At 36.0% G+C, this 118,365-nt stretch overlaps 6 protein-coding genes across 6 annotated transcripts; 3 read left to right on the forward strand and 3 right to left on the reverse strand.

Moving 5' to 3' along the window:
• Positions 1–9,260: 9,260 nt before the first annotated feature.
• On the reverse strand, positions 9,261–23,201 carry LOC131848854 (required for meiotic nuclear division protein 1 homolog). The gene is made up of 8 exons (XM_059198801.1): positions 22,771–23,201; positions 20,989–21,144; positions 20,050–20,127; positions 18,455–18,532; positions 17,564–17,690; positions 15,630–15,785; positions 14,264–14,412; positions 9,261–9,709 (listed from the first exon to the last, which is right to left on the reverse strand). Exons 1-8 carry the CDS (start codon positions 23,139–23,141, stop codon positions 9,610–9,612), a joined length of 1,215 nt encoding a protein of 404 aa, XP_059054784.1. The 5' UTR covers positions 23,142–23,201; the 3' UTR covers positions 9,261–9,609.
• A 1,222-nt stretch (positions 23,202–24,423) lies between these two features.
• LOC131848844 (crossover junction endonuclease EME1) lies at positions 24,424–38,036 on the reverse strand. Its single transcript, XM_059198789.1, has 11 exons — positions 37,943–38,036; positions 37,317–37,407; positions 36,204–36,317; positions 35,520–35,659; positions 34,851–35,027; positions 33,805–33,977; positions 28,216–28,289; positions 26,969–27,074; positions 26,259–26,341; positions 24,835–24,964; positions 24,424–24,576 (listed from the first exon to the last, which is right to left on the reverse strand). Exons 2-11 carry the CDS (start codon positions 37,405–37,407, stop codon positions 24,441–24,443), a joined length of 1,224 nt encoding a protein of 407 aa, XP_059054772.1. The 5' UTR covers positions 37,943–38,036; the 3' UTR covers positions 24,424–24,440.
• A 4,763-nt stretch (positions 38,037–42,799) lies between these two features.
• Positions 42,800–108,879, forward strand: LOC131848834 (nucleoredoxin-like). The gene is made up of 6 exons (XM_059198778.1): positions 42,800–43,531; positions 64,988–65,221; positions 65,895–66,004; positions 103,935–104,139; positions 105,384–105,474; positions 107,549–108,879. The coding sequence occupies exons 1-6, from the start codon at positions 43,169–43,171 to the stop codon at positions 107,968–107,970; spliced, it is 1,425 nt and encodes a 474-aa protein (XP_059054761.1). The 5' UTR covers positions 42,800–43,168; the 3' UTR covers positions 107,971–108,879.
• A 2,525-nt stretch (positions 108,880–111,404) lies between these two features.
• LOC131848860 (ATP-dependent RNA helicase WM6) lies at positions 111,405–113,013 on the forward strand. The gene has a single exon (XM_059198808.1). It carries the CDS (start codon positions 111,510–111,512, stop codon positions 112,788–112,790), a length of 1,281 nt encoding a protein of 426 aa, XP_059054791.1. The 5' UTR covers positions 111,405–111,509; the 3' UTR covers positions 112,791–113,013.
• A 507-nt stretch (positions 113,014–113,520) lies between these two features.
• LOC131848859 (venom serine carboxypeptidase) lies at positions 113,521–115,515 on the reverse strand. The gene has a single exon (XM_059198807.1). The coding sequence runs from the start codon at positions 115,366–115,368 to the stop codon at positions 113,947–113,949; it is 1,422 nt and encodes a 473-aa protein (XP_059054790.1). The 5' UTR covers positions 115,369–115,515; the 3' UTR covers positions 113,521–113,946.
• Positions 115,516–116,404: 889 nt separating this feature from the next.
• On the forward strand, positions 116,405–117,990 carry LOC131848876 (venom serine carboxypeptidase-like). Its single transcript, XM_059198826.1, has one exon. It carries the CDS (start codon positions 116,513–116,515, stop codon positions 117,917–117,919), a length of 1,407 nt encoding a protein of 468 aa, XP_059054809.1. The 5' UTR covers positions 116,405–116,512; the 3' UTR covers positions 117,920–117,990.
• Positions 117,991–118,365: the final 375 nt, after the last annotated feature.

Here is a 118,365-nt window from a genome sequence, read left to right on the forward strand (position 1 = left end):
CCATGATAACGAGCCTATAGAATACAATAGATGCCGACAGTTTGTTCAACTACCGTCACTAGATTGTCGGACGAAAAACCACGACAGATAGTCAAAACGTCGAGAGGTAAATTCTTATATCTAAATATATATAACTCAATGGTGACTGACATAGTGATCTATCAACGCACAGCCCAAACCACTGGACGGATCGGGTTGAAATTTTGCATGCAGGTAGATGTTATGACATAGGCATCCGTTAAGAAACGATTTTGATTAATTCCACCCCCAAGGGGATAAAATAGGGGGTGAAAGTTTGTATAAGTCTTCTTACATTTTGTAGGCCCTAATTTTTTACAAACGCTAAACAAAAGTAAATGGGCAAAAACTACACCTAATTAATAATAATACTTCTTAACACGAGCGAAGCCGCGGGTTAAAGCTCGTTTACCATAAAATTACTGTGTTTAAGTCTGTTTAACTATATTAATAATATTTACTAAACGTAAAACGTTATAATAAACTAACTGATCCGACTTTATGCTCATCCTGTCATCCTCCTCTGGTCCCTCGTCAGCCATTAGGTCATATGGTTGACCATTAAAAACCTATATAACGAAACAATAATTACTGTTCTTAATACCCCTCTGATCGATCCCCCGTCCAATTCAAACGAGGATCGAAATTACGACGGCCTGAGCCGAGGTTCGTACCCCTAGCGGTGCTCTCAGACTAAAGTCGTATCCGTCAGGAGGGAGTTGGGTTCAGCCGCTCCATAAGCCCTTCCGCGGGATTGGAGTGCCATCTGCACTGGTCCCCTATCGTCCGGTGAAGCTGTAAAGGCCAGCTGCGGCCAACAGCATTAGAGTAGTCCAAAAAAAAGTGGTTTTAGTACTCTACTAATAAATTCAGCTTCTCTTAGGAAATGAATATATCAAGAAATAATTGTTTATTTCCTTTGACAAAATGAAAGAGTCCATATATACGGTTCACCGTTTAATAACAGTTATGTGTACAATACATACAGAAGAACTATATCTTATCATTATTACATTAGTATAAAACAAATCGCTGTCGCTGTCTGTCCGTCCCTATGTATGCTTAAATCTTTAAAACCACGCAAAGGATTTTGAAGCGGTTTTTTTAATAGAGAATGATTCAAGAGGAAGGTTTATATGTATAATACATATAAACCTTCCTCTTGAAACATGCTGAGTAGCTAGTTAATATTATAAACGCGAAAGTTTGTGAGTATGGATGGATGTTTGTTACTCTTTCACGCAGAAACTACTGAACGGATTTTGTTGAAACTTTACAGTGATATAGCTTATACAACAGAACAACATATAGGCTATAAATTACACGTGGATGAAACCGCGGGCAGGAGTAGTGTATATATAAAGATATACACACAAACACAAACCACATTAACTAGAACTTTTAATTAAACGGTATCATATGTAATGATATGGACTGGAAATGAGGATTACCTTTCTGACGTAAACAGATTAGCTACTTTGCTATATTTAGTTTAAATATAGACGGACTATTTTTATACCGTAACTAGCTTTTGCACGCGGCTTTGCTTCGCGTTAGTTATTAGGGGTGGAATTTATCAAAATCCTTTCTTAGAGGATGCATACGTCATAGTAGCTTTATGCATGCAGTTTCAGCCCGATCGGTTTAAAATTGACAAAGTTTCATATAAACTTTCATCCCCTATTTTATCCCCTTGGGGGCAGAATTAATCAAAATCCTTTCTTAGCGGATGCCTACGTCATAACATCTACCTGCATGCCAAATTTCAGCCCGATTCATCCAGTGGTTTGGGCTGTGCGTTGATAGATCATTATGTCAGTCATTATGTTACCATTGAGTTATATATATTAAGTTTTGTAGCTAGAAATTAATGTTATATGTTTATCATATAAATTAAGAAAAATATATTTTTTGGCGCCTATAAAACATTCATATCAAACATGTAAATAACATGAATAGTATTACAAACATTTTTTTATATAACTTTAATAATGCACACAGTACAAAAAAGTTTTACCATCCTGATCATCTGGATGAATGGCGGTCCTCCATAGCGCACAACCACCTTCCAGCAACGGTATTTCCGAACCGATACGATATTGAAACCTTCAAGAAAAGAGTTTATTTCTTTAAAAGGCCGACAATGTACTTGCAATTCCCCTGGTGTGTGTGGTGCTCATGGTCGGCGGTAATCACTTACCATCAGGTGAGCCGCGTGCTCGTTTGTCCATTATAAAAAAAAAATTAACAGTACTTTTGGCGGACTTAACACCATGCGGTATTTTCTACCAGTACCAGTAGTATACCAGTAGTATTTATAATTCATCATCATCATCGCAGCCCGAAAGACGTCCACTGCTGGACGGCCTATGTCCCTCAAAGATTTCCACGACGATCGAACATGCTCTGCTCGCATCCAATGCCTTCCAGCGATCTTGACCAGATCGTCGGTCCACCTAGCTGGAGGCCTTCCCACGCTGCGTCTTCCGGTCTGTGGTCGCCACTCGAGGACTTTATTGCCCCAACGGCCATCTGTCCTATGAGCTATGTGCCCTGCCCATTGCCACTTCAGTGTCGCAATTCTTCGGGCTATGTCGGTCACTCTGGTTCTTCTGCGGACCTCCTCATTTCTGATTCGATCACGCAGAGAAACTCCGAGCATAGCCCTCTCCATTGCCCTCTGAGTGACTCTGAGCTTATTCATGAGGCCCACAATTAGCGACCACGTCTCTGTGCCGTAAGTCATCACTGGCAACACGCATTGGTTATAAACCTTCGTCTTGAGACACTGCAGAAATTTGGACGAAAAGATATATCTGAGCTTCCCGAACGCTGCCCATCCGAGTTGGATTCGACGATTGACCTCTTTTTCGAAATTGAACCTACCTAGCTGGATACCTATAAAAAAATATCTCCTTTGGAAAGTTTACACTCTTTCCCGAGGAGATAAAAACCATCGCTCCTAAGAATATCCTTCAATTCTTGTCCCTGACGGGTCTAGGTAGCTAACTTTGAAAAAGGCGAGCACAATAGATCTATGTAGGTCGCAGTGCTACAGGTGCTACAAACATCTGACAATAGCCCAAACAAACCAATAAAAAAAAACCTAGCTGGATAGTTTGCCCTAATTTAACAATACAGCTGCGATCAAATTGGTTTCCACTCAGCGTTTGGGCATTATAGCCTAGACACGTGTCTAGGCTGTAATGCCCAAACGCAAATTTTCAAATTGGAACCTTTTGTAAAAAATTTAAAATATATAAATTGTTTACTGCTGCCTGTGTGAACGTCAGCTGTTAGTGGTACCCCTGATAAGGTGTAAGTATATGTTCTGATAAATGATGGATAAAATACATAGGTAAAACAATACACCACGGACAGTTATTCAGTGGAAATTTGATTTTCTAATAGAAATTTCTTAAGTTTTTGTTTAAATTGGAGGCGATAGGCGATAGGCGACTGTTCCTGCATTTTACGTCATGGAAACCAGTCCGCAATCTCGAAAGAATAACCAATGGGAACTACCAGACTGCTACCGGCTAAAACAAGGTACCCGGAGCTACGGGCGTACCAAAGCATACTTTCCAATTGATAATAAATAAATAACCCTGGACAATTAACACAGAGCCATCTATTCCCACGGAGCTTGTATTATTGTGTGTTTTTTTTTAAATACATACATAATATACATAGAAAACACCCAGACGGATACAAACAATCATACTCATTAATGCAAACGTTTGTAGCGTGCGAGGAATTGAACCCGCGACCATTGGAAGTAAAGCGGCGTGCCAAATGCTAGACCAGCGAGGCCATCTGGTCTATAAAATATAAAAGAAATATAACTACATACAGAAGTGCTCCTTGTATTACGTTTATTTGAATAAAGATTACCTATTTCTATTTCGTACAAAGCTCGTCAGGTTCCCCAGTAGATAACAAGAATGGTGAAAATATTGTGTAACTCCCAAATGCAGTCTTCAAACCTACCCCTCTTTCAATAGATTGAAACCTTTAAATGAAACAGTTATTTATCGTCATTGCTGTACATTAATAAGTTTGATAAAATGAATGTGTAACATTGCAGGTACAAATTGGTCTCTGACGGTGTTATATCTGATGAAGGGTAAATATTTAATTAGGGACGAGCGGTCGACACCGCTAATTAAAATTGTGTCCACGACATTAAAATTTTTAAATGTAAGCAAGGGCGGATCTACCTAAGGACGTTTTGGGCTGTAGCCCAGAGCCCCGAGGTATCCTATAATGTTTAAAGGGCCCCCAGTCCCCACAGAAACGATATTTAGAATATATAACAATATCTAGAATGTTAAAAAACCTATATAAGGTTGGCAACCCTGAGATCAATCAACCCATACGAGTGCGCGTATATCGAAAGGAACGGGAAATTTCTGGTCGCTTGTTCTTGGTCGGTGTATTCTTTTAGTTGAGTAATATAATTAGGTAGGTCCCTAAGATTTAGCACAGGGCCCCACAAATTCACCATAGGTATGCATGAGCTTTCGTTCTATCACTATTCAGAGATCTCGCGTCTCCCCTCACATATGAGCGATAGCAATACTCTCAATCGAAGTTTTGCCGTCAACATTTTCGTGCCATTCGAGCGATCTACTGTAGGAGTCGTGACTCATTAAGAGGGAAAGTTAAAGAAGCAAACATTCTTACCGGTGCTTCTCAGTTTATAACAAATATTCTTGGACGACCTTGGTGGTATAGCGGTCCAGCACACCGCTTTATGTCCAATGGTCGCGGGTTCGATTCCTCGCACGGCACAAACATTTGTATTCACGGGTATGATTGTTTGTATCGGTCTGGGTATTTTCTATGTATAATATGTATGTATTTACGAAAAAAAAATATCTATGTATTTGTATCAGTTATCTAGTACCCATAACACAAGCTTTAGCTAGCTTAACTTGGGACTAGATGGCGCTGTGTGAATTGTCCTGAGATTATTATTATTATTATTCTATTTGTTCACAAAAATCGTCACTTATTTCCAAAAAAAACAGCAATATTCATAATATTAATACTAGATTTAAAGACAAACTTGCTGTACCCAAGTATCGAAAGAAGAAGTATATAAAGAAAAAGTCAATAGGTCTTTTATGGGAAAAGCTATAAAAATTTACAATAAGATACCAAAGGATATACTGGAATTACCCTTAAATAGATCAAAACATCTGTTAAATCATATTTACTGATCAAAGCTTATTACTCAAAACGATTACTTACGACGAGCGTGCATGGCAATAGTTGTTCATGCACGGGATTTCCATATAATGTTAGACTTAGACATCTATATAAATATACATTGTATATACATTGGCTTTTAAAAAAAGCAATTCAATTGAGTTTCTTGCCAGTTCTTCTCAATTGGATCTATATACTAAACAGGACGGTAGGGAAAAAAATATAATATAAAAAATTTGACGTTCATAAGCGGCTAAAATGAATAAATTATTTTTGAATTTTCCGTCCTACTCGGCTTACTCTATTATTACAGTAAATATTAAGATATTTAATTCGTTTTTTTTTAAATGGTCCCTAACAACATGCTGCGCTACCGTGGCAGTTTACCGTCGTCAGTGGCGTGACCACACAGACAATATATATTTTATTATTATTTCATATGTATGTTAGTCTGTAAGGTATTTATAATATGGGCCATTTGTAGCCTGAATATAATAGACTAGCTGCCTTTATGTTATTCTGATATGCATCTGCAAGCTACACAAATTAAGCAAGTAATATGCAAGGTTATTACCGTAAAGTTTCATCATAATCCGTTCAGCAATTTTGCGTGAAAGAGTAACAAACATCCATGCTTACAAACTTTCGCGTTTATAATATTCGTAGGTATTTTATTTCATATGTATGTTAATCTATAAAGTATTTATAATTTACGCTACAAATGACCTATGTCATTAGTAGCCTGAAATAAATAAATAATAATAATAAGTATACATATAGGTACACCCGACCGAAGCCATGGCCGGCGCACAGTGGACCCAGATTGAAAATTGGTGCACAAACAAATGAATCATCAATCATAATGCAGATGCCACCGATAACATAAAAAAAGCAACTAAAATTCTACCAGAATTACTAGCACTAAATACCTATATGGTATTAAAACTATATATTTAACTAAAAAGAAGGCAAAAACAGTCAAATGAGACAAAAAATATACTTTGAATTTATTTTAAATGGCAAAAAAATTCATATAAAATATTGTTTTTTTACCGAACGATTACTCGCGCGGCTGCAAGTGGCCGCGGCTGATTTATTTTTTAGTGGATAGAGAATGACCCTAACTATTATATACCAACGCCATACACCCAACATATTTGTACAATTAAAGAAAAAAAATAAAACGTGATTCGCTCCATACAAAAAAAATATAATTTATTTTTTTTTCAGACAAACTATCAACTTTAGAAGAAATTTTACAAGAGTAAAAGTTGTAAGGAATGTCATAACACGTCATATAAAAAAAAATCGTATCGATATTGGAACTTTGTTGCCTATGTCCACCAATTTTCAATTTGGGTCCACTGTGCGGCGCGGCGATTCGCCGCTTCATTTAAAATAGCTACTCTAGCCACAGGATTATGTATTCAATACAAAACCTACTTTCACTATTCACCTCAAAAAGGGTATGTTTATACTACACTGTACGAGGGACGGAGGGGGACGGGGGGAGGGGGGCGACATTTCCGGCGACACGGCGCGACATCACGACGGAACAAGTCGTGTCCACGAGACTCCGCATAGACTATTATGATGCTTTTAGTCTTTTGTTTACGATATTGAGGACGTGTGTATTGGCCTTTTGTTTTTTTTTCGCTATGAATATGAATGTTAAAATAGAACCTAAGTGGTCTCGGACAGTGCGGTTTCAGAGGAGCTTCCTCCCGCGTACACTTAGATTGTGGAATGAACTTCCTGTCGAGGTTTTCCCACAAGACTATAGCATGGGGTTTTTAGAATAGAATAGAATAGAATAATATTTATTACTATCACACATCACAACACAACAATGACGATGCTCACAGCAGCATATAAATTATTATAACATATAAATAGAAATAATAAATACAATACAAATCATTAAGAGAAAAAAAAAAGCGAACAAGAAACTCAAACAAAAGAAAATAATATATATAAAAATATATACCAAAAACAATGATAAAAATGAAAAAAAAAATGCGTATCCACCACTGCGGAGCATTGCCACCGCGTCACTGTGTACTGATGTGTGTGTAAGGGGCCCATCTCATCTTTTTCAAGAAGGGTATATGAAGGTTTCTTAAGGGTCGGCAACGCGCACGTACCCCTGGTGTTTCAGGCGTTCATAGGCTATGGTAACCATTTACCATCAGATGGGCCGTATGCTTGATTGCCAGCATCGTAGTATAAAAAAATTGAGTTTGGTATAGTTTTGCGCATAGTTCGTAGCTCTTTTCCGAACTAGTTCGTTCGATCTCTACCGCTACTAGAGTTGGAAAAGAAGTAGAAGTCAGGAGAAGGCTTATAGGCTGCTCAATCTCTTGGACCATAAATAGTTTTACGCAAATTTGGGTTCTTGCTGTTTTTAGCAAGACTTTTGCATTTTATGAAACTAACAAAAAAGCAAAAGACTTACGTTCTACTCACAGAACCAACAATAGGTCAGTTAAATTGAAAAAGAACAGGGGCGAATAGTATTGTTAGTAATGTGCATTGAGGAATCCATTGCTAACGATGTACCATGTCAGATAGATCACCACGATGATTCTCCACGGAAACTATCGTGATAAATTGACCATGTCAGATAGATCACCACGATGATTCTCCATGGAAACTATCGTGATAAATTGACCATGTCAGATAGATCACCACGATGATTCTCCACGGAAACTATCGTGATAAATTGACCATGTCAGATAGATCACCACGATGATTCTCCATGGAAACTATCGTGATAAATTGACCATGTCAGATAGATCACCACGATGATTCTCCATGGAAACTATCGTGATAAATTGACCATGTCAGATAGATCTCCACGATGATTCCCCCTGGAAACTATCGTGATAAATTGGTGAATTTGTCACGATGGGCTAACTGACCTGACCTCATGCTCATCTTACCATCCTCCACTGGTGTCCCACCAGCGTAAACCGTTAGCACAGACAGGTGCAACATTCCATTATCATACAATAAAAAAAATTGAAAAAAATACATATCACAAATCTATTAGGTAAAATAATAAAAAAAATATCAGACCTGTATCAAATATGACTAAATATGATTATATACCACTGAGGTCGTCTCAGTGGTCTAGCGGTACAGCAGTAAAAGTACATCGCTTTACATCCGATGGCCGCGGGTTTCCTCGCACGGTGCAAACATTTGTGTTCATGAGTATGATAGTTTTATTGATGTCTTTGTATATTATGTATACTCATATATTACCCTTTTTGTCCAAATCACCGTTCATAGGCCGCCATTTTGTGTTCCACTACTCGAAAAACCGGTAGTGGTATCAGAAATAAGAAAAGAATAGAATACATAATTTTTTTATTCAAACAAACATAAATATAAGCACTTTTATAAATCATATTTATTTTTTTAATCTACCACTCATTCGGAAAGGTCAAGAACGAGTGTTGCTCTTTTAAATAGTTTAGTTTCTTCTAATATTTATATCATTACATAGTATAAAACAAAGTCGCTGTCGCTGTCTATCCCTATGTATGCTTAAATCTTAAAACTACTCAATGGATTTTGAAGTTTTTTTTAATTGATAGAGTGATTCAACAGGATGGTTTATATATAATACATGTACACCCGTGCGAAGCCGGGGCAAGTAGCTACTTTTTCTATAATTTCTTTATATCAGAACAAACAAAACGGAATGGTAACAGTCAATAATACTTAATTACACACCTTATATATATATATATATTACATGATATAGAATCAATATTGAATGTACTACACTGTATCCAAAAAGGTTTAGAACAAGTTCTCTTACTTTATGTCCCAAATAGATCTTTCTTAAATTATATTCACATAGGTTTCTATAATGGACCAGTCTTGAATTATGTTTGCCTACGTTTCCAGAATAGGACCAGTCTTGGATTATATTCACTTATATGTAAGGATAGGACCAGTCGTGTATTATGTTCACTTACGGTTCTATAATGGACCAGTCTTGGAGTATGTCCAGAATAGGACCAGTCTTATATTATGTTCACTTATATGTATAGTTATTTTTAAACTTTCGTGTATAATATACATTATTTAAATTATTAACCGGGTCTTTATTAAGTGATATGTATGTGTCCAGAATAGGAACAATCTTATATTATATTAATTTACGTTTCCAGAACAGACTAATCTTGTATCGTACGTGTCCAGAATGGATCAGTCTAGTTATGATCATGTATTTATATATTTATACTGGACGAACATTAATAATGATTCTTTGGAAGCGAACAAACTTATGCGATCAGAATAAGCACAATCTAAAATAATTTAGAATTCACTAACTTACATCTAAAACAACTTAGATTCACTAACTTAAGTGTCCAGAATGGATAAATCTTGGAACAAGTTCTCTTCTACTTCGCTGGTAAAGGTGCGGCGCTCGGGGCCCCGTCGATGGTCGCGTGTGTAGGTCCTGCATAAGAGAGGGGAATGATTTTTTTTTTACCTACTCTAATGCTGTTGGCCGCAGCTGGCCTTTACAGCTTCACAGGACGATAGGGGACGAGTGCAGATGGCACTTCAAATCAAAGGAAGGACTTATGGAACGGCTGTAGCCACCTCCTGCCTGGCCGATACGACTGTAGTCTGAAAGCACCACTAGGGGTTCCAGGCCGTCGTAATTTCAATTCCCGTTTGAATTGGACGGGGGATCGATCGAAGGGGGATTTCACTCATAAATAGTTTTCCATTTATATAAATAAAATGGCTAATAAGCTAATGATTTGATAATAGTAAGTAGGAACCAACCCTCCACCAACCCATGTAGTAAGTACCAACCCCCTTTTTTTTTATGTAGTAAGTACCAACCCTCCACCAACCCATGGCCATTCCAACCTCTCGGTTATACTGGCCGAATCTACGGGGAATGCACGCAACTCTTGACCCCTACAAATTATTTCAACTCCTGTCCTTTCTGTAGTAAGTACCAACCTTCCACCAACCCATGGCCATTCCAACCTCTCGGTTATACTGGCCGAATCTACAGGGAATGCACGCAACTCTTGACCCCTACAAATTATTTCAACTCCTGTCCTTTCTGTAGTAAGTACCAACCCTCCACCAACCCAAGGCCATTCCAACCTCACGGTTATACTGGCCGAATCTACGGGGAATGCACGCAACTCTTGACCCCTACAAATTATTTCAACTCCTGTCCTTTCTGTAGTAAGTACCAACCCTCCACCAACCTATGGCCATTCCAACCTCTCGGTTATACTGGCCGAATCTACGAGGAATGCACACAACTCTTGACCCCTACAAATTATTTCAACTCCTGCCCCTTCTGACGCACTCTCCCCCTTCAGGGGCAGCGGACGAAACAAGTTCACCTACATCATATCCCGTGTGCTGTTCGCATATAGATTTTGCAACAACTTGAATAATAAAAACCCTAGAATATTTCACACAGCGCCATCTAGTTCCAAGCTAAGAAATATGTTTTTTTTTTTTTTATTTATGGAAGATAATGCTATGATGTTCCCGCCTGCGCTAACGGTTTACGCTGGCGGGGCACCAGTGGAGGATGATAAGATGAGCATGAGGTCAGGTTAGTTAGCCCATCGTGACAAATTCACCAAGAATTTATCGATTTTACGATGGTTTCCAGGGGGAACCGCGTGGAATGTTGTATGTACTGAGTTGTCTAACTAAAGCTCTGCTTAGCTGTATGTACTGAGTTGTCTAACTAAAGCTCTGCTAGCTTATCGCTAGATGGCGCTGTGTGAAATGTCCAGGGCTTGGGGAGGAAAGGGGATTGTTAGTAATGTGAACTGATGAACTATTGCTATCATGTACCATGTCAGGTTGACCTCTACGCGGTTTCCTCTAGAAACCATTATGATAAATTCTTGAATGATGAATTTGTCACAATGGGCTAACTGACCAGACCTCATGCTCCTCTTATCATCCTGCACTGGTGCTCCGCCAACGGAAACCGTTAGCGCAGGCGGGTGCACCATTATCATCTTTTTTTTTTATACCACGTAGGTGGCAAACAAGCATACGGCCCATCTGATGGTAAACGGTTACCGCAGCCTATGGACGTCTGAAACACCAAAAAGCATCTCTTTCCAATATCAGCATTCTCTTTTCTACAGACCTCAGGAGAATCAACCATTCGCCCATTCACCGCTAAAGTTAATACTAGTTACAATATAAAAATAAATACTAAATAATAATTCATAATTAATTCCAATATTATTTATTTATTTAACAAGACCATTCGGCATATTTTATAACTACTAAATATTTTATGTACATATCTACATAGTATAAAAATAAAATGCCAGCAATATAACACCAAGAATTACTTATTTATATAAATAAAATAACAAATCTATATCTTACATTATATATTAATGACTAATCTACAGTTTACTTATATATATAAAGTTATTACTTATACAAAAAATATATAAACAAAATATTTGACATTTTCAAAATGCATAACCCTGCATTATTATAGTATGAAGTGTCCTCTATTCCCCATGCTCAAGTTAAATTATTCAAACTAATGTCAAGTTATCTCATATATAAAATTCTCGTGTCACAATGTTAGTTACCATACTCCTCTTAAACGGCTTGACTGATTTTTATAAAATTGTATATGCATATTCAGTAGTTCTGAGAATCGGCTACTATATATTTTTCATACCCCTAGAGTGATAACACTTATCACTCCACCCCTAACATTATTTTTTTATTTTTTGGGCAAAATTTTTTATTTATTCATTAAAATACATACAACCCTAAATTTTCACCCTTCTATCACCAACTCCTATTTTTTTATATCGTTATTAATTTATATGGCAAAACAACGTTTGGCGGGACAGCTAGTATTTTATAAAAATATATCAAACATACATTAAATACTTTAAACATATATCTGTAATTACTATTATTTGACGTCCTCGTTCAGCACACCGTCTCAATTCCGATGGTCGCGGGTTCGATTCCTCGCACAGTGCAAACATTTGTATTCACGAGTACGATTGCTTGTATCGTTCTGGGTGTTTTCTGTGTACATTACGTATGTATTTAGAAAACCAAATCTAAGTATTTATATCAGTTGTCTACTCCAGTAGTAGTAACAGTAACTCGGCGTAGCTTGTGACTAGATGGCGCTGTGTAAATTCAAATTCAAATTCAAATTCAAAATATCTTTATTCATGTAGGTCTATTACAGACTCTTATGATATGTCAAATCTACCGTCAGTTCGGAATGATTTCGAGATGAGAAGAACTGACAAGAAACTCAGCTCGTATTTTTTTTTTTTAATGTTCAGAGATCGTTCAGAAAATCGTTCAGAGATATTATTATTAGTAAATTAATTAATATTATACATACATTAATACAATATGTATATAACTAAATAATAAACTTATAAATGTGTATGTTAAATATAAATTAGTAATATAATCTATATACAGTCGCACTCAGAGTCGTCTAATAATTAATTAATAATCTGCGTTGTTCAGATTTTAAATAATTTTTTACCCATGATTAGCAACAGTAATCTCTGTTTGCCCTATGGTCGACTGGGAGAAATGCCTTATGGTGTTAAGTCCGCCATATACCTTTATTTTTTTTGTATTTAGCATTAAGTTATTATAAATAAAAATAAAAGTAAGTTACAATTAAGTTAAATGACAGGTCGACCCTTACTTAAATATCAATGAGGTAGCTAATGAATCCTTGAATTTTGTCTATAGGAGGTACGGCTCATTATCAGATTTATTGATATTTAACTAAATATTTATTTGAGTTAGTTTAACGTCTCTAAGTGCGGCGGTTAGTTTAGTTTATTAGTTTATTACCTTAAATTATACCCGTGCAATTATTACATTATATATTGATAATTAAACTACTTATATTATATATATAAACTTCAAGTAAGTAACTATAGCATAATGTTAACAATTCACAATAATAACTGCTTTGAAATGCAATAATATATTATCTCAAAAAATATAGATAATGCAACAACGAAGAAAAATTACAGTATATTGTCTGTCTGTTTGTTTGTCATTATATAGTATAAAACAAAGTCGCTGTCGCCGTCTGTCCGTCAATATGTATTCTTAAATCTTAAATACTACGCAACGGATTTTGAAGCGTATTTTTTTAATAGATAGAGTGATTCGAGAGGAAGTTTTATATGTATAATACATGTACACCCGTACAAAGCCGGGGTGGGTAGCTAGTGATGTATAAAGTATAAATAAAATTGACTGTTTAGATATTCTTTCAACTACATATAATTACAATATCAGCCTGTTGTTTATAGTATAGGAGACAAACGAGCTTGCGGCACACCTTATAAGTGATTACCGCCGCCCATAAGCATAGGTTGTACGGGAGATATCATGTCTATATATATATATATATATATATATATATATATATATATTTCCGGCAGATTGCCGGGCGACAACTGAGCGAGAGGGCTGAATGTAAAAACACGCTGCCACTCGCGCTGCCAGTCCTTTGACTCGCGCACGAAAAACCGACAATCGAGGGAGCGCCGGGCAGCGCGAGTGGCAGCGCCAATGGCATGGGAAGTGTTTCCACTCGTGTTTACACTCTCGCGCTGCTCACTTCCGTGCTCACTTCCCTGCCCACTCGGGCTGAGTGTAAATTGGGCATAACACTAGCTATGCCCGCGAATTCGCGCAGCGCACGCAAAGGAAGCCCTCAAATATGAATAATGTTCGCCGTTTTTGCTACATTTTTCACTGATGCTTCACTTCTATTGGTAGCGTAATGTTATATAGCTTAAAGCCTCGACAAATGTATACAATAAAAAAAAATCAATTCTAACCAGCACTTCCTGAGATTAGCGCGTTCAAACAAACAAACTCTTCAGCTTTATAATATTAGTAGGTATATATATCTTCCACATCTGTACCCTCGAAGTACGCACTCATCGGCAGCTAAGTAAGGACATCAACGGTCCTGATGGTATACCTCTCGTACAGATGCAGCAGCTCGAAGCAGACCTCGGCGAGGATCAGCGCTATCACCATCCACTCGAGGCGAACGTGGTGCCTGTCTGCTGCCCAGGATGAAAGCAGCTCCAGGAGTTCGACGCAGTGGGCCAGGCGTTCGTTTAACACCTGCAAATGTCAGATTTGATTTACTAGAGTTATAGATCTGGAATGACCTAGGTAAAAATATATATTTTTGTATCTATTGTAATATGCTTACACTGTCGGCTGTAATCACTATTTCATTGTCAGATTATTGTCATATATTTATGTGTATGGTATATTTTTGTGTATATTTGTAGGAATATTTATGTATTTACATGTGTCTATATATATATATATATTCATGTATATTCTATAAAATATTATAATATTGTTTGCACCGCCAACAACTTACCTCTGCACAACTCATGGTTGCCTGGTAGAAAATGCCATTAGGTGTTAAGTCCGCCATATGTACTTTTTACCTATGTATGACGTGCATTAAAGTTATTTAAATAAATAAATAAAATAAATAAATTTAGTACTATATTTCTGTCGGTAGTTGGTCTGAGTGAGTATTTCTGTCTAGCCAGTTTTAACCGCTAAGTAGGCTAGTTTAAGTTGCTAAGTAGCTGTGTTTTGTTCTAGTTCATATTTATTTATTTCATTCATTCATTCATAATTTAAGAGCTGTGCTCTTGTCGGTGGAGCTCCCGTCACCATCCACGATCTTCTATCAGTCATTTCAGCTGTTGATACGACACGACTCCAACTTTTTCTTTAACTTGCTTGATATAGCTGTGACTTGGTCTTCCTCTTCCTCTCTTTCCATCTATTTTTCCTTCAATAATGTTATTAATTAGTTGGTCGTGTCGTATCAAGTGCCCTAATATTTTTCCCCAACATTTCTTTATTTATTTATATAATCTTTATTGTGTAATGTTTGGTATATAAAAATTACAATAACAAGAAATATATGTATATATATTATTAAAAAATGTGTGTTTTTATGGGTTTCGGATGCGCATGTTTTAATTAGTATATTGTTATTATCTATACATATAAATAAAATTAGAGTGTCTGTTCGTAATATTGAAATACTCTTTTTTTATTACATGCATATGAATATAAATACGGTGGTACATACACTAAATAAACTTTTTTTACAATTTTTGTCTGTCTGTCTGTTTGTTCCGGCTAATCTCTGAAATGGCTACGCCGATTTTGACGGGACTTTTATTGGCAGGTAGCTGATGTAATAGGGAGTAACTTAGGCTAGGCTACTTTCATTTTAGAAAAATAAAGTTAAATTCGATGCGGACGAAGTCGCGGGAACACCTAGTCTGTAATATAATAACACTCACCCTGGTCCGTCTCGGTATGGTGAAGTATGCGACAGTGCTGGAGTACAACCGCTCCAACTCCTCCTGCTCCCAGTAGAAGTCCGGGGTGTCCAGCAGATCAGATTCAACGTTGAGTGTGTGCCGTAACGCGAACAACTCGCCTAGTTTACGCACCACCTATAACAATCTTAATATTAATATATGTTTGGGAAACTACTCTGCTACCAAAATGTTAGGGAAAGTAAAAGTACTTTTTAGTACTTATATATATATAGGGAAAAATTTGTGTGAGCGTCAGTCACGTACCTGTATGGTTCTGCGGATTTCTTGGGCTTCAGGGTCTCGAAGATATCGTCGCTAGCTTTCCAGTTTCACAGTAGGTTTCACAGTTTCACAGTTCTAATTTATTTTAATTCACAACACAATGCGCGCGCGTCATGGCCGCCGTACAGTCGGTTCAGTTACTGGGTAAGGGAGGGGAAGTAAAAGCGCGGGAACAGAAACTAACGGACTCTAATATAATAATCTGTGCTTACGATGTTACAGGGTAGATTTTGAACAATATATAAAGTTTGTAAGTATGGATGTTTGTTACTCTTTCACGCAAAAACTACTGAACGGATTTTAATGAAACTTTATAGTAATATAGCTTATGCATCGCCATAACACATAGGCTATATTTTATATTGAAACTAGCTACTCGCCCCGACTTCGCACGGGTGTACATGTATTATATATATAAACCTTCCTCTTGAAAGACTATCTATAAAAAAAACCCCAGCTCCACCAGCTCAGACTGCCCGTCACCTAGCTACCGTCGCCACCAGCTCCACTATATATACACAAGGAATCTACCTCATTCTTCTGGACCTGGCAATGGTACCTGACGGCGACCACCAACTCCTCCAACCGCGCAGACTGCCCGTCACCTAGCTACCGTCGCCACCAGCTCCACTATATACACACAAGGAATCTACCTCCTTCTTCTGGACCTGGCAATGGTACCTGACGGCGACCACCAGCTACTCCAACCGTGCAGGCTGCCCGTCACCTAGCTACCGTGGCCACCAGCTCCACTATATATACACAAGGCACCGACCTCCATCTTATGGACCTGCGCTATGGTAGCTAACTGCGGCCCTCAACTCCTCCAACCGTGCAGGCTGCCCGTCACCTAACTACCGTCGCCACCAGCTCCACTATATACACACAAGGCATCTACCTCCTTCCTCTGGACCTGGCAATGGTACCTGACGGTGACCACGAACTCCTCCAGCCTCCAGACTGCCCATAACCTAGCTACCGTGGCCACCAGCCCCACTATATATACACAAGGCACCGACCTCCTTCTTATGGACCTGCGCTATGGTAGCTAACTGCGGCCCCCAACTCCTTCAACCGTGCAGGCTGCCCGTCACCTAGCTACCGTCGCCACCAGCTCCACTATATACACACAAGGAATCTACCTCCTTCTTCTGGACCTGGCAATGGTACCTGACGGCGACCACCAGCTCCTCCAACCGCGCAGACTGCCCGTCACCTAGCTACCGTCGCCACCAGCTCCACTATATACACACAAGGAATCTACCTCCTTCTTCTGGACCTGGCAATGGTACCTGACGGCGACCACCAGCTCCTCCAACCGTGCAGGCTGCCCGTCACCTAGCTACCGTGGCCCCCAGCTCCACTATATACACACAAGGAATCTACCTCCTTCTTCTGGACCTGGCAATGGTACCTGACGGCGACCACCAGCTACTCCAACCGTGCAGGCTGCCCGTCACCTAGGTACCGTGGCCACCAGTTCCACTATATACACACAAGGCACCGACCTCCTTCTTATGGACCTGCGCTATGGTAGCTAACTGCGGCCCCCAACTCCTCCAACCGTGCAGTCTGCCCGTCACCTAGCTACCGTGGCCACCAGCTCCACTACATATACACAAGGCACCTACCTCCTTCTTCTGGACCTGCGCGATGCCGGTGCGGCGCATGCGCCCCGTGTGGTAGCTAACGCCGGATGCCAACGCCTCCAGCCGAGCCTCCCACGCTCCCAGCCGTGCACTCTGCGCCATCGCCTGGCTACCGTCAAATAAAATCAAATGTAATCATAAATCATTAATGTAGGACATTGTGGCCGCTTATGAACGTCAAGTTTTTTGTATTAATATTTTTTCTGTATCGTCCAGTTCAGTATACAGATTCAATTAAGAAGAACTCAGGCAAGAAACTGAGCTAAATTTCTTTTTTTAAAGTCAAATTAAAAGTTAATTACAATGTATATTTCTATAGGAACAACTATTGCCATGTACGTTTGTTATTTAATTATTTAGTGAGTAATAGGCTTTGCTCAATAAATATGATTTAACAAAAGTTTTAAATTTATTTAAAAGTATTTATTTTTTTATATAAATGTGTAAAATTACTAAAAAATATATAGCAACCCTAACTTTATTTATAATCTATGTAAATGTACATTGTGATGCGGATCTAAAACAAAAATACTCTGTATTCCCTCTCCCTCTCATGAAAAAGCATTTCTTTTTTTCGGTCTACTCTAATGCTGTTGGCCGCAGCTGGCCTTTACAGCTTCACCGGACGTTAGGGGGCGAGTGCAGATGGCACTCCAAACCAAAGGAAGGACTTATGGAGCGGCTGAAGGCCAACTCCCGCCTGACGGATACGACTTTAGTGTGAGGGCACCACTAGGGGTTTGAAACTCGGCTCAGGCCGTCGTAATTTAGATCCCCGTTTGAATTGGACGAATAATATTTATCCAATGCATTACATGTGTTTATAAATTAAATAGACTGCATGTTAACAACTGCCAACAATAAGATACTCACCTGAATGTATATCTCTCCAGAGAATTATCCTTATTTGGCACCATCACAAAGCATGGTTCTTGTAAATAACATTTCTTTCTGTAAATAATAAATAACATGTTAAACTGATGAACAATCTGACAGCCCACGTGACGGTCAGTGCTAACCGCCTATATACATATATTTATTTATTTATTAATTTTCTCATTTTCAAACGTACAAGTGTTATAAAGTTGATTATACATTAGACCCCGCACTAGGCGAACCTGTATCGCGAGACTCCACAAAAGAATTGCCAAATAATTAACTATTACAGATCAGTGAGTAGAGTAGACGTGAAATATCAGACGAATTAAGATATTTTAGTTTGATTTCATAAAAACATACCAGATCAATCGTTGATTACATAAAAATTAAATTAAATAAACAGAAAAAACAAAATACAATAAAAAGAGAAAGAGAAGGGAAGAGAAACAGGCAGGAAGAGTTTCGGGTAGAACCTACTCCTGCCTTCAGACGCTCCATAAATCCTTCCGCATGTTTAGAGTGCCCTGCAATAGTTCGATGAAGCTGTAAAGGCCAACTGCCAACAATGTTAGAATAGTTATAAAAAAGATCATCAGGTTATAACGTGACGCCCACAGTCTCATGCCTTATCATTCCGCAGAAGTACGGTATCATGTCTCTGTATACCCTATAATTACACTGTCCTTCAACCATAACACAATTTACAATGCAAATATTAACTAAAAATCAGCACTGTAGTGATACGCTTCGGCACCAGCTGAGTGGAGGCTCTTTCAGCTCATAGCGAAATATTAGTTTTAAGTTTTAGTTTTTACTCTGTAGGTACTATAATGACGATTTGGAGGAGGCCTGTGTCACATGACAGACTGTTGACATCTCCTGATACTATCAGGACCTTTTTTTATAACATTTTTTCTCGACTTTCACCGGTAATCTTGGTATGTACAGGCCTAAGCCAAGTACATAACAATGTTCTAGATCAGGTGGATATACCATAATACAAATGTAGGCCTAATCTGTCTGTAGAAACTTTCTAACAATGCGGCATGTATTTAGAACTACAGCCTTCTGTAGTTGGCAGTATATATTAGGGGGCAAGTTCAGGGTATTTAGTGACTGATGCATGTGTTTCGGTATGACACCTGTAGTTGAGAGGACGATTGGGACTATTGTTACTTTTTGTAAGTGCCAGAATCGGGTTATTTCTGTTTGTAATTCTTTATATTTTGATATTTTTTCGGCTATCGTATTTTGCAGGTTATGTGTGTTGGGGACAGCGATATCAATCAGGTATCCAGTTTTGTTAGTTTTGTTTATTAGTCGATTAATATTATTTTTTAAACTTAAAAAAATTCTCATCTAAGTAAGTACATCTAAGTTCTACATCTAAGTAGGGTAAGTTGCCATCTCTTCACCTTAAGAGGGGCTTAAGGAGAAGAGATGGCAACTTACCCCCGGCAGATTTATTATTATTATTATATATATGTTTTATATATCTCCCTTTCTACATGGGTAATATTATTATTATTATTAAATTGATTATTTATCCTTCGTTGCTGGAAGTATTAAATTTAAATTAAAGCACTTACGCATTTGGTTGATAAAAATAGCTCATAACTTCTCGTTCTCTATCCACCACATCGGCTGGGTAACTCTCGATTTCGTATCTGGAATAAGGAAATAAACAATTACGTATATTGAAAGTTTAAATCACTTATAGATGATGAGAGGGTGTGCAGCGTTCTTATATCACATGCCTCTTACTTGTTATACTGTAATTATTATATAAAAAAACATCTATTCAAAATAGCAACACACAAGTTTCTTGCTCATTCGTCTTGTGACGAATCTGCATTCCGAATGAGTGGTAGAATCAAAATATGACTATTCAAAAGTGCTTGTAATGAGTTTATTTGAATAAAGATTATTTCTATTTCTTACCCACTAAAAGCCACACCTACTTTCTACTTATATAACTAATAATTTTCCCACCATTTTTACTTAGTTAAATGATATAATAAACTAGCTGTCTCGGTAAACGTTATCATCATCTGCTTCTTCCTTATCCCATTCATTTGTGATCGTCGTAATATGTTTTTCGCTTCCATTCATCCCTGTTCGCAGTCATCGCGTTATTTACTCCCTTTCTCACCATATCATCTTTCACACAGTCCATCCATCTCTTTTTCGGCCTTCCTCTGCCCTTATAACCATTCTAACGGCAAACGTTATATTGCCATATAAATTAAAATTGCTATTAAAAAATAGAGATTGATGTTAGAAGTGTGAAAATTTAGGGTTGTATGTATTTTTCAATTCTAAATAATAATAACATAACATATTGTCTAAAAAATAAAAAAATATATCTAGGGATGGATATCCCTTAGGGGTATGAAAAATAGACAGTAGCCATTTCGCAGACCTACTAAATATGCATGTAAAATTTCATAAAAATCGATCAAGCTGTTTGGGAGGAGTATGGTAACTAACATTGTGACACAAGAATTTTATAAGATAATGAACCTTACTTCTTAATAAATTCCAAAACATTTGATGCCTCCAGTACAGAACAGTTCCAGAAGACTACAGCACCCTCGCTGAAGAATATGATCTCTCGTGGTTCATCACCAACACTGTACACAGCATTAGCGACTACCACATCACCGATCTCTTGTGCTTGTAGTCTGAAAACCAATAAATGGAACATCAACTGAAGTGGCCACCAGAGTGGTTATAAACACCATTTTTTAAAGATAATGAATTTATTTGTAAATTTTTTATATTTAGCTATAAATTTATTATAAAATAGAATTAGAAGACATTCAAGTATTACGTTATTATTATTATTTATTACAATTATTTATCCCCAACCCCTTAATGATGATTTTTTAATTTGTATTATGTGATACAGAACCCACTGCAGTTCTAGATGGGCTAAGATCTTTTTGAAGATTATAGACAGATTCAGAGAGTCAAAATCTGCATATAACAAACATACAAATACTTTATAACATACAAATACATACAAATTTAAGTACCACTATGTATGATTGTTTATATTATTTATATAGTATGATTATTTATATTAATGTAATCTAATTATGTATAACTCAAAGGTGACTGACATAGTGATCTATCAACGCACAGCCCAAACCACTGGACGGATTGGGCTGAAATTTGGCATGCAGGTAGATATTATGACGTAGGCATCCACTAAGAAAGGATTTTGATTAATTCTACCCACTAAGTGATAAAATAGGGGATGAAAGTTTATATGAAACTTTGTCAATTTTAAACCAATCGGGCTGAGACTTTGCATGCATAAAGCTACTATGACGTAGGCATCCCTTAAGAAAGGAGTTTGATAAATTCCACCCTTAAGGGGATAAATTAAAACAAGCGAAGCTGTAGGCAAAAGCTAGTAATTTCATATTACTTTGTACTTTTTAGACACAGTGGAGTATATGAGTTATCATCTAATTCTCTCATGATAAAAATAAATAATTGAAATTATAACTGAACAAATTATAATGATAAGTAATAACCACTACTTAAAATGGTAATGTACATTTAAATAGAAATTTATTGTATCATAACATGGGTGATTATTGTATTTTGTTTTTTATTTATTTATAAAGCTTTATTGCACATTTAAAAATATATAGGTATTATTTTTAGTTCTTATTTAATTTTGTAAGTAATCCTGAATACTAGTTTATTAGTTTGTAATCTTGTTAATTTATTATCAATTTATATGTTTACTTTGTCAGTAGTAGTTTAGAATTTAAGTGCTACCATTGTCATTGATGTCTTACTGTATTAATTTACTAATAAAGGCTATAACAGAATAGCAGAGAGGGTGGACTCACTGCCCCCTCTAAGTTGTCTGGTTCATTACTTTTAAATTTTATTATTATATAAGCAGCATAGACACAATTCATAGATATTATTGAGAATAGGCGAGGAAAAATGTTGAGGCACTTGATACGACACGACAAACTAATTAAAAATATTATTGAAGGAAAAATAGATGGAAAGAGAGGAGGGGTACCAAGACACAGCTACATTAAACAAGTTAAGGAAAAACTTGGAGTTGTGTTGTATCAACAGCTAAAAAGACTGATAGAAGATTGTGGAAGGTGGCGGGAGCTCCACCGACAAGAGCATACTAAAGTTAATTTATGTATGAATGAATGAATAAGCAGCGATTGCATTAGTTTTTATTTGAGACAAATAAATATGATGATTATTATTTTTATAATAGATAGGTATTATTGCATCATCCATTAAAAACTGATGTGAAACCTTACGTTCCGGGTTCATACAGCTTCTGTTGTACCAGTGCCTCCTTCAAGCCCTTCAGATCGTACGAGTTTGCTGTAGCGTAAGCCATTGTCAAATAATGTCCCTCTTTCTGCGGTAAATCTTCCAAAGCAGCTTTCTTGTAGATGGTCTTCTTTTTCAATGGTATACTAGAATTGTCTAGTGCTACAGTAGGATGTATGGCATCACTAGAATAATTTCTAACAAATCCTCTCCGGACTGAGGAAAATAAATCGTTTTTTGACTGGAAAAAGTTTATATTCGTACAAGCGGCTTCCGTTGCAATAGCTACGTTTAGACATCTTCCTGAAGATGTCCGTAGCATGTTAAATGCAATTCTTGATAAATACACCGTCATTGTGTTGGTTGAAAGATATAAATCGTAAAAAAATATGCTTGTTTTTCGAAACTATTATATAAATTGAGGTTATGTGATTATTATGACAGTTTGTTTTTTTATACTTTTTTTTTCTACACTTTACGGCACTGAGGTCTTTATGAAGCTTATAAAGCTGTGTATACATGGACCGCTTTATCTTTTCACACACAGATACTTTATTATTATAGATGCAATGTAAAATAACAAATGACCCAACACGATTTGAATTATATACTATCACAAACTCTATACAAATACATACTATGAGTTATTCAAATCAAATCAAATCAAATTTATTTTACATAGGTTTAGATTAGTTGTTATTGTAATATAATGTCCCATTATGTTTTGCCTCGTTAGGCATGTAAAATATATAAATATTAAATATTATTTAATTATTAAATCAATTGTCATCAGAGATATAAATACATATTATTATTATTACACTGCATATTTATTATTCATTTAAAAACTCGTTTACGGAGTAAAAACATTTGTCGAGTAACCAACTATTTAATTTATATGTCAATCGTCCTCGTGGAAGTGTCTTTATATCATCTGATATTTTATTATAAATTTTTATCGCCATATGGAAAACATTATTTTTGACAATACTTAATTTCGTTCCATGTATGTACAGCTTCGTTCCTACTCTCGATCTTTGACTTCTTTGGCTCATTTCTTTATTTTTAGGAAATATATCTGGATTTTGAATTACAAATAACACTATTTGTTTAATGTACATTCCAGTTAAGGTCATTAATCTATGTTTTTTAAATAGTGGTTTGCACGAGTCCCTATAGTGGAGTCCGCACATAGCCCTAATGCATTTTTTCTTATACTTTATTAATATGTATTTCCCAATTAAAATTTTGATCCAACCAAGGAATTTAATAGATAACACTTCTTCTATCTGTTTATCATTGAATTTAATATCTAATTTTAGAGGGATGGCTTTAGTGGCTTTATTTACATGTCGCTGTGTACAGAGGCTTTTTTGTTTACGTTTACGTTATAAATCCATATAAGATATGTAAAAAAACTATCAATAAGTATATTAAGTACTTTATTCTAATTTGGTTCTACAAAATAACATCAAACATGATCACAGATAAGACATTATTTTTACTAACATGCTATTATGTACGGCTTTGATTAAATTTCGAGGGACCAATAGACAATAGAGATAGGGTTCTCACATTGTATATAAAAAAATATGTTTTAAAATAATAGTCAGCTGTGTAAAATAAAACTATTGTAGTCATTACTTTCAACATTTCAGTCTATCAATATATTTCCATCTTCAGCCGTAAACAAAGTGTGAAGTTTTCTGGCGAATTCAGGACCAAGACGTCGTGATCTGGAGCCTGGGACGGCCGCTCGTGATATACCAAGATCGGCTAGTTTGTTCAAACTACCCCCCCCCCCCCCCCCCCCCCCCCCCCCCCCCCATTTTGATGCAATTTCATATATATATATGTATATAATAGGTTTGTAACCAATTTTTATACCCCCCAAGTATTAAGGGTGGCTTAAAACCAAAAATTTTCTCGATATTTCTTTTTATCTTTTGAAATGTGGCTTTAAAATATACAACCCTAAATATTTCACCCTTCTATCACCAACCCCCATTTTTAATAGCGATTTTACTTAATATGGTAAAACAACGTTTGCCGAGACTGCTAGTACCTTATAAAGTTCAAGTGGTGATTTATACTCAGCGCATAGTGATCTGGCGGTTTCTAAGCTCGACAATGGTAGCACAGCGATCATCTGTTGCCACAGCCTGCTCAGGCCATTACCTGCAATATTAATGACTATCAGACGCACTGATGATATTATCCATCTATAATCTAACTATATATATTTTATTATATATATAAATCTATTTATATATATTTTATTAGACGACCTCGTTGGTCTAGCGATTTAGCGCACCGCCTTACTTCCAATGGTCGCGGGTTCGATTTCTCGCACGGCACAAACTTTTGTATTCATGAGTATACTGTTTGTATCGGCCTGGGTGTTTTAAAATTTAAAATTCAAAAATGTATTCATGTAGGATATTTTAGCCGCTTATGAACCAGTTTTTACATTGTAATTTTTTTTTCCAGTTCAGTATATAGGTCCAACTGAGAAGAACTGGCAAGAAACTCAATTGAATTACTTTTATTTTAAAAGGCAGTATTCTATGTATAATATGTATTTACGAAAGAAATATATATCTATGTATTTGTATCAGTTATCTAGTGCACATAACACAAGCTTTAGCTAGCTTAACCTGGGTCTAGATGGCGCTGCGTGATCTATTATTTCACGCAGCGCCATCTATGAGCGTACAAGCATTATAAGATTTTATAAGGGTGAAATGGTTCACAAAAAAATGAATTATTATTGTTATAAAGAAATGTATTTATCGTTGGATAACTCTCCCGCTCAAGTAGAATATAAATAGAAATAATATTTATTCAAATAAACTTAATATAAGCACTTTTTAATAGTCATATTTCTGACTGTATCACTCATTCGGAATACACTCATCACAAGACGAACAAACATGAAACTTGCGTTGCTCTTTTAAATTTGAAAAGAAAGAAAGAAAGAAAATTGTTTAATTGGTACACTGAGAATAATTTTTAAAATTAAATTTACAGTTTATATTAATAATTAGAGTACCAACTAGGTCTCCGCTCAGCATATGTCGTGACGGGGTGCCACGACGCTGGTTTTCAGCGGACACCTTATATACAATAAATATAATAAAATAATAATAATAATACACATACATACATAAATCCAGGCGGACAACACAAAGCAAACATTTACGACATACTACCATATATAAATAAAAATCAAACATAAACTACACACTGAAAACATAAAATAAACATAAACATAAATTCTGGTGACACTAGTATTACCCTGCATTACCCCGCTCTTGGAGTGCAGACACATCACGGCACAGTTTTCTGAGTGAGGAGTATTTTTTTAAATTTATTTTTAAAATAAATAAATGTTGTTTCTTTTTTTTATACTACGACAGTGGCAAACAGGCATTTGGCCCATCAGAATATACTTTTATGTGAATAGCTTTACCATCTTTATCAACTGGAACGCATTTCTTGTTGTCACCTCTCATAAAGAACTCTGCCTGTTCGTCGCACGCGCGTTTTGCTTTTCTGCAAGTAGACCGATATTTTTTTTTGTGTTATTGGAATGGTATACGGTACCTGATGGTAAGTGGTAACCCTACCTACAAATATAAACAGCACCGCGGGCATCACGTTATCGTTGACGCCTGTTTACATACCAATCATGCGTTTCCATTTACGGAGACTGAAATATCATGCCGCAACTAGTTGCTATTCAAGTTTTTTTAGTTATCACTAGCTGTTCCCGCGACTTCGTTCGCGTGGAAATAATTTTATTAAATAAAAGTAGCCTAAATTACTCCTTATTACATCAGCTACCTGCCAATAAAGATCCAGTCAAAATCATTCCAACCGTTTCGGAGATTAGCCGGAACAAACAGACAGATAAAAATTGCAAAAAAATGTTATTTTGATCTATGTGCCGTATTCATATGTACAGTAAAAATTTGTTAAATCAATATTACAAACAAACACTCCAATTTTATTTATATGTGTACTGTGTACTGTGTACTATGGTTTACTGCTAGTGACTTCACCACAATGGGATAACCAATGCCCATGTATATGTACATAACTGATGTCCGTGTATATATACCGTTAGCGCAGTCAAGTGTACCACTCTATTATCTTGTATTTAAAAAAAACAAAACCTACTTGTAGGGCTCCTCTGCAATGGCCTTTGTGAACTGTATGATGAGTAGCGCCAGTTCGTTGGGTGTATTCACTGTTACTGTATCCACGCCGGCACTAACAAGCAGATCTGCATAAAAAAAAAACAATAATAAATCTGAACAATTAACACAACACTATCTAGTCCCAAGCTAAGTTAACGACGAACGAACTAGACAACTGGTAACAATATTTTTTTTTATACTACCACAGATAACATAATATTACATAATACTACTATGGTAGCAAACAGGCTTACGGCCCATCTGATGGTAAATGGTTACCGTAGTCTATCCACCAGAGATCCGCCAGAGATCCACCGAAATATAAAACCAAAGATGGAACCTAACCACTGATTGCAAGCAATCTAAAGTGGCAATTCCAAAAACGAACCATCGGTTAACAATACGTCTACTTAATCTAGATAGACCTAACCTCAAAATAATGATAGGGATAATAACGGGCCATTGTTCCTTAAACAAACACTTATACAAAATTGATGCTACAGACAGCCCCCTTTGTCGGGGCTGCTTTGAAGCTGAAGAAACGGCGGCTCACGTAATCCTGAAGTGCACGGCAGTGGCCCAACAACGAAAACAAATCCTCGGAACGGTGAGGTCGCTCCGTGAAGCCTGTGAAGACACCAGGAGTCTTCTGCGCTTTTGGGAGGAGCTTGGCTGGCTACTTTAGTAGTCTGGCTCTGCACGCACAACGGCCCGAATGAGAGGCTAATTGCGGAGACTGGAGTCCAACATACATTTACATTTACATTTTACCGTAGTCTATGGACGCCTGAGACACCAGGGGTATCACGTGCGCGTTGCCGACCCTTAAGAATACTTAATATACCCTTCTTGAAAAACATTATTGTTATCAGTTCTTTTTTTTAATGTGTGGAAAATCTACAGAAGACTTTCACCCCACTGGAGGGATGATATTGCATTTTCATATTAATATGTATAAAACAAAGTTGCTATCTTTGTCTGTCCGCCCCTATGAATGCTTAAATCTTTAAAACTACTGAGAGATTTAAGGGGATGGTTTATATGTATAAACCTTCCCCTTAAATCACTCAATCTATTAAAAAAAACCGCTTCAAAATTCGTTGCGTGTACACTCGTGCGAAGCTGAGGCGAGTATTTAGTATAAGTGTTAAAATAATGAGTATATTGCGTTTTCATATGAATATATATTATTGCATCATCATATATATATATAATATATATTCATACCTGTTACAGCCATTTCTAAATCAATTTCAGTCATCGAATTCTTATTGCTGTTCGTAGTTTTCCTGCCGGAAGACCTGAAAAGAAGATTAACACAATGACGAAAATTTCATCCATCATGCCAATTACAAAAAATGGAAGTGAGATATATGTAGATAGATAGATAGATATATCGTTTATTTCTTTGTTACTAATCACACACAACATGTTCATAAGTATAGACAATACATAATACGACATAAGATTTATAAAATTGTGTTATTATGTGTGATCTGTAGCAATACAAAAAGGTCGAAGCTCAGCATGGAACATTGTTCAAGGAACAAAACTGTTATGTATTAATATTGATGGTAGTAGATAAATATATTTTTTCTGTACACCGTCACATACAGTTCTTTGTATCGGCCATTAATAAACCTCATTCCGTGATCGTCTGTCTTTCATTGAATACATTACATTGGCGCAGTCGGGTATTTTTAATAACCATACGTTTATTTTACATTCAAAATGCCGATAGGAAAAATTGAGACTTTTGAAATTGGTGTTCATAACTGGGATGCATATTGTCGTCGTGTGAAACAGTTTATAACCCTAAATAGTATACCAGTGAATCTACATGTGGCTACTTTGGTGACCCACGTGGGTGTAACCTGTTACGAGTTAATGTGCGATCTCTGCGCACCGGAACTACCGGAAAACAAAAGTTTCGATGAATTGGTGAGAGTAGTGAGAAAACACTTAGAACCACAGCGGTCGGAGATTGCGGAACGACATATCTTTCGGCAAAGAAAGCAAAAGCAAGATGAGACAGTGTGTGATTATTTGCAAAATTTAAAGCGTCTGGCTAAAACTTGCAATTTCACGGAGACCGTTATGAACCCACTGGAGGTTAACTTGCGGGATCAATTCGTATCTGGTCTTTACAATGAGGACATGAGGTCCAGGCTGTTTGCCGAAAAGGATTTAAGTTACAATCGCGCCGTGGAACTGGCGCTTTCTCTGGAGGCAGCGGACAGGCACGCTATACAGGCGGGGTCCGGCGGCGGCGAAAGCAGAGGCGCAGCTGAGTCACTGCACAGCATAGCGGCGAGACGAGAGCGGCGCAGCGCGGTGTCGCCGGCATCGGGGCAGCCAGCGGTAGTACATCAGGCAGCCCGATGCTGGCGTTGCGGCCGCAACGGTCATTCAGCAGCGAGATGTCGTTACAAAAATTATTCTTGTGATCAGTGCGGTCAAAAAGGACATTTAAAAGTGGTGTGCCGTAAAAATACGCGTAAAAGTGACGGAAGTGACCCAAAGGAAATTAAGGAGCAACATTTTTTAGATGATTCAGGTGACAGCGAACTAGATTTTTATAATATAATTTGTAGCAATAATGACAGTCCTTATTACATTGATTTAAAGATTAATGATATAACAGTCAAGTTTGAAATAGACACGGGCAGTAAAATCTCTGTAATATCAAAAAATAATTATAATGAATTATTTTCTCACATTCCTATTCATAAAAAAGCTTTACGTTTAAAGTCATACGTAGGTAATATAATACAACCTATGGGCTATATACCGGTCGAGGTAACTTTTGACTCTAAGACTGAACTACTTGAATTATATATTATTGAAAACGGAGGCCCGCCTTTAATGGGTCGTACCTGGCTCCGTTGTTTACAATTGCAAAATGTTGTACAATGTTTTCACATAGCTGAGGAGACTTTAGTCAATAGTTTACATAAAGAATTCTCTGACGTATTTGCTGATGGTCTTGGGACATTTAAAACGCTAATTAATTTACAACTAAGTGATAAAACGCCAGTTTTTGTTAAGGCGCGCCCCCGTCCACTCGCTTTGAGGACGCCGGTCGAAAACGAACTTAAGCGGTTGTTACATGAAGGGGTTATTTATAAAGTGGACCGATCGGATTACGGTACACCGATCGTACCGGTTATAAAAAAAAACGGTAACATCCGTATATGCGGAGATTATAAAATTACAATCAATCCTTTAATTAAAGACTTTCATTATCCATTGCCTCGCATAGAAGACATATTTGCTACACTGGCAGGGGGTGAACAGTTTACAAAATTGGATTTGTCCCATGCCTATCAGCAAATGGTACTTACAGAAGACTCACAGCCGATGACGGCTATCACCACACACATAGGGACATTTGTATATAAACGCGTTCCATTTGGTATTAAATGTATACCCGAAAATTTTCAAAAATCGATGGAGGAAACGTTGTGTGGCTTGCCGTGTACGGTTGTCTTTCAAGATGATATTTGCGTGACGGGTAAAGATAAAAATGACCATTTAAAAAACTTAAAAGCTGTCTTATTGTGTTTAAGAGACGCGGGATTACGAGTTAATCTATCAAAATGTGAATTTTTTAAAAATAGTGTGACATATCTTGGGTATAAAATCGATAAAAACGGGCTACACACAGATAACAAAAAAGTGGAATCTATTGTGACCGCCCCCACCCCTACAAATGTAACGCAATTGAAAAGTTTTTTGGGGCTCGTTAATTTTTATTCTAAATTTTGTATAAATATTAGTCAAACTCTGAATCCCCTCTATAATCTATTAAAAAAAAACGTAAAATGGAATTGGACTAGGGAGTGTGAGCGCGCATTCGAAAATATAAAACAAAAACTGTGCAAAGCACCGGTATTAGCGCATTACGACGCTCGTTTGCCATTGATATTGTCTGTAGACAGCAGCGCGTATGGACTGGGCGCCGTGCTTACTCACCGCTTCGCGGACGGCTCGGAGCGGTTAGTCAGCTGTGCATCGCGTACGCTCAATGCGGCCGAATCTAATTACTCACAGCTAGATAAAGAAGCCCTCGCTATCGTGTTCGGAGTCACTAAACATCATCAGTATCTTTACGGAAGACATTTTATATTACGTAGTGATCATAAGGCGTTAAGTTATATTTTCGGAAAAAATAAGGGTATTCCACAAACGGCCGCTAGCCGATTACAGAGGTATGCGGTAAAGCTTGCCGCTTACAACTTTAATATAGAATTTGTGACTTCTACAAAAAATATTTTTGCTGACTGTTTGTCAAGACTGCCATTAAAATTGATAAAAGAAAAACATAGTTCACAAATTAATAATCAAAAGAATAATTGTTACTTTTATTTTATTGAAGATCAATTACCTATTACTTTTCATGAAATAAAAGAGGCAACAAAAAAGGATTTTTTGTTAAACAAAATAATCGGTTATATTAAATTCGGGTGGCCAGATCGACTACAAAATGAAAACGAAAAACCATATTTTAATCGTAAAGAAAATTTATTTGTCGAACACGATTGTCTCGTTTGGGGTTATCGGGTAGTGATACCAGTCACTCTCCAATCACAGATGTTACAAGAGTTGCACAGCGGGCATATAGGCGTAGTTAAAATGAAACAATTATCACGTAATTACTTATGGTGGGATGGAATAGATGCTCACATAGAAAGCACCTGTCGCGACTGTGCCGCTTGTGCCGCACACCGCGACGCGCCGCCGGCAGCTCCTTTGCATTGTTGGAACTGGCCTGATCAACCGTGGGTTCGTCTTAATCTGGATTTCTTAGGTCCATATCGTAACAGTCACTACTTAGTCATAGTAGATGCTCACTCCAAGTGGATCGAAGTAGAAAAGGTAACGACTACTTCCGCACCAGTAGTAATATCAGTTTTGAGAAGACTATTTGCACGCTTCGGAATACCAAAATGCTTGGTCAGTGACAACGGCCCCCCGTTTTCTTCTGCGGAGTACCTAAATTATCTACAAAAAAACGGTATCAAACGTATTCTAGTAGCGCCATATCACCCATCCAGCAATGGAGCGGCAGAAAATGCGGTTCGTTCGGTTAAGAGAGTGCTCAAAAAAGCGACAGTAGAAAACAAAGATTATGACAGGGCATTGTCTGAATTTCTATTTACATACAGAAATACCGAACACTGTACCACAAAAAAGGAGCCGTCGGTGGCGCTCTTCGGGCGCAGGTTACGCGGCCGCCTGGACTTGCTGCGCCCCGACACGGGCGCCCTCGTGCGCGCCGCGCAGCACGCACAACAGGAACGCCGCGGCGGCACCGCGCGGGAAGCCAGCCCCGGCGACGCCGTCTACGTCAGGGACTACTCCACGCCGAGCGTCAAGTGGAAGGAGGGGGTGGTTACGGAGCGAACGGGCCCGGTGTCATATGTAGTCAAAACGAACAACAACGATCGTCCTATCAGGAGACATATAGATCAGATCATAAATAAACAACCTTTAAGAAAATCACGACATTCTTTAGGCGCAGCGTCGGACATGTCGAGACCGCAGGTAACGAAGGGAAACGAAGACACCGCTAACGAGTGTCGAAACGATTCGTTCGCGACGGGAATGGACCCCGAGCCGGTCATTAGGTCAGACGATCAGTCGCAAGGTTCGCAGTCGGCAGCGACGTGTATGGATACCCGGTCGGCAGACAACGGCAATGGCAAAGAGCGTATCGGTAATCAAAACGATAAAAACAATGTTATAAATAATGTCACTAAGCCCACTACTCCCTATGCCATGAAATTGAGACCCCGTAAATAACGAATAACTTTATATTGTTTGTTATTCAGTGTACCTATACTTTATAGTTTTTATTAGTAACTTTTACACAGTGTAGTAAGCCGTAATAAGTCATTTGTAATAAAAGTACATCTTTATAATTGTTCTATATGTATTATATGCAACCGGTTTTTGTATAATATCCACCTTTCATTTATTTTATATAATTATTTAATATTGCACATGTCCGCCATATTTGTCATGAGTCATCAGTGTGTAGGTATGTGCACTAATATTTAAATTATTATAAAAGAATTATGCCCGTAAAAAGTTGTGCATGCATGGTATGTTTTCACACCTAGTTAAGTTAAGTATACAGTGACAAGGTTGTATTTATGTGTTTATAAGCAGATCTTTCTTTTTATTTATCGTATTGTTCTAGTATTAGGCGAGGAAAGTGTTATGTATTAATATTGATGGTAGTAGATAAATATATTTTTTCTGTACACCGTCACATACAGTTCTTTGTATCGGCCATTAATAAACCTCATTCCGTGATCGTCTGTCTTTCATTGAATACATTACAAAAACACTGATTTTCAGCTTCAACCCATTTGAGTACGTGAAAATAATAATTAAAATATAATATAAAATGTAAACATATATACAAAAGCCAAGATTAAATAAAATTGTCTTGCTTATAAATACAGATATAATATACCCAGGACAATTCACACAACGCGTTTTACGTTACTTTAACACAATTAAATTAGTGCAGAGTATAAAAAAAGAAAAAGTTACCTCACGTGAGACCCCTCCGATCGATCCCTCGTCCAATACAACGAGAATCGAAATTACAACCTGAGCCGAGTTTCGACCCCTAGTGGTGCCCTCAGAGTAAAGTCGTATCCGTCAGGCGGGAGTTGGCCTTCAGCCGCTCCATAAGTCCTTCCGCGGGTTTGGAGTGCCATCTGCACTCGCCTCCTAACGTCCGGTGAAGCTGTAAAGGCCAGCTGCGGCCAACAGCATTAGAGTAGTCCGAAAAAAACTCACTTGAAGTAATCTTTGAGGCCGAATATGACAAGAGTGATCGGACAGCTGGCCAGCTCCTGCAGGTGCGCCAGCTGCGTTGCCAGACCTCGACTGGCCACCAGGTCTGCTACTCCTGCAGCCTCGCAGACGTACAGCGCGCGATTGCATCTCTCGCTTGTATCACTCATTCCTACCTACCACAGATTGTATTTTAATAGATACATAAAATGGGGAAGGAAAAGCGCGCGAAACAGAAACTAACGAACTCTAATATATAATCTGTGCTTACGATGGTACAGGGTAGATTTTGAACAATTATAATAAAATCCGTTGACGATTCACACAGCGCCATCTAGTCCCAAGCAAAACAAAGCTTGTGTTATGGGTACTAGACAACTAATATGAATACTTAGACGTAATTTTTTTGTAAATACATACAAAATATATATAGAAACTACGAGACCGACACAAACAATCACACACATCAATTCAGTGCGAGGAACCGAACCCGCGACTATTGCAGCAAATATTATTTACATTATACCTGCATTATAAATAGCAATTATAAATATGGCGCCTCGGTGGTTTAGCGGTTTCGTACATCGCTTTACTTCCGGTGGTTGCAGGTTCGATTCCTTACACGGTATAAACATTTGTTTTCATGAGTATGATTGTTTGTATCGGTCTGGGTGTTTTTTATATATATTATGTATGTATTTACAAAAAAAAATATCAAGTATTTATATCACTTGTCTAGTACCCATAACATAAGGTCTGCTTACCTTGGGACTAGATGGCCTTGTGTGAATTGTACAGGGGGATTATTATCACCATCACCATCGTCATTATCACCACCACCACCCTCATCATCATCACTATTATTAATTTTTTTTTATACTACTATGGTGGCAATCAAGCATACGGCCCATCTGATGGTAAATGGTTACCGTAGCCTATGAACGCCTGAAACAACAGGGGTATCACGTGCGCGTTGCCGACCCTTAAGAAACCTTAATATACCCTTCTTGAATTAATATGCTATCATACTAAAATTGCTCGTTGCTCACCTGTCCATCATCCGCAGTGAGAGTGCGCTGGTGACGGTACCGTGACCACATGAGTAGCGCGGGCTCGCACAGGGTGGAGGCGGTGGTCACGCGGCATCCGGCTGCCGCCGCCTCGCGCCCCACGTCCGCCATGTACCACGCACCGGACAACGCCGGGTGCATCTCTATACTCATATACTGGAAATAGTAAACGGTGATATAAAAGTTGTTCTTTCGAAAAGTAAATCTTCATTCAAATATACTTTTTAATGCTTCGGTGTTCTAGCGATTTATCACACTTCCGATGGTCGCGGTTTCGATTCCTCGCACGGCACAAATATTTGTATTTTTAAGTTTTTTTTTTCAATTCCTGAGTATGACTGTTTGTATCGGTTTGGGTGTTTTCTATATATAATATGTATACATTTATATCAGATGTCTAGTACCCATAACACAAGCTTCATCTAGCTTAACTTGGTTCTAGATGGCGCTGTGCGAATTGTTCTGAGATTATTATTATATTTAACGCGTGGGAAGACCAACAAGGTGGACCTACGATCTGGTCAAGATCGCTTGAAAGCGTTGGCTGCGTGCAGCGCAGGACCGATCGTCTTGGCGATTTTTGGGGGAGGCCATTCTTCAGCAGTGGATGTCTTCCAAGCTGATGATGATGATGATGATATAACAAACCTTCATACACTCTCCAGGTTTCAACATTTTGTTCATTTCCTTTTCTGCAGCTTTTGCCGCTTTGCTGTCAGCTATTCTCTGCTTTTTAACTTGCTTTTCTGCAGTATGCGTTTTCTTTTTGTTTCTTTCTTGTAAACTACCTGAAATGTTTCATTTTTATGATATAGTATACTAAATGGTTCTGTAGAAAATCTATCAAATATATACACACAAATAAAATTTAAGTGTCTATTTGTAAGTTGATACACTACAAAGCTTTTCACTAAATGTACTTACAATAAAGTACATAGGATACTTACATAAAAGAATAAATTAAAATGTTTTTATTCAAAACAATTTAATATTTTACTAATATTATAAACTGGAAAGTTTGTGAGTATAACATCCATCCATGTTTGTTACTCTTTCTCGCAAAAACTATTGAACAGATTTTGATGCAACTTTACAGCAATATAGCTTATACATCAGAATAACATATAGGCTATAATTTAAAAAGATATCATGTAAATTGGGCGAAATATATGGTAAATATTGAATAAGTGTGATGCAGACAAAGTTGCAGGTGTTCATAATAATTATAAAAGTACAAAAATAAATCAATTTACAAATAATAATTGAAGTACCCATTGTTTATATACATAACATTGATCCATAAAACTTGATATAATAACCAAAGTAACTAACCAACACTCTTCCTGCGCATCTTCCGTTGTCTGCCAGCGCTATGTCCTGACATAGCCGATACGGTGCTAGTAGTTGATGCTTGTGTCCTGGTCGAAGCTGAGTCTGTACACTCAACTGCAAATTTTAGATAACATAACTTTTGGATAGTTGATAATGGAATGGTGCTCTCAACTTTGTTAACTGTTTATGCTGGCAGGCAACCAGTGGAGGATGCTAAGATGATCATGCAGTCTGAATTGTAATACTTTTTATGATCGCGGGTTCAATTCCTTCAAGAGTAGAAACTTTTTGCAGTCATGAGTATGATTGTTTGTATCGGTCTGGATGTTTCTATGCATATTATAAATTTATTTACAAATAAACAATGTATTATTCTATATTCTATATTCATTATCATATTTTATTTATATTATATATTATTATATTCTATACTCATAAGAATTGAGTATGTTATCAATATGGATAATAATCCATATCGATAACATACTCAATTCTTTTGTGGACTCCTGGGATATAGGTTTGTTCCGGGATATAATCAACTTTATAGTATTTGTATATTTCAGAGAAATAAATAAAATAATAACACAAGCTCTGCTTAGGCACTATGTGAATTGTCCAGGAATGCTATCATCATCATCATCATAAATCTTATTAATATTACAAACACAAAAGTTTGTGAGTAGGGATGAATGTTTGTTACTGTTTCATGTAAAAACTACTCAACAGATTTAAATAAAAAACTTTAAAATAATATAGCTTTTATATCTTATCTTATATTTTTATATTAAATGTTAGGACACTTGATATGCATGATGATTTCATGAAAATTATTAGTGAGGGGAAAATAGAAGGAAAGAGGGGGAGGGGAAGACCAAGGAATAGCTACATCAAACAAATTGAGAACAAAATGGGAGTCGTGTCGTATTAAGAATTAAAGAGCATGATGGAAGATCGCGGAAAGTGGCAAGAGCTCCACCGACAAGAGCGTACGTAGCTCTTAAATTATAAATGAATAAATGAATGAAGCTTTTATATCAGGATAACATATAGGCTATAAATAACATGTAGGTGAAACCACTGGCATGGCTAGTAATTAATAAGACATCAGCTTACATGAAACATCTTGTTCGTCATATTGTGTGAGGTCCATAGTCTCAATGATATCATCATCATCTCTCATTATGTTACACTTCCTAGATGTCATCTGAAAGTTTAGTTAGATATTTCACAATTGAATAACATAAAAACACAACATGTAACTTTTATTTGTGGGAGATTTGACACTTTGACAGTCTATAATAGACCTACATGAATAATATTTTGATTTGATTTATTATCACCATTGTGCACATACCATATTTTGAGAAATAAGATAAATATCATTATTAAATATTATTATTATAATTTGTCCTAAAGGGTATATTAAAACAAAAACATGATAAAATACTCATGATACTGACAAAATATAAAAAAATATACTATTTCATAGATTGTTCATATTAAGAAATACTTATTGAATAAAGACTCTGTAAATAATTATTTGGAATAAATATTTTTAATTTCATTCGATTATGATCAGTTTGCATGCTGATCTTAAAATAGGTGCGCTATGTTACGACTTGGTATATTCTTTATGTACATTGTAACTCAATATATTAATTCTCTAAAAAACTTTTATAACAAAATATAGCACTATTGCAGTACTTGTCTTAAGTTTTGTTTTCATAATATTTACATACCTTAAAGATTATTATTTTAGAGTAAGTCACAAATTAAAATTGTATATACATTAATGTTAACGAATAAAACGTCATAAAATTGTAAAAGTTTCCTTTAGCTTAATATATTACTTCAAAAACAAACAAAAAATAAAAAATAAACAAAATCAAAACACCAACAAAGTACCGGCATTCTTATTTTCCCGTAGTGACAATCAAACAATGTTAAGTTTGAAATTGACATATTGGTGGTGAATTTTGATGGCTAGTATGGCTCAGCCTAAATAAGCCCAGAGTTACACGAGCGTCATTCTTGTCCCAAATATAACCTGATTAAAAAAATATATAAAAACAAAAGTTGCGTATTTCTGTAGCCAGACCATACCAGTAATATTACAAAAGGTAGTAACAAGAGGTAATAAGAAAATTATTAGGTGGATTAGAAATCTAATACTAATGTTTTGATTACAAAAGAGTCGTTAATGTCAGTTAAAAAGAAAGTTAAATAAGAGTTTATTGTTATTTTAGAAATACTACTCCGAAAACTATACCAAGACACTACAAAACTCATATATAAACAGGGTTATGTTAATATAAAATAACGTTTGAAATTATTTACATTTCGAACGTTGTATTACACGTTCAGTTAATATAAAAAAAAAACCATAATACATTTACAGTTTTGCACGTTCTCATTCAGTTTCAAATATATAAGATAAGATATAAACTTATGAGTGAGATTTTAATAAATATTGGAATATAAAAAAAACACTTTATAGTATTAATTTTAAGTAACTGCTAAATTAATTTATACAATATAAATACAATATATATATCAACAAAATACAGACATTAAGTCACTTGAAGCCTGGAAATAATTAAAATTACGGTATTTTAATTCTTGGAGTCTATATTATAAAGACATGGAGAGATAATATTTTATTATTGCATTTATTGCACCGATTTGACAAATTGTTTTACTTCGAAAGTACATTCTTCCAGAGTTAATGGATATACCTATTAATATTATCAAGACTCATAACTTTATAAGCCTCCGGACGCAACCGGGCCAGACCACTAGTTTATATACATATAGATAAAATTGGAATGTCTGTTTGTAAAATTGAAATAACCGTTTTTTTACCACATACATATCAATATAAAAACGGTACGTACACCAAAATAACATTTTTTTTAAATCTTTGTCTGTCTATCTGTTTGTTCCGGCTAATGTCTGAAATGGACCGATTTTGACGGGACTTTTTTGGCAGGTAGCTGATGTAATAAGGAGTAACTTAGGCTACTTTTATTTTAGAAAAATAAAGTTAAATTCCACGCGGACGAAGTCGCGGGTGCAGCTAGTATACAATAAAACGGTTCATTTGACAGGCGGATAAAAGCCAGACGCGCGGCGCACCTCCGGCTATTGATTTCCCATAAAACGCTCCAATAAATCATCCTGGCAACCCTTGATGCTTTTATTTACAAGCGCTAGACTGCGTGGCGCCTCGTCGCTTATAATAATCAAGTACTTAGCACCTAAAGGGTATAAGGGGAGGGAGACTGTTATTAAGGTAGTCTTATAATCCCATTGCTAACAATATACCAAGGTTACCCCCATGGGCTAATTGTCATTTGATTTTTTGAATCACGATCGTGCATGGCAATAGTTGTTAATGCACAGGATTTTCATTTAATGTTAGACATAGACATCTACATATACACATATATATATATTTATATATTTATATATACATTATAAATAAACTGACTTTAAAAAAAATCAATTGTATTTCTCGTGTGTCTACACTTATAATATTTCTGTCGACACTTCTATCGTGACCCTTCCATTAGTTTACGTCTCTATTCGTCTGATTTTACACTTAACTTAAATGTATGTTACATTTAAGTTAAGTGTAAAATCAGTCTACGTCTCGATTCCGCGTCGACTGTACTATATTGTTAAGCCATGTACCACACTATCAATAAACTTAATAATGTCTAACAAATAGTACAATCATTTTTGTTGACAATTGTGAAATAATTAGATACTTATGTACTTATTTAATCATTTATTTGAACAAAAAGACGACATCTTTTATTGCCTTTAACAAAAACCGGAAGTAGGTCAAGGTGAAAGAATCATAGATAATAAAAAAAATAACAGAGAACACAAAAGTTGTACAGAGTAAGTTACTTTAAAGATAGAGATAATATATTCTAACAATTTTACCGGTATACTCACTACCTACATCATCTGCTTCTTCCTTATCCAATTTATTTGTGGTCGGCGTAATATGTTTTACTCTTCCATTCATCACTGTTCGCAGTCATCGCGTTAAGTATTTACTTCCTTTCTTACCATATCATCTTTCACACAGTCCATCCATCTCTTTTTCGGCCTTCTTCTACCCTTATAACCATCCACATACTATATACGTACTATATACTCTCTACCTACATACTATAATAAATAATATATTATGTAGCGCCACCTCATCACCACATATATAACGCTACAGTGATGAGGATAACCACCGCTCTACACTCGGAATGCAGATTCATCACGAGAAGAGTGAGCAAGAAACATGTGTGTTGCTCTTTAGAATAGATGTTTTTAATTAAATATGGCGAGCATAAAAACAGAACAAACAGTCAGCCGTAAAATGTATATTATTTGTAAATATCGTATTCTATATAATTTTCTAACCTAATCCTTATATCAGAATTAAAAAATAACATTTTTAATTAAAATTAATTAAAAACAATTAAAAAATAATATTCTACATAATTATCGTTGCTGTAAGATATAAATTAATGACGTTTCCCCGTTTTGTTTTTGGCGAAATACCCTAAAATCGGGGTGAATGTGAGCCAAAATACCCTAAAATTGGGGTGAATGTGAACCAAAATAACCTAAAATCGGGGTGAATGTGAGCCAAAATACCCTAAAATCGGGGTGAATGCGATACCACATGAGGAAAAATAAAAAAAAACAGTCAAATTGACTATGTCAAAATTTTGAAGTCTGTATAAAACGTAATCCTTTCGTACACAAGTCATAAAAATAATACATAATTTACTATGTAGTTATATTATGTACAGCATAGCAAAGCAAAACAAACAACTCGGGGCCCCGAACTGACAGGGCACGTCGAGAGCTTGTACGTACTTTTTGTTCCGCGTTCCCTTGTTTCGGTCTGGAGCCCGATTTCGTATGCCACCGCGAGATATAAAGTCTGCTATTGACGGTACATCTGAGCAGATGCCTTCCAAAAGAGAGAATTGTATTTTTTATGAATGATGATGGAATACTGCTCCCTCCTGCGCTTACAATGTATACTTCCAGAACATTAGTAGAAGATGATGTGAATCAAATCAAGTCAGAATTCAGTAATAATTAACCAAGATGGTTTCCACGGAGTAGTACGTTGAAGTAATAATAATATTAATTTGACGACCTCGGTGGTCTAGCGGTTTAGCACGCTGTTTTATGTCCGATGGTCGCGGGTTCGATTCCTCGCACCTCCTTGTTTGTTGTATCGGTCTGGGTGTTTTCTATGTATAAGTATATATGCATATATTTACGAAAAAAAATCTATAAATTTGTGTCAGTTATTTATTTATTTATTTTCCTGAGATTATTATTATCATTATTAATAATATCTCAGCAACAATTCACTCAGCTCCAGTCCCAAACTACTAGACAACTGATATAAATACTTGCATACATTTTTTTAAACATACATATTATACATAGAAAACACCCAAACAATCACACTCATGAATATTTGATTATTATAGAAAAACTACGACTATTATCCTCTCGGATGTATCATTGATGCCAGCCTTAAGGGACGCCAGATTTTACAATAGATATGGAAATTGCTAAATTATTACAGATTCACGCAAACCTCTACATAAAATATGTATTGAGAATTGGGTTAATATAGGTTGACACTTCCACGGTCCAGGTGCAGAATTGTTGGATACTGTGACAGGCTATGAAACGCGAAGAATTTACTCCCATCGATCCCCCGTCCAATTCAAACGGGGATCGATATTACGACGGCCTGAGCCAAGGTTCCAACCCCTAGCGGTGCCCTCAGACTAAAGTCGTATCCGTCAGGCGGGATTTGGCCTTCAGCCGCTCCATAAGTCCTTCCGCGAGTTTGGAGTGCCATCTGCACTCGTCCCTTATCGTCCGGTGAAGCTGTAAAGGCCAGGCGGCCAACAGCATTAGAGTAGACCGAAACAATTTTTTTTTTATTTATTTGCTGCTCATTTATATTAATAAAGTCAACACATTGCTATATATATAAACTAACCAGAGCTTGTATTATGGGTATTAGACGTACTTCATACAAATCCTCTCTCTTCTCCATTACACAGAAACAGATCAATACGGAACAGATAAGGTTACGAATATAAATGTTTGAATTATGGGAGGATCGAACCCGCGACCACCAGAAAGTAAGGCAGTGAGCCAGTGGACTACACCGCTAAACCACTGAGGTAGTCAAATGCGAAAGTTACTATTCTGAAGAGATGATAATGTACAAGCAAACTTTGAAATTATGTAATTTAACTGTAACACATGAAAAGACCGTGTTTTAAATTTAATTAATTTTGAGTTGATAATGTTATTCGCATTTTAAATAGGATGTCGTCATGTTTTTATTTACTAATCAAATAACAAATTAATTAAGCCAACATTCATATTAGCTGTTTGATGCATTATGAAATAAATGTGGTAAATAATTTGAAAGCTTCCTTTGTTTTGTGTTTTCGTCGTCTAATTCCCTCCTGCCAAGTCCTGTCCGCTTGTTCTGATACTGGCTCCTGCAGTCTCGTTTTGTTTACGGAGGGGAGCACTCGTCATGCGGCTCGTCGTCCTCCCGCGTAATAGCATTCCATTTTTAAAATAAAAACATACCTACTGATTCCTTTCCTATAAAAAATATAATCAAATATCGATTCAATATCACGTTTCTGTTACAATCGTTTCGAATAATGATAATAAGTTTTATGTAAAGCGGTATAAATCAAAACATTCAATTTCATAGCACATTTTGTTTTCAGAACAAAAAGCGGTTCCGTTGAACCAGTCAAACAACTGGCATGTTTAATATTTATGTAACGCAAATACAGTAAAATAAACAAATCGGCTGATTGGAATAGGTGAGTCGACTTTTTCACACAACGATGCCAGTGTGAGCGGGAAATTAGTTTGTTCTGTTTTCAAAAATGGATTGGCGCGAAAAACTGTTCGGGAAAGTGCTTGTGAAGTGCGAATCGGCGGGAACGCAAAAGGGCCAGTTCGAATTTGTGCCAACTTTGGAAGGTTTGGGAGACTGTGTTGAAGACGGCGATGGTTCTGTGTGTGGTATTTATTTCTCATTCGCGAACATTAGCGACACGAGTGACGATTTTGGAGTTCGTTTAGAGGAAATTTACAAAATAGTGCAACCGCGGTTGAAAGTCGTTCAAGTGGTATTATGGGCTCATGTGGGCACGCCTGAGGGCCCGGTGGAGAGAGAAGCTGGTTTCCGCAAGAGTCTAACGGGCAAACCTTGGTTTGCTGTCCCATTTCATGATGTCGACACTAAGGTAAGAAAATCCTCACATCGACGTTGAAAATGTAAAATCTCCATAAATAATATTGGAATTATTTCAATGTCTATGCGCGTGTATATTGATTATATTTTTATACATTTTGAAGTTATTTTGATATATTCTGGAGAAGTTAAAATATTGGCCTACACTAAAAATATTTGCCAGTTGAACAATGATTATTTATATCAACAATTTGGTTATTATTAGTTGGTATTTTTTAGTTTTCATACCTACCTACAATCAGATTTTTATGCACTATAAAAATACTAGTTACTAATGAAATAAAAGCCAGAATGTAGAGTTGACTAGCGTTATTTAATTTATGCACCCACTCCCGCACCGCAGTCTCGAGAGAGTAAACAAGCCGAATCTGTAAAATGCATACGGAAAACATTTTGGAAATTATAATTAAAATAAATCGACGTAAATTAAATAATATACCTATGTAGTAATACGATGGCATACTTTTATTTTTTCAATAATGGGGTTTTTGTCTATGATCTTCTTTTTATTCTAAGGTCCCTAACTGTTGAATTACGAATCCTTATAAAGTAATGAATAAAATAGAGAGTGGACTGTATTTATTGAAAATAATTAATGGATAGGGTAGGAGAAATACGATTTCACCCTGGAAGAACGTCTTCCACACTCCGAACAGCCCAAATTAAGCAATGTAACACCAAACTTACTCATCTTTGCTCAGGAACGTCCCGATGTGTAGTACTGTTTAGTGGCCACGCACTCTACAGTGTATGTTTTCATAAAAACAATTACAATATTACGTTAAATAAATCATTAATTATCTTGTTTTATATACTTAGATAAAAATACGGAGCGTCCTTTTTATTCCAGTTCTTATTTTCAAATTGTTTTTTATTCTAAATTTGAAATTTAAGTGGCCACATGTACTTATTTGTGGCCAGTATTACCAAGCGCCCTTTGCTTCTGGTGATACAACCTGCTTAGACTAAGGAGGTTCGGAATCCACTAGCGGCCTATCTGATGGTAAATGGGTACCGTAGCCTATGGACGCCTGAAACACCAGGGTGTTACGTAACGAGACGAGAGCAAAAAAAGAAACCATATTGTCGAAATATTTTACTGAATATTGCCATATATAAACAAAACAATTACTATAAAACAAACACTACATGATATATATATACATAAATAAAATGGGAGTGTCTGTTGTCTGAAAAAACAGTTATTTCAATATTACATATTGAAATAACTGTTTTTTACTACATGGATAAATATAAATACGGTACATACACCAAAATAACATTTTTTACAATTTTTGTCTGTCTGTCTGACTGTTCCGGCTAATGTCTGAAATGGCTGGACCGATTTTGACGGGACTTGTTTTGGCAGGTAGCTGATGTAACTTATTTTATTTTAGAAAAATAAAGTTAAATTCCTTGCGGACGAAGTCATGAGTACAGTAGCACAGATAACATAATATTACATAACAGTAGTATAAAATAGATTTCATCTGTGTACATGACTAAACGATTTTGAGTTTTAGTTTAGAATTCGAGCTATATAGCCCTTTAGACTAGTAGGGATGAAGGGGGAGGTAACAAGTTATGGACACAGTAAATTTACAAACACATAAATTGCTCGTTGCGCAGCGGTGGGGGATCTTGCAGAGTTGAGATAAGGACCCTCTCGTGGTTGCAGAGCTTTTAATTACTCCGAAAGGGCTTGAATGTAACATTTTGAATATTGCATAGTATATGCTTAATTGTTTGTCATTATACTGTTACTAACTACTCGCCCCGGCTTCGCCCGGGTGTACATGTATGATACATATAAACCTTCCTCTAGAATAAAAAAGACCGCTCCAAAATCCGTTGCGTAGTTTTAAACATTTAAGCATACATAGGGACGGACAGACAGCAACAGAGACTTTGTTTTATACTATGTAATGATAATGACTAGCTACTCGCCCCGGCTTCGCATAGGTGTACATGTATTATATATATAAACCTTCCTCTTTAATCACTCTATCTATTAAAGAAAACGCTTCAAAATCCGTTACGTAGTTTTAAAGATTTAAGCATACATAGGGACGGACAGATGACCACAACGACAGCGACTTTATTTTATACTATACTAGCTGTTCCCGCGACTTCGTCCGAGTCGATTATAACTTTATTTTTCTAAAATAAATTAGCCTAACTTACTCCTTGTTACATCAGCTATCTGCCAAAAAAAGTACTGTCAAAATCGGTCCAGCCATTTCAGAGATTAGCCGGAACAAACAGACAAAAATTGTAAAAAATGTTATTTTGGTTTTATGTACCGTATTTATATTCATATGCATGTAGTAAAAAACGGTTATTTCAATATTACAAACAGACACTCCAATTTTATTTATATGTATAGATAACGATTCATCAAATAATTTGTTTCTCTATTACTCATTACCACGCGTGTTTCTTGCTCGTTCTTGTGATGACACAGCTTTCAGAATGAGCGTTTCATTAAAAAAAAATACATTATTTATTTTTCTATTTAACAGTGCTTAAATGTACGTATATTTGAATAAAGTATTTTTATTCTATTCCATCTGCAATGATTGTGCCGTGCGTGGAATCGAACCCGCTACCATCGGAAGTAGGTGTCGGTATCGGTGTGTTAAACCGCTAGACCACCGAGGCAGCAGCAGATTTTTTTATCGTAATAAAGTAAATCTGCAAGATGGTGATAAACTCTCGCCCCGTCACGTTGGATTCGGATATGCTTAGCGAGATGCAGGCATGTCATTTGTTTTTTTTCGTTCTATTTATCCTTTAAGGAAAGGCAAAGAGTCTAAACCCATACAGCCGTCATGTCATTTGTTACGTAACTGTCACTTTGACAGTTGACTGTAATCCATGGCGGGTCACGGCCTCGGTGGTCTAGCGGTGTACCGATGGTTGCGGGTTCGATTCCTTCGATTTATGAAATAGAAATAGAAATTAATTTAGTTAAATTAGTCTTAAGACGAATTATTGTTGATATAAATACAGATATTCATTTATATCTCTCGACGTTTCAAGAATAGAATAGAATATACTTTATTTGTAACACACAGTAAAGAAAAAGTAAACAATATATTAAAGGACAACACGTATAGTTAACAATAAGGCGGCCTTATTGCTAAAAGCAATCTTTTCAAGGCAACTTTATGGAGAAAAATGAACAGGTAGATACTAAATACATACAGGAGAAAACAAAAAAACATAACAAACATATATTTATGAAGAAAAAGAATAACAAGTATAATATAAATTAAAAATTTTTGTGAACAATAATAATTATATATGTATTAAACTAGAAGAAATTAAACTAGAACTAAAACTATATTACACTTACATGAACTACATACATGTTATAAATTACATACATACAACTAGGTTGCACCAGCCGTGGTCAAAAGCAGACTGAAAAATTATTACGTGAATCATTTTCAGTAAATCTTTATCTCTCTCGACGTTTCGACTAGGTGCATGTGGTCAAGAGCTTTTTCAGTCAACAGTCAGTTTAAAATTTTTATAGGGATTTTATAGAAATAGGTAATAATACCTATTTCTATAAAATCCCTATAAAAATTTTAAATACTTTCAAACAGCGGTTTGGTACGTAAAGTAAACATTGCGAGTTTTGGTTACGCTCTTAAGAAGGTAGACTATGATTCGAGTGGCGTTCTACCATCTTGAGGTAAATGCCCCTTTTATGTGAACCCATAGAGCCTGAATGGGTGGGTTCATTCAAACGTGGCCCCTGCAGAAGGGCCCGTAATTACACCGAGGTCTGGGGTTCCCGTCAATACAATGTATCACCCTAAATTACTTTCCGCCCCCTTTCTCCTGGGGTGTTTTTTACACACAGGTGCCGTTACATTAATATCGGGATTAAGCCGGCTCATTTGTTGGCAGGTTCTGTTGAGGTTCCTTAATGGATTAATGCACGTTTCAGGTGTTTATGGACGCACTTGTGGACTATTTGTTTTAGGTAAAAAAGGACTTTATATAAAAACAAGCTGACCCTGTTTGTTGTTTTGCGTTATAAATTAAAATCGCTATTAAAAAATAGAGATCGATGGTAGACGGGTGAAAATTTATGGTTTATGTATTTTTTATTAAAAAAAAATATAAATTTGTCCAAAATAAAAAAAATATGTTAGGTTGTAACAAACCTTATCCCTTAGTGGTATGAAAAATATATAGTAGCCGATTCTCAGACCTACTGAATATGCATATAAAAATTCATAAAAATCGGTAAAGCCGTTTCGGAGGAGTTTGGTAACTAACATTGTGACATGAGAATTTTATATAACCTAAATTTGACAGACTAAAAAAACTACAGTCTATATTTTAAGAAGGACATAATGTACCAGGACAAAATCTCTTTCATATTTTGACTTTGGAATAAATACTTAGATGCATTTCAATGATAAATTTCAATTTATTTTTTAAATTATATTATCATTCCAAAGATGTTAAAATAATAGCATGGTGTTTTTATTTATCTCAACAGGTTAAAACTATGATTTAAACACATAGAAAAAAGAAGTAATTAAATAACATAAAATCTGAACATGCTGTCATATATTATTTTAAGAGCCGGGTTTAAAAATTAAATTAATAAGTAACCCTGGACAATTAACACAGCGTTTTCAAATCCCACGGTAAGCAGAGCTTGTGTTATGCCAACTAGACAACTGATATTAATACATAAATAGATATTTTTTTTATAAATACATACATAATATACATAGAATACAGATCGATAGAAACAATCATAATCATGAATACAAATGTTTGCACGGTGCGAGGAATCGAACCCGCGACCATCAGAAAGTGTGCTAAAGTGTGCTAAACCGCTAGACCACCGAGGCGTTGTGTAAATAATCATTGTTTTATTTTTTATTTTTAATTAATTATGTTATTGAAAATGTTTATATATTGACGATTTCACTTTAGCAATTTTATTACGATTCTTTTTCTTTATAAATTGCATGGCGTCATTTCTAGAAGTGTAATAACTTTCAGTTAACCGAGGGGTCGCGTCACACCCTATTTACAGGGTTATCTTTTTAGTTTTAAACGAAATAAATTACGTGGATCTATGGTATTGCGTTCTTCCTTTATAAACAAATCGCTACCCACCCCGGCTTCGCCTGGGTGTACATGTATTATACATATAAACCTTCCTATTGAATCACTCTATGTATTAAAAAAGCCGCTGCAAAATTCGTTGCGTAGTTATAAAGATTTAAGCATACACAGGGACAGACAGCGACAGTGATTTTGTGTTATACTATGTAACTAGCTACTCGCCCCGGCGTTGCACGGGTGTATATGTATTATATATTCAAACCTTTTTCTTGAATATCTCTATGTATTAAAAAAACCGCATCAAAATCCATTGCGTAGATTTAAATATTTAAGCATACATAGGGACAGACAGCGAGAGCGACTTTGTTTTATACCATGTAATGATGATTCTTTAGAATATACATACGAATCGTAATATATCTGTCAGGTCCTTTCATCCACGTCCCTTGATCCACCGTATTTTTTTTATTGAACGATAATAGAATGGTACAGGCTACGCTAACGGTTGACGCTGGCGGGCACCTGTGGAGGATAAGATGAGCATGAGTTCAGGTCAGTTAGCCCATCGTGGTAAATTCACCAGGAATTTATCACGATAGTTTCCAAGAGGGAACCGCGTGGAGGTCAACCTGACATGGTACAATGGGATCCCTAGCCCACACTTCTACCCCCTTTCAATTTCACAGTACATCATTGTCATGTAGATGATGTAGACATCTATAAATGGAAGAATTTAGAAAAAGAATCAAGACAAACGACCATCTCGGTGATCTAGCGGTTTAGCACACCGTTTTACGTCCGATGGTCGCTGGTTCGATTCCTTGCAAGGTAAAAACATTTGTATTCATGAGTATTGAAGCGGAGGTATATAAAGTCTGATGAGTAAGAGGTGCTGAGGGTTTTAATAAGGAAAATACGGAGATAAAATAAAATGCGACTTTTATTACATAATAGAATGTAACAAAAAGATTATGACAAAAAAATATGATTATAAAATTAAAAATTTGTATAAAGACCTATCAAGGAGTTCACTACAAGTATGATTATTTGTAATATAAAAAAAAATTACCTATAAATTTATATCAGTTGTTTTAAACGGTAAATAAAAATTTGCGGCAATTCTAAAGTTGTTTAGTATTCATTGAATTATTAGGAAATACTAGCTATGCTAGAGATTTCACCCACGTAAAATTTATAGAATATAATAGAATAGAATAGAAAATCATTTATTCAAATAAACTTACATTGAAGCACTTTTGATTAGTCATCACATTTTTTTTTAATATATCGCTCATTCGAAAAGCTGTCTCATCACAAGAAGAGCGAGCAAAAAACTTGTGTGTTGCTCTTTTAAATAATTTTATTCTTACTTACAATTTAAGTTTAAGTGTGTGAATACAAACTACCGATTAGCACTAATTCAATTAAATAATAAAATAGAAAAAACATTCAATTCATAACAACTGGTTAAACAATTAATTCTTATTAATAAGAGGATATATATATAGCCTATGTGTTATTCTATATTACTCTAAAGTTTCATTAAAATCCACTCAGTACTTATTGCGTGAAAGAGTCACAAACGATCATCCATTTATCCATCCATATACACTCAGTCGTGGAGATCTTTGGGGGAGGCCTATGTCCAGCACTGGACGTCTTCCGGGCTGCGATGATGATGATGATGATACACTCACAAACTTCCGCGTTTATTATATTAGTAATATAATAATAATGATAATTTTAATAATAATTCACACAGCACTATATAGACCCAAGTTAAGCTAACTAAAGCTTGTGTTATGGGCACTAGATAATATATTTATTTATTTTAGTAAGATTAACGGTGTAATTACATGTCACTTGTCATATAAAATTGTCATATGCCAATTAATATTTTTTTTTTAGTTAATATTTGACGGCTCTGGATACAAGTCCTTTTTAGCCCAACATAAAATACAAAAACTTAACAACAATTACAATTTCTTCACAGTGTTGGAAATGTATTTATATAAAGTCTTGAATAGTGCAGGCCTTGATAAGATTCGCCAATAGTGTTATTGATTAAATTTACATTATCCAATTTTAAAAAATTAAAGTAATCACGTGACAGTGTTTTAGATGTAGTTGTACAGTACAAGTACAATAACTGATACAAATACATATACGAATATATAAATACAGATAAATTTCATTTTATAAATACTAAATATTATACATAGAAAACATCCAGACCGACACAAATAATCATCATTCAATTGAATCACTCGTGAAAACAAATGTTCGTGCCGTGCGAGGAATCGAACCCGCGACCATGGGAAGTAAAGCGGTGTGCCAAACCGCTAGACCATCGCGGTCACCTATAACTAAAATGTCTTTTGTAATCTCTAGAAAGCCAGTGGAAATATTTGGTCATATGTGTATATTAGGGTCGCCAAACCCGAGTTAAAAAAATCAGGATTTAAGTTGTAATACCAGGACAATGCAGTTTAAAAACGGGACGCAGTTGCAATTAGGGGGGATGAAGGATTCTTAATAATGTGGACCGATGGTACATTGCCAGCAATGAGGTCATCAGTCCACATTATAACAATTCAGGTTGCCCTCCACTAAAAATCATATATGGGGGGGGGGGGGGAAGGGGATTGTTAGTAATGTGGGTTGCTTGCGGGTTTGCGGGTTCGATTCCTCGCACGGCACAAAACATTTGTATTCATGAGTATGATTGTTTGTATCGGTCTGGGTGTTTTCTATGTATATTATGTATATATTTACGAAAAAAAAATTATCTATGTACTTGTATCAGTTATCTAATACCCGTAACACAAGCTTTAGATAGCTTAACTCGGGTCTAGATGGCGCTGTGTGAATTGTCCTAAAATTATTATTATTATATTATTATTATTTGAATAAAATTATACGTGTTAGAAATTTGTTATTAAAAGAATTTGTTTTAAAAACTATTCAGTACGTCCCAGGACACTATATTGACTAGGACATGTCCTTGGAAGACAGGACGGTTGGCAACTGTAATGTATATGTATGTGGAGAGGCTTCATTGTGTGTACTGCCATTGTTCACAGTGCATTGTGGTCCCGACGCTGCATTCCTGCGACTGTTTTCAGCTCTGTTTACACAGTATACAAACATTCTTACTACATTGTCGTAAGCACCTTTGATTGCGGCACTAATTATAAGAATGTGAGGTATTTTTTTATAGGCATGATAATAGAGTGGTGCACCCGCCTGCGCTAACGGTTTACGCTGGCGGGGCACCAGTGAAGGATGATAAGATGAGTATGAGGTCAGGTCAGTTAGCCCATCGTAACAAATTCACCAAGAATTTATCACGATGGTTTCCAGGGGAAACCGCGTGGATGTCAACCTGACATTGTAGATTGCTAGCAATAAGTTTTTTTTTTTGTGGATGATAATGGAATGGTGCACCCGCCTGCGCTAACGGTTTACGCTGGCGGGGCACCAGTGGAGGATGATAAGATGAGCATGAGGTCAGGTCAGTTAGCACATCGTGACAAATTCAACAAGAATTTATCACGATGGTTTCCAGGGGAAACCGTGTGGATGTCAACCTGACATTGTAGATTGCTAGCAATAAGATCAACAGTCCGTATTACTAACAATGTCCTTTTCCCCAATCTGATGTATTTAGTACATAGCACATAGGATAGATGTCTGTTAGATAGATAGGGGCAGTAAAGTCCTCGAGTAGCGACCACGGACCAGACGCAGCGTGGGAAGGTCTCCAGCAAGGTATAAAAATATTAAGGATATATTGGAATTACCCTTAAATAAATTCAAAACATCTGTTAAATCATATTTACTGAGCAAAGCCTATATTACTCACTAAACGATTACTTGAATGACTAGCGTGCATGGCAATAGTTGTTCATGCACGAGATTTTCATTTAATGTTAGACATAGACACCTATATAAATATACATTGTAAATAAACTAGCTTTTAAAGAAAAAGTAATTCAATTGAGTTTCTTGCCAGTTCTTCTCAATTGGATCTATATGCCGAACTGGACGGTAGGGAAAAAAATTAATATTATAATGCAAAAAACTTGACGTTCATAAGCGGCTAAAATGTCCTACATGAATAAATAATTTTTAAATTAGAATTAGAATTTAAAAGAATGATGATCAAAATAATGCGAACAACAAAACATGTTGTTAAAGTGTGTTTATGTCTACCGATTTGATTAGCACTAAACCCGTCTAATATAAAAAATAAGTCTGTGTACGAGATAAGGTTGAATTTTGAGTAACGTTTTTGGGTGTTTTGAGCAAACAAACACACGTCTGTTCTGTAATAAATTTATTTGCAACTAACAGTCTGTAACGGCGAGCTTAAGGCCATATGACTGTATGACTGATTCTAATTCGAAACCTTCTACAAATCATATTATTTTTAACTTCATTAATTTAGGCGAATTCCAAATCGACCGTGTCAGACAGACGGGCAAACTCTCTCTATAGAAATTCCATTTTCAGTTCGGAAACATAAAAAAAGCAATGAATTTGCAGTGTTCAGCAGACGGGATAGGACGATAGCCAATGAATTCTGCATGGCATGCAATTGTGAGTTGGCCGGAAGTTGAATTGCCAGTTAGACAATCTGTTTGATAAAATAAAATGTTTGATTTCACTTTACAGATATAAACCTATATATATGTTTATATATACACATATAATGTGTACTTATTGTGCTTGTGAAATCAACACACTTAATAATAATAATAACCCTGAACAATCCACACGACGCCATCTAGTCTTAACCTAAGCAGAACTTGTTATGCTTAATAGACAGCTGATTTATAAACTTTTTTAATATTTACATAATCTACATAGAAAACAACTAGACCTATAACATATAATACAAACGATCATACTCATAAAAAAAAAATCCCCGTGCGAGGAATCGAATCCTCGACCATCTGATGTAAAGCGTAGTGCTAAACCGCTAGATCACCGATGCCCTTAAAATATGTAGCATGTAACATAGAGTACCACATAGACTACTAATAGAAAATAGACTCTTCGAAATGCCTAGTTTTCTGTTTCTGTAACGAGTTACGTATTTAATGTTATCAACGGTATCTACCATGAAGATAGATAGACAGATAAAACTTCACCTCTGTTTATCCTCGCTGAGTGGCACTCAGTCGGTCGTTGTGGTAACGACTCTCATTTGTTTCTGCTCACCCCAATAACCCTGACAGGGATGATCATCCCGTTTAATCTCCTCACTCGTTCACGACCCCCATTATTCTGGACAATGACAATTCGGGACAAAATAGTTACGTACATTTATTCGCTGCAGATTAATATCCTTACTAATATCACTTAACTGTTTGTCTTGCCTTGGTACACAGATAGATTCTGAGAAGCATCTCAGGATCTAGACTATCTCATGTCTGAAATCATAGACTACTTTTTAATGCGAAAAAGGGTTGTAAGTGGTTGAACCTTTCATCTCCCCTGATGAAAGGTTGTACGGAAATATTGTCATTTTTAAAGCTAGAAGCTGAAACTTATTTTAGGCTGTTATTTACTTATAAATAAAAAAGTGGGTTGTAAGGGGTTGAAAGGAGATATGAAAGCTTGTACGTTAGTAGTAGTAGGTTGAAGAAAATTAAAGAAATATGACATTCAAAGTTTTTAAAAATCTTAACATTAAGGAAGTAGAATAAAAGGAGATAAATGTTTGTATGGAAAATCGTCATTTTTGAAGCTAGAATCATCTATTATATATTTCTTTTCGGCCACAGCTAGTAATATATACTTTATTGCACTTGTAACATTAAGACAAAGATAGTTATACAAGTGTAAGCAAGGAGAGACTTATCTGTGAAAGAGATCTCTTCCAACCAACCTAACGCGATGGTACGCAAGGATAGTTCTCGAGTTTTGTAAACATATACTTTCGGATTACGAACACTGATTAGACTATTTCCTTTTGCAATAACATATGCTGGTGGTCACTCTATTCTCCCAAATTTGAATTTAAAAATGAATCTGTATTATTGTAAACATATATAACATTTATTTGAAAAGAATACAAGCTGAGTTTCTTGTCAGTACTCATCTCGAAATCATTCCGAACTGCCGGTAGATTTGACATATCATAAGAGTCTGTAATGGCAACAGCGTTGCCGCGCGATGTAACTAAATTCGCCACATATTTATTTATTACAAGCTGTTTTCGCGACTTCGTCCGCGTGGAATTTAAGTTACTCCTTATTACATCAGCTACCTGCCAAAAAAATCCTGTCAAAATCGGTCCAGCCATTTCAGAGATTAGCCGGAACAAACAGACCGACAGACAGACAGACATAAATTATAAAAAATGTTATTTTGCTATATATACCGTATATACTATTCATACGCATGTAGTAAAAAACGATTATTTCAATATTACAAACAGACACTCAAATTTTATTTATATGTATAGATCATATAAATAAAATTGGAGTACACATATTCCGCAGTAGGTTGTGTACAAAAACGTCAGCGTGTGTACATCTGTCCCATTATTTCTACCGATAAGCAGCTTACTGTGCTCTGATTTCAAGGGAACTAAGCCAATTCTATTTTAGAAACTACTTATTTCAATTCCACGCGGACAGAGTCGCTGGTAATAGCTAGCTAGTATAATAATAAGCACAAGAATAATATACTCGTATAATTTCATATTATGTTTTTTGTAGTATTGCATAAAGTTTAATATCTTTACATAGTATGTTTAAAACTGTTAACAATTATTTAATAAAAACAAAACGTCTATAAATCATTTCAAATGCCAAGTTAATGTTTCTTGATACACCTTGTTTCAGACGACCATAGGCTACGGTAACCGTTTACTATCAGACAGGTCGTATGCTTAATTATTGGCTCAAAATAGATCTAAATAGATATAACTCAAAGGTGACTGACGTAGTGATTTATCAACGCACAGCCCAAACCACTGGACGGCTCGAGCTGAAATTTGGCATGCGGGTAGATGTTATGATGTAGGCATCTGCTAAGAATTTTGATTAATTATACTCCCAAAGGGATAAAATAGGGGATGAAAGTTTATATGAAACTTTGACAATTTTAAACCGATCGGGCTGAGACTTTGCATGCATAAATCTACTATGACGTAGGCATCTCCTAAGAAAGGATTTTATTAAAATCCACCCTTAAGGAGATAAATTAAAGCGAGCGAAGCCGCGGATAAAAGCTAGTTTCTAATAAAATATTTATAAAGTGACGCTATCACAGAAACTGTTTAGATAAAACATTGCTTCCTACATAGATTTAGAATTCGATTAGACGATACAGTACACGAGTCGGATAGGGTTGGCGTAATCGCTTAAAGTAATTTACTTGGGGTGAGCACTCGACCGGAACAACCCGACTTCGTACGTCTCAGACTTACCTTACACAAGGGCTGGTATACCAACTTTTTTTACTACGTATGTGGCAAACAAGCATACGGCCTATCTAATGGTAAACGGTTACCATAGCCTACGGACGCCTGAACTTCAGGGGTGTCACGGACACGTCTAGCCTTCCTGACTCTTAAGAAACCTTAATATAATAAACTTCCTGTAAATTCCTATTCTATAATCTCAAATGAAATTTTCTTTTTTCATGTAGGTCTATTACAGACTCTTACGATATGTCAAAAACTGATAACTAGAATAAACAAACATTTTTAAATATATAAAATACGTACTAGCAGACCCGGCCACGCATTGCTGTTCCTAAGTTTCTTTAATAAAATAATATTGCGACTATAAATTGAGGTGTAAGCTATTCTATCTTTCAATTTGGATCAAATTGCACACAATGTGCAAGTAAAATTTGCAATCGTTTCAGTAGTTTAGGAGTCCATCGCGGACAAACCACGTGACAAGTCATTTTTATATCTATACATCTTTACTTATAAATTATTATTATTATTATTAAAAATAAAATTGGAGTGTCTGTTTGTAATATTAAAATAACCATTTTTTACTACTTGCATTTGAATATAAATATGGTACATACACCAAAATAACATTTTTTATAATTTTTGTCTGTGTCGGTTTGTTCCAGCTAATCTCTGAATTGGCTGAACCGATTTTGACGGGATTTATTTTGGCAGGTAGCTAATGTAATAAGGACTAACTTAGGCTACTTTTATTTTAGAACAATAAAGTTAAATTCCACGCGGAAGAAGTCGCAGGAACAGCTAGTAATACGTATATATGTAACATTAATCAAGATTAAATACTTATGAATTAGAGCAGGCACTCATCATGTTTCTCGCTGAAGGTATTCTATTAGTAAATCTATTATCCTAGTTACTTAATTTATTAAAATTGGTACTTGCTCGCACATATAACTGTTTTCCCTATTAATTAAATTTCCCTGTAATTTGATGAGACAGAGAAAATCTGGTATGTTTAGCTGGTACTTATAAATGTATGTTGGACTCCAGTCTCCGCAATTAGCCTCTCATTCGGGCCGTTGTGCGTGCAGAGCCAGACTACTAAAGTAGCCAGCCAAGCTCCTCCCAAAAGCGCAGAAGACTCCTGGTGTCTTCACAGGCTTCACGGAGCGACCTCACCGTTCCGAGGATTTGTTTTCGTTGTTGGGCCACTGCCGTGCACTCCAGGATTACGTGAGCTGCCGTTTCTTCAGCTTCAAAGCAGCCCCGACAAAGGGGGCTGTCTGTAGCATCAATTTTGTATAAGTGTTTGTTTAAAGAACAATGGCCCGTTATTGTCCCTATCATTATTTTGAGGTTAGGTCTATCTAGATTAAGTAGACGTGTTGTTAACCGATGGTTCGTTTTTGGAATTGCCACTTAGCTGGTACTTTAAAATTTAATTTTGAACGTTGAAAGGACAGTCTAAGATACCGAAGGCTACTTTAATCAAGTAAATTATATCAGCAATTTCAAGGCGTTTAAAATAATAAAAATGTAGGACATTTTAGCCGCTTATGATAGTAAAATTTTTTATACATTATAATTTTGCCCTACCTTCCAGTTCAGTATTATAGATCCGATTGAGAAGAACTGGAAAGAAAGTCATTTTAATTACTTATTTATTTTAAAAGCCAGTTTATTTACAATGTATATTTATATAGGTGTCTTTGTCTAAGATTAAATGAAAATCCCGTGCATGAAGAACTATTGCCATGCACGCTTTATCGAGGGAATGCAAATAAATGTGGTTTCCATGTTCTGACAGCCCTATTGACAGTGGCGAGTCGCGTTGTGGCTATATGTCGTAGGTTGACGTTTGCTCAAGGGCACTCCACCCTCACTTCAGCAGTAGGGCTCTTTCAACGTTTACACTGCTTTCACGAGCTAAACAGCATCTTGTATATCTCACAGTTCGTTCACCGCTGAGATATTTAACCGACTTTAAAAAGAAGATATTCTTAATCTATCTGGAATGGCAAACAAGACGATGATGTGAGAGAAAGCAATCATGAATTATATACTTGAATAGCAATAAGAAACATAATGTGACGCTCGTGGTACGCCCGTGGACTAAGATGCCATGACTCCGTGTCCTGTTTCACTACCTAATCTCATCCTTTAACCGAGTCATCAGTCAATTCAAAATATCTATATTAATTTTTTTTTCGGACTACTCTAATGCTGTTGTCCGCAGCTGGCCTGTACAGCTTCACCGGACGTTAGGGGACGAGTGCAGATGGCACTCCAAACCCGAGGAAGAACTTATGGAGCGGCTGAAGGCCAACTCCTGCCTGACGGAAACGACTTTAGTGCCCTCAGAGGGCACCACTAGGAGTTCGAACCTCGGCTCAGGCCGTCGTAATTTCGATCCCCGTTTGAATTGGACGGGGCATCGATCAGAGGGGCGCCCGGGGGCGCCGGTGTGGAGCGCCCGGGCGCGCGTAGTCGCCCGGTTGAATGCGCGATAATGTGTGTTTGAGGTCGTCATCTTCGCCGGCGAGGACGGTGTCGTGTGTGTGTGTAAAAGTGTGGTCGGGGTGGTATGTCAATGATATGTCAAATCTACCGTACGCAGTATATTATAACGATGCTCACAGCAAACTAAGAAGAGTTGGGGGGAAAGGGGATTGTTAATAATGTCGATTGCTGATCTTATTGCTAGCAATGTACCATGTCAGGTTGACCTCCATGCGGTTCTTCCTGAAAACCATTGTGATAAATTCTTGGTGGTCGACGATGGTCTAAATGACCAGGTTAGGCCATGTTCATCCTATCATCCTCCACTGGTGTCCCGCCAGCGTAAACCGTCAGCGCAGGCGGGTGCACCATTTCATTATCATAATAAAAAAAAACTCTGAATAGTTTAATTCATTCATTCATTCAGACAATTAAAGAGATTACCAGTAAATCTGCACATCACAATGAAGAAAAGTTATAGTCTACGGATACTACATCAATATGTGTCAAATATAAAGGGTGCTCTACAAATATCTACGGATTACTACATGAATATGTGTCACATATATAGGATGCTCTAAAGATATAGAATAGAATAGAATAACATTTATTTCTTAAGTAACGTTTTATCTATAACTCCAGACTAGGCTATGCCTGTATCGTGGTAGGCAAAGCAAGTTTAATAGTCAAAGTAAAAACCAATGTAGTACGATCAGAGTAATCATAATAATTTTACGTCTATATAATAATACTGATAAATCACAACAACATACAAAAATAATAAAAAATACAGATGATCTATGGATACTACATGTATATGTTTCAAATATATAGGGTGCTCTACAGATATAGCCTAGAATAACATTTACTTCTACACGCACAACGGCCCAAATGAGAGGCCAATTGCGGAAAATGGAGTCCAACCTACAACATTTACTTTGGAAAACTTAACTTAAGTAACAATTTATCTGTGACTCCACACTAGGCTATGCCTGTATCGTGGAAATCAAAGCAAGTTTAACAAAGTTACATTGGTACTGCGATCAGATTAATGATAATAATTTTGCGTTTATATAATACAAATAATACTGATAAATATGTGACAAAAAGTAATAAAAAATACAGATGATCTATGGATTCTATATGAATATTGGGAATGAAGCACCCTATATGTCAAATATATAGGGTGCTTCATTCCCAATGGCAGCGAGCAATCAACTAAAAGCTGCATTGACGCGGAAACGACAGATAACTAATGGAACCGATGACTTTGCCCGTATTTATTATCACTGTACACTTTATGAACATATCCCATATTTATATATTAAATCTATACATATAAATAAAATTGGAGTGTCTGTTTGTAATATTGAAATAACCGTTTTTTACCACATGCATATGAATATATATAAGGTACATATACCAAAATAGGAATTTTTATAATTTTTGTCTGTCTGTCTGATTGTTCCGGCTAATCTCTGAAATGGCTGGACCGTTTTTACGGTACTTTTTTTGGCAGGTAGCTGATTTATAAGGAGTAACTTAGGCTACTTTTATTTTAGAAAATAAAGTTAAATTCCACGCGGACGAAGTCGCGGGAACAGCTTGTATCAAATAAAAAAATAGAGCGACAGATATTACTTGAAGAAACAGATAGTGTACACAAGTTTACTTTTGTGAAATTGATGCCTCATTATGTTTTACTACAGATATGTAATATTATATTATATTATCTGTGCTATAGACTAGAAGTTCCCGCGACTTCATCCGCGTGGAATTTAACTTTATTTTTCTAAAATAAAAGTAGCCTAAGTTACTCCTTATTACATCAGCTACCTCCAAAAAAAGTCCCGTCAAAATCGGTCCAGCCCTTTCAGAGATTAGCCGGAACAAACAGACAGACAAAAATTGTAAAAAATGTTATTTTTGTGTATTTATCGTATTTATATTCATATGTAGGTAGTAAAAAACTGTTATTTCAATATTACAAACAGACACTCTAATTTTATTTATATGTACAGATAAGGTAATATGACGTTTTACCTAATAAGACATCTAAAATTTGAAATTTCATTGCGATTAGTTATTAACTCATTATCATATCATTGGGAACGTACAAGATGACAAGAAAGGTCCATGTGAATAAATTTAATAAAGAAATAATAATAACGCAGGACAATTCACACAACGCCATCTAGTCACTGTCTAATCAGAGCTTGTTATGGGTACTAAACCACTAATATACACATATAGATACATTTCTATTTCTAAATATACATAGGAAACACCCAGACCAAGACAAACAATCATACTCATAGGTTTGTACTGTGCGAGGAATCGAACCAGCGACCATCAGAGGTTGGTGTTTAAACCGCTATACCATCGAAGGCATAAACATATCTCAGCGTTAGGTCAGTCGACAACTAAGACTTATACAAGACCTGGTTATCCTCAAACGCTACCAAAATAACTATATACCCGTAAGTAGCAGTTAACTTGGCTTCCGGCGCGGCCGACAGTTATTTTTAACCCTCTCATTATCCAGATGATCGTTTCACTGTGTGAATATATTCTAACTTTATTCTGTGAGTCACAATATTAACCGAAAATGCCTTTGTCTGACTCACATAACGTATCAAGTACAAAACTAATCAACAACTAACAAGATCTTATACTTTAATTATAATTTATTGTACCTACTGTGTTTGTTGAGCAAATCTATACATATAAATAAAATTGGAGTATCTGTTTGTAATATTGAAATAACCGTTTTTTACTACATGCATATGAATATAAATACGGTACATACACCAAAATAACATTTTTTACAATTTTTGTCTGTCTGTCTGTCGGTCTGTTTGTTCCGGGTAATCTCTGAAATGGCTGGACCGATTTTGACGGGACTTTTGTTTGCAAGTATCTGATGAAATAAGGAGTAACTTAGACTACTTTTATTTTAGAAAAATAAAGTTAAATTCCACGCGGACGAAGTCGCGTGTTAATAGCTAGTTTAAAATAATTTTTATAACAAGATTCGATATTAAAAAATACAACAACACCAAATTTTCACCCTTCTACTAACAACGTCTATTTTTGAATATCAATATACTTTGAGAACTGATTCATTTTTATGGCAACACAATGTTACGTTTTCTTGCTATCTGCCAGATTCGAACTTATGACCTTTCGATCTAAGACAGGGTACACCACGACGCTATTATTCATGGTATCTATTTCAAGTAATTATGTTATTTACAATTATTTCTCCTCAAAGTAATCTACATTGTGCGTACATTTATAATTAATTACGAGAAGCCAACTTGAGGCTTTGCGGCTGGCCATTTACCGCTCCATTGACTCGTGTTCCTTAGTAATTAAGTTTCAAACACAATTATAATAGCCGTTAAACGTTCTTCTAACTTAGCTTGAACTGCTGAAAAGAGCTGGGCCGAAAACTGACCTGAATCTGAATTCCATACTAAAGTTGTGAATGAATATATATAAATGTGAAAATGAATATATATAACTCTGTCTGTATATCTGTCGCGCTATCACGCTAAAACTACTGCGGCTTTACGGCTTCCCATTTGCCACTCCATTGACTCGTGTTCGTTACAGGCCTAGTAATAATTAAGTTTTAAGCACAATTATAATAACCGTTAAAAGTTCTTGTAACTTAACTTAAACTTCTCCTTCAGGCTGCTGAAAACTGACCTGAATAGTCGCAATGTTGCTATTCGCAGTATGGAATGTACATATACCTACAATCCTTCTAAATATTACAAATGCGACAGTAACTCTGTCTGTCTATCTGTCGCGCTTTCACGCTAAAACTACTGAACCTATTTAAATGGAATTTGTTACACATATAGTCTAAATCCTGAAAAAGTATGACCTTTCTCAGGGTCTTGACTATAGGCTACTTTTAATGCGAAAATGGGGTTGTAATTGGTCGAAAGGGGAGATGGAAGGTTGTATGAAAGTATCGCCATTTTCAAAGCTAGAACTTATTATTTAGGATCCTGATTAAATATAAATAAATATGTCATTCAAAGTTTGCAAAAAAATTACCCCTAAGGGTAGATGAAAGTTTGTATTTCAATTTCTTTAATTGTTGATACAACACGACTCCAACTTTCATAGATTTTGTGCCATCACATTTCAATTTTAGCATTAAAACACAAAATTTAACTTACAAAAACATTATTTATATTGTTAACCGGGTCTAAACACGAATAATTGTATGGTAAATGAAGGTATTTCATCCTCGCTTGACGTCTCGTATTACAACTCAATATCTAGAATTCAGTAGTAGTTAATCTTCTCCGAATATATTACTATAATGTACTGTGTATTTCTACGATTGCAAGAAGGGTATATTAAGGTTTCTTAAGGGTCGGCAACGCGCACATCACATCCCTGTTTCAGGCGTCCATACGCTTGGCTTTACCACCATCGTAGTATAAAATAATGGGCTATATATGGGCCCCATAAATAAGCTCAAAGTCACTTAGAAAGCAATGGAAAGGGCTATGCTTTGAGTTTCGCTGCGTGACCGTATTAGAAATGAGGAGATTCTCAGAAAAAGATTCTCTTTCTTCTGCCCGAAACTGAAGTGGCAATGGGCAGGGCACATAGCTCGTAGGACAGATGAGTTGGAGCAGTAAAGTCCTCGAGTGGCGAAGACGGACCAGAGGACGCAGCGTGGGAAGGCCACACACACACAGACAAGATGGACCGACGCCGATCTGGTCATGATCACTGGAAAGCGTTGGTTACGAGTAGCGCAGAACCGATCGTCGTAGAGATTTTTGGAGGAAAAGGTTTAGCAGTGGGCGTCTTCCAGGCTGAAATGATGATGATTCTGATGAGTTTAAAAAAAAAGCAGGATCCTCGTACGGTTGGCAACCCTGAATGAAATTCACGCGCTTACATTTGATACTTAGGCAATAAAATATCACGGGTTCTATGGTAACACCAATTTATTATTCTCATCGTGCCGACCCTCTGAGCGTGGTAGATGCGTGACGTGAGTAACAAGTAACAATATCGAAAGATTTCGGTACCTATGGTTACCTATCATGCCATAGACGCAGGTAACGGGGACCGTTATCAATCAAGTTGTAATATTCATTTCTATGTATAACTATACGATTTGCGGTTCGCCTATAACATATTGTGACTTTTCAGTCTTACAGTGGTAAGAACGCCATTAAAACCTGAGTATTTTAAAAATATAGGATTCCTACTACTCGGTTCCTAAAAGAAAAGCGTGACGATGATGTGTTTAAGGAACTAATCTGAAACAGTTTCCTTGTTTTGAAACATTTTTCATTATAGTTCCAATGGTAATGGCTGGCAATAGCATCAGGGCATTAGTTGTTGACAAGGGACTTTAAACTTTAAATATATTAGACATGTTACGTTACTTAAATCCTATGTAATATTTAAAGATTGAAACTGACTTAAAAAATGATAATAACATAAAAAAGGTTTTTGCCGAATCTCAACTGAAGTAGCTAGCTGAACTGGACGGTAAGAATAGTGATAAAATAGGACGTGCATAAGAAGGACAAAGGTCGTGTGAGAAGAAGTTATTTTGAGTTTGAAGTTTGATAAATGAGCTAAAATCTGACACTAAATAATTTTCCACATCGCATAATTTTAAGATTACATGAACTTGAGCATACAAACTCACAAACTTTACCTCTTCATCAAGCATTCTTGACCATCTTCAATGCCAAGCTTTAAATAGTGTTAGGGAAAATAATTTCTGAAAGCGTGAAGTTAGGTCAGTCATACCTTTTGATGCTCCGAAGACTTCTTAGCGTTCTTAAGAAAGGTCCAGGCGATTAGCACAATTTCACAATGTGAACTCGTTTTAAATATACTTGAGGAATGTGGGCGCGCGTGTCGAGATCTTAGGTGAGGTCTTTGTAACCGTCTGTTCCCCTCCCTCCGCAAGGGCTAGAGACGGCTGCTTCCCCGTCGACATCGCAGCCTTGAGAAGGTGCGCGCGTGTACCCGCTCTACTTCTCCTGAAGAAGAGTAGTGACCCGTCTACTGAGATGGGACCCCGCCGTCGGAGCTGCGGAAGAATGCTCGCACACACCCGGAGCTTCGGCAATAAGCAATAGAGATACACATTGGGGTTTTAGTAGGGAGGAGTCCGTTACCCCTGGAGCGGGCGATTCTCCATGACTGATTTCCCCAAGAAAAAAGAAAAAAGGTCTTTGTAACCCTCATGTTAGGAGATCGAAGGGTACAGAAAAACAACTACCTACATTTTTGAACATATTTATAGAATATTGTTTACAAATAAACTAGGATAAAGAAAAGGCATGAACTATACATATTTTAAATAACACATGTATAAAAACTTTAAATACAATTTGTCTTTCACAGCGACGTCTCACACAAAAATACAGCATCGCTGTGGGTGTACCAACTCTAGTGATCAGGGGACGAGGAGTGCGCGACGCTCTCTTATCAGACCCCCTAGGGGAGAGGTTCCCCTGGCCAGCCCCCCCACTACATGAAGTGTTGCGAGGGGTCCACCTGGAAGGAGACAAGGATAGTAAGCTGTATGAGAAGTTAGCAGCTGACACTGTGAGGGTCTTCTACTTTGCCGCTCATTGGGTAAGTTATTTTTTTCTGACTGTTACGGATAGGTGGACTGTATGGGTGTCTAAATGAAGAAAACATATAGATTATTGTAAAGATTGAATGAAACACACCAACTATCAAATAGCAACTGTTTGATAAACGTAATCCAAAATCTCTTTAAGTACTGGACATTATGATATTCAATTTATTAATATGCAGCTGCGAACTATGGGATAAGGCAATAGATCCGTAATACCTACTGTATTTTAAATACTTCATTACATAGTATAAAATAAAGTCACGTCGCTGTCTGTCCGACCCTGTGTATGCTTAAATCTTTAAACTATGCAACGGATTTTGAAGCGGTTTGTTTTAAATAGATAGAGTGATTCTAGAGGAAGGTTTATATATATAATAAATGTACACCCGTGTACATGTACATGTATGTATAATTATAAAACAAATATATTTAAAGAAAATTTTCCTAGTGTGTAACGTTGTTGAAAATTAGTTACCTAATCCTATGGACAATTTTCAAGGAGTTTAATTAGTTATTTTAAAAAAATTATATATAGTATACCACGTTAACATGATAATGATATCGTGATTAACTGGACGGTAAAGAAATATTAATACAAAAAATTAATTTAATGTTCTTAAGTGGCTATAATATCCTACATGAATAAATGGTTTGATTTGATCGCAGTGTCCGCCGTGCCGAGCCTTCTCTCCGAGCCTGTGTGCAGCGCTGACAGCTGTACGGAAACGCAGAGCAAAGTATGCCAACACGCAGCTCATACTGGTCTCCAGTGACAGGTCAGTACACAGCCCCTCCAATCGATCCCCCGTCCAATTCAAACGGGGATCGATATTACGACAGCCTGAGCCGAGGTTCGAACCCCTAGCGGTGCCATCAGACTAAAGTCGTATCCGGTAGGCGGGAGTTGGCCTTCAGCCGATACATAAGTCCTTCCGCGGGTTTAGAGTGCCATCTACACTTGTCCCCTATCGTCCGGTGAAGCTGTAAAGGCCAGCTGCGACCAACAGAATTAGAGTAGTCCGAAAAAAAGGTCAGTACATCAACTTGACATCGATAATATTAATAACTTTATTTTGCAAATGGAGAAATAAAAAAAAAATTATAATATAATACATTAAAAAAAAAGCATTTCTTTCGCCTAATGGCCATTACAGCTTACCCAACGATAGGAGAAAAATGCAGATGGCAATCCAAACCCGCGCAAGGACTTATGGAACGACTGTAGCCATCTCCTGCCTGGCCGATATGATTGTAGTCTGAGAGCACCACTAGGGGTTCGAACCTCGACTCAGGCCGTTGTAATTTCGATCCCCATTTGAATTAAACGGGGTAACAATGGACGGAGAGCGTACAGAGCGTAGATTGTATCACAAAAGCAGACATACATCGTCTTTTATTTTAAAAAAACTTACTGCTTCACTTACACTTGTGTCATACATTTTATTAAGAACTGGTAGCCGGCATTGAATAATGAAATAAAACCTACGCCCACGTAATATTCGCAGCGGGCCAGTTGTCGTAAATTCAAATTTTGTTGATTGTTGGCCGGCCTTTTCGTCACCGGGGAGTGGTGACTGACTCATCATATTACATTCAAACACGTGTATGTTTGAGTGTAATATGACCCAACACTCAAAATATTGTTAGGAATGTTGATTGATGAGGGGAGTGGTGACTGACTCATCATATTACATTCAAACACGTGTATGTTTGAGTGTAATATGACCCAACACTCAAAATATTGTTAGGAATGTTGATTGATGATCTTATTGCTAGCAATGTACCATGTCAGAATGACCTCTACACCGTTTCCCCTGGAAACCATCGTGATAAATTCTTATTGAATTTGTCACGATAGTCTAACTGACCTGACCTCATGTTCATCCTATCATCCTCCACTGGTGCCCCGCCAGCGTAAACCGTTAGCGCAGGCGGGTGCATCATTCCATTATCATCCACTAAATAAAAACACTCAACATATACAACAGATAACAATCTAGAATTGTGGTGGTGAAATTTAGAGCCAAAATAAAATGAGAAAGCTACATGTTGAAAAAGAAGGTATGTCAATTTGGTAGTATTTTTTATGTTTGATACCTCAGAACTCCATAATTTATAAACCGAATTTGAAAAAATCTATACATATCAATAAAATAGAGTATCTGTTTGTAATATTGAAATAACTGTTTTTACTACACGCATAGGAATATAAATACGGCACATACACCAAAAAAACACTTTTTGAAATTTAGGGTACAGCTAGTATAAAATAAAAACCTTCTTCTTCTTAAGCATATACGCGTATGTATTAGTCCACTATTGGACTGGACCAGTGGACGCTGGACGTATGCCTCTTACATAATTTCCTTAAGTAAAATCCTTAATAACATTAAATCCGACTTAAACTAAATATTTAAATTACGTGACGATCCAAAAATACCAACGAATAACAACCAACTAAGTAACAAAATAAACAGAAGCGAATGAATTTAAGTAATTTAACTTTATTTACTCTCGAAATAAACGAAGGAAACTTAAATTAACTTCAACTGTGATGCTACTATATATTTTGTACCATTATCGCATTCTCGTTTTACTTTGACGGCCTCGGTGGTTGAGCGGTTTAACACAACGATTTGCTTCCGACGGTCGTGATGCTCCACCCCGACCACACTTTTACACACACACACGACACCGTCCTCGCCGGCGAAGACGACGACCTCAAACACACACTATCGCTCATTCAACCGGGCGACTACGCGCGCCCGGGCGCTACACACCGGCGCTCCGGGCGCCCCTCTGATCGATCCCCCGTCCAATTCAAACGGGGATCGAAATTACGATGGCCTGAGCCGAGGTTCGAACCCCTAGTGGTGCCCTCAGACTAATGTCGTATCCGTCAGGCAGGAGTTGGCCTTCAGCCGCTCCATAAGTCCTTCCGCGGGTTTGGAGTGTCATCTGCACTCACCCCCTAACGTCCGGTGAAGCTGTAAAGGCCAGCTGCGGCCAAAAGCATTAGAGTAGTCCGATAAAAAAAAAGGTGAGTTCAATTCCATTTATCCGTCTGGATGTTTTCTAATAAGTATGTATTTACAAAATCTCAGTATTTATAGTATAGTAGTAGTATCAGTTTTCTAGTACCCATAACACAGGCTCTGCTTACCGTGGAACTAGATGGCGCTGTGTTAATTGTCCAGAGTTATTTATTTATTTCAAGAATATAAAATATATACACTTTCCCAAGGTAGACTGTTGTTATCTGACGGCCTCGGTCGTCTAGCGGTTTCACACCGCTTTATTTCCGATGTTCGCAGATTCGATTCCTCGCACGGTGCAAACATTCCAATTACTAAAAAAACATTTGTATTCGTAAGTCAACAAAGAAATTGGCAATTTAATAATATCTCACCCGTTGGAGAGCCAACATTTATCTCGGATCGGCCGAACGGACGGGGTCGAAAGAAAAACAAAGTACTTAGCGGCGATCGATTGTGAACGGGCGCCCGTTGAATGCAAAAGAGCTATATTCAATTTGCCTTAACAACGTCCTATCCTTATTATATTATGTAACTTTAGTTTTATATTCATTATTACATAGTATAAAACAAAGTCATAATATTGAAACCTTCAAGAAAAGAGCTTGTTCCTTTTTAAAAGGCCGACAACGTACTTGCAATTCCCCTGGTATTGCGGGTGCTCATGGGCGGCGGTAATCACTTACCATCAGGTGAGCCGCATGCTCGTTTGTCCTGTGTTATAAAAAAAAAAGTCGTTGCCGCTGTCTGACCGTCCCTATATATGCTTTAACCTTTAAAAGTACGCAATGGATTTTGAAGCGGTTTCTTTTAATAGATAGAGTGATTCAATTATGTTTTAAAATGGTTTACGGCTAATAATATGTTACTAAATGCAAATAAAACTAAATGTATCAAATTTACTCTCCCCAATGTAAGGCCGGTAGATTAAAAAATCATGTTGGACAATAAACTTATTAATTTTGTGGACGATACTGTATTTCTAGGTATCACATTAGATTCCAAGTTGCAATGGGGTGCTCATATTACTAAATTGGCGAGTCGACTTAGTTCTGCCGCTTATGCGGTAAGAAGAATTAAACAATTAACAGACGTGGCAACGGCTAAACTTGTGTACTTTAGCTATTTCCATAGCATTATGTCGTATGGTATTTTGTTATGGGGCAAAGCAGCTGATATAAATACAATATTTATTTTACAAAAGAGGGCCATTCGCTCCATTTATAGCATGGGTTCCAGGGAGTCTTTACGAGAGTGCTTTAAGGAATCAAATATCCTCACCGTTGCTTCTCAATATATTTATGAAAATATCATGTATGCCAGGAAGAATATAGACACTTTCAAAAGAGTTAGTGATTGCACTAATAAAAGCTTACGTAACAATAACAAACTGATTTTACCTAAATGTCGTTTGGCTAAAGTTAGTAATTCGTTTTATGGCAATTGCGTAAGGTTTTACAATAAAATACCAGAGTCTGTTATAAATCTGCCAGAAAAAAGATTTAAACGTCAAATAAAACACTTCTTTTGCAAAAAAGCTTACTATAAAATTGAAGAATTCGTAAACGATAATAATGTTTTTGTAGAAAAAATTTAAATACATAGCACTGACAATATTATCTGATTACACTAATAATGAGTGCGTAGCGATTTCTATGTTGATTATCGCATGCCTCTTACTTGTTACACTGTAATTATTTATATAAAAAAAACATCTATTAAAAAGAGCAACACACAAGTTTCTTGCTCATTCTTCTTGTGATGAATCTGCATTCCGAATGAGTGGTAGAATCAAAATATGACTATTCAAAAGTGCTTATAATGAGTTTATTTGAATAAAGATTATTTCTATTTCTATTTTAAGAGGAAGGTATATATATATAATACATGTACACCCTGTGTGAAGCCGAGGAGAGTAGCTAGTTACATAGTATAAAACAAAGTCTCTGTCGCTGTCTGTCCGTCCCTATTCTATTATAATTCTTCAAACAGACACTCCAATTTTATTTAGTTGTATAGATAAAGATTGATTGGATCGCATATTTAGAATAAATACATACATTATTTTTTTATAATATACTAGCAGACCCGGCCACGCGTTTTGTGGCGATTCTTGAATAAAATAATATTGCGACCTTAAATTTAGATGCAAGCTATCCAATCTTTCAAGTTGGATCAAATTGCACACGATGTGCAAATCAAATTTGCAATCGGTCCAGTAGTTTATGAGTCCGTCGCGGACAACCAACGTGACACGTAATTTTTATATATATTACAAAGAAAATAATAAGTCTTTTATCTTTTTAATAACATTTTATATTACAACAGAATTGCTCTGTAAAAAGGATTAATATCGGACACTCGGTGCGCGCAATTAACTCGAAAACGGTGCAGCAATTACAGAGTAGACGTCACCGTTTCACCATTTGACGATATTAAATTATACAATACCTTTTATTTTGTTTGTCTGTCTGTTTATTCCGGCTAATCTCTCAAAAGACCGGACCGATTTTGACGGTACATTTTTGGCAGGTAGCTGATGTAATAAAGAGTAACTTAAAAACTTGCAATATTTTATGCTGGTGGTCACAGTATTCTCCCAAATTTGAATTTAATAATAAGTATGTATTTGGAAACATGTACAAGCTCATTTGAAAAGAATAAGAGCTGAGTTTCTTGTCAGTTGTTCTCATCTTGAAATCATTCCGAACTGACGGTAGATTTGATATATCATAGAGTCTTTAATATACCTACATGAATAAATATATTTTGATTTTATGTTGTGACTAACTACTAGCCCCGTCTTCGCACGGGTGTACATGCATTATACATTATTACCATTGTATTAAACTTTATTACCCAATAAAACACTTTTACATTTACTCTATCTATTTAAAAAAAACAGCTTTAAAATCCGTTGCGTAGTTTTAAAGATCTAAGCATACATAGGGACGGACAGACAGCGACAGTGACTTTGTATTACTATGTAATGATAAATGAAGGAAAATTTAATAATAATATAAATCAACCATAATGTAACTTTGGCAACTGCTCAATTGCCTTACGAACGTTTGCATGTAAATTTCCGAAACCAGACATTTACATAAATGTTTCAAAACAATGTCAAGTTACCCCACTCCCTTCTGCTTCCAAATTATGAGGAATAGAGTTATGTCCCATTCACTCCCCCTGACTTTATTGCAGCGACATTGTATAAAAGTAACGGGTAACATAAAATATACTGATTTAATATTTTACTTTGTAATGCATATATTGCTTTGTATGAAACTAGCTACTCGCCCCGCTTCGCACCGGTGTACATGTATTATACATATAAACAAGTTTCTTGCTTGTTCTTCTTGTGATGAGACAGCATTCCGAATGAGCGGTAGATTAAAAAAAAATGTTATGACTATTCAAAAGTGCTTCAATGTAAGTTTATTTGAATAAATGATTTTCTATTCTAAACCTTCCTCTTGAATCACTCTATGTATTAAAAAAAACCGCTTCAAAATCCACTGCGTAGTTTTAAAGATTTAATAGGGACAGACAGACAGCGACAGCGACTTTGTTTTATACTACGTAATGATAGAGAAGATAGTAAACATAGAGTAATTAATACTACATTCTTCAAGAGCAGCCACGACCCTTATGTAAAATTAATCATACATAGAATAAATGCTTCTAAAAAAAATTGCACAGTTTCACACGCATATCGTTTTGTTTAATTGAGGAGGAGTTGCGTGTGAATAGAAACTTTAAAATGAGTCCTTGAAAATTGTTACGCAGGTTCATAAAAAGAATATGTTCCTATAATCACGCAAGCCTAATAGTGACTGAGTGAATCACTTCTTTTTTATCTAAGGACAATTCACACAGCGCCATCTAGACCCAAGTTAAACTAGCTAAAGCTGTTATGGGTACTAGATAACTGATACAAATACATAGATAATTTTTTTTCGTATTTACATACATATTATACATAGAAAACTTACTTTTGACTTTACTTTTTCTTTTTTTTTTTTTTTTTCTTTTCTTCTATGGCAATTGGTCGTTATTTTTACGACTTTACTTCTATATTCACATTTTTTGTTTCGCGCCAAAACATTGACAGCGATGGTAAATATACTATTGAAAATTGAAAACAGTTTAATTTTCGAACGTTTTTAATTACAGAAAGAGGCAAAATGCAAAAGTACATAATATTAGTCTCTGTTCGAAACAGAATGTACAGGATATTTTTAGATCTAAAAAGTCGATTATTACCGTATTTTAGGAAAGAAAATTACATCAGACAGTTCTGAAAATAGAAATATCTTTATTTCCTTTATAACTTTCTTATTTCCTTTGCTGAACAAAAGGTTTCATCCCATACAGATATTATCGTCGATGACTGATATAAAGTATAGCCAAGTAACTACATTTTTTTGTTTGATTTGATGCAGGCTAAGGTCCACGACTATACACCTTACTAAGCATAAACATTATTAAACGTTACTATTTCTCCACAATTTATGTAGTCACTTGATTGTTTGTGTTTTTTTTTTTAATATTATGATGGTGGTAAAGAAGTTTCCGGCCCATCTGATGGTAAATGAAAAATCGATGTTTTGCTCCTTGAGTGATTCTCCACACTGAGCTATGTACCAGTTTTGTATTGCTGTAACACACGTGCAGGTTTACCCTTATTGAATTGTTATATTATAGATACTTGTCATGTGATGTTATAATTAAGCCTATATGTGTGTACTAAGATACAAATAAAAACTATTATTTATCTATTTATCTTAAATAATTACCGTAGCCTATAGACACCTGAAACTCCAACTTACCGATTCTAAATGAATATTTCAAGAATTATATTTTTTATATATCTAAATATATATAACTCAAAGGTGACTGACATAGTGATCTATCAACGCACAGCCCAAACCACTGGACGGATCGAACTGAAATTTGGCATGCGGGTAGATGTTACGACGTAAGCATCCGCTAAGAAAGGATTTTGATTAATTCTACCCAAGGGTATAAAATAGGGGATGAAAGTTTGTATGAAACGTTGTCAATTTTAAACCGATAGGACTGAGACTTTGCATGCAAAAAGCTACTACGACGTAGGCATCCTCTAAGAAAGAATTTTGATAAATTCCACACCTAAGGGGATAAATTAAAGCGAGCGAAGCCGCGGGTAAAAGCTAGTTTTTTTATTCGTCATTATCGAGCGAAGTTCAAACGATGGGAATAGAAAGCTATAGCTGACGCGGAAGCGGATCTATTCATTTCAAACAACATCAAAGTAGGCAACATCCTTCAGAACATTGGTTCATTAGTGTCATAGTGAACGCTACACTTGACATGCCCATATTTCGCTGAATATATTTGAAACAATGTTATTTTTTTCCTTTAGTCAATCAGAAATATAGATTGTGTTTTTTTTTTTGAGTCGGAAATATTGCAACTCACGGCTTTGGGTGTAAGTCTCTTAAGACATGTACACGAAAAACGAAAAAGTTATAACAATTATTAATTTCTGCCAATGAAATTACATAAAGGATAATACATTTAAATGGTACTTAATTAAAGTCGGATTGTCAGTAATCTGGAATAATAACCCCATTCCTAGCAATGTACCATGTCAGGTTGACCACGTGGTTCCCCTGGAAACCATCGTGATAAATTCATGGTGAATTTACCATGATGGGCTGACTGACCTGACTTCATACTCATCACCAATAAAGAGTAATAAATAAAAAAAAATCATTATAATAGCAGCAAATTTAATATGGAGTAATGGAAAGGGACATACAGTCTTAATACAAAAATTCTACCCTGTTTTATCGTACGGACGGACGTACACTCAAATTTAATGGTCCCTCGAGCTTGTTCTAAAGCGGCAGTCGCTACCAGCCGGTCCAGATATTTGTTGTGATGCTGCATCTTTGTTTTACAGTTTATATATGACTAGCTGTTCCCGTGACTTCGTGACGTGACCGCGTGGAATTTAACTTTATTTTTCTAAAATAAAAGTAAAGCTTAAGTTACTCCAAAAAAGTCCCGTCAAAATCGGTCCAGCCATTTCATAGATTAGCCGGAACAAACAGACAGACAGACCAAAAATGTAAAAAATGTTATTTTGTGTATGTACCGTATTTATATTCATATGCATGTAGTAAAAAACGGTTATCTCAATATTACAAACAGACACTCCAATTTTATTTATATGTATAGATTATTGGGAAGATTTCAAATAATAGCTCGATCCAGGTGTACTTGTTTTATTTAGTTCTCCAATTACAGGAATTGCACAACTCACTTCACCATTCACTCATTCACCAATCACTTCACTCATTATACCAAAAAATATATAATATGCTGCCTGCTCAAACAAGAATGACTGTTCCGTTCCCTTTTTTCAAAGTTGGTGGTGGCTTAACAGGGACGCACCAACATCACAATAACATTGTTACTCTATGGTTTTAAATTTAAAATGTAAGCAATTAATTACGTTCTCTATACATTGAAGCTAACAAGATAAACACATAAATTCGATGAAAATATTAATACATAATACATATCATCATCATCATCATCATCGCAGCCCGGAAGACGTCCACTGCTGGACATAGGCCTCCCCCAAAGATCTTCACGACGATCGGCCCTGCGCTGCTCGCATCCAATGCCTTCCAGCGATCTTGCCATCGTCGGTCCACCTTGCTGAAGGCCTTCCCACGCTGCGTCTTCCGGTCCGCGGTCGCCACTCGAGGACTTTACTGCCCCAACGGCCATCTGTCCTACGAGCTATGTGCCCCGCCCATTGCCACTTCAGAGTCGCAATTCTTCGGGCTATGTCGGTCACTCTGGTTCTTCTGCGGATCTCCTCATTTCTGATTCGATCACGCAGAGTAACATAATAATAATACATATACATATTATTATTTACATTTTATTACATTCATGCGCCATCCACCTTCTGTATCTTCTCCATTAACTAAACGTTGTCTAGTTCCTTCTATATTTCCAGGTGGAATAAAGAGTAATAAAAAAGAAACATTCTAATAGTAGCCAATTTTATATGGCGTATTATGAGTAAGCGACATACAGTCTTAATACAAAAATTCTGCTCAGTCTCATCGTACGGTCGTACACACTCAAATTTAATGGTCCTTCGAGCTATTGTTCTTTAGCCCTCATGTCGTCGGCCCGCAGTCGCTACCGTCCTCTTGTATCTATTGTGATGCTGGATCTTTGTTTTACTGTCGTCTGGGGCAATTTTAAAATACAAACTAGAATGTGAACCTTGTATGGTTAATTGAAAGACTTGGATTAAACTAGGTATAGAATTTTGATATTGAATAACATGGAATAGTCAGAAACCAAGTTTTGACTGTTCGGCGACCAAACCGCGATTCGAACGAAATCACACCAAATAGTCAATAGTGGATATCCAAGCAGTATCCGAACTCTAATATATAGACAAGTTACCGCACTGAATATTTATGATCTGTTTCCGCACACAAGTAATTTTTTTAATTTTTTTCTCAGAACTATTCACACAGCGCTATCTAGACCCAAGTTAAGCTTATAGAATAATAAAGTTAAATTTCACGCGAACAAAGTCGCGGGTACAACTAGTACATTATATTTTATCCCCCATAACTCGTTGAAACTCGAATCTCCCATCGAGCGAGATCGACTCGAATCGAACTTGATCATTGTTGATACCGGATATTGCGGTTACAAAGGAAGGTTCTTGACAGACACGATCAACTTCGTCCAAAGTCAACCTCTGTTCGTCTAAATGGCCGACCTATTTACTCCAAGTTTACGTTACTTACCATCAGCGGAGGATAGTGGTAGGATTCGTTAAATGAACGAACTTAAGTCATAAAGAAATATTTTAATTACTTACCTTAATACATCTACGCAGCTATATTTTACAAGTCTTGAAATTAGATGTTCAAAAGCGCGGAATATCCGTCTGGCGGAGTTTATTACACTTTGCGTTTTTATGAGAAAATTATCTTTCTTTCAGCCGAGTAAAGTTAGGGAGCCGTGGTTTAACGTACGGAGAAATATTGCGATTAGAGCGTCTCCTTATCTATACATATAAATAAAATTGGAGTGTCTGTTTGTAATATTGAAATAATCGTTTTTCACTACATGCATATGAATATAAATACGGTACAAACACCAAAATAACTTTTTTTACAATTTTTGTCTATCTCTGAAATGGCCGTACCGATTTTGACGGGAGTTTTATTGGCAAGGTAAGGTAAAGGTAAGCTAGCTGAAGCTTGTGTTATGGGTACTAGACAACTGATACATCGATATTTTTTTCTTAAATACATACATAGAACAGCTATACCTATACAAACAAACATACTCATGTTTGTACCGTGCGAGAATCGAACCCGCGACCATCGGAAGATAGGCGGTGTCCTAAACCGTAAGATCACCGAGGCCGTCATTACATTATCTTTACATCGTATAATATAAAGTTTTGTATTCTTGTTGGTTTTCTATGTATTTACAAAAATATGTAACTAAGTATTTATATGAGCTGTCTAGAACACAACACAAGCTCTGCTTAATTTGGGAATAGATGGCACTGTATAAACTGTCCAGGTATTATTATTATACATTATTTGGAATATACCGGAAAAAGACACAAATAATGTATATACAATAAGGCGGCCGTATTGCTGAAAGCAATTTTTTTTCGTTATCAAGCATTATACGGTTATTAACATCAATCAAAAGTCAAAAGACAGTTATAAATGGAGGCTCCGCAAACAATGAGTTGGTACAAACGGTGTTTATCTCAAAAGATCCTCCCTCCACGAGGTGATCTCACAAATATTTGCACTCTCTCCCTTTCTGTAGCTCTATATTTCTGTATTTTATTTATTTATTTATATATTTTATTACGCCAGATATTTCTATATCACTAGCTGATCCCGTAAACGTTGTTTTGCCATACAAAATTATTAAAAATAAAATTGCTATTAAAACATAGGGGTTGGCAGTAGAAGGGTGAAAATTTTGGGTTGTATGTAATTTTTAATGCAAAATAATAAAAAAATGTCCAAATTCAAAAATCATTTATTCATGTAGGACATTTTACCGCTTATGAACGTCAAATTTTTAACATTATAATTTTAATTTTTTCCCTACCGGCCAGTTCGGAATTTATAGATTCAATTGAGAAGAACTAACAAGAAACTCAATTGATTTTTTTTATTAAAAGCCAGTTTCTTTACAATGTATATTTATATAGGTGTCTATGTCTAACATTAAATGAAAATCCAGTGCATGAACAACTATTGCCATGCACGCTCGTCATTCAAGTAATCATTTAGTGAGTAATAGGTTTTTTATTAAATAATAGAAAAAAAGGTACAAAAACTATTACAAAAGATGGTCTTATCAAGCAATCTCTTACATAATAAACTTTAGGTCGAAGGTAAACACAATTTATATATATCTTTATATATAAAAATTACGTGTCACGTTGTTTGTCAGCGATGGACTCCTGAACCGATTGCAAATGTTATTTGCACATTGTGTGCAATTTGATCCAACTTGAAAGGTAGGATAGCTTACATCTCAATTTATAGTCGCAATATTATTTAACGTTAGCCACAGCAACGCGTGGCCGAATCTGCTAGTATATATATATTAGTACTATATGTTATGTGTATATAATTGGTATTGCATTGCTCACATGAATCTCTGTTTGCCCCTTGGTTGACTGGGAGAAAATGCCTCTAGGCGATCGCCATGTTTCTTCTCTTCGCCTCTACTTCTTCTTAAAGTTTTAATAAATAAATAATATGTATATAGATATGCATAAAATTAATAATATCGATCCATTTTACAGCTTTCCATTTATTGTACGTATTTCCTGTAACTTCATAAAAAATTGTATTAGAACTGTAATTTTCAACCCAAAGGGTTCAATGAATTTCGAGTGTGTGAGTGTCTGGCTGCAACCTATAGGTACAAGATGAAAGTGGCTATTGATTTCATCCCTAAGGGACATATTGGGGTTGTAGTGTCGTTGTTACAGGAATAACACAGGTGAAGATGACAATTGTAATAAAAATATTGTTCAGGGTTACCACAAGCACAATAATAAACATGTGTTAGGAGTATCCTCTAAATTTTAATTAAATAAAAGAAACTGATAACAAATCGTATAATTAATTTTAACAAAATCAGTAAAAGAACTTATAAAGCAAACACGGTATGATACGGAGATTCGTTCGAGAGCACGTCTGTCGACCAAAAGAGGCCGCACACCGGGTTTCGCAGCCTTTTATAGACGCGCCGCACGACGGTGGCGCCACCACAGGAAGTTACACCTAACACGGCCTCTCCTGACGGAGCATCGTCCCCGATGCTTTCTGGTCACGGCGCGTCGTCTGGTCCGACTGCTAATCTTATGCGCTCTGTCCAGGCTGAAAGTATTCTCAGGGCTATTGCTCGGAGACGAGTCAACAGTGACTCTTCACAACCTGTGAACCATAAGTTAGTGGTAAGCATTTTATTTTTGGAAGTAGGATCACGTTGCCTCACAAGGACTAATTTAAATCTGATCTAAGCTTGTATACATAGAAGCCACACAAAGCTTTATACGAGAGGTAACCTATAACACACTTTACGCTACACAGAGCCTTACACGAGATGTATCTTATAACACACTCGATGCTGCACAAAGCCTTACACGAGGTGTATCTTATAACACACTCGATGCTGCACAAAGCCTTACACGAGGTGTATCTTATAACACACTCGATGCTGCACAAAGCCTTACACGAGATGTATCTTATAACACACTCGATGCTGCACAAAGCCTTACACGAGGTGTATCTTATAACACACTCGATGCTGCACAAAGCCTTACACGAGGTGTATCTTATAACACACTCGATGCTGCACAAAGCCTTATACGAGGTGTATCCTTTAGCACCCTCGATGCTGCCCAAAGCCTTATGCGTGGTGCTACCTAATACACACTCGACGCTGCACAAAGCCTTACACGAGGTGTATCCTATAACACGCTCGATGCTGCACAAAGCCTTATACGAGGTGTATCCTATAGCACCCTCGATGCTGCACAAAGCCTTATATGAGGTGCTTACCTATTACACACTCGACGCTGCACAAAGCCTTACACGAGGTGTATCCTATAACACACTCGATGCTGCACAAAGCCTTACACGAGGTGTTACCTAAATACCTTACGATAAAATTTATCTCAAAAATACAAATTACATTAGAAAAACTCAAATTCCTTTTTGACTCTACTCTATTTTGACTCTGTATAGATTAGAACAATAGAGAAAGCATTTGAGTGTACGAGAATATATTTGTATTCGTTACATTTTATGTACTGCATCATAAGGTATTGCAAGTATAGTGGACCTGGACATTGGGTGGAGAGGAACGTGATATAAAGTATAAGGTAACATGTTTACACATTAAACAAACAATTCCGTGCTCAATAGTATTTCTTTACAAGATGGACCCTACTTTGAAACCGTCAACTAATTTGAACTCGACAACGTTTCCACGTCAATATGGTCAACACGTAGTCTTTAGAAATATAACAATAATCGCGACTTTTTCCTATAGAGATATGTTAATAATTATTTTCTTTAAGATTTATTTTCTTTATATATCGCAAACTATTCAACTGCCCTTGTACAAGTAGTTTCATCATCAGCAGCATATGCTACTACGATTCGTGAGGTTATTAAAAGGATTTCGATGCGTGTGATATGAACTAACCTTTACGATATTCAAACGTCAAATCACGATCCTGTAGGCACATTCACCAGCGCACTACCCTAGGCAAGAGATCCTCTTATAATTTTCAGGGCGTTGCAGTTAGTTACTACCCTAAAATGTTTTCCGATGAGATGACGATGTTGCAATGCCTTGACAACAGCAAGTATCTCGAGCTCAGGAGTAGTACCTTGGATCTGCACATATTGTAAAGCTACTGCGTGTATACGTCCGTCTTTTCCTATTTGAATTAGTACCGTAACCTAGTGCACTTGCATCCGTATGGACTTCAGTCCGTAAATGGTCAAAGATAAGCAACGCGGATTGACTAGCCAATATAGAGATGATCTCATCTCTCTAGTTTCTATTCTTTTCCCCGTTAAAATTTCAAGAGGCGATTTGGGTGTATCACGGGATATACCGAATAAGATAGCTGACCAGTATCACTAAATAATATCAACTAAATATTGCACAAACCATGTCAGCTCTCCTTAAATGATATTGTTTGCATTTGATCAGTTCATTTTTATTATACATCGTCTCAACCGACAACATCGTATTCCGCAACAAGCAGCTTCGACAGTTTTTGGTATCCAAAACTACTACGGCGTTTATTTTCTCTGTCCGTCATACACATGAACGAGGACTGCTTGTAGAGACTTTCCTACTCTAACACCGCTTTAATCTTATTTACTTAATCAACCAATTGATTGCGTATTTAATATTTAGATTTTAATGATTTAGTACTAATTCGCAGTTTGTATTCACACATTTGAACTTAAAATGTACAGTTACCACAAGTGTTCAAAAAAGCAACAGACTTAGTCTTCCTCGCTCGTTCCTTATACGATAAGATAGTTCACGCGGAAGATTAAAAAATAAGTATTACTTGATGAATGAATGAAATGCTCAAATTGAAATTTGTTTGAACGAAGAATCCATCATTTCTTTTTGGATACGTTCGGCCTGACCTGACTCTTACAAATAGTTCCAGTCTCCTAGGATACACAACCTCAGGAGCGAGGTAATTACACTTAGCGGAAATGAATTGTAAACCTGGATTTTCACACGCATGCTTAATTTATAACTGTAAAATAATTTATATGGTCGATTCGGTAATTAACCGTCGTACCTACATAACGCTACTTCGTTAACAAGTAGTCGAATGTGTATCTCTATACGGTATTGACCATAGCTGTGACTGAGCCACTAAAAAGTATTCAGAATGTTTATTCATTAAGACTACAAATTTTCTTTTTCATCACCACGGAACGGTGTATTTATCAATTGAAGTCGCGCTATCGATTCACTACGCGCTATATTATTTTCAAAAGAGCGGTTTCTAAAAATACGCTAAAAATCGTTATTTCGTATACGCAATGTCTTTTCAATATTAAAAATATCATTACCAATGAGTACCGACGTCTTTAAGATAATCACAAGGTACTAAGAAGTTACTTCTTGTGAGATGTTATGAATTTTGCAGATTAAGTAAGAAAGTAATCAAACCGCATATCCGTTTCGTCTAAACAGCATAATATGTGCACCTTACAACACGAAAACCATCATTTGATTTAAAAGAAGTTGTTGAACTACTATCGTACTAAACATTTGTGGGTATAATCAGACCGCATATCCGTTTCGTCTAAACAGCATAATATGTGCATCTTACAACACAAAAACGATCATTTGATTTAAAAGTTGTTGAACTACTATCGTATTAAACATTTGTGGGTATAATCAGACCGCATATCCGTTTCGTCTAAACAGCATAATATGTGCATCTTACAACACGAAAACGATCATTTTGATTTAAAAGTTGTTGAACCACTATCGTACTAAACATCTGTGGGTACCCGCATATTACGGCGCGATAATTTCGTCGCGATGTGCATTATCACTAGTCCAAGTCACGGCGAAAACTTGCGTTAGCCTAATTCAGATTATTTCTTTGTAAAGTAAGCGTATTCAGTATGACCTATCTTCTCACAAAACGCATATACGATTTTGTCCGTAGGTTATTTTTCAAAAGAACTAAATTTACTTCTATACTACTCGACTATATTGCAACTATAGCACCGTATTTAAGAATCTACTTCTATACTACGTAGTTTGCTATCATATATGACCAAGTATGATCATCACTAGCTCACTCACGTTACTACGCACTTGCTTCACCTTTTAATGACAAAACTGACACCGTCTGTCGGTTCACTGAATGACCACGATCTACTTCATCGCAACTATTCGTCAATGTTGCGCATACTTAAAAGTATGAAAGATAAAAATAGAAAGATCTCACCAGATTCATGACATTAAGCGTCGATAAGACGTTTCGTAATGTCTGTCGAGGTAGCAACCGATCGCGCCACCGCACCAGGTGCGCTCATTGGCGCCGCGTTGGCGGGTCTGGCTGGCGCGCCGACTGTCTGCGCGGGCGGCGACAGCGTGGCGGGGCCGGTGCCGGCGCAGGCACGTCGTCAGCATCTACGTCGGCAGCTATATGCGAACCCCTGTTTCGCTGAGCTACCCGCACGTTGTTCCAGCGACACCAATTGTTGAGACTTGCGTCCATTAACGCTCCTAGTTCACCTATATTTGATAGGTGGAGAACGGAGACGCGTGCTCTCGTAACGATGGGCGTTTTCTACTCGACATGTAATCAATCCTTAGTCAAAAATGTTATTCGCGACCAAAAATGGCCTCGAATCCCACTTCTGATGTTAGGAGTATCCTCTAAATTTTAATTAAATAAAAGAAACTGATAACAAATCGTATAATTAATTTTAACAAAATCAGTAAAAGAACTTATAAAGCAAACACGGTATGATACGGAGATTCGTTCGAGAGCACGTCTGTCGACCAAAAGAGGCCGCACACCGGGTTTCGCAGCCTTTTATAGACGCGCCGCACGACGGTGGCGCCACCACAGGAAGTTACACCTAACACATGTTTAAAAACAACCAACCTCAATTGATATATATCTTCACGGTATAAATCCACATGTGGTAGTCAGTCAGAGGTTTCAACTATCGAAGTCCTGCTGAACAGGGTATATTTGCAACCAACTAGATTAGTAACAAACCTAACGCCGTATCTCACATTAATTTGGTTTGTTATCATTGTTTCTATCACCGGAGAGGTTAGTTCAATGTATACGGTTTAATTTAATCGATCATAAATATTGGCCTAGTTAGCAACATACCGCATAATAAATATCTAACTGTATATCAAAACGTATTTTTTAAACTCATTTAATAATAGTATTAAAATTGAAATTGCGATGTGCTTTTTTTTTTATATTTTGTGTTTATAATCTGCCGTTATAAACACAAAAAATAAAAATAAAAGCACATCACATATAATTTTAATATTATAGAGGCAGATTATAAACACAAAAACGACGACGAAGTTAAGGAAAAACTACTACAGACAAACAAAAACTAGTTTAATTAAACATACTTAAGAAATTGAAAATAAATAATAATAATCTCAGGATAATTCACACAGCGCCATCTAGACCCAAGTTAAGCTAGCTAAAGCTTGTGTTATGTATACTAGATACACTGATACATATACATAGATATATATTTTTTGTAAATACATACATATTATACATAGAAAACCCCCAGACCGATACAAACAATCATACTAATGAATACAAATGTTTATGCCGTGCGAGGAATCGAACCCGCGACCATCGGTCGTAAAGCGTTGTGCTAAACCGCTAGACCACCGAGGTCGTCAAAATCTCTTGATGTTTTTGATATCTACTTTATACTTATCTTTTAATAAATATATATATCCAATCCTAATGGAATACAGTGTTTTCCAATAATAGGGATTATTTGAAAGATCCCAAATTTCCATTAAAGCCAATACCGGGAAATACGAAAACCTATTTAAAGATTTAAACCGTACGGTTATATTCAGTCGCACAATACGAAGTGACAACCCTATCCACCCTTCCATTAGCCAGGGGACAGAGGTAGGGGCAGACAGGGGATACCTGTCGCGTCGTCTACTGACGTCACGAGGGGAGCCTCGGGCGAGGTGATATCATTTAAAAATATTAGTTGCTGCCAACGTTACGAATAGTGAAATCGCATTCCGGTTGTTTTAACATGAGAAAATTGTCCTGCCATGTTTATGACACTTGTCCTTACAGGGGAATGTTTTTGAGATATGACAGTAGCTGTTTCTTTATGCCTCGTCTGCATAAACTTACATTCCTTTTTTCACCCCTTGCTGATTATTGTTTGAAGTAAATTGTTTTTATCCGTTCTTATGATACTATGTATTTTTATATCTAACTAGCTGTTTAGCGCAACTTCATCTGGTTTTGCTCGCCTTTATTCACCTCACCCAGATTTGCTATTGAATTAAAAAATAGGTTATTTTATATTGGTATTATAATATAATATATAATATGTAATATATAATAAGATCAGGGTGCTGGCCCGTAAAGGCGACGGATGAAAGACGACTGCATGCAACTGAAATGCGAATGTTCAGATGTATGTGTGCTGTAACAAGAATAGATAAAATAGAATGAATACATTAGAGGAAGTTGCAACTGAAATGCGAATGTTGAGGTGGACGTGTGGTGTGACAAGAATGGATAAGATAAAGAATGAATACATCAGAGGAAGTATGAAAGTGGCGGCGGTGTCGGAGAGGTTGAAGAGTAATCGTCTATCATGGTATGGACATGAATGCGTAGGAATGAGGATAATATTTTAAGGAAGGTGTTACATATGAATGTGGATGGTTATAAGGGCAGAGGAAGGCCGAAAAAGAAATGGATGGACGGTGTGAAAGATGATATGTTAAGAAAGGAAGTATAACGCGATGACAGCGAACAGGGATGAATGTAAGCGAAAAACATATTACGACAATCACAAATAAATGGGATAAGGAAGAAGCAGATGATGATATAATAAATATTCGTGTACAATGTATCTTTATATGAAATTTTATTATGATCCGTTTAGTCGTAAAAAATGTAAAATAGGTAGTAGATAAATATCAAATAAGTGTGATGCAAATGAAGTTGTGCGAGTCAGCTAGTAACCTATAAAATTAAACAAAATCACTATTGACGAATAAATCTAACAATCTAATTGATACCTCTCGAAAAGTACATATAACAATAATAATAATAATATACATTTATTTAGCAAACATTGTTAACATTAGTACACATTAAATTAAGTTGGCAACATGTATATATGTACACACACACATATAATATATATATACAGCCACTCCAACATAGTAAAATAATTAAATATTATACTAGTAAGGAATATTTGCTAAAAAGGATGTAAAAACACAATCCATGTAATAGTAATGACAATCCCTTTCTACGCAGTAAGCCAGTGCTTCGGGGAGCTGGTTCAATTCCCAGACGTTTCATGTTTCTCCAAACACTCCCATAACTCTGTATGTGTTCGTAAAAAACATCGAAAATAAAAAAAAAATAGCCACATATAAAGCCTCATAATCGTCAACAGAAGACACGTCCCACAAAACCCCCTATTCTGTATCGATCTCAGTCCCCTGTGCGGCGACACCTACAAGTAAATATTGTGTACGATAGCATCACCCTAGTCTGATGAGGACGCACTCGTACAATGAGTGCGAGGTTCGAAGCGCACTCAAATATGAGCTCGTGCACAAATGATCTATGTAAAGCCACTGTCTTACTGCTAGCGTTATAGCGGAGTCAAAAACGCTGCGCTTTTAAAATAGCACACATTATAGTTATTATTAAACTTTCGTCTTTTATATAGGTACATTATATAAATAATGTATATAAAAGACGAAAGTATTAACCGGGTCTCAAACGTCGAGAGAGGTAACCTTTATTTGACATAACATTATTCGTGTTTATAAAACACATATTATTATTTTATTTCCACTAATGTATGAAAAGTATATTTGTTTAAACACGAGTTTTTTAATCTATAGCACCATTACTTTACTATCAGTTTACCACTTCTTTACTATAAGGATTAATACGTTTGATATCTAAATTGTTAAGGAGGTTATAATCTTTTTTATTAATAAGAATGAAATAGCACACCTGTCTGAGCAGCACTACTAACATCACATCGTTATGTCTTGCCCGTCATACCTCCTAGGCTCACATCGTTATGTCACGTCCGTCATACCTCCAAGGCTTACATCGTTATGTCACGCCCGTCATACCTCCAAGGCTCTCATTGTTATGTCACGTCCGTCATACCTCCAAGGCTCACATCGTTATGTCACGCCCGTCATACCTCCAAGACTCACATCGTTATGTCACGCCCGTCATACCTCCAAGGCTCACATCGTTATGTCACGTCCGTCATACCTCCAAGGCTCACATTGTTATGTCACGCCCGTCATACCTCCAAGGCTCACATTGTTATGTCACGCCCGTCATCCCTCCAAGGCTCATATCGTTATGTCACGCCCGTCATACCTCCAAGGCTCACATTGTTATGTCACGCCCGTCATACCTCCAAGGCTCACATTGTTATGTCACGCCCGTCATACCTACAAGGTTCACATCGTTATGTCACACCCGTCATACCTCCAAGGCTCACATTGTTATGTCACGCCCGTCATACCTACAAGGCTCACATCGTTATGTCATGCCCGTCATACCTCCAAGGCTCACATTGTTATGTCACGCCCGTCATACCTACAAGGCTCACATCGTTATGTCACGCCCGTCATACCTCCAAGGCTCACATCGTTATGTCACACCCGTCATCCCTCCAAGGTTCTGCTTTTCCTGAAGACTTAGTTGTGATGTTGGCATCCTGGAAATTCTATCCTATATCCTCACTCTTCAACACATAACTCAGTTGTCAGGTGAGATACCAGACAATTTCTTACAAAATCTCTATCAGGATTTTTCCAGAGCACCTACTTCTCCGAAGACATGACTCATTAGTCTCAAACAATGTTTGTGACTAGTGTTACAAAATCGCGCTGAAACTGACCGCAGCTCAATCAAGCATCGAGCGATTGACTTCGCTGACAGTCGCGATATTCTGGCGGGATTTTAACAAACCTTTTAATATTCCCACGTCACGGGGCAAAGGAAAGAAATGAGTCAGCCGATAACGATGTCTGAGCCGTACCATGGATTGATACGTCATTGAATCGACATTTATGTCTGATATTCGTTCCGCTCCCTTTTAATTAGAGCCCAGATTGGTGGCGAAGTCACCGTGACGAGCATACAAATTGCTTAAGTGGATTGAACTTGGATGAATGTCGTCCAGGAGGTCGATTCTGTTTTCTAAACTCGATAAAAATTTCAATCCAATTAAATTCTGCGCCGTCCTTTTGAAATGTTATTAAGACTAAACCAAATATATTGATAACAATGTAAGTTAGTTATTTTATTGCGAAACGACACAATTCAAAGTTATTGGATCTAAATTAGTTTCCAAAACACAGAGCATAAATCTATTATCAGCCATAACTTTTAACAGGGTAATGATTCTTTAAAGCTAAGTTAATATTTTTATACTATAGAAGTCGATGGAAACGCTTTAGAGTACGTAAAAGATTATGTTGATCTAGGTCAAATTGTCTCCCCCATGAACTCAATATTCAAGGAAATAAACAAAAGAATTGCAATCGGATGGAAAAATACTTGTCCCTCAAAGAAATACCAATACCAAAGATATAAACATGCATATTAAGAGCAAAACTTTCAAAGCTAGTACTCTGCTTTGTATAACATACTAGCTTTTATCTACGGTTTCGCTCGCCTTGAAACAAAAACATTTGTTATTTTTTTTATATAAAAAATGTCCTATATTTATTTTAATATCTCAAGAACTTGTGTACAAAATTTCATGATGATCGGTTCAGTAATTTAACATCCCTATTTTCACATTTATAATATTACTACCTATTCGCCCCTTTCTTTTTTTCCTTTTTTTTTTTTTACATATAAACCTTCCTCTTGAATTACTCTATCTTTTAAAAAAACCCGCTTCAAAATCCGTTGCGTAGTTTTAAAGATTTAAACATATATAGGGACGGACAGACAGCGACAGCGACTTTATCTTATACTATGCAATGATGATATATATTATATTAAGGATGGGTGACAACATGCTCTCTGACAGAAAGTCATAGAGATAGATCAGTAAAGTGTCAAAGGCCAATGGAGTATAATGGGGATCAGATTAAGTGATAAAATCACAATCTGGGAGATAGGAAGAAAAACTAAAGTAGATGTATATCGCAAATAGACTATTTAAAACAATGTTGGGCAGGGCATAGGTTAAGATATAAAATTAACAAATGGAGCAAACAAGTGAATATCTGGTATCCAGAAGACGGGACCAGAAGATAGGGACGCCAAAGAAAATGATGAAAGAGTGACATTACCCTGGGACCGCTCTGATGTAGAATTGCGGTGGATAGAGCACATCGAAGAAAGCTAGAGACGGCCTATGCTAAAAAGTTATAAAAATATTAGTGTAAAAATGAACAAAAGGTTTAAAAATAATAATGCTAGGATCGTTTAATAAATGCGTAAAAGAATCAACGGACTTCTTGTGGGAGTCACACACCGTAGGTTTAAAAGAAATGAAGTAAAGAAAATGGTATTTTATTAAAACGAATCCGTGGGAATTCCTTATGAAAGCGAACTTTTAGCAAAAAGGTCTCCCCTAATTTTATCATAAGTTTTACGAAGTTGCTTACTTACAAAGATAAAACGGCCAAATGGGAAATAGGCTGATGAAACAGAAAGAATCCAATTTAATCTGAGTAGGGAAATAAATTTATATTACTTATATGTTTGCCGTTTTCTACGTTCATAATGATTAATCGGTTTGTATGTAGATTACGGAACAATCCAATATTACTTTCAAATATAATAACACTAGTCCCGGCAAACGTTGTTTTGCCTTAAAATAAAAAATAAAAATTTAGGGGTAGACTACCCCTAACATTTAGGGGGATGAAAAATAGATGTTGGCCGATTCTCAAACCTACTCAATACGCTCACAAAATTTCATGAGAATCGGTCAAGCCGTTTCGGAGGAGTATGGGAACGAAAACTGTGACACGAGAATTTTATATATAAGATTAAACTTTAAAAAGAAACCTATGGTCACTAATACTAAGTGTATCTAAAATTTAACCCGTTCCTTTTCATTAACCCGTCCCGTTTCCTGTTTTTTAGTGACATAACAGGCAACACTAGCCTCTTGCCAAAAGAAAAAAAACAACGTCCACATACATTATGTACAGCATTGTTTATGATCTGTCGACAATTGGCTGGAAAAATGTAAATGAAATGTGCTATTCAGGTTGAACTTACCCTGGATTAACACATAGGCCTCGTTAGTCTAGCGGTTTAGTATACCGGTTTACTTCCAATAGTCACGGATTCGATTCCTCATGAAAAACGATTGTATTCGTGAATATGATTGTTCATATTGGTTTAGTTATTTTCTATGTATAAATTAAAATATATTTAGTTATATAAGTTGTCTAATACCCATATCGTATGCTCTGCTTAACTTGGGACTAGATAGTGATCTATCTGTTATTCGTCTAGGGATATTATTATTATAATTATTACATATCATATTCTCGAATTTCTTCGGTGTTATAGGTTAGAGTTACAGGTCGAGTTAATATTATTATTATAGGATATTTTTTACCCGAATTCATACTGGCAACACCGTAGGATATAGTTAGCTTAATAAATAACCCTTGGTGGGCTCCCTCCTTCACACAAACCATAAAATGCACAATCTCTTATCTATCCACACGGAATAATCAACAAATAACACTTCTCACAATTTACTGCTTCACATAAGCATCCAATAAAAACGGGGGCCCCCCTACACTCCTCCGATAACCGTCCCCCCAGGTTTATGACCGGTTTATGACCTTATTTGCCAGTTTCCCTCCACTCACCCGGGTGAATTGTATTACATTTTGTACAATTGAGACTGCACAGCCGGCACTATTAGGAATTGTAAATGACGCGTCAGTAAGTACTGTGAATATACATTTTTTTGTTCATATTGCTGGATTTGAGCTATTTCATATTCTTGGAATTGTTAAAACTGTTTCATTTTTCCACTGACGTACAGACGTATATTTGTAGATATAAACTAGCTGTACCGGCAAACGTTTTACAAATAAATTAAAATCGCTATAAAAAATAGGGGTTGATGCTAGAAGGGTAAAAATTTAGGGTTATATATATATTTTTAAACACAATGTTATAAAAAAAATATGACCCTAAAAATAAAAAAAAATATCACGTAGTGGTTTAAAAAATAGATAAATAGATTGACAAATTTTTATGAAATTAAAATGCATATTCATACATAGATCTGAGAGTCTATTTTGTGATCATTTTTTTATTATGTCATCAAAAATTACATACAACCCTAAATTTTCACCCTTCTACCACCAACCCATGTGTTTTAATAGCGATTTTAATTTGTATGGCAAAACAACGTTTACGGGATCAGCTAATGTATGTACAAAATATAGTAGAACTTATTGACTCGTATTTATAGAAAAATAGTGGTATGAAAATAAAACAACAATTAACATACATTACAAAACAGAGTCAATATGGACCACAACTCCGCATAATGCTGGAAACCAGGGATGTAAGGGAGCTCCGTAACCGTAACCGAATCCGAAATAAAAGTTTCGGATAATATCGGATAGGGGCGGAGCCTAATTGAGACACGTTATGTAACCATTTTATTAGTTATATGTATTTCACTTTTGAAATTCCTTAAAAAATAAATATCCGTAATCCGAATTAATTTCATATCCGCATCCGTATCCGGTATAATAATCATTCCTATATCCGAAACCTATCCGTATCTGAAATTTCATATCCATAACATCCCTGCTGGAAACAGTTTCCAGCGCTGATTTTCAGTTGGTATCGATATAGGTAGATGTGTTACCATTTTCTATCAGATTAATCACCAGTCTGTTCACCATCACATTTGTTTTAATTTCATAAAGTAAACATAATTTTCAATTGTCATCCACCGTGTCACATGAAAAATGACTTCCAAATCACCATACCCAACTAAAAGTCGAGGCATCGAATTAGGATTTCCCTTATAAAGTTATTTATCCATCGCATTACAATCGGCCGACCAACTTTTCACATTAAGCTCGCTCCTGTAAACAAACTTCCGTGATTTACGAACCAATATTGTTACTACCCACGCAACTGTATAAATATTTTAACTGTCACAAGAAAACTCTGTTATCTATCAATGTAATTTTTAGTATAATAAATATTATGTGTATTTATATTTAGTTGTATATTGATAGTTTATTTTAGTGTAGATTACTATTTAAATCTATTCCTGTGTACATACGTACACATAATTTTAATTCATAAGTGTAAATAATTATTTTCAATGTTTTTTTTTAAATATTATATCTTATTTCCACTCATGTGCCGCCTACTTTATTTGTAATATCTAATATAACTCTCTTTATTACGGTTGTTTGGAAGAGATTGCGTTAGCGATAAGACCGCTTTCTGTACCTTTTTCTTTCTTTTATGTATTGTTATATATATATTTTTAAAGTGATGATAATATATAGGTGCGCTAACGGTATACATTGGCGGGACAGCAGTCGAGGATGAGGTCAAGTCAGTTAGCCCATCGTGGCAAATTCACCAGGAAGATATCATGATGGTTTCCAGAGGGAACCGCGTGGAGATCAACCGGAATAGCAATGAATTAGTCGACGTTACTTTTTCCAACACACTTAGTTTTAAAGAAACTCTTTTGCTTTCACTCCGTTTTACTTTTTTAAATAAGCACTGCTTACTGGCGGGCACCGAGTGACGCGAAGGTCAGTTTGAAATTAGTTAAAAAAACACTAGAAAATAGCGCGGTTATAGAATATTACATCACTATTTCAATTTACGTTTTTTGAGCTTTATATACCTAAAACCGGTGAAATTAAATCCACTATACATGTGTTGAAAATAAATATGTCGGTGAAATCAGATCCACTTTACCAGCAAGTGTGTTAAAATTAATAGGTACTGGTAGGTTAGATTATCATGGACGATGTAGGGGCATCCGAAGCTCCCAGGAGGCGAGTGATCCGTGGAGTGTGGGCGTGGAGTGGTCCCCGCGCCCAACTTCGGCGGCTCCTTCACTGGAGACCCGCGGCCGGAGTGCGGCCGAATGCAAATGCGAACCCGCACGAAGGCGTCTTTCGTAGTTCATGGAGGAACACCGAGGGGTTTTGGTGGGTCGGATTCGTCCTGTCCCACAGTATTCGTCCGCTCCCCTTCATAAAGGCGGACGTTTCGGTATTGAAACCTTTCCCCTCGTTAAAAAAAAAAAGTTTAGATTATCATCATCTCAGCCCGGAAGACGTCCATAGTCGGTTTGTAACAATATTATATAGAGAAAAGTAAAGAACCATATGCTACGAGTAACCATTCGGTCAGATGAGTTAATAATCTTTGAATATTATATAGAGAAAAGTAAAGAACCTGAGGCGGCTTCCCCACGAGCTAAGTGTCGGTATCGTACACGTAACACCCCTAGTGTTTCAGGCGTCCATATGCTACGGTAACCATTTACCATCAGATGAGCCGTATGCTGTTTGCCACCATAGAAGTGTACATTGACAAGTGGATGACGGGTTATCAAGTTATTGAACCACTCAAACGTTGCTATTCCAGGGTTGCCAACGACAAATAAAAAAAAAGATTTTAAGTTGTAAATACCTTAGGATTTTAAGTTAGAAATACCTTATAATTCAGTTTAAAAATAGGACACAGCTTTAAAATATTAGTTTTTGTATAAAAACAAATAAGTAGATCAAGTAGGTACTATATATTGTTAACTATCGTGTGATGCACCATTAAATAAAAATTGTAGGAAATTGAGGCCAGAGTTTCTCTCATTGACAAGTGGATGACGGATGATTGAACGTAAGCAGCGGGAGTTTTGGAGCGAAAAAGTTGAAGGTTTATATTATTACGAGATAGGTAATTGTGAATATTGTAAGTCGTCAGGATACTAGTGATTTTAAAAGTTCAGAAGCGGGATCAATCCCGCCTACAAATTCGACCATAAGGTAATTCTGACTAGAAGTTGTGGTAAGTGAGTTTACGTTAATAACACGCATACCATTAAACGCAGTATCTCACTTGTTTTATTGAACTTTTGGATGAATTGCTTTCTACATATTAAATAGATTTAGTATGTACGATAACTTGCGAGAGTAATGACATGACATGTAGCACGATATTGAGGTATACAATATACCTAAGAAAGAAGTATTATGAATACATTAAGTATAAAACAACATGGATATCTAATTAGTTTAAAATACAGAGTAACTATTGTTATGTTATTAATGCCTATGATAGAGTATGATAGGATATCAACAGATTAGAAACAGTTACATTAACTATGTTGACATACAGGTTGAACATGAGAACACATACCATGTTATACATATAAACAGTGTAATGGTATTGCTGAGTTTGTTGCTAATTCACAGTAAATTAGTCAAACTTACTGTTCAGTTTTGTGTGTTTGTTCTACGTGAATTGAATTGAAGAATTGTTATTATTTCTTTACATAGGTACACATATATGTTTGATGATCCCATTTCAGATAAATGACAATCACAGGCATAGTCCAGGTATATGTCTTGATTGTGGTTATAGTCCCAAATTGAGATACTGTCATATATATATTATATTGGTTGATACTTTGATATGTGTTTATTAATGAATTAATAAAGCATATTAATATAGATAGACACAGTATATTGTTGACATAAACTGATACAAGCTACATAACATGTTATATTTCATAATATTACATATTAAAGACATTTTAGATGCTATCTCATGATTAGCTGTGAAGCTCTCAGTGAAAATAGTACTTAACTCTGATAGTACAATTATTATATTTATTTCTTGCTGTGTTTTGAATTTTATAAATGTATATATATATGTATATATATATATAGCAATGGCTAACAATTGGTAGTAAACTCCAATGTTAAAAACCGAATAACTGTAAACTATTATTATTAATAGTTCCTTATTTAATTATTAATTAGTATAAAATCCAATTGAGATCTATTAGGATCCTCAAGGTTATCATAATCATATGATATTGATTATTAATGTGTTGAAAAAGCACCTAGAGATGATATCCAATTCCTCAAAGGTGTCATATTATGCTGGAATTATATATTATATGTATGCTCATATTGAATGTATTATATGTTTGAGCAATTGGTTCACTTCTTTGATGCTTCTCTTGAAATTCATTAGAATGGCCCTTAGCAGCCATTGTTGATCAATAAAGGTACTTAAAGGTCCTGTACAGGTACCTGTAGCTATGTACATTTGTCATTGGAGACAATGTTTAGTAAGTGATTGTTGGAATTTATAAGCACCCAATTAATATGTGACATGTTAGAAAGTGATAGATTACAGGTAAGACTATTCTTACATGGTTCAGTTTTGTAAACTATGAAGTTGTCTTTTAACCTAAAGAAAGGCTTTTGGTAAAGCCAGAAATGGATGTTGTTGGGTCTTGATTGTACAAAAGACCTGTTGACTTTAGTTTAGTTTTATAATTTATGAAGTTGTCTTTTAACCTAAAGAAAAGCTTTTGGTAAAGCCAGAAATGAATGTTGTTGGCTCTTGATTGTATTATTGATTGTACAAGAAACCTGTTGAATTTTCTAAACAATACTTGAGCAACAAGTTTGTCTTTAAATTTACTATTAGTGTTATGAATATGAATAAAAGTTTTTGGAAATAAGTTAATATTTGTGTACATACAGAATGTTTGGATATATATATTGAGTTGCAACAGTGAGAGTATTTGCCTTTTGATGAGTTATAACTCTCCATACAGTAAATTGCACAAAATGTCATGATTTTATAATATGAATATGTACAACATAAGACAATTGTTATCACAATAATGAAAATAGACTATTGTAATATATTGCAATGTATTGCTATATTGTCCAATCTTGTGTACTGCATAAGCTAATGAACTGAAGATTTGCTGCAAGGATCTGAGCTTAAGTTATCCATTGAGTTTTATTATTTAGTGTCATTTGTAGAATGACAGTACTAAGAAACTATAAAGTGGACAGATTCATTGTTAAATCTGTATTGGAATTGAAATGTCAACCAAGGAGGAAATCATAATTGTTTAAATTCAAATTGTATTATATATATATTTGTGAAGTACAGATAATAAAATAAAAAAAATAGAATATATAGAATATATTATTGAATATTAATATAAATAAATGTATATCAGAAGATGATAATAACTGATTTAAAGCATTCATGAGTTAATAATGAACTCATCTTGAAGTTAGCACATGGATTGTGTCAAACAGTGTGGTCTAGAATTGTGAAATTTGGATAATAAACTTTATAATTCAGATATTATGGCAGGAAAATGGAAATAAATGAGTGCATAGCACTCTTTTGTTGTATATAGGTATGGACAGATGGGAGAGAATTAAGTGAATACATGTAAACTGTGATATGGTGAAATAGAGGAGAAAGGAAAATTGGATACTATTTTTAAATGGTTTATGTAACTTACCTTTTATGTATTTGTATACTACAGGATTATAAAATATTTTATGATTTGACTAATGAAGTTTCTGTATATTAATTAGTTATTATTAAATAGTCTCTGTGGGAGGCAATGTTAAGATATTCAAAGTACATAAGCTTTAAAATTATTATAGAAGAAAATTATGAGACACAGACAGACAAGATTGTTAGGAAAGTAAAGAGATATGGATATTCTAGAAAACTTTGCTGATGACCTTGGTAATGTGGTTATTAATAGGCTGCATAACTTTCCATGCATGGAAATTTGTTCCCATTCTATACAACCGTTATATATTTATGAGAATTCCTGATTGTTGGTGTTTTATGCTATGCCTTTATAAGCATGTGGTTTGTTTTATTTAATATAACTTTGTTACCAAAGAGGATGAGACTGAAGTTAGTCAGTTTTATGAAGATAGCACTCCTATACTGTGCCACACTTCCAATTATCTTCTGTGAATCTACTGTACTGTAGAGGACAGTGCATGGCGATTTCGGTATAGCTATGACAGGAATATATATAAAAAAAAAAAAAAAAGAAGAATAGGAAAAATCCTCAATATCTTGTGAACACATTAATCACTGCAAATGTAACTTAGATTGAAAGTGAGATGTTGGTATCCGTTGGGATGAACAGTGATTCACAAGCACAGTATCAGTATAATTTATAGAAAAAAAAATATATATAAATAGCAATGATTCAAAAGAAGATTGTATCATATGTACAGGTATAAATACATATAGTAATGCCTATTTAACATTTAAATAGTATTGTGATTGATTGGATTGTATGACGCCATATAATGAAATGAAAAATTTATAAGCCAAGGGACCAGTGATAGCCAAAGAATATATATAAGAAAATGGCAGAGACGACAGACAAAAGAAAAGTAGGACAGCAGAAAAAAAAGATAAGCAGATGACATAAGAAAAAAAAAAAAAGGAAACAGCAGGAAAAGACTGGATGCAAACTTCCATAGGGAGAGACGTGGATAGTCAGTATGGACGAGCTGGTTTATGAATATGGATACTGGCGCAATTTATGAGATTTTTATATGGTTTACTGATGGATAATAAACTACTTTATGAATAGCATATATGTAGAATGAAAAATAAATACTGCATGGTCTAAGTTGTAAGTTTTACATGTTATAGAGAAGTATTTGTTGAGAAAATGTTTGCGAGCTGAGCCATTGTTCTTTAATTATAATGGTATTATAGTGAATACAAATTTAAGAAGCACAGGTAGTTAAAAAAAAAAAAAAAAAACAAAAGGACAATTGATTGTTGTTAAATGTATGAGCATTAAAGTTTTGAAAAGTGTACATGGGTATACTAGATTTAAGTTGAAAGGATCCTATTGAACCTATAACTGTTTTAAGAGACCTTTATATCCAATGCAAATAAAATGAGAGAGAATATAAGTTGTGGAAGTAAGGCTATATCTGTCAATTTAATCCCAGGAATATATAAGAAAAGTTACTAGAGGATATAAATGAAAGTTAAGATATAAGAAAGTTAAATATTGTTAAGGATTACAGTTTACAGTTATAAATTACTGTTGTAGATGGTTTTGCCAATTTTATTAATTTCTAGTTAACCTTTGTTAAATCTTGAGATATTGTATCTATTAAGATTTTAATTGATTAAAAAAAAAGAGAATAATCGAAGCGTATAATGCTAAATTAACGAGCATGTAAGAATTGTTGGTATACATGTTGACTCAATTGACTTGAATATGAGATTGGATGTGTTGTATTTAGACCATTGTAACTTTTGACATAATTGTTGAGTTGAAGTAAAATAAAAGTGTTAACTAAGGCTTTTAATAGTGAACTCATCAACATATAAGAATTGATGTTGTCACTTGCATAGCATACGAGAACGGATGTATTAAATAAGTGAGGGTGTTTTAATGTTGAATTGTACAAAATTACAGGTGTAGAGATATTGGAAGTTTATAATAATAACGGTGATGTTGTTTTCAAATATTTGGTTGATATTCATCAGATAATAAGATTGAATTAAATTTAAAGCGTTGTCTTTGACGACGACGAAGTTAAAATTTTTATAAGTAATGATCAACGCAATCAAATGCTGGGCATTTGATTCCATAGATTAGTCTGAGCACCTATATGCACTTGTATGTGTGGCTGAACGCCCTTTGGAGAAATCGGATTGACTATTGTACTAACTAAATAGTTTAAATTGAAATTAATCCTTTCAGAACTGATTTTATGTGTCTGGAATTTAAATATAACTAATGGCTTGATAACATGGTCTGCTAGTAAGCAGAAAGTTACAGCCGAATACGCAGAATATTTTAGAAAATGTGTTGTAATTAATGGGAAATTAGAAGAGGTGCTAATTTATAGAACCCAGACACCGTATACAGACACTTTAGAAATATTATGAATAAAGCGCTCGAGGTGTACAAGATAGTTACACTGCAAGATTGTAGTAAGGACGATCACAAGGTAAAATTTGATACACCTCGATGGAAAATAGTCGGTAAATATACGCGGTGAAGAGTTGTACATGAACGAATAGATCTGAAAGATTAAGGAATGCTAGTGATACAATGATGAGTTACAATCGATGACAAGCTGAATTATGAGCAAAATGGCTAATAGAACGGGCGGTTGATATGACAATGAAAAATGATTTGCAATACTTCGATGAAATTATGAGATTAATATAATAATCATATGACTATGAATACGATTTATGGATTTTAAGGTAAATGATGGTGATTTAGATTTGATGATATACTGATGAGATGATTGCGCTGAGATCGCGGCTGATGGTTCCGTATACGTTAGTTCACGGAGAAAATGGGGATCCGCGTGTGCTCAATGCGACGTACAACGAACGACTCGCTTTTTGTTGATGCTACTCAAGATTTGGTAGATAATAATAGGAGTAGGGTATGTGGTAGTAATATATTGCAAGTTCGTTCAGAAATTGATAGATATATATCAACCAGATATATAATTCGAATTTGGTACATAATTAAATTGAATTAACTTATGATTAAATGTTATAAAGTCCTTTAAAGCGTTGGAGAAATAGTAAAATGGAACCAGGAAATCCAGTTCTTAAAGAAATGTAATAGAATAAAAAGTAATAGTAAAATTTGATGGGAGTGCATATAACCCATAGTTGAGTTGCAATGTAGAGCACTTGAGGCTGAAGTAAAAATAGCATAGTACCATAAAGAATATGACTAGTTGGAGGCCGTAACTCCTTGCGTGCGCAAGCGGTGAATGCCTCATTGAGAAAATGACCAGTTGTTAAATATTTGATGTGTTTCAGTTGGAGGCCGTAGTTCCTTGTGGCGGCAAGCGGTGGCTGAGTCTAATGAGAATCTGACCAGTTTGAGGCCGTAGCTCCTTGTGTGGGCAAGCGGTGGCTGAGTCTAATGAGAATTTGACCAGTTTGAGGCCGTAGCTCCTTGTGCGGGCAAGCGGTGGCTGAGTCTAATAAAATCCAGATCTGTTGAGACCGTAGCTCATAGTGGGCAAGCGGTGGCATTTTTTTTAATGTTTTGTTTTAACAGGTATTTCACTAATTAGCTAGGCAGCCGTGTTTGCAGAGATGCTGACTAGTACCTGGTGTGAAAAATTAAGTGATACAACTTAAGGCGGAAAAATATAACAAAGACTGAATTCATGATGTTGAAATGTAATGTGTAGTTGTCAGTGGCAACTTTCATATTTTAAGTATGTAAATTATCTCAAACTAAATTTTATATGATTTTAATTTTATTATATTACCCGATGTTAACTGTTATGATAATATCGAATGAGGCCCTTCGATAACGTTGGATGGCCGAAGTGGCTACGAATACCATCGATTAAATATAAAGTGAATAGTAGGCTTACTAAACTCACGTTCGTTTAACGAAAGTTGGTAATTCGTTTTATGGAGATTGCGCAGGGTTTTGCAACGGACTCCCGGAGTCTGTACTCAATTTGCCAGAAAAAGAAATCAAATGTGTCATAAAATATTTTCTTTGTAAAAAAAAAAAAAAAGGCTTATTATAAAATTGAAGAATTTATAAATGTCATCATTTATAAATCAGTGTTTTTTTTAGAAAATATCTAACTTGAAATTCATAGCGCTGTCAATGTTGTCTGATTGAACGGAGATTAAGTGCGTAGCGGTTTTTATGTTGATTGCCGCATGCCTAATCCTTGTTGTTAATTAAATATAAGTAAATCAATATTTATTTAAAGGAGCAACACACAGGTTTCTCGTTTATTCTTCTTGTGATGAAACTGCGTTCCGAATGAGCGATAGATTCAAAAAACTTGACTACTCAAGGGTGCTTGTGTTGAGTTTATTTGAATAAAGATTATTTCTATTTCACATTAATCTGGAACAGTGGGTTTTGGTTTATGTTAAACTGGTGTTGTAAAGAAAATTGAGATCAGTATCTACAATCATTTATAGTCCCCTAAATGTACAGGGTTCAAAGGGTGCAATAGATTACTTGACCAGTGAGCTGATGGTATTATTAAGTAAATCATAACTGAAATTCAATGAATTATGTTATATTAAAATAATTCTCTGGTAAATCAAGAGTATCGTCGAAGTAAAATAGTAGTAGTAGTATTGAGGGTATTAGAACCACTTGAATAATATTGACCTGTTATTTTCTATTGGTTAGGTGAAGGCAGGCAGCGATTTTGTTCTAATTTTATGTCACGAGAATATTACTTTCCCTTTATTTTTTTTTCTCTATATATGTAGGTAATTAAGTTTTACCTTTTGTAATGTGATATGTTAAATTTATCCGTTAAAATATTCATGACGTGGAATGTCAAGTTCTATTTTGGAGGTATAAAAAAATGCAATGTTCATAAGATCGGAAACTTACATTGTGATGGTGATATGTTACAGTCTGACTCATAGAAGTCAATCACCGCCAAATAATTGTTTGTTACTCTAAAAGGTTGTTCATGTTTTTGGGTGATTTGGATTATGTAAATTAATATATGTTATGTTATATTTTGTGCATTTCTGAATGCATGCCGAAACTTAGCTCTGTTAGTATTGATTTTAGATTGTAAACCTTTGACAGTATACTAAGATAGTCAATGTTATGAAAGTAATGTATATCTTTAGTTTATTTAATTTAGTATTTGTTATATGATCCTGTAGACAGACACTATATCCTTTGATAAGCATGACTACGCTCATCAGTTACCTATGTGTCTGGGCCAGACACTATTGCAGGATGGCCGACTGTTAACTATCGTGTGATGCACCATTAATTAAAAATGGTAAAGTCAATAATCATGTAACCTGAAACGGAACGTCAGAGGCCAGAGCCAAAGTAATCTATGTGACATTGACAAGTGGATGACGGATGATTGAACGTAAGCAGCGGGAGTTTTGGAGCGAAAAAGTTGAAGTGTTTATATTATTATAAAAACAAATAAGAGATAGGTAATTGTGAATATTGTAGGCATTGAGGTGATTTTAAAAATATATATATATATAAACATGAGTATACTGTTTGTATCGGCCTGGGGGTTTTGTATATATAATATGTATTTACGAAATATATATATATATATATATATATTATTATATTAGTAATTGTATCAATTATCTAGTACCCATAACACAAACTTTAGCTAGCTTAACTTGGGTCTAGATGGTGCTCTGTGAATTGTCCTGAGATTATTATTATTATATTATATTTTAAGAACTGACAAGAAACTCAGCTAAGGTATTCAAACTTACATTAAATATGCATTACATTATACATAGTGTATATATTACACGTAGGTAGTATAAAACTCATAAATTACAGCATGTCCCGAACACGTCTCAGTGTTATCTATGGCCATACCCAAGAGTACACGAGCACAATAATTCTGCAGACGGCGCCGCACCGCGCCTCTCTCACTTTATATGAGATGAATGTTCCTGCAACAATATTCCTGAAAATTGTACACGAAATGGAATATGTAATAATGTTTCGTGCTCTTAAGAAAACACGAGCTTGGGGAGCAACTGTAGGTATTATTTTAGTGCTCGAATTACGTATCACGTAGAATTGATTCTGTTGCGGTGTATAAGATATGTTTTATATCATTGGATGGTAAATAGCTGATGTATTTGGTCGAATCAGATGTTATTTTGCGGTAGTCCACTTCACTTAATAGAATAGAAAATCATTTATTCAAATAAACTTTATTTAAGCACTTCTGAATAGTCATAATATTTTTTTTAATCTACCACTCATTCTGAAATTTGTTTCATCACAAGAAGAACAAGCAAGGAACTTGTGTGTTGCTCTTTTAAAAAATCCTTGTAAGTTCACATTTACAAGTCGAAACGTGTGAATACAAACTACCAACCAGCACTAAATTATTAGGGTCAAATATAAATACACAATAATATTAAATCAGTTAAGTAATAGATGGTCGGGCCTGAAAAGGATTGTTTATAACCTGGAACCCGATCAGGGAGGGTAAAAAGAAGATAGCTCAGTTTTTAAATATGAGTTTAAGTAATGAAGCGTCTAATGGCTAGCTTGCATAAGGAAAAACTCACAGTTGATGGCTGGGGCGATCTCTTAAAGGGTTTTTTTTTTTAGGGTTGATAATGGAATGGTGCACCCGCCTGCGCTAACGGTTTACGCTGGCGGGGCACCAGTGGAGGATGATAGGATGAGCATGAGGTCAGGTCAGTTAGCCCATCATGCAAATTCACCAGGAATTTAACACGATGGTTTCCAGGGGGAACCGCGTGGAGGTCGACCTGACATGGTACATTGCTAGCAATGGGGTTATCAATCCACATTACTAACAATCCCCTTCCCCCCTCTCTTAAAGGGTTGATTTCACTGGAACTGATGTAGAAACTTGTCTTCCAAAGCTTTAAACACTTTTCACTGCCTAAGGGCTAGCCCAGCACAAACTGTTATTAGCAATTTAAATTGTTGTAAGTTATCAGTTAAAATGAATCACTGCCGCCATTACCGCATCTCGACGCAAAGAAGTTTTGTTGGATATTGAATGCACCTATGACGTGTAGAGCCGCTGTGAGTCGATAAGGGATAAAAGGTTTCTTGTATCGGCGCATAGATGGCACCGCTAGTTTGAAATTAGGATACTTGGGAATAAGGAATGCAAGCCAGCACAATAGATCTCCCTTTTGACGTAAAAGATCTAAATTATTTCTTTTTTAATTCGCTACAATCAGCATGTGTCAGAAATTAATACAGACTATGGACATCATGTCATGTGACCCCATAAGACTCATGCGTTGCTATTCCAGTGGCTCGGTGGTCTAGCGGTTTAGCACACCGCTGCACCGCTTTACTTCAAATGGTCGTGGGTTCGATTCGGATATTGTTTTTATCGGTCTGGGTGTTTTCTATTAATGTATTTCCATAAAATATATCTTTGTATAAGTTTCTATCATCAAATCGTATATAACAACAATTAATCAGTATGTCTGCAGAAGAAGCCATTTTAGAAGTTTTTTATTTTTCCCGCGCAAAAGTAATGCGCCACAGATGCACTATATTGCACGGCGCGCAGTCGCAGTATGACGAGCGTGACATAGCTGTATATTTTCTTGTATATAAAATTCTCGTGTCACAGTTTTCGTTCTCATACTCCTCCGAAACGGCTTGACCGATTCTCATGAAATTTTGTGAGCGTATTGAGTAGGTCTGAGAATCGGCCAACATCTATTTTTCATCCCTCTAAATGTTAGGGGTAGTCCACCCCAAAATTTAATTTATAGACAAAATTTAGTTTCTGTTTTTTTTTATGATACAACGTACAAAAATACATACAATCCTAAATTTTCCCCCTTCTATCATCAACCCCTATTTTTTTATAGCGTTATTAATTTATATGGCAAAACAACGTTTGCCGGGACAGCTAGTATTTGTATAAGTCTCTATCATGATATCGTATATGCGACCATCTGAAGTAAAGCGGTGTGGTACCACATCTAGTCCCAAGGTACACAGAGCTTGTGTTATAGGTACTTTATAACTGATAGATACATTTTTTAAATAATATACATAGCAAAACCGAAGGACCGATACGAACAATCATACCCAAATGTTTGTACCGTACGAGGAATATAACCCGCGAACATCGGTAGCAAAGAGGTGTGCTAAATCGCTAGCCCATTGAGGCATTCAAATTACTATTGTTTCTATTAATTCATTGAAATCTATTACAGAAGCGAACAATCCTTCAACCGGACAGTTCAGTCGGTGTCAGGAGTTGGAGCTCTGTCAGTGCCGTGGTCCGCACCGGAGGCCCGGGTGGCGCTGGCTGCTGCTCTCAGCGTGGCCGGAATTCCCGCCCTGATCATCACAGATGGAGCTGGGAAGGTCCTCACATCCAATGGCCGACAACACTTGACTGCTGACCCACTGGGATATGTAAGTATTGATGTTCTAACGAACTCGGTGGTCTAACGGTTTAGCACACTGCTTTACTTCCGATGGTCGCGGGTTCGATTCCTCGCTAGTAGCAAAGATTTGTATTTATGAGTAGAATTGTTTGTATCAGACTGGATGTTTTCTATGTTTATTACATATGTATTTACAAAAAAAAATATACAAGTATATCAGTTATTTATGGATGATAATGGATAATGGAATGATGCACCCGCCTACGCTAACGGTTTACGCTGGCGGGGCACCAGTGGAGGATGATAAGATGAACATGAGGTCGGGTTAATTAGCCCATCGTAACAAATTCACTAAGAATTTATTACGATGGATTCCAGGGGGAACCGCGTGGAGGTCAACCTGATATGGTACATTGCTAGTAATGGGGTCATTTGTCCACATTACTAACAATCCCCCTATATCAGTTGTCTAGTACCCATAACACAAGTCTCTGCTTACAGTGGGACTAGATGGCGCTGTATCAATCGTCCAGAGCTAAAATTTTTATGGCTTAAAAACTGCTGTGGTCAGTCTTTTCTCCCTAATTTGAATTTAAAAATGAATCAGTTTTTTTATAAACATGTACAAGCTCATTTGAAAGGAATAAGAGTTGAGTTTCATGTTAGCTCAATAGCACTCCGAACTGACGGTAGATTTGACATATCATAAGGGACTGTAATAGACCTACATGAATAAAGATATTTGGATTGGATTTCTTTCCTTTCTCGATTGTTTGTACTTTCCTTTCCTAAATAATTCCTATGTTATAGCGAAAAAAACGAAAAATATATTCAAAATAATTCAATCTGTTATTTAGTCATAGTAATGTAAAGTAGCATGTAGTAAAAACAGGTTATTACAAACAGACACTCCAATTTTATTTATATGTATAGATGTATAGATTAAAAAATAATCTATACATCTATACATATAAATAAAATAATAACCTGTTTTTACTACATGCATATGAATATATACGGTACATATACCAAAATAACATTTTTTATAATTTTTGTCTGTCTGTCTGTCGGTCTGTTTGTTCCGGCTAATCTCTGAAATGGCTGGACCGATTTTGACAGAACTTTTTTTGGCAAGTAGCTGATGTAATAAGAAGTAACTTAGGCTACTTTTATTTTAGAAAAATAAAGTTAAATTCCACGCGGTCGAAGTCGCGGGAACAGATAGTTATAAATATGACTTGTGGCTTCAAGATATTTTCACCGTGTTTGCAGAATTTCCCGTGGGCCCAAAGACCAGTGTCGGTTCTCACCGAGCAGGCGCTGCTGAAGATGGCGCGTCATCCAGCTGTTGTATTGTTTATTGGTAAGTTATGTCAATATAACAAGTGATACTTTAATATAATAATAATAATCTCAGGACAATTCACACAGCGCCATCTAGACCCAAGTTAAGCTAGCTAAAGCTTGTGTTATGGGTACTAGATAACTGATACAAATACATACATAGATAATTTTTTTTTCGTACATACATATTATACTATACATAGAAAAGACCCAGACCCAGACCCATACCGATACAGACAACCATACTCCTGAATACAAATGTTTGTGCCGTGCGAGGAATCGAACCCGCGACCATTGGACGTAAAGCGCTACATCACCGAGGTCGTCGACGTTATATAAATGGCAAAACAATATTTGTGGATTATTGTTTTTCTTACATCATGATTTGTAATTACTTTGACATTTAAGTAACTAAATGCTTAATATATACAATACTAGCTATTCGCCCTGGCTTAGCCCGGATGTACATGTATTATACATATAAACCTTCCTCTTGAATCACTCTATCTATTTAAAACCGCTTCAAAATCCGTTGCGTAGTTTTAAAGATTAAGCATACATAGGGACAGACAGACAGCGACAGCGACTTTGTTTTATACTATGTAACTAGCTACTTGCCCCGGCTTCGCAAGGCTGTACATATATTATACATATAAACCTTCCTCTTAAATCACTCTATCTATTTAAAACAACCGCTTCAAAATCCGTTGCGTAGTTTTAAAGATGTACATAGGGACGGACAGACAGCGACAGCGACTTTATTTTATACTATATAATGATGAAAGGCAAGGCTTCTATGTATACATAAGCATCTTGGACCTTACCTAAAAATAAATTTAATAATCGCAACGCTCGCATTACAATTATTCGACTCGGGTATCGATTTTTCTATATCTAAGGCCAGATACTATCGTACAAACGAAAACATTTTTATTACTTAACCTCATAATAATATCTACATCATTACAAATAATTAAAACTGTTGAAGATTACACCGTAATATATACTCTATTACGTTGCGATAAGGTTCATAATAATGAGACTCGGATAACATTTACTAAAAGCATCATTAATCTTCGAGATCTTTATTGCCGTTAAGTACGTAATCTTGAGGGTGGTTCTGTTTAAGGTATACAAGTTCTGAGTGCCTTCGTTTTTTTATCTGTACTATTTTTTTTTAATGATGATAATGGAATTGTGTTCCCGCCTGCGCTAACGGTTCACGCTGGTAGGGCACCAGTGGAGTATGATAAGATGAGCCTGAGATCAGGTCAGTTAGCCCATCGTGGCAAATTCGTGGAATTTATCACGATGGTTTCCAGGGGGAACCGCGTAGAGGTCAACCTGACATGGTACAGCTACCAATGGGGGTTAATAATCCACATTACTAACAATCCCTTATCTGTTCCAAATACCAATTTTTTCGTCAACCCCATGGTCTAAAAATAATAACAAAACTAATTTAGAATAGATAAATACAATAAAAATGTTTGTGACTAATGTACTGGAGCTGGACGTTGCAAGAAAAGTCAACTACTAGATCATGCTTTGTGAGATGGTATTAAACTATAACTGCGAACTTACAGCAAAAGAAGTTTTCCTTGCTTTGAAAATACTCCTAATACACGTCAAGAATTACAAAGTTGAAATCCATCAAAATATCAATCTAATTTATATTAAACAATAATTAAAGCTCTAGCCCTTGTAAGAGACTCTTCAGTGACTAATTTAATGAAAGAAAAACAAATTGTCAGTAATGTGGACTCATGACCCTATTACTAGCAATGTACCATGTCAGGTTGACCTCCACGCGGTTCCCCTGGAAACAAACAATGGGCTAACTGACCTGACCTCATGTTCATCTTATCATCCTCCACTGGTGCCCCGCCAGCGTAAACCGTTAGCGCAGGCTGGTGCACCGTTCCATTATCACCCATAAAAAAACCCACGAACAATGGTTTTGGTTGTCCGAAAATAAATAATTATATTTTGAATTAAGTCTTACGCACAGTGAATAGTATAAATTAAATAGAATATATTTCACTTTATCACAATAATGAGACCTATATATATGAATTAATATTTATTTTCAGATGATGAAGACTCCGAGATAGAATTCGCCGAGTCGGTCCTCACGCCGTCAGCGGAATCCTACTACGAGGAATGCAGCATCCAATACCCTGGATTCTGCCCCTACCAGAACTCCTCAGACGATGAAACCATGGACTTCGACTACCCCACGTCCAAACATTCTCGAGTGAAGAAAAAGTCCTTCAAGCACACGATGTTCTACATAGGAGTCGACGGGGCAGATAGTGCTGATATGTTGAGGGAGCATATAGGCTTGGATGATGCTGTACCGTTGCTGACGGTGATCGACTTCCCGAAACAGAAGCTGGTGACCATGAAGTACGGGGACGAGATCACAACGGATTCGGTGCAGAACTTCGTCGACGCTTACCTGAGTGGTAACGCGGATTTTAAACCTTTGAAGCCGTATAGTGAGAAATGTTAGTTCTAGATTGTCTGTGGTTCTAGAATGATCATGGCCGTTTTTACCTGATGGTTCAAGGGGTGCAGCCTGATGCGATGAAATCAGGTTTTATTAACCTCTAAATTCAATCTAGGTCAACGTTATTGCACAAAAATAAATAATAATTGTTGTAGTTTTATTTTATACTAGCTGTACACGCGACTTCGTCCGCGTGGAATTTAACTTTTTTTTCTAAAATAAAAGTAGCCTAAGTTACTCCTTATTACATCAGCTACCTGCCAAGAAAAGTCCCGTCAAAATCGGTCCAGCCATTTCACAGATTAGCCGAAACAAACAGACCGACAGACAGACAAAAATTGTAAAAAATGCTATTTTGGTGTATGTACCGTATTTATACAGACACTCCAATTTTATTTATATGTATAGATGTAAAAGAAAATAGAAGAAAAAAACTAGGGATACGGAGATTTATATATGAACGATTCACAAAACATTGAAGTATAAAAGAAATTACAATAAAAGAACTATTTTAGATATGATATGATATGATATGATTTATTTTAGAAGAAGAAAAAATACATTTCTGATTAGCCAGTACAAGTACACAACAATATAATATAAATATATACCTCTAATTACCTATTAAATTCACATATTATATAGTATTAATATAAATAATGTTAATTTTGTATTTTTGTCCACCTGCACCCCGGCCCCAAATATGGTTAAAACGGCACTCAGAAAGATCTATGGCCTATTTCTCTAGTAAGTAATTGTAGTTGTTAGTTTTTAAAGTATTAAAGACAATAGGCTGTTCTAGGTTAATGAAGGAAAGATTTTTTTTAACCTGTGGCAAGTTAGCATACGCCCCATCTGATGGTAAATGGTAATCGTCGCTCACGCAAATAATTTACATAGGAAACAACCACACCAATACAAACAATCATACTCGTGAAAACAAACTTTATTGTGAGAGGAATCGAATCCGAGACCATAGGAAGTAAAGCGACGTCTTAAACCGCTAAACCACCGTCGTCAAACTAATGTTTTTGTTTACCATCAGGCGTGGCTTATGTTCCTTTGTCAACACAACACTGTCGTATAAAAAGTCACATATTATTCTCTAATACAAACAAAACTTGTATCATTTTACTGCAGTAGTTTTATAGTTATATTTAATTAGAAACTAGACCTTATTGTAAGAAACAAATAGAGATGAAAATAAATCGATTTTATGAAAACTGTACAATTATTTCTATCTGGCTTTACCATGCATCTTGTAGAAACTGGACTGCTCTGATAAATATAACTGATTTATTTTGATATTCCAAGTAGCTATTATATTTATTAACTTAACGAATTTTCAGAACAATAAAATAGAGTAGATAAGCCGAGTACAGTGCAATGTAAATATTTACAGCAAAAGTTAATATAGGAAAAATCCATCAGAGAGACCCGCATAAGCGTTCTAGACGACGAATAGTACCGGACCCAAGAAACAGTACGGACTCCTACCGGCTAAAAACCATACGGCATTCCTTACAGACATAGTGCGGCAATCAGTCGCGTAAACTAAAGTGATCAACTATACTCATTTATTGACTTTTGTACTCTTTTTTCACAAACCGTACTCTTTTCAAATCCTGTACTCTGAAAGTACTCATTTGTATAATTTTTATACTCATTTATAGTATGAGTAAATTTATATTTAAAATAACAAAAATTGAAGAAATGAAAAGATGAGAAAATAGAACTTGACAAAAGACGGGTAGAAATCTTTCGGCATTTAGGAGATGAACATATCCCACATGAAAATTTAAAAATTGTAATAGAAATTTCGTTATGATGTCCAGGCATTAATGCTGCTGTTGAAAAGGTCAACAGGCATTAGTACCTGAACATTATTTTCACTAGCGAACGATTATTATCTGCTGGCTTAACAGTCAAAATTAATATGTAAAATGAAAGTTGTTCGGATGTGGCTACATCATTAGACGAACATCCTCATTTAGCAAAAAAAAAACATTTAAAAGAAAATAAAGTTTTTATTGATTTTTGTTTTTTTTTTTCACCTATGAAATACTTGCAAAGTGTACTCTTTTTGAACAAAAAATTGTTGGTCACCTTACGCAAACCGTCCCCGGTGCACCTGGCACAAAAAAAACATAATAAGACCAGGGCAGACCTAGTCCTCGAACGCCTTCATAACGAGGAGAACTCTGAACGTTAAACCGATATAATGGTTACGTAATAACCTGACTAATTCGAGTTTTTCTTATATTTTTCATGATATTATCTCTAATAATATCGACTAATATCCTCCGATTCATAGTATAATATATGTTAATTAACATTGAATAGAAGACAATTAATAGAAATCGAACTAGTATTATTTTTACACATAAATATAGCTACATAAATGGTATAATATCAGCTACCAATGTACAGTAAACAATTTAATCGATAATTCGATACAGATATTTGCTCATTATTGTGCAACAACACTGAACAACACTATTACTGATCATATGATACCATACGTGGGAATTTCGTGCCGTTATGGCTAGATAAGCATCTTCTAATGTATTGTAATTTGTAATAATAAACGTGATATTTTGCAATGAAAACGAATTAAATTATCAGTTTTAATACAACAAATTTGACACTCTTATGTCCATGATGCCTGGATTCAAAGACTTGCTGACAAGAGACGGAAACGCCATCTAGGCGGCTCAGTACCGACTACTGCAAATAATTTCTCTTGTCGAGCTTATGGTAGGCTATGCCGCTCTCGTATCGTTTTATACAGCTACGAAAAGAGCTTTTTACAGACCATCACGCTATAAGTCGTCTATAATAGACCATTATTATTATTATTGTGTCCATGACATTTCTTTGATTTTTTTAACATAATCTGATGTAAACCGATAAATAACATTTCCCAGATCTAATCAACTCATTATTTTTGTATATGGATAGTTCATAATTTAAATCACATAAGGATACAGATGCTCATTTAAAATATTATAAATGTTGTTTCAGTATAAAACTGATTTCTAGAAACGGACTAACAATTATAACTCGTTCATATTACGTACATGTATATGGTCGTAAGTGACTTCTGTACTTATTGTATGAACATTTTGTTAAGAAAATAAGTCATTACTGAATAGTAATAACTAGCAAATACTGCTTTTTAATATATACTCAAATGAAATTAATCGATTTAGCAAACAAATAAGAAAGGTACACATTATAATTTACTTAACAAAATTATCAAACTTAACTGAAATATGTGAAACAAATAATTAATGCTATTTTGTAATACATTTAAATATAAAATAAAAATCAACAACTTAAAAGGCCGGTCGTCGTTTTTATAAATTGCTTTTGGCCGATTTTGCATATTACGTATCAAAGACGGGCACAATTTGTAATTTCAAATATGGTAACACTGTTTATTGACGCCAAAGACGCCATTGTTAATAGTAAGATTTACAAAATAAAATTTTCACGTGCTTAGTACGTGAATAATACTTATTTTTACAAATAAATAAATCATGGCTGATAACGACGACCTTCTCGATTATGAAGATGAAGAACAGGCGGATCAGCAGACCACTGAGGGAGCAACAGAGGCGGCCCAAACAAAGAAAGAGGTTAAGGGATCGTATGTATCTATCCACAGTTCCGGTTTTAGAGATTTCTTGTTAAAACCTGAGATTTTACGCGCCATCGTCGACTGTGGTTTCGAGCACCCTTCAGAAGTACAACATGAGTGTATTCCGCAGGCCGTTTTGGGCATGGATATTCTGTGCCAAGCGAAATCCGGTATGGGTAAAACTGCAGTGTTTGTTTTGGCGACCTTGCAGCAACTGGAGTCGATTGAAGATCTTGTGTATGTGCTAGTTATGTGCCACACAAGGGAGCTCGCTTTTCAAATCAGCAAGGAATACGAGAGATTCTCCAAATACATGCCGGGTGTGAAGGTATCGGTGTTTTTTGGCGGGATGCCCATACAGAAGGACGAGGAGGTACTCAAAACAGCGTGCCCTCATATCGTTGTTGGCACTCCTGGCCGCATCCTCGCCTTAGTGAATAGTAAGAAACTGAATCTAAAACACTTGAAACACTTCATACTTGATGAGTGTGATAAAATGCTCGAATCTCTGGACATGAGACGAGATGTGCAGGAAATATTCAGAAATACACCCCATGGGAAACAAGTTATGATGTTTTCGGCAACATTGAGTAAAGAAATTCGTCCAGTATGTAAAAAATTCATGCAAGACCCCATGGAGGTGTATGTGGATGATGAAGCCAAACTGACGCTGCATGGATTGCAGCAGCACTATGTTAAACTTAAGGAGAATGAGAAGAACAAGAAGCTGTTTGAGCTTTTGGATGTGTTAGAATTTAATCAAGTAGTTATATTTGTGAAGTCCGTACAGCGCTGTATAGCCTTGGCGCAGCTGCTGACAGACCAGAACTTCCCGGCGATCGGCATCCACCGCAGCATGACTCAAGATGAGCGTCTCTCCCGGTACCAGCAGTTCAAAGACTTCCAAAAGAGGATACTCGTGGCCACTAATCTGTTTGGACGAGGGATGGATATAGAAAGAGTCAACATTGTGTTCAATTACGACATGCCTGAAGACTCTGACACATATTTGCACAGAGTAGCTCGAGCAGGAAGATTTGGAACCAAAGGGCTTGCGATTACAATGGTATCTGATGAAGGCGATGCCAAGATCCTGAACGAGGTACAGGACCGTTTTGACGTCAACATCACGGAGCTGCCTGAAGAAATTGAATTGTCTACTTACATAGAAGGACGATAGGAGAGAGATTTAGTTTGTCATTCCTTTTTAACTACATGGTCCCATCAGCTGTGGTAAAGTTAAAATGTCATTTATAACTGTATGTTCAATGAGTGTTTAGTAAATCTAAGGTTTTGTTAATTTCCACAGTACTAAGTGACCGTAATATGTTCATGTAATTATAGGTTTTCGTTTTCATAACACTACAGTCTCTAATTAAAGTGACATTACATATTATATTGTACTAAAATTGTAGTATTTTTTACTTTTTCCCAGTGATCTCCATCTTAGAAACTTTCTAAATTCACACCTTTTCCCCTTTGCTTTAAGAATAGAATAGAAAATCATTTATTCAAATAAACTTACATTGAAGCACTTTTGAATAGTCATCACATTTTTTTTAATCTACCACTCATTCAGAAAGCTGTCTCATCACAAGAAGAACGAGCAAGAAACTTGTGTGTTGCTCTTTTAAATAATTTTATTCTTACATTACAGTTTTAAGTTTAAAGTGTGTGAATACAAACTACCAATTAGCACTAAAACTAACTATTATAATACAACTTTGAAAAACTATTATGGTATATAATGAACATTACTTATTTTAGAGTGAGTTTTGAAGTGTTACTAGTGCTACCACTGTATTAGTCATCAGGTCTTCATGAAATTTCTCAAACTGATATTGGGCATATGGAAAATGTGATGACCACTTATATAAATATGTTTTAGGCAAATAAACTCAGGAGAAATATTAAAATTGGAAATATACTTTATTGTATACAAAATAAGTAACAATTTTAAGAGTTTTGTTTACATCAAACAAGCTACTTATTTACCTACACAGGTAATTTCAATGACATCTTTGTTTAGTCAGCATTACAGAGAAAACAATGTTTTTTTCATTATCAGCAGTCAGCATTCACTGGTTAGAGAGCACTCATGTAGAGATTCAAGTTACAATAATATAAGATGCTTGCTTATCTACTCTTATTACAGTTTCAGTTACAAGCATTTTTGATGATAATCACTAAACATAAACTTGCAATGTAGTTAGGACATTTAAAATAATCTTAGATAGGAACAATTATTAACAATATTTTAAATCAACTCGAGACAAATTGTTTAAAAAATTTCGTACAAAAAGACATTTTGTCCACATATAAATGAGTATTAATACTTAAAATCTAATTCTTTGAAGATGCTTATTGTATGTTTTCTCATGTGTAAACCGTGTTATCAAGTCAAGTGCCCACTTTGGCTGGTCACCTGGCACCATGTGGCCAGCATCGCGGACTAAGATCTCGACAAGTTTGCCTGCCTGCTTTACATATCCAGCTACCTCACCATCCACTTCCCATATATACCTCTTAGCTGTCTTATACTCTTCAGATCCTGTGAAATTTAGGTTTCTCAAGTAATTCACCGTCAACGGATATGCCACAATGATATCAAGTTGACCATTGTATATGACAACGTAATAGTTGTCCAATAGCTCAGCTACCCAAGGTGCGACTGACTTCATGACGTCTTGTTTCAAGTGCTTCTCAACTTCAGTACCATTGTTGAAGGGCCTGTTCCCCACATGAATCTGTTTACGTACAGAACTCTTCTGTAACAGTATCCCAAATTCTTCCTTAGTGTAATCTTTTGTATGGAGATAGTTGAAATAAAAGTTAAAACCTGTCATGTTGTAAAATATACTTTTGCCATCAATTAAGTCACCATTGAGAAGTGTATCGAATGTATTAAATGCTTCCTCCCATTTCCCGCTTTGTATATAACTCACAGTTTTCTGTTCAAACTCGGAGAATACTTTTTCTTGATTCCAATCAATGAGTCCGATTTGATACAAATACTTACTATACAACATCTGGTGTTGCGGGTCACTTAAACCATTACCAATAGCTACACCCTTCAAGTTTACCTTCAATTTTGCACTAGGATTCTTCTTATGAATGGTATATGCCAGAGCCGGCACATACTTCCCAGCGTAGGACTCGCCAGTAACGAAAAACTTATTCTGCTGCAGTTCTGGAAACAATTGTAAGAACTGCATCACAGTTGAGTACAACTGCTCACCAACCTGCACCTCATCTGTGCAATATCCCTTTACGTCCTTAGTAAAACTGAACCCCGTGCCCACAGGGTTGTCAATATAAATAATGTGATGATTCAGCGCCCAATTGTACTTCCGACGTACAAATTTTTCATTTACCACTTTGATAGGACCATTTTCTGTAAACAGACCGTATAAGGAGGTAGCGCCTGGACCACCCTGAAGCCACACTACCACTGGAGCATACTTATTATCAGGTAACATAGCAGGAAAGTACCAGAAGAACTGATTGGAGTCATAAGCCTTATTCACTGTAAAGTAGCCGGCGTAACTTTTGATTCCTAAACTTTCGGTGAAGGGAACGCGCGCCAGTCGTCTTCCTTCCGTGATATTCCCGCTTTCCACGTACTGCGTGAGGAAGAGCGGGTCGCCGGCGTCGTCGCCATCGCGCTCGCCGAGCTCTATATGTGGATACCGGTGAAGGAAACACCGGACACATACAAAAAATTGTATAGTAAATAAATAAAAAAATAGGCGATTCATTTTCAGGACATATAGAATGCACAAAAATTAAACGATATTTAGTTGGTTCATTAAAAACTAAATGAGAAAGCGTTACTAATTAATTTCACTATAAATTCAGTTCAACAACTTATATCAGTACACCGATTATTTATATATACATAGTGCTTCAGTAAGGAAATATCGACATCGACATTCTTTTACCTATCATTTTTTTTAATAAAATCACTGTTTTTCATATCTGATAAAACGTTAGTGATCACTATTCAGACGTTTAAATAAAACATTAGTGTTTTTGTTTTAGGCTTTTTCCTGTGTTTAAAAAAAATAAACTCAAATTAAAATCATGTTTAAGGGGGTGAATGTTAGGTCTAGGACCTACTAGGTCGAGAACTTGGGAGCTTGAAATGATAGATAGGAGAGACAGAATAGTGTTTTTATTAAGGAGATGTTTCGGCCTTATACAAAGTTACACGTATCGCGTACACGCGCTGCTGCCGGTAGCAACGGTTTGAAGGTCGCGCCGCTGAGTTGCTTATGTTACACGTGCCGTGCGATAAGAATTTTAGGAAATTATAAGGATTAAGGATGGCACGTGTAGAAAGTATGCTGCTACACATGTATTAACACTTCGATAGATAAAAACTGCTTTTAAAATCCGGTAAATTGTGATTAAATTTAAATTTATTTACGTTATTAAAATTGCTTGGTAGTGTTGGTGAAATCCCATGGTCAATTAGAGAACGCGTCAAGTATTTAAACGTCTGAATAGCTAAATCAAAGCAAAGAACTTTCAATCTCGTCAATTTATATACGATAATCCTCAAAATTTAGAAGCTATAGAACCGAATATAGCTATATAACGAAGCCACAGACAGACACACATATTAAGCTTAGGTAATAAATCTTTTTTTCGTCGAGGTTATTTACAAAACTATACATCTCCTACAAAAACAAAATAATATTTTAAAACATATCGATCTTTTATGGCAATTTGCATCCCTAAGGTCAAAATCTTTGTTGATTTGACATTTGACACTGACGTCTATCACTATCATATGGGCTGCCAATCGTGCCAATTAGCTAATCTCAATAAACACAAGAAATTCACAAAGCTATTTCATTTATTCAAATTCCATAACATTAATAATACTATGTAACAAACATGTATTTATATGATCGTTGTGTTTTGTTAATTACGTTATTGTTCGGTGTATATCCATCGGTGCTTGGAATAATATTTCCGTATGTGTATCCTCGTTTAAAATTGGAAGCGAAACTGAGCGATGCCGGTGACCCCTTAATACTTACGCCGTATATAAAAAAAGGTCTAGTTCTCGAAGCCCAAAACCTCTCACGCGTCTCCATAACAGATAAAATTGGTTTCGTGAGTTACGCCGGCTTCTTTACAGTTGAAGAAACATACAACTCCAACCAATATTTTTGGTATTTCCCGCCATTTTCCAAAAATGCGTCCGCGCCTGTGATACTCTGGCTCCAGGGTGGACCTGGGGGCAGTTCGTTATTTGGTTTATTTACAGAATTAGGCCCTTTAATAGCAAAGAGGGACGGGTTTGCTCTTAGAAAATATCATTGGGCTCTAAATCATCACCTAATTTTTATAGACAACCCAGTCGGTACAGGTTTTAGCTTTACTGATAATGAAAAAGGCTACTGTTCTGATGAAGACTGTGTAGCTAAAGGACTTTATAGCAGTTTACAACAATTCTTTACTATGTTTCCAAATTTAAAAAACAATGAGTTTTACATTACTGGTGAATCATATGCAGGGAAATATGTACCGGCATTAGCTATGGAAATTCATAATCAAAATTTAAATGGTGGTGAAAGTATTATTAATTTGAAAGGGTTAGCGATGGGAAATGCTTACTGTGATCCTGTCCACCAAATAGATTATGGGAATTATCTCTATCAACATGGTTTGATAGACAACAACCAATTGTTGATTTTTGAGAATTTGCAAACAAAAATTGTTACTGAAATTAAAGAAAATAATTGGCAGGCAGCTGACTTTCTTATGGACAAATTGATGGATGGAGCGCTAACTAATTTTTCATATTTCAAAGCATTCACGGGATTTGAGGATTACTACAACTTTTTGTACACTAAAGAAGATATTAATACAGCCATGCTTGCTAAGTTGCTGCAGAATGATAAGGTTCGAAAGAGTGTGCATGTCGGTGGGTTGCCATTTAATTCCGGTGAAGAAGTACAATTGCACTTAGCTTATGATATTCTAAAATCAGTTGCACCTTATGTCTCAGAGCTATTGTCCCATTACCGAATCTTGTTTTACAATGGCCAATTAGATATCATTGTGGCATACCCATTGACTGAGAATTTCCTCCGTAACTTGAACTTCTCGGCAGCAGAGGAGTATAAAATAGCTCCGAGACACATTTGGCGTGTAGGTGAAGATATAGCAGGGTATGTGAAGAAAGCTGGTAACCTGACCGAGGTGCTAGTACGGGATGCTGGTCATATGGTGCCTCATGACCAGCCACGTTGGGCGTTAGATCTGATAACAAGATTTATTAGAAATAAACTGTAAAGAAAACACTTGAAATAGTCTGTTACAATTCATGGCTTTATTTTTGACATTAAATTATGAGTTTTTACATTTTTAAATATTGTTTTATTTGTATCATCCACGATTCGGCTTTAGTTTTGGAAGCGTAAATAGCAAGGTGGTCGATAAAGTATAACATTGTGACAAGTACTACAAATCAAATAGTACTAAAAATCGTGACGTCACTTTTAAAAAAAATTTCGAATCACTTCAAATTTATAGATGTTACATCACACTAGGGAGGTGGTGTTTCATAAATGTTACTACCAAAAAGAGCTAGGGCAGGAGTCAAAAATCATGAAATTCATATGAAGTAATTTATGGCCCATAATCACAATTCTTAATGTTTTGCCTATATACCTAAGTGCGCTACCAACGCTGCTTCAACGACGCCAGTGATTTTATAGCCGGTTAAAAATACTTTGTTA

Source organism: Achroia grisella, unplaced genomic scaffold (assembly GCF_030625045.1).
Source record: "Achroia grisella isolate CSIRO2021 unplaced genomic scaffold, CSIRO_AGI_Agris_v1 utg598, whole genome shotgun sequence".
Classification (NCBI taxonomy): domain Eukaryota; kingdom Metazoa; phylum Arthropoda; class Insecta; order Lepidoptera; family Pyralidae; genus Achroia; species Achroia grisella.

Bases quoted from the DNA above. Each gene is read 5' to 3' on its own strand.
- LOC131848854 (XM_059198801.1), bottom strand. From the start codon at position 23,141: ATGACGGTGTATTTATCAAGAATTGCATTTAACATGCTACGGACATCT. The intron at 17,691-18,454 runs GTGAGTATCTTA...ATTTGACGGTAG, and splicing joins CTGGAGAGATATACATTCAG to CCAGGCGATGGCGCAGAGTG. The intron at 9,710-14,263 runs GTATACCATCAG...TCTCTTATGCAG, and splicing joins CTGCTGCATCTGTACGAGAG to GACCTACACACGCGACCATC.
- LOC131848844 (XM_059198789.1), bottom strand. From the start codon at position 37,407: ATGACATCTAGGAAGTGTAACATAATGAGAGATGATGATGATATCATT. The intron at 35,028-35,519 runs GTTTGTTATATC...TACTATTTCCAG, and splicing joins AACCTGGAGAGTGTATGAAG to TATATGAGTATAGAGATGCA. The intron at 28,290-33,804 runs GTGAGTTTTTTT...TCTTCTTTTCAG, and splicing joins GGCCTCAAAGATTACTTCAA to GTCTTCCGGCAGGAAAACTA.
- LOC131848834 (XM_059198778.1), top strand. From the start codon at position 43,169: ATGGATTGGCGCGAAAAACTGTTCGGGAAAGTGCTTGTGAAGTGCGAA. The intron at 66,005-103,934 runs GTCAGTACACAG...AATCTATTACAG, and splicing joins ATACTGGTCTCCAGTGACAG to AAGCGAACAATCCTTCAACC. The intron at 105,475-107,548 runs GTAAGTTATGTC...ATTTATTTTCAG, and splicing joins AGCTGTTGTATTGTTTATTG to ATGATGAAGACTCCGAGATA.
- LOC131848860 (XM_059198808.1), top strand. From the start codon at position 111,510: ATGGCTGATAACGACGACCTTCTCGATTATGAAGATGAAGAACAGGCG.
- LOC131848859 (XM_059198807.1), bottom strand. From the start codon at position 115,368: ATGAATCGCCTATTTTTTTATTTATTTACTATACAATTTTTTGTATGT.
- LOC131848876 (XM_059198826.1), top strand. From the start codon at position 116,513: ATGTATTTATATGATCGTTGTGTTTTGTTAATTACGTTATTGTTCGGT.